The sequence below is a fragment of the Canis lupus genome, chromosome 3 (assembly GCF_011100685.1).
Source record: "Canis lupus familiaris isolate Mischka breed German Shepherd chromosome 3, alternate assembly UU_Cfam_GSD_1.0, whole genome shotgun sequence".
In the NCBI taxonomy this organism is placed as follows: domain Eukaryota; kingdom Metazoa; phylum Chordata; class Mammalia; order Carnivora; family Canidae; genus Canis; species Canis lupus.
In genome coordinates, this window is record NC_049224.1 from 54,039,369 (window position 1) to 54,164,823 (window position 125,455).

General features: G+C 45.3%; 1 protein-coding gene and 2 long non-coding RNA genes across 6 annotated transcripts; all 3 read right to left on the reverse strand.

Moving 5' to 3' along the window:
• Positions 1–1,802: 1,802 nt before the first annotated feature.
• Positions 1,803–4,636, reverse strand: LOC102156726. Its single transcript, XR_005357087.1, has 3 exons — positions 4,342–4,636; positions 3,862–4,065; positions 1,803–3,197 (listed from the first exon to the last, which is right to left on the reverse strand). It is a non-coding gene; the product is annotated as an uncharacterized LOC102156726 (long non-coding RNA).
• Positions 4,637–4,648: 12 nt separating this feature from the next.
• Positions 4,649–5,823, reverse strand: LOC119876139. The gene is made up of 3 exons (XR_005357088.1): positions 5,649–5,823; positions 5,321–5,482; positions 4,649–4,733 (listed from the first exon to the last, which is right to left on the reverse strand). It is a non-coding gene; the product is annotated as an uncharacterized LOC119876139 (long non-coding RNA).
• Positions 5,824–8,741: 2,918 nt separating this feature from the next.
• Positions 8,742–107,808, reverse strand: CRTC3 (CREB regulated transcription coactivator 3). Of its 4 annotated transcripts, none has more exons than XM_038532893.1 (15): positions 107,643–107,808; positions 97,119–97,217; positions 48,962–49,081; positions 40,686–40,747; positions 38,647–38,709; positions 36,473–36,573; positions 29,842–29,877; positions 28,074–28,159; positions 26,319–26,368; positions 22,002–22,219; positions 19,066–19,364; positions 14,598–14,798; positions 14,429–14,509; positions 13,001–13,100; positions 8,742–12,221 (listed from the first exon to the last, which is right to left on the reverse strand). In XM_038532893.1, exons 1-15 carry the CDS (start codon positions 107,772–107,774, stop codon positions 12,016–12,018), a joined length of 1,854 nt encoding a protein of 617 aa, XP_038388821.1. In that variant the 5' UTR covers positions 107,775–107,808; the 3' UTR covers positions 8,742–12,015. The 4 variants fall into 4 exon arrangements, with proteins under 4 accessions (XP_038388821.1, XP_038388820.1, XP_038388819.1 ...); XM_038532892.1 differs by having other exon boundaries at positions 8,742–12,224; XM_038532891.1 differs by having other exon boundaries at positions 40,686–40,753.
• Between the last annotated feature and the right edge of the window lie 17,647 nt (positions 107,809–125,455).

A 125,455-nucleotide genomic window follows, 5' to 3' on the forward strand; every position in this document is an offset into this window, starting at 1 on the left:
ATGGTCCTTTAGGAAGGTGGCACTGATTGACGTCCCATCAGCCTGCTTGCCCACATCTTCACTAGCCTCTAGCATTGCAATCTTTTCAAATTTCTGCTAACAGTGAACCACAGGTATCTCGTTTTAATTAGCATTACTTTAATTGTGAGCCAGGTCCAGAGTCTTCCCATATGGATATTAGTTCTTTATATTCCATTCTCTGTCAGCCTGCCTGATCCAATCTTGGCCCTAGTTTTTTTGGTGGGGCATTGGCCTTTATCTTATTGATAAAGGGCTCGTTGTTTACAAAGGAAATGAGACTTGTGTCCCACCCCATTCCCCCAGTTGGTCCTTATCTCTCTGCCGTCTGCTAGAAGCTTCTGTTGCCAGCTGCTGGGTGCAGTGGATGGGAGAGGAGGGAGCCCTCCCCACACCGCACCTGTTGCACCTGTCACCTAGTCAGCTCCCTGGACCTTACTCCCCCCACCGTACCTGGCACACCCCTAGAGCCAGCTCCCTCTCCTCCCAGCATCCTTTTCTGAACATTTAAGGTTGGATTTTCACCTTCAACTCAATCCCATCTATTTGCCTTTCACTTTCCAGCATCCTTTATTTCTCATAATCTGATACTGAAGGATATCGGTTTGGTTTCTAGTCCTATGATGGTCTTTAAATACTTATCATCTCAGTCATGTTTAGAGGGGTGGGTTGGAGCACAGAGGTCATAATAAGTTCTCAAGCTGCCATCTTGATTCAATCCCTCATTCATTATTTGTACAATTTGGTTCTTTTACTGTTTCTTGTGGGGTTTCTAAAATTTTTTTAATTTAATTTCAATTTGCCAACATAGAGTATAACACCCAGTGCTCATCCCATCAAGTACCCTCCTTAGTGTCTATCATCATCACTCCATCCCCCCACTGACCTCCCCTTCTTCAACTCTTTGTTTCCTGAGTTAGGAGTGTCTCATGGTTTGTCTTCCTATCTAATTTTTCCCCATTCAGACTCCCTCCTTTCCCTTATGGTCCCTTTCACTATTTCTTATATTCCGCATATAAGTGAAACCATATGATGGTTGTCTTTCTCTGATTGACTTATTTCACTCAGCATAATACCCTCCAGTTCCATCCATGTAGAAGCAAATGGTGGATATTCATCCTTTCTGATGGCTGATATTTCTTGTGGTTTTAAATTTGATTTTCTCTTGTGTGTCAGCTGTACTCAAAAAATACACATTAAAAAAATATTCTCTCCAAGTTTTCAGGCCTAGTGTCAGCTGGAAATAATGGTCATTTTACCGAAAAACACTTTAATAAGCCACACTTACATTCACACAAACTAGATGAACCAGGCAGACCATTGTGAATTGAAGAAGAAGAAAGAAAATCAACTTCTGGAGGCTACAGCTGGGCACATTCCTGGGCACCGAGCTGGGGGCCGTAAAGGTGTATAAGGGCAGCAGGAGGACACCAGAGGTGCTCTTTATAGGCAGCAACCTCATCTCCACTTGGGGTTCAAGTTTCACGTGTGGCTTTGGGCAGTCACTTATTTATGTCAACACTGGTAATCAGTAGATGTAATAGTAATATTCACCATCAGTCAAAGGCATCTCGCAGGCTCCCTTGAGCCGGACCCACAGGCATGTGGGAAATGTTGGGTGTCTCCTCCTCCTCTTCTTGTGCTCTTTCTCAGTTTTTAAATTTTGTTTTGTTTTTCAAAGAGAGAAAGAGAGGCAGGGAGAGAGAGCATGTGCATGTGTTGGGGGGAAGGGGCAGAGGGAGAAAGAGAATCTTAAGCAGGCTCCATGCCCAGTGCAGAGCTCCACACAGGGCTCGACCTCACGACCCTGAGATCATGACATGAGCAGAAATCAAGAGTCAGCCGCTTAACCAACTGAGGCATCCAGGTGCCCCTGTTTCTCGGTTTTTGATTCATCCTTTCCCCTCTCTCCATTTGGTCCTTTCCAAGTCTCTCTCTAAGTGTCCCCTGCACCCTGCCCTCATCCCTCCCTACCTGCTTCCATTCCTTTCACGGCTTGCTCCATAGAACATCAGTCTCACGAGTTGGTCCCAACAAAGGGGACTCGGGGGTCCGATATGTTTCAGAAATGCTGCCTTCCGTGCCAACCTCCTAGAAGCTGGCTGGCACTCTAAAGCCTTCGGGAAGCCCTTCAGTGAGATGTGCCATCACTGCACTCAAGCAGCCAGCACGCTGGGCCTGCAGGGGACTCCTCTGTGCACCCCTCATTAGCATTCTGCAGAACCAGTGATTGCCAGGCCTTGCCAGAGAGGTGGTGAGACGTGTGCGACAGTGTGATGCTGGGAATTCCCCAGAGCTAGGCCAGGGACAGTGATCTCCAGAAAGAACCTGGAGCAGGAAGTGAAATATCTCACCAGCTCCCACCACCACTGCCTGATCCAAAAGAGGAAGGGAAGGCAGGGACAGTAGCTGGAGCCCAGGTGGCAGCACAGCCACCCCGGCTGGGGACCAGACAGAGCTGCAGGGGTCCCTGCACTGCTCCTCAAGAAGTCCAGTCCCTATGAGCTGGCGACCAAAGCGACTCTTCACTCCAGGGCACTGATGAGAGGTTAGTGGGGCAGCGCACAGCCTCAGAGGCGCTTGCTCAATGGCCGGGCGGAATAGTGGTACTCAGCGGCCTCAGTGGAACCTTCCCTCCAGGGTACCGCCATGAATGTGGCTCCATTTCAGCGAAACCCAGACTCTGTCTCTCCCACTCAAGCCTCGAATTCCCAGGAGAGAACATGTCATGGGCCAGGTAGATCAAGCGAGCATCACCAGGGGCCCTGGGCTGCCCTGACCTGGCCTGGCTTCTGGGGAGGGGGTCTGAGCAGTCTCCAGCTTGCAAGGCTCCTCTGTGACCAGAAAGCCCAGCCCTGGCCACGTGCAGGGCTCGCTGAGGGGAAATGAAAGCCCTGTGGAAACCAGTGGAGGCAGAATCAGTACTTACCAGGCCAGGCTTCCAGCGGATGAAGACCAAGCATCCTCTGAGGTTAGTGCCAGGTCTCTGGATCCGGGAAAGATCTGAGGGTGGCCCCTCCACCCTGGCCAGACTGGTGAGTCACACGAGCGCCTTAGTGGGGGGAGAGGGTGGAGGCCCAGCCAGGACCCCTCTGTGTGCTGAGAACACTGTGTGTGCTTCTCCTTTCAGAGTGTGAGCTTGGTCTTCTCAACAAATCCTTTTATTGCACTTCTGAAGTCTAGGAATAAAGGAGCTATTTCATAAAAAGAAATACTGCAAGCAGGACAGATAACATTTAGAAAGTGCTTACTAGGGGCTGGCACAAGCCCGTGTGGTGGGTCTGGCCATCCCCGTTTTCCAGCCGAGGAGACTGAGACCACTGAATAGCCTGGTTTCACAGCCAGGATGGATAGAGATATGTGCGAACTCAGGTCTCTAATTCCAGAGCCCATGCACCTGACCCCTGAACAAGACTGCCTCTATGACTTGTTCCTTGGGCCCAGGCTGACCCTACATCCCTGCTTGCCCTGGTTGGTTGACAGTTCCTGTTCATGCCTGTTGTTCAGGCACAATTATTAACAGCACCTCCTTTCACGCTGACAATGTGTCCTGGTTTGGATGATAACGTTTAAGGAAACTAGGCTAGCTGGAACCTAGATTATCATAGCAAGATGCTGGTGGGCAGAGCTCGGAAAATCCGGTCTGCAGCTGCCCCTCACTAGCCCAGAACTCTGGCTGCCATGCTCATTCTCCTGGGACAGACCTCCATTATGTTAGTGAGGGTGCCACCACTGCCCCCTGGATATCTGGGCACCTTTGCAAACTGGCCTTCTGAGATTTCTATGATGCCAAGGCTTGTCGTTTATGTTCTCTCTGTCCCCTCCCCCCTAATATGAATTTACCAGATCTTCTCTCTGTCTCCATTCTTTAGCCTGGCTATGAAAGAAGCCGTTGTGTTCCAAATGCTCCCAGGTAGGGCAGCCATGCTCTGAGTGTTTTCTACTTCCCGCAGTGGATACCAAAGCTTGGGGCTTCTGAACGTTGTCCAAATTTGCAGATGTATCCTGGAAGCAGAGGCCTGGGGCTCCCACTGAGACTGAGCTGTCCTGGAGAGGGTGCAAATGGAAAGGATGATAGCTTTGGGTGCCATTTAGCTGGGCACTGGGTTGTCAGAAGTGAGTCAGACACAGTCCTTGCCTCAAGTTTCTCATACACAGAGGGAAGGCAGATGTTACAACAAAATCAGCCCTACAGTTAATAAAGTGAAGCTGTGGCACAAAGTACCACTCAAACCCCAAAGACGAAATGGACAGAGAAAGTGTATGTGGTCAACTATCACCAGAACACTGCATAACAAATGACCCCATCATTCAATGGCTTACATTATAAGGATTTACTTCTGACTCCTGTGTCTGCAGATTGACTTGGGCAGCCCTGCCAGCCTCTGCTGGGCAGCTGGATTGGCTCCTGGGCAGGGGTTTGGTTGAAGTCTGCCCTGTCTCATTCTTTTGGAACCAGTGGGCAATGCAGAGGGAATCTGTGCCTACAGCAATGACAGAAGCTCAAGTGGGCATGCTCTGCTACCAAGCCCATGTCAAGGCTTTGCACAGGTCTGGTCTCCAAACAACTCATTGGCCAAAGGGGCTGGAGGTATACTACTCCCATGGTGGGAGTGGAGGGAAGTAAATACTTGCCAAATAACAATCCAAACTTCACAGAAGGCTTCACAGAGGAGTTGTCCGGCGTAGGCCTTGAAGAAGAAGCTGGATTTTCCCTAATGAAGATAGTATACAGTGCTGCTGTCAAAAGGACAAAATATATCGGGGTAGGGGTAGTGATGGGAAGCGAGGGCATAGGGGATTCCCCTGGGCTAGAAGCCTGGCATGTGCTTTCCTTGAACACAATACTCTCTCCTCCACCCCCACCCACCAGTCATTTCCCTTATTTCCAGAGTCTAAAACTTCAACTATGTTTCACCAAATACAAGTTCAAGACTCAGTTTTCAGCAAGGAGTCACAATGGGAAGTGCAGTGCTTGTCCATCCACTGGGGATGTGTGCCAGTTTCACTGGGTGTAGATCAGCCAATGTGACAATCCACCTGCCCCCATCAGAGCGTTGAGGTTTCTAACCCTGCAGCCCAGCAGCCACAACCTTGAGGCTGGGACCAACGTGGCCCTCGGGGAATGGACTCTTTGAAGGCCAAGTCAAGGCAGGAGGAGGAACACCAAAATCCAGAACTCAGGAGCAGGACTTAAAAACCATTTGGAAAGGGCTGTCAGCAGAGGACCCACGTGTGCACGGAACTGGGCCAGACAATGGTGGGAAGGATGGTTACAGGACAGGATGCAAACAGCACAAACCTTGACAATGTAAAAATAAGAAGTCACAGCTTCTGGGAGAGGAAGGGGATAGGAAATGAATGAGCTCATTTCCTTATCCTAAATCACAGGCTGTCAGGAGATGCCATCTACAGTGGAAACATGCTTAAAGAAACGAATCCAGCCTCCCGGTATTTTTCTTTCCTTTTAGGGAAATAATTTAGAAACATAAGCACAATTATTTGCAGCCTGGCAATTTCTTTGGTTTACATCTAGGTTTCCGTTCCTTCTGTTAAATTTAAATACTTTTCCCAGAAGAGCCTGTATTATTGTACGAGCCCTTTTCTCCGGAAGCTTTCGATCCATCTACCTGTCCTTCTCTCCAAAGACGGCCGTGGAAGGAGGTGTCTGTGGGTGTTTCTGGGGGTGCTGGCTTCTGAACCACTTGAACGTTTTCTGTTCGTGCTCTTCGGTGTACATGAGTTTCTTACAGTGAGCGGGCGCTACTATTATACAAGCAAAGCCTTAAAAAACAAAACATTTCCGGAAAAGAGAAAATCCCGGGCGGGGGGGGGGGGGGGGGGGGGGGGGGGGGGGAGGGGTAGGTGTGTGGGGGTGCCGGCCGCCGAGCCTCTCAGCAGAGTGCACGCCGGGTCCCACTGCTAGGGCGGGGGCGGGGCGGGGCGGGGCCGACCCCCCACTGCGAGGTCCCGGGAGGGCGAGGCCACCCCGCTTCCGGAGCTCGGAGCCCCGCGCCTGGGAGCCGGTGACCGCAGGGCGGCACTGGGCGGGGCCCGGAGCCGGTGACTGCGCCTCTCGGGCTGCGTCTTCCTCTCTCTGTAAACCCAGGAAGTCACCCTTGCCCTGCCTTACGTTCAGGTGGCCACAGGGGACGTGTGCTGTGCAGTGTCTGCGGTCGGCCCGAGTGGTCACTAGACAGACCTTTTAGTGCACTCTGCCACCAGGGGATCCAGTTGGAACCAGCACCACCTCCAGCCCAGTCTGAAGGCTGCAGAAGCGTGAGAGGGTCAGGTGGCTCTCTCCAGCTGTTTCTGGGTCCCGACAGCCACTCTTATGGTCTCAGCTCCATCTAGTGTCCACACTGGGACACCGTCACCGTCACATGTAAGGGCTCCTTGTAAAATCCTTATTTCCATACTTGCAAAAGGTACAGCATTCATTGGGCAAATAGGATGTACATAAGATCAGTTTAAAACATCCCCGCCCGCCCCGTACTAAGATCTGGTATTTCAAAGCAAGCATTATACAAGTTCAGTACTACTAAGGATTTGTGCCTCCTGTCTTTGACAGCATATTCACACATCACATAATATGACTTCTAATAATTGACATTGATTGAATATTTACCATGTGCTGGGCACAACTCTGGGTCCTTTAATTGTGTGAGTTGATTTTACTCTCCATCCACAGCACTATGAAATGGTGGTGGTGTGGGGTGCTTATTGTCCCATATTATAGATCGGAACTCCGAGGCACACAGATAAAAGTAAAATTCATCACTCTTGTTTTCTGAGGACAGGTAGAGGCTGCGTCATGGGGCTGGAGATGAGCAGGCAGCCAGATGGGAAGCTCCTGCCAGGCTGAGGAGGGAGAGAATGGGAGCTGAGACAGCCCTGGGACTTGGGCTGGGTCTGAGAGGCAAAGGGGGAGGAGTGTGCAGGATGGCTCACACCAAAATTTTAGTGTCAGGGTGGAGGCTGTGGTCTGAGAGGGAGCACACAGGAGTCGGCAGTTTGAGAATATATGCTGAGCACCTCTGTGCCAGGCAGGGAGGTGCAGACTTCAAGTATGCAGGCATGGCCCCTGCTCTCGCAAGCTAGAGCCCCATGGGGAAGGTGGGTGTCAAAGGGTGATTATGAGTGTTTGCTGGTGCACAAAGATCTACCAAGGATGAGGACAACATGGGATGGAATCTCACTCACAGGTGGATCTCAGCAAACAGGCAGATGGGGTCTGAGGTGGAAGGTGGGTTCATCAATTTGGAGGACCAGACAGGTGTCCTGGGGACAGTTGAGCTGAAGATGGCTGAGGAGGAGGATTCATGGAGGAGATGGATATGTGACCTGAGGGAACAAGAGGGTCTGTGGAGAATGAGAGTGGCCACAGGGTGGAGGGGCAGGGCAGGGCCAGGGGGGCTGGGGGGTTGGGTGTTGGGCAGAGGGGTTCGCAACCGGGGCTGTGGGTGGGAAAAGAGGGGAATGAGTGGAACATGAGCAACTCTTCCAGGAGGGAAAGCAGACAAGGTTGTACGCCAAGGAGACACCAGGTTGAGGAGGGGTTGTTTCATTCTGTTTGTTCTTAGCAAGGAGGTAACAAGGCATATGCATGGGCTGATGGGGAAGAGCATGGAGAGGGATGAGGTATGGGGTACGCAGGGCATCCTCACGGGAAGAGCAGGTCAATCACAAACGTGGCAAGCAAGAACTAGATAAGGAGTTGGTGGTGGTGGTGCCAGGGGGAATAGCAATTGGCGACAGTTTGGGAAAGGGGACAGGATGTGCAGCAGATGGGATGCCAAGGGAGCTGCCCCCAAGGGCCTGGAACTTCTGGGCCTGAGGAGAGAAACAAGGGCGTCTGGGGAGGAGAGGTCTGGAGCCGCCCCCCACCCCCCAAAACACCCCCACCCCCCGTGACAGGGGAGGAGGATTGGGTCAGCAGACAGGGCGGGGTTGCTCGGTTTCTCCTAGCAGGGAGAGGTCAAGGGTCAGAGCAGGCTGTGACGGTGTTAGTGGAGGCCACTGGCCCAATGGACTAGGCCAGGGAAGGAAGGGAAGCCAGGAGAGGACAAGGAGGCTGAGAGCAAGGACAAGGGATAGAATTCTCTATGGGGGCAAAGAACAGGGTGTGTGTGGACCAGAGTAGATAGACATAGTGGCTCAGGAAGTTGGGGTCAAAGATGGGATTTCTGAGTAAGACTTTGGAACAGTCACGGTTGTGACAAGTCGTGGGTGTGGCTGAGGAACCGGGTCTGAAGGAAGCACGGCTGGGGGGTGGGGGAGGACAGGCCTGGGAACCTTGCTGGGATGTGGAGGGGCAGGGCTGGGACAGAAAACAGAGGGGGCCACTGGTGGCCAGTACATGGCAGCGCAGCACAGGGGGAAGGAGCATCAGTGGCCTGAACTGACAGGGGAGAGGTGTCTTGGGTGAGGGCCAGGGCAAGGGGCCGGAAGGCACGCTGCCAGTGCACAGCAGGTAGCGAGGCGCCCTCCATCCTTGGCATCCATGGATGGCTTCATGGGAAGTGTGTGTCCCAGACTCCTTCTCCCCTCTCTTGGGTGTGGGTACAACGGTGCACGTATTAGGGACACTGAACAAGCAGGCCAGAGCAGGACCTGCCAAGCCAAGGACCGGGAAGCCCAACTGCAGGCCGAGCTGTGGGGGAGGCGGTGAGAGAGGCTCTTCCACCAATTCATCGTGCCTGACGCTGAAGAAAAACACCAAGTGCAGATACAACCTTATTGTGCTTTTAATTACGAAAGATGTAAAACGATATATTATAAAACTTGGAAGCTACTTTATACAAATTCCAATCTTTAAATATTGTTTAACAAGGGACCTGGGAGTTAGGACACTGGGGGGAAGTCTGATTAGTTGCTGTGACGGTCCCACCGGCAAGTGATGGAATCACCTGTACATAACAGAGCCAACGAGAGTCAGAGTTGGAAACGGCTTCAAATACGCAGATGGACTGGAATACACAACGCTTCAGCTTGGCTAATATACAGTAGATTTCGGAGAAATGAAACAGGACAGAGGAGAATTTATGTTGGTCTTGACGTGATCGGAAGAAAGTTTCTCCTAACACCGTGTGTCCTACAAACCACAACCGTACAGAAAGGAAACAGAGAACACAGATAAGTTTCTAGTTCTACACTGTTTAACTGCTAGTAAATGAGAGTAGTACAGCCGTCAATCTTCTCGTAACAAGACTAAATATTGGAAGATAGTTATTCTGGTGCACGTAGCCACTTCAGGTGCCAAGGACCATTCCTGGTTTGTTGCAAAGGCAGCAGTGAGGGCAGACTTACCCCTGGAGGTCAGAGTGACACCCGCCCAAGGGTGCCCTTGATGCCGTGTAAGCAAAGTGGGTTGGATAATGCCCAAAACCTTTTCACAGGAAAAGACTGGACCGGTGGACCTAGGGACAAATTTAATTCAGTGCTAAGCCTTACTGTCATCATTATACTTCTCTCGGACAAGTCACTTTTCCTGGGAGCCTCCATCTCCTCGAGTCACCGGGAGGATGTGTGGGGCGGAGTGGGGGAGGCGGCAGCGTGCTTCATCGTGTAGGTAGGTCCCGGGGCTCCTGCAAAGGCAGGTCTGCTGCAGACAGGGAGCGGGTAATCCCGCCAGGTGAGGCACCACACAAAGGGTGGGTTATGCTGGGACCTCCACTTAAAGAACACCCAAACTCCTCACAGCAGCACCATTCCCCGCCTGAAAGGCCAGATGGGGCCCTCTGACACGGGAAAGGCAGCATGGAGCTGGCTCCTTCTAGCACACTGTCTCCCACCACAAGGAAAGGGCTTGCACTTTAACAACAAGTCACCACCCTCCTGAGATCCTCGGTGTAAAGGGATCTGAAAACTTCACTGGGAATGAGATTTGGAGCTTAGGCGAGGGCCCTGGCTGGATTTCCCAATTCAAAGGCAGAGATTTGGGGCTAAGGTGAAGTGGAGGGCTTGTGCCCCACAGAGGAAGCTGCAGATGTGCCATTGGGGTTATCTCAGACTGGAGGTAACGTGATCCCTCTGGAGACAGAAATGGGATGAGGCCTGGAGAGGTTCAGAGCCCAGGATCCCAATACACATTCTTCTTGTCAAGGGGCGCCAATGTGTCAGATTCAGACCTGTTAGGTGCAGCCTTGCTTCTTCAGGTGGGGACCGTGTAGCGGCCTCTAGCCACACTCCTGGTGTCTCCCTGGAAGGGCAGTGGCTATCTGGGCAAAAGTCCCAGCACCTTTTGTCTCTCCTCCAGTGCTCCTGTCCTCCTGGTTCTGTCCTCCTGCACCTGCATTCTGCCCCACGGCCCAGACCCCTCCCTACAGATGCTCTGAAGCATCAGACCCCTCCGTCCTCTTCAAGTCCACCGGTCAGGTGTCTGGTCAGGGGCTAAGTCAGAGGAGGCAAGCAGTGGTGGAAATCCAGCCATACCATTTTATGCTAAGGTACTAATGACGGCTTCACGAGTTTGGCCTTCATTTTACTGTAGACTTTTTCTGCAACCTCAAAGAATGAATCTCTTTTTAAAGCAATTTAGAGCAAAACATGGATCTGAAAGGGAAGATTTTTGAGGTAGGGGCCTGGCTGGGATCCCCAAGGTCCCAGCACCAATTCCCAAGGCCTCAGCTTCCCCAGCTGTGCTGGATTCACTCAGAAGACAGTTTCCCCCTCCTGCTCTGGAGCATACCCTCGAGGATAACAGGGCATCCTGGCCTAATTGTGGATTTGGTCACCTAGTGTTAGAAGCATATAAAGTGCATGCTTAGCTTAACCACAGGCACAAGTGTTAGAAAAGCTAAAGCTCTGAGATTTGGCAAGGAACGGGGCTAGCTAAAGATTAGACTGCCTTGTGGCAAGGCAGATTCATTCATTCCTTCGTTCGTTCATTCATGCATTCAACACATGGTAACGCAGCACCTACCCAGTGCCAGCACTTGTTAGGTACTAAGGGTTTGGTAACAAATAAGGCACAGTCCCTGTGCTCAAGGAGCTTACGGTCTAGCGGGATTACGCAGACACTCCCGTTCCATAGAGAAACAACTTCCCCCTGCTGCTAGCTCAGCTGCTGGGGGGTCTGGCTCCGACCTCCGGCATCCCTCCAGTGGTCTGTGGTGAGGGAGGGCCTGTGCTTGTCTGGAGCCCGTCTGGAAGACATTGTGTGTCTGCGGGCTACCTGCAGCTTTCCTCTCTTGCCTCAGTCATCGAGAGGAAGTGCTTTTCTCTTCAGGCTCATCCATCATGAAGGGTGGGTTTTTGTTGTTTTTTCTTCAGTGACTGAATAAAGCAGCCCCCTTCTCCCCTTGTCCACAGGAAAGAGTGTACTGAAGCAGCAGATAGATTATATACTTGGAGAAAACAAATGAGCATTCAGTTTGCTTAACTCAAATTTGTTCTTGAAATCGTGGTAAAAAATAAAAATTCTTCATATTGGAATTAAGGCAACTGGGAGACCATGGGCATCTGCTGGGCCAGCAGCTGGCAGGGGCCAAGCTGGGGCAGGCAGAGCGGAGAAGGCATCATGATGCTGTGGTACCGTTGCTCGTAGCTGAGCCAACCCCCGAAGGCCTGCAACCCCCACCACCCCCCAGGCCAGACCCCTTCTTCAGTGTTGACAAAGATCAGTGGTTCTGGGCACGGCATGACGTGACTGCAGCCCCCATTACGCGGTTCTATTTGTACACATCGGCAGATTAGATGGCCAGTAAAAGTGTACTGGTCACGGTGAGGGCCGAGTCAGCGGAAGCTCGGAAGCAGCTGGCCTGCAGCAGTGTCACCTGGGCCACAGGCCTGAGAGGCAGCGCACAGCTCTGGGATCCGGAGTGAGCCATGGGGTATGAGATGGGACCTCTTCAGGAAGCTAGGAGTCATGGAATCGGCTCCTTCCATTTCAGAAGCCCGAGATGACTCAGGCCCAGAGGATGTTGCTGGCTCCATTCTACGCCGTTCTAGTTGAGCCCCTTCAGAAATAAATTCTCGTGGCCTATTCCATTCTGTTCACAGTCGGTCAGCCCGAAATGTCTCTTCCACAGAGGGGTCGAGCAGGCCCATGCTGGAGTCACTTAACATGTTGAGGCCATCCAGGCTCAGGGGTTCTATTTGGAGCTCTTCTTCCAGTGGAAATGGAGTGTCCATGTTCAGGCCGACCTCAGGCATGCCCGCTAGCGCACTGCTGAGGTCTTTAAACAGGTTGGTACTCGAGTCTTCTGGAAGGAGCAGCAAGAGGGAAAAACAGTGCAGGTCAGGAGGCACGCACAACAGACGACATCCCCGCAAAGGCCATCCCTGTCATCTGCCCAGCCAGGACAATGACTGCCTGTGTCCCCACCACCCCCAGAGTCCATTATGCTCTGGAATCTACTTTCCTTTTCTTTTTCTTTTTCTTTATTTTTCTTTCTTTCTCTTTCTTTTTTCTTTTCTTTTTTCCCCTTCCTTCCTTCCTTCCTTCCTTCCTTCCTTCCTTCCTTCCTTCCTTCCTTCCTTCCTTCCTTCTCTCTCTCTCTCTTTTTAAGATTTTATTTATTTACTTGAGAGGGAGAGTGAGAGCAAAGCAAGAATAAGCTGGAAGAAGGGGCAGAAGGAGAGATAGAAGCAGACTCTCTGCCGAGTGAAGAGCCTGACTCAGGGCTCGATCTCAGGATCCTGAGATCATGACCTGAGCTGAAAGCAGACAACCAACTGAGCCACCAGGTGTCCCTGGAATCTACATTCTTTTCCGTCAGTTCCATGACTCCCCATTTTTGCAAGTGTTCTCCCTTTGAACAGTTGTCAATCACTTAAAACTTAATAGTTGAGAAAAATCTTAGATCACCAGGCCCTTTCCCCACCGGCTCATGGTCTCTGGGGCCAGACACCTGCTTTTTGCAAAGCTAAAGTCAAGCTGGGCGGGCCTTCATTCTCTTGCTTTATGTGATGTTGTTTAAACTATCTTACAGTGGGATCTGTAAAAACAGAGCAGAACTGAGGGGTGGCCCACACTCACCTGTCAGGATGGTGTTGGGGAAAGTCCCACAGTTGGAATACAGGTTTGGTCTCCCATGAAATGAGTCCTGTGGTTCTCGGGGACCTTGCTGCAGGGGCACCTGGAAACATCAAAGGTCACATTGTAAGCAATGATCTCTGCTTTGAGGAGTGAATAAAGCAACATGCTCCCAGGGCAAAATCAGACATGAAAACTGCCTTGAGGTCCCTTCTCTGTAGGATCCCACACAGAAAAGTCCTCTAGGGCAGGCAGGTGCTGGGGTGGAGGAGGGGTCTGTGAGGCCCACAGTGTGGGTGACTCCTCCCCGCTCACATGCTGCCTGGCCCACGAAGCCATCCAAGAAGACAGTAGCAGTCATGGTTTCCCTGGCTCCTCTGGTCTCACACATCCCTCCTGCCCGGCCACCCCGAGGATTCTAGAAACACCATCTTTGGGAACACTTCAAAGAGTCCATCTGTAACCAAGGAAGTGATACGACCAAGGGGCTCTTTTTTTCCTTTTGGTTTCTAGAAAAACGAGGTGGAGGGACCACCCTTTCCTTCTCACGCTCAGAGGGAGGAACCTCAGACAGACCCCTCTCCATGAGAAAGCTTCTGGGATGATTGCTTAGAACTGGGGCCTAGCTATGTGCCTTTCCAGAAATTAATTTCCAAACTATTTTTCAACAATCTTTCCAAAGTAGGCATTTCTAGCATTTTTCAGGGAGATACTGACTCATCTAAACGAAACTGGCTTCTTCAGAAAACGAGGAGGCAGGGACTACTGGTTTATGCCAGGAGTCTTCACCATGGCCTACTCAGAAACATCTGTCTTTATTTATTTTACTGTTGTAATTATTATTAATATCTGTAAAATGCTCAAAACCCTTCCTTCTCTCTTTTATCTGTCCAAGAGCCTAATACATACTTAGTGGACACTACAAAATCTAGAGATATTTTAAACAATGTTAGGGAGAACTTAAGAAGCAAAAGGAAGTGAATGAATGAAAACATCTTAAGGAAGGACCTCTGGCCCTGCCTGGACTGAGCTCCCCTGGGAAGCTACAGTGAACTACAGTGAGCTGGCAACAGCAGCGAGGCCTGTGGGCCACACCCCTCCTGCGTCTAAGTTTCCTCAGCAGGATAGACCAGTGGACCGAAGTGCTCCCTGCCCTCTGAGCCACTCTACAATTCTATGACCAGATTGTCATCAGGAATCTAATACCACTTGTTCAAATAGTTCTTCTGCAGAGGCCTGATACTAAATAAGGCAGCCAACACATGCATTTGAGGGCTGGGGGAGATTCCAGGCTCCCTTAGCTGCTGAGCACATCTGCAATCAGGGCAATGGAGTACCCAGTCTATGTGGTGTGGTGGGTTCTATGCCCTGAAAGGCCTGAACAGACAGTGCAGGTCCTACTCTGATGCAGAGACCTGGATGCTTGCTCACCTGTTGAGGAAAGGCAGGGCCTGGCCTCATGGACTGCTGGTCAAAACTCACATCTGGGAAGAAGTTGGTCAAAGATGAACCCTTCAGGGAATAAGGAAGGGAACATTTAGTTTGGAACCCAAGGCAAAATACGTGCTCCCTTCTGATCAATGTCCCTGCTAGGACCCACCTGGGCTGTGAGGAGGGGGAAGCCGGATGGAGGCAGGGATGAGGCAGCTTGAGGCTGCTGAGCAGGGGCCTCCTGGGTGTGGGGCTGCTGTAGGAGGGGCTGAGGGAGGTCCTGAGGGGTAGGGTAAGGGGGCGGTGGGGATACTTGAGCTTGAGCTTCTGTGGGCAGGAAAGAAAGTGGGCTTCGGTCTGAGGACACGATCTGTAAAACAAAGCCACTAATTAGCTTGGATTGGAGTTTCCTTCTTTTTCTTTCTTTCTTTCTTTCTTTCTTTCTTTCTTTCTTTCTTTCTTTCTTTCTTTCTTCTTCTTTCTTTCTTTCTTTCTTCTTCTTTCTTTCTTTTCTTTTCTTTCTTTCTTTTTTTTTTTTAAGATTTTACTTACTTATTCACGGGAGACACAGAGAGAGGCAGAGACACAGGCAAAGGGAGAAGCAGGCTCCCTGTGGGGAGCCCAATGCAGACTTGATCCCGGTACCCCAGGATCACAACCTGAGCCAAAGGTAGAGGCTCAACCACTGAGCCACCCAGGCGTCCCTGGATTGGAGCTTCTAAGTGATAAATCCTTTAAGATTAGGAGACCTCAAAGTGAGAGAAAAGCCTGAGCCCTTCCTTCCCTGGAGGGTGGGGGGCAGTACTCTAAGCTATGTTCCCCAAAGCCTACTTCTTACTTCTGCTCCTTCAAAGTGATCTTAAGTATCACTTCACCACAAAACATTTCCCATTCAATGACGATTTCTATTGTCTTAAAACAAAACAAAACAAAACAAACACCCACCAATTTAACCAGTGTCCTCAGTGAAAATCATGTTTGTTTTGTTAAACCATAACTTCTGGTTTAAGATGGAAGATTGGGGATCTTCCCTGTGGGACAGCAGGGAGCAGGGGTGAGGAGCCAGGAGGGTCTCATCAGTGCACGTGAGGCAAGGTTAGGTTTCACAGCCCTTGATCGTGGGGTGACTGGGGATGGCACTCGGACGGTCTCCTACAGCTGAGGGTCTCCGGGCAGAGCCCAGGAGGCAAGGCACTCTACTGAAAACACAGAGTTTAAGAGAGCTCACTGCTGAATCTTGAGGCCTCTGCCTTTCTTTCCCAACTTGGCTCTCAGGAGGCTGGAATCTAGGCATGTGCCAGTGTCCTCTAGGGATCTGACCAGCCTGAGAGAAAAATCTCAAAACTTAGGACACCAGAGACTCACCAAGGAAAAGGCTGACCTAGATCAGTCTACAGTGAAGACCATACTCAATGAGCCTGTCAGTGTACACAGTATTTTTGTGTCCTGTTCTTAGAGATGAGCAGAATGCCAAAGATCTCCAGACTGTGAGGAAAGCATCTGCATGGAAATCAGAAACCAAAGCAGATGTACAAAAAAAAAAAAAAAAAAAAGAAAAAAGAAAAGAAACTTGGAGAAATCTATGTAGGCAGACATCATCATGAAAAAATTATTATTATACTATTTATTATCCTAGGATGTTTGATGCTATAAGTAACATTCAGAGGACAAAAAAGAATTCTTGGCAACTTAAAAGTATGAAAGCAGAAATGAAAACTCAACATAACAATGGGAAGATAAAGGTGAGAAGTTCTTGCAGACAGGATGGCGAAGAGGCGAGGAGAATAGAAAAAATAAGAGCGTGACAGGGAAGTAGGGAAGGTCCAACATTCACACAATAGGAGTTCCAGAAAGAGAACACAGAGAAATCAAAGGGAAGAAGTCTTCCAGGAAATAGTTAAGGAATTCATTCCTTCATTCATGAAGAATGATAGGAGTCTCCAGATTGAGGAAAGCCACCAAAGATCCAGGTGATCCTGAAGTTTCAGAACTCAGGAACAAAAAGAAGATTCTACAAGACTCCAGAGGGAAGAAAGGATATTTTTGTTGTTGTTGTTGTTGTTTTTTAAAATTTAATTCATTTATTCATGAGACACAGAGAGAGAGAGAGAGAGAGGCAGAGACACAGGCAGAGGGAGAAGCAGGCTCCACGCAGGGAGCCCGACATGGGACTCGATCCAGGGACTCCAGGATCCCACCCTGGGCTGAAGTGGCGCCAAACTGCTGAGCCATCTGGGCTGCCCAGAAAGGCAGAAAGGACATTTTGTTAGAAGTATTTTTTTTTAAAGATTTTATTTATTCATGAGAGACAGAGACAGAGAGAGACAGAGACAGAGGCAGAGACACAGGCAGAGGGAGAAGCAGGCTCCATGCAGGGAGCCCAATATGGAACTCAATCCCAGGATCCGGGGATCACACCCTGGGCTGAAGGTGGCGCTAAACCGCTGAGCCACCCGGGCTGCCCTTGTTAGAAGTATTAAGAATTGGAATGGCACTGGATTTCCCATGAGCAACTCTAGAAACTAAAAGACAATTAATACCTTCAAAATTTTAAGAGAAAATTATTTCAGATTTGAATTCTATCTCTGGTCAATTATGAGTTAAATGATGGGTAGAATGAAGACATATTTGAGTCATGGCAGGCCACATGTGCTTTCTTTGAAATCTACTAGAGAGTTTTCTTCTTGTTTTGTTTTAAATATTTTACTTATTTATTTGAGAGAGAGTATGTGTGTGTGGGCATGTGCACGCGAGATGAGCTGGGAGAGAAGCAGAGGGATGAGGGACAAGCAGACTCCCTGCTGAGCATGGAGCCCAATGCTACATGGGGCTTGATCCTACGACCCTGAGATCATGACCTGAGGTGACGTCAGATGCTTAATGGAATGAGTGACCCAGGTGCCCATGGAAGGCTTGTTTTTCAATGTACTAAGAGGAGATCCACTCAACTCCAAGAGGTGGGGATGTAATAAGCAATACATACATAGAAAATGAGACTAACAAAAAAGTAAGACATTAATTAACTTTCAAGAAAAAAATTGTTTTCATTTTGTTATTTCATAGCATACTAAATGGTTCAGCTCCAACTGTGCTATTATAATTGGGAAAACACTAACACACTAGGTATTGCTCTCAACAAAATTATAACAAAGCATAGTGGAAATGAGAAGGAAATGTTCATGTAGGTGGGTGGGGTTTGGAGAGAGGTGATAGAGAACCATATCCTAGTCCTCCATGACAGGATGTCATCAGATAATACCTAACACTAAAAATCCAGAACAAAACAATCATGAAATAACACGGTTATACCAAAGACATTAGCTACAGTGCCTGAAAGGAGCCATCTCTAGGGAACAAGAATGAGTCGGGGAGAAGAAAATATTATTTTGTAACAAGCCCTGTAGAACTATCTGACTTATTAAACTATGTGCCTGGATAACACTGGTTTTTTAAAAATCTAAATATTAAGGAAACAAAACCCAGAAACATCTGGAAGAGGATGCTCTCTAGCCCCTACAGCTCTCCTTAAAATGTAGCTAGAAAGCAAGAGTAATATTTTTTACATCCATTAAGATAATCTTGCAAAAGAAAATTAAAGGCAATCCAATAACATAAAAAGAACCATTGAAACAACAATTATGAAACACCCTCTTACCCTCTCCCGAAAGGGATTACTCATGTCAAGAGTGAGTAATAACTGGATCTGCTAACCCTTCCGTTTAAGTTGTCAACTCCTGTTTGCCTAATCATGACTCATTTATGGTGAGGTGGGGAGCAAATGATGACACAATGTACTAGGGAGGGACCAACAGGTTGAAAATATATTCATTGATGATTATGGTAAGAACCACCCTAAGAGCTCAGAATAAAAACAAAGTCAACAAGACAAAATATGATGTTTTGACATCTGAATTTCTATAACAGGCTTGTGACTTCAAAATGTGCTTTTTTTTTCCTTTTTTTAAAAATTGTTTTAGTTTACTTTTTAATCTCTATGGCCAATGTGGGACTTGAACTCACCACTCCAAGATCAAGAGTCACATGTTCTACTAACTGCCCAGCCAGGTGCCCCAAAAATGTGCGTCTTTCTGAACAGACTTCTTTAGGTGCTTTTATGGAGGACCCTGATCCTTATTATAAAACCTATCGTTCCATAAGCAGTAAAAGTACTGCTTCTCAAATCTGTAGTCATAATTAGGGAAGAGGTCTAATCCAATATCAAAGCTTCAGGAAGGTATTAAGTGTCTTCTTTAGCTTTCCCCTGTGGCTTAAAATACAGACTCAGTTATGGATAATTTTCCCCACCAATTAAAAAACCCCAGGCTGGTCTCTCCTAGCCACCTGAGACATGTCTGGGTCATGTTCTCTATGCCTTACCATCCCCAAAGCCAAGGTTTGTGAGTTATGACTGCACACTGTGTGTTGTTTGTAAAACAGTGATCCTTATAACAAATGTGCTGTTAGGAGATAAATACTGCTTCCTGAGTTCTTGGCTCACACTTGCTCTCTCTGATCTCAGGCATAGGCCAGGACTGGCCGACTGCACTGGAGACCCTAGGGGCTACACCCGGTGAGGGGGCCTCCATCCTGGCCCCATGTGCCTCAACCCATTGGACTGTGTGTGGGTTTGTGCTCACCTGAGCCGCAGGATAGGGGTTCAGAGGGCTGGTGGCTGAGAGCTGTCTGCTGAAACCCTGATGGGCTTCAGGGCCTGGAGAGAGCGTGAGAGGGCTAACTGGGGGCTGCCTCCGCCGGGAGGGGCCACTCATGGCTGCAGTGGGGAGAGACGGGTTGCTGAGGGAGAAGAGCCGGAGGGATGGGTGAAGGGCCGAGGCGCTGGGGGTGGACGCCTGTGGGTGGCTGTTCAGGGACGAGGACGGCACTGTCTTGTTGAGTGTGGCCTGGATGGACGGGTTACTCCGAGAGCTCTGGAGACCTACAAGACAGCAGAAGCACAGTTACTTGCCAGAACTGTAGGCTACAGCTTCTGTTTCCAAAGATGAAAGAAACCTTAACTTTTTCCTATCCAGCTCTGAGGACTTCTGTGTGAGGGGGACACTGGGGCGGTCCTCCTACCATGCATGCATCAGATATACCCACAGCAGGGAAAGGACCCATTGGCACTCAAGGCTGGTGGCAGCAGGGTGACAGTGAGTCTGACTACAAGGAAGCGTGTGAAGAGCCGCTGGGCGGGCGGGACTGGGTGAGCAGAGGCCAAGGCATAGTCAGCCCCCAGCCTGGCAAGAAGACCCCAGGGCTGTGCACACAGACTGTTTGGAACCCCCCCAACAGCCACTCCCCCCCCCACCGCCCATGCCTCTGTCCCAGGTACCACGCCCAGATCCTCTGCTATTCTCAGGGTGCATCCTTTCACAGAGCGTCAAGGCTCTGGGGCACCATGTCAGGGGACCCTGTAAATACCCTGAACACACAGGGAGTCACAGGAAGGGGCCCCCTCCCATGTCTCCTGCTTTCTCTTTGTTCTCCTGGCTCCTGAGAAGTTGCTCATCACAGTCTATTCCAATTCACGGAAAATGAAATTTTTGTTGGTGCTTTGTTTTATTTGGAGGGGAGGGGATGTGAATTTTAGCAGAGCCAGAGAGGTTTGGGAATGGCATTTACATGACAGAGGCTGCTAGGGCTTAAGCTCCAAGAGGCCAGGGACCGTGTCCTGCATCCTGCCAGAGCCTTGGCACAGGACCTGGCATGGAGTGGCTTTGCTCCATGAGTTAATGATGCTTCTGTGTATCTCAAAAGGCAGTGCCCATGTTTCAAAGTTCAGCCCATAATTCTGGTACCAGTAGTCGGGGTGCATACAACTGTGTGTTCTTTTATGTTCATAAAAAACTAAGTGTTAGATAAAAGTTACTGCAATGGAGCAATGACAAAATAAAGCATTTTTTGATGGCAAATGATTTTTTTAAACACAGGAAAGATGTTTCTGAAAAGGCCCTATGCAGTTATCCCACAGTGAAATTCTCCACGGAAAGCCCAGAGATGTGGCTGGCTCGACTAAGAATCAGTGCTAGAGATGTGAGCTTAGGTTAAGAAACAGATCCACTCATTTGGAAGGAAAGCTCAAGCAAGTTTAAAAAAAGTATCTATGACTTTGTATACCATGCATTTTAAGGAGTGCCTAGAAACTATAAACGCTTGATACTGGTTCTGGACAATAAATAATGTTTTGAGGAAAATAATACATAGTGAGAAACAGGATTTTCAGCTGAAGCAAAGTGTCAAAGGCTGCCCGGGAGAATGCTGGCTTCCTCAAGACCCCAGGGAGTTAAGTGCTGATGCTGCTTTACTTATGTGACCTTGGGTGTCCTTGTTTATACAGAATTCACCAGGACGCTTGGTAGAGCAGCAGGATAATAAAATAATCGAAGTAAGTAAAGGTTATCTCTAAAATCAGTTCTTCAAACCTAGGATGATGTGGTACAATGGGCAGTACCACTGTAAGCATTAGAGAACCTTCCAGGTGACCACTCCAAAGGGGACCTCTCTCATGAGAGTGGTGAATTCTGATTTGCATGGACATCATGTTGAACCCAGAGTGGAAACCAGCAGGTGCCCTCCCACTGATGGACCATCACTGGGGACCCTTTCCACACCACATCACCATCCACAGCACAGCTCTCAGGACTGTGACAGCCGGGGGCTGGACCACAGGACTGGGAGTAAGAGATCAACCCTGCCTCTGATATTGACAAGAGCATCTGTTAGGGTTCAAGTATTTTTAGTCATGTTTCAACATGGGGTCTGAGCTGTGGGTGCTCAAACTTGGTATGGTAACACTCAAGTCCATCATGGGCAGCACTGTAATATAGCCATGTGCTGACCTGTCAGCACTTCTGGAAATTTGAACAAATCTTTTTTTTTTTTTTTTTTTTAAGATTTATCCATTTACTCATGAGAGACACAGAGAGAGAGAGGCAGAGACACAGGTGGAGGGAGAAGCAGGCTCCATGCAGGGAGCCCGATGTGGGACTCAATCCCAGGACCCCAGGCCTTGTCCCGGGCCAAAGGCAGGCGCTAAACCTCTGAGCCACCCAGGGATACCCCGGAACGAATCATTTTAAACTGTGGTAATTTCTATTTAATATATCTGTCTGTTGAGTATAAAATATTTTTATCATATCCATTATACATTTTCTAAAATTCAAAATATTCTCTTCTGAAATCCAATGGAAAATCCGAGGGCTCTAGAGAGATAGCTGTAATTATAACTATCATCATACATTGATAAGAGCCACTAATGTTCAGTGAACACAGAATGGAATGGCTGCTTTTTTGTCTTGACTTTCACATCTTACTCTCCAAGTCCCAGGATACCTGGGCTGGTGAAGGCAATAAAGAATGAAGTTTAGCAGGTGCTCCAGAGCTCACTGAATCCAGCAGAAACAGATCACCAAAGTGAAATGTCAAGAGCCACCTGTTCTGTCAAGAACAGGTACATAGCTATCTCTCACTCAGATGCAATAGTTCTCATTCAACAATTCATGGGAGACCATCTATGATTAAGTCACCAGGGTACATACATGGGCACAGTCCTTACCAAGTAGGGGACACTTACCAGAAGAACTTCTTATGCCCAGGTGAGTCATAGCAGCCGGCAGGTTGCCCACACTATTCCCCACACTCATACTCCCAAAGATGTGGTCACTGGTATCCAGTGAGGCTGGCATGGGTGCGGAGTAGTGGAGGTTGGTTAGATCTGGCAATGACCCCCCGGTGTTCAGGGTCCCCAAAAAGGGCGAGAGGCCTATGTTTTGACCATTGTGTGGAAAAGCACTGGAAAAAAAAAGAGTATTTCTTTCTAAAGTGCATTTGGTTGCTGGGGAATAGAACATACTTGTCAAATAAAGGCGGTGGGTATCAAACATCGAAGTCCTTATGTAGGCTTTGACTCTCTCTCGTTCTGAGAACTTGCATCCTTGGCTTAACCCTTCTGAAGGGCAACTGCCTTACCTGTTACATCAGACTAAGGATGTCATCTATGCCCACTTTACAGAAATATTTTCCGAGACCAGATCAGACTATGGATGCAAAAGTTCTTTGAAAAAATATAAAGCCCTATATAAAACGTGAGTACCTGCTTTATCTTTGTATGGTTCTTTTTGCTAGATTTTAAAAGTATCTCTCCCACAAAAAAAAAAAAAAAGTCTGCATCAGGCAGATACCTTCCAAGATATATTTAGTTAGTTTTCATAAATTGTAAAGTGAGAGAGAGATGTTGCTATTCACTTATCCAAATCTGCCGGTTGGCTGGTCACTGTGTGCCAGGCACTGGGCTGAGTGCTGGTGGCATAAGGACGAATGAGCCAAGTGTCTGGATTCGCAGTCAGGCCCACCCGATGGCTGCAGGCCTGGAGCAAGAGTGTGTGTGGAGGCCCACATACCATCTGTTGAAGCTTCTCAAAGTTATGGATCTAATTAACAAACCCTTAAATGAACCATGTTCCTTGTTTCTGTCCTGACAACTATACCTCCATAATAGCCTGGAAGGCCAGATGAAGAGAATCCTCCGGCTCCTTAAGTTCTGCACTGGGACATATGGAGGTGGCCATGGTCCTTGGGTCCACCACCATCTCTTCCCTCCCAGCCTGCCCCTCACCATGGGCACCCATGGAGCTATCCCAACCTATAGGCCAAGCCCTGGCCACACTCCACATCCCCCGTCACCCCTTGGGCAGGTGGTGTGTTCCCTGGTGGCCCCTTGGACTCCAGACTCCATGGGAGTGAGGTGTCTAAAAGGTGGGGCTCTGGGAAGGACCGCCTAGCCTAGGTCTGAGGGGCACTGTTCTAGGGGTTCACAGGCAGGCAGGAGAAACAGACCCACGGCAAAGCAAGCAATGTGGAATGAAGCATGTGGGATCAGGGATGATAAGGTGTGGGATGCCTATCAGGGACGAAGGATGCTGGGAACACAGTAGCCAGAGTTGCCAATCTCCGGATGGGCTGGTAAAAGAACATTTTACCAAGCACATGACAGGGAGTTTATGCTTCAAGGAAGCAGTCTGACATGGCCAGGTTGTCAGGGCAGAGCCAGGAAGGGGTGGGTGGTTGGAGACCAGGTAGGAGGGGGTGGAGTGAACAAGGGTAAGATGCCGTGCTGTTTTGAAGAGTCTGGACCAGAGACTGTTGGAAGGTAGGGAGCCCAATGTAAGCTGCAGGATGACATTTTAGAAATGCCACTGCGGTCAGTGTGAAGGGTGGTGTAAGGGAGCGAGAGTGAGGCAGGGATGGTCCAGGTCTCACCCAGGGAGAGAGTAGTGAAGCTAAAGAGGGGGAGAATGGCTGGATGAAGGTGGTTGGAGGAAGGAGCTGTTCTCAAGGAGCAGGGGGAGGGTCATGGATTCAGCCAAGGGCACTGCTGTCTACACAGCACCTCTCAGGGACCAGCCACAGGCATTAGGGCCTCGAGAGACTCAGACAAGGCAGGGAGGCAGCCGTATGATACAAGTGTGTAGTACAGTGACCTAGCCTGGTGGCATGAGGTCTGGAGGGGATAACCAGTGGGCTGGGGTGCTCCCTGGGATGCTCCTGGGCTGAGTTCGAGGACCCAGACAATCTAGGTGGGAAAACCATTTCAGGCAGAGTTCATGGCATGGGCAAAGCAGGGAAGCATGAAACCACACAGCGTGCCCAAGGAATTGAGATAGGGCAGGAAATACGGCAGGAAGGTCAAGTGCAGGAGGGGTGGTGGTGAGGGAGGTGGGGCTGGATAGGTGGGCAGAGAACACACCAGGCTCTGACAAGCAGCCAGAGAAGGCTAGAAGGGGAAAACATAATCCTTCTGAGGACAATGTGGCTAATGGATAGGGGAGGGAGGACGGGCAGAAGGAGCAGAGCCTGGGGCCAGGGAGGTGAGTGGTGGCTGGTGCTGCTCAGTAGTCAAAGGAGAAAAGGGGAGAGCATGGGAATGGAGAGACAGGGATGGAGCCTAGGGACACTTAAGGCAGTATTGGAGAAGGACTCCCAATATTCCAGCATAGGGACACTAGCCTAGGGACACAGGGGTGTGAGTAGACTGGGGATGAGGGTGGGAGCTATGGACGATAACGAATTCTTAGATACTGAATTTCCACAGGACAAGAGGACGTGTAATGGGGACATCTCTTGAGGACAGTTCCCTTGGAACAGTGAGGGTGGAGGCCAAGCCACAGTCAGTTGAGGAGTGGACAAGCAGTAAGGAAGAGGAAGACTCAAGAGTAAATACTCTTTCAAAAGTGCAGCTAAGAATTCTAGAAATGAGGGACACCTGGGTGGCTCAGTGGTTGAGCATCTGCCTTTGGCTCAGGTCGTGGTCCCAGGGTCTTGGTATGGAGTCCTGCATTGGGCTCCCCGCAGGGAGCCTGCTTCTCCCTCTGCCTGTGCCTCTGCCTCTCTCTGTGTCTCTCATGAACAAATAAATAAAATCTTTAAAAAAAATTCTGGAAATGAGCAGGAAGGAAGTAACTAAAAGGGAACTTAGGGCCAAGGCAGGAATTTTTCCATGCAGATTCCTTAATCAGTACATTTAAACACAGAGAGAAAACCTAGTAGAGCAGGCAAGGCTGAACACCCAGGAGAGGGAAGGATGGGCAGGAGGGAGAGGCCTCAGAAAGGCCAGCGTGGACAAGGGCTAGGGAGGGTAAGGTGGTCAGTGTTGGCTGGGAGGATACTTGTGTCTCTGGGAGGACAGGGTGGGGAGGGAAGCTGAGCCTTCGTTCCTGGTGGCCTCCCCCTTTTCCTGGTAAGGTAGGGAGACTTGCAGAACCATGCAGGCTTGGGAGGATGTGGGGAAGAAGGAAAGGTGTCCATTTTGACAAATGAGGAAGAAGTTTTGGTTGTAGAAAAACTGAAGTGATAACTTGTCTTTCAGGTTGGCTGGATAGAGGAGACAGGTTATGAGGTTAAAGATCAAGGATTAGAAAAATGGACTTGAGAACCCCTAGCTGCTCACCCTGAGAGCGGATGGGCTCTCTCTGACTGCTGGACGGCAGGTGGGAACAAAGGCAGAGGGACGAAGTGGGGAAGGCGGGGCCGGCGGCACACAGCAGGGATGGTGTGAACCAGGTCACTGGTGGCATTCAGAAGGGTTCCTCTCTGCTTGCCAGAAATACAAGCTATCACTTTCCAAATATACCTACGACCCACTGGAGTCCTTTCCTGGATGTGCTATGGGACAGGTAGTGCTATCCCAGGTTCAAGACCGTCTGATGATTCCAACCTTCCTTTGAGTCCAGGGCAGGCGACGCTAGGCCCCTCATTGTTTAGGGAGTAAAGTTGTACACTACTAAATACACTCATTATTTAGTGGCTTTATAAGCTCCCTTTTATATTTGCACATTTTCCTATTTATTCCTCTTTTGCTGATTTTTAAAAAAATTTTGGTAAAATACACTCCACAGAAGTTTCTCACGCGTTAAGTGGATGGCTCAGTGGTATGAAGGACATTCACAGACACTCTGCCCAACGGCTTGTGGATGAGAAAGCTGCCAGGCAGCCTGACACTGTCTCGGGCCCCCCAGTGCCCACCCCGCAGCCAGCCCCTCAGTCTGTGTGGCCCCCCCCAATGCCTACCCTGCGGCCCTCAGCCACTGCAGTCCCCCGATGCCACCTCTGCTTCATGGCCGAGCTGCAGGTTTACCCACACTTGGCTGTATTATTCTCAAGTGTATTCACGGCAGTTCTAGTGCCCTTATGTGATTTCATTACTTTAAACAAACAAAATATGAGCACCAAGGGGAGCTGTTGCTTTTATGAACCTTCAGCTGACTTCCAAGTTACACATAACAAGTGAAGTTTCTCGGAGTTTGGGGGCAACGTAATAAGACTTTCCTTTGAAGGGGAAAAAATCTTTAGGCCAGTTGGTCTCTGAACCACAAACAGAAAGAATACTACTTACTTGCCACCTCCAACATCACAGGATCGAGGGCGCCCTGTCAGGGACTGAATCTGGGGAGAGACAGAAACCTGGGCTTACTTCACCATCAAGTCAAATTCAAGTTTCTTAAAAGTGCCTTTGTACGTGTATTGGGGCTCCAGTCAGTGCAGGTGAGAGCTGGGGCAAGTAAGGAGCCTCCACACACAGCAGCCACTTCAGCTTGGACTAGACTTTCCCTGGCACGAGGGTCACATGACATTAGTAAATTTTCTTAATTTTCGCCCTGTTAATTTATCTTCTAGATGAATATTGTTTCCTTCAAAACGGCCAACGTTTTATAGAAGGAGCTTTTATAAATAAACGTTACTTTTTTCAATTGGCTTCAGAAGAAAAGAAAATAGAAAAAAAGAGTGAAGGAGGAGGAAATTAATGTCAGAAAGAAACACATATTCCCACTAGACTATAAGCTTCACCAGGGCAGGGGTTCTAATTTTGTTCACTAGTATCCCTGCAGCTAGAACTTCTGGCCACAGGGGCTCTGTAAATAGACATTGAGAAAAATGAATGTACCATTGACTCAATTGCTTTCCCAGAAATGATTTATGGAGCGCTCAAATCTGTAACAACTAGGATGAGCACCTTCTTCTAGAGAGAGCAGTCCCTAATTTGGGGAGGAGTGGGTACCACAGCCCTCTCTGCTGGAGAAGATAGGGCTGTCTCTGATAAAAGCCTCCAAAGCCACCTGTGCCTCCCACGGCCACAAAAACAGTATGGCTGTTCCTCCTGTGTTTAAGTTTGTGAAAAAATTTTAAGCTTATTTATTTAAGTTAATCGCTACACTCTACATGGGGCTCGAGCTCACGACCCCAAGATCAATAGTCTCACATGCTCTTCTGAGGGAGCCTGCTAGGTGCCCCTAAGTACATAGACTTTAAATTATATCTCCCTCCCCCCACCAAAACAATGAAACATGAGATACATCTTGCTTTTACCAAACACACACAAAACAAACACAAAAACCCTTTGAAGCCCACCCTTAATGCTAATGATGACTTTGACAGGTCTGGCAAACTGGAACCTGACCAAGGAGAACCCTGGACAGATGGGGATACTTAGAGGAGTGCAAGCCGTTGCAACAGAGCATCACTCATGGCTGGAACAGATGACCTGTTTTATTTCAAAGGAAACACAGCTCCCCTACAGGAAGAAAGGCCGAGTCAAGTCCTGTGGGCCTCCCTCCTACAGTGGGTGAGGTTTCCAGAGGGCACCGCAGTGGAGGTCAGCTGGCATGGCTGTGCATGCAAATACTCAGAGGCTCATAGAAATCAGAAAACAGATGACTTATTTACTGACTCCCCAAGGACTCAGGTCAAATAGCCTTGATTAAAGAAAGGGATCTCTGGTGAACCAGCAATTCTGCACAGAAGCTGGTGACAGGGAGGAGGTCCGGCTGTAAAACAGAACAATCTGCCTAAGACTGAGGACCGGGCCTTTGTGCTTTTAGGAACATGCATGAGGTGTGAAGGATGGACAGGTTCTTCTGAATAAGTAAATTCACATGAAAAGCATAAGTCGAGAGATCACTGCACTGATTCATCAGCACAACTGTGGTCAGTTTCATTTAAGCCATCATTCCCTAATACTTTCTTCCATCTCTGTCCCCGGACGTCCTCACCTCCTTTTCCTCCATCCCTCTTATTTTCCCCACTGAAGGATTTTACAATGACCTCGCAGGTGTAAATGTTCAGGGACAACGAACACAGACTGCTCCCCTACCTCCTTTGTCTCCCATAGTTGTTTTGGCAGTGGCTTGGGAACGTTTAACAGATTCTCTTCTTTCAACGGGCCAGGGAAGGACAGCACTAAAAGGAGGGGAAAAAAGCAAATTCACTGCTTTTAGAAGGCAGCCATCCCACCCTCAGCCAAATTATCTTCGTAAAAAAATGACTCGTGACACATATGTATTGATTGTCTACTAGAGAATGGGTTGTGAACATGTCTGTGGGGACCCCACAGAGGAGTAGGACATGGATTCAGCCCAGGACCCCAAGAAGCAGCCAGGGGCACAGGGCCGCTGCAGTGTAGACAGGGAAGAGACAGTGTGAGCCTCTGCAGCCAGGCACCCAGCAAAACCCTTTGGGGGCATGGAAAGAGGGCATTCCTGAGGCAGAGAGATAAGAAAAAAAAAAGCTTAGAAGCAAGGAATCAGTGAGCGACCATTGAGTCAAGTGGCTCTTCTCTGTGGAGCGCGGCATAAGTAACAGAGTGGCAGGATATAAAGTTTAGAAGGTCCAGGCAAATTGAGGCCCAGCAAGCTTGGCAAGGAGAGTGTGGAAGTCGACAGGATGGGGAGAGACCACAGTGGTCCAGCAGAGACAAAATGAGGATAGTCAAGAGGAATGCCATAAGGAAGACAGGGCGGCATTGAGGCTGCTTGGAGATGGGCTGGGGCAGGGTACAGACAGTAACTGAGAACCCAGAGGGCTTGAGGGGTTGCTGCTGGACGGCCAGCTCTGTGCCAAGGGACCATTCCAAGGTTTTCAATCTGGCCAGGTGAAACAAGGATCACAGGATCTGATGTCAGGAAGAGGATGCATCACGAGAGACACTGGTGACTGCTTGGAACTACAAGTGTTGTTAGGTATTGGTGACCACATAGGCTCCCGTGTGACTGTCATGTGTCATGGTGTCCTGTCTTAGCCCCACACAGGATAGTCTGTGTACCCAAGGATAACAGACCCCAGAAAGTCATGTGAAACAGAGACCAAAGTTGTGGAGCAAATTCTGAGATGCAATGCTCTTTACAGGTAGCCTACTCAGCGCCAGGAAGACAACCGTCATGTCTGCTTGGAAATTCTGAGCTGCACCAGCACTCCCAGGTGACTCTCTTCATCCTGGTATCAAAGCCACTCTCTTTTGAAAAGCTTATTTGGTCCAGTTAAATTTCAGGCTATAATGATTCAGAGAAAGAAAACCAGTGCTGGTGCTGAATGAATAAAATAACCATGTCGTTCTCATTTGTCAGTGGCTTTTGAGTGTCATTTCAGTAGATCTCCAACATCAATTGGCTCTATGAAACACAGTATCTTCTACAAGATCTGCAATTTTGTTTTGCAATCAATTTGCCTTTTTCTCGCATTGTTTACTTATGTGTGTCAATTACTGACTTGCAAAACTTTCTAAATAGGAAGAGGCAGATAGCTGAGAAAGAAAGGGTCTTGGGATAAGTAATGGTTTAAGGTGACTGATTCATTAATATTTTCATGTGGTTACAACTTTTGCTTCCCTGCACAACCCTGTGACCACGGGACTATGGGGACTCAGATGACAAGGAGCCTTTGTGATCTAAGTATATGGTTCCTCTCCTGTGCCCTTGATTGTGGTTAGCCTGGATTTTATACAGCTTCTCAGAAAAGTCAACTGATCAGCCGCCATCGGCACTTGGGGAAGTACTAAAAACAGGAGCAGGAAGGAGCATGAAGGGAGTCTAGAGGCACTGCGGCCAGCGTCTTGCTCAGCGCCTGTAGGTGACAGCAGTTCATACCTTCTCCATGTACATCGTTCTCACCATCACAGAAACCTAGGGAGAAAAAAAAAACACACTTTTATGTGGTGTTTTCAATTTCATTTATCTAAGAATTAGTGACTCTTTTTTTTTTTTAAAGATTTTATTTATTTATTCATGAGAGACACAGAGAGAGAGAGGGGCAGAGACATAGGCAGAGGGAGAAGCAGGCTCCATACAGCGAGCCCGACATGGGACTCGATCCCGGGTCTCCAGGATCAGGCCCGGGGCTGAAGGCGGCGCTAAACCGCTGCGCCACTCAGGCTGCCCTATTAGTGACTCTTTCGGATTTGAAATAGAATTGTGAAAATTCCAAGGCAATTTTGGTACACTGATGTTCATATAAGGTGCATCAGCATTTCTACTAAATTTAAAATAGGTATAGGGCAGCCCCGGTGGCCCAGCAGTTTGGCGCCACCTTTCGCCCGGGGTGTGATCCTGGAGACCCGGGATCGAGTCCCACGTCGGGCTCCCTGCATGGAGCCTGCTTCTCCCTCTGCCTGTGTCTCTGCCTCTCTCTCTCTCTCTCTCTCTCTCTCTCTGTGTCTCTCACAAATAAATGAATAAAATCTTTAAAAATAAATAAATAAATAAATAAATAAAATAGGTATGGCCTATTTAAATCTAAAGTTGGCTCCTTTCTATTTTTCTTTTAAAATGATCTGTCTTAATTTTTTTTATTGCCTCTCTCCTGAAAGAGGAACAAAGTCTGAAACTTTATTCAAATCATAAAATAAAGAAATATGGATCAAAACTCTCACAAGTTGGAGGCTAAGGGCAGGTAACTCCAAAAGTTTCCATGGCTGTTTTGTGCTTACCCTGTGTGTCTAGAGGGAGAGACTGGAAGTTCCATGTTGTATGTTGTTATATACATATTGTTTGCAATAGTCAAGTTATTTTAAAAAGAAATTTATCTGTAGTCTCAATTTAAGTAGTGCATATGATAGCTGTTCACAAAGTCTTACAAATTTGGCTTGGAATATATTCTAGCTGAATCAAATATTTCTAATCCATAAAACAAACTGCAGATGACAAAGTACAGTATTTCCCACTGCTCTAAGCTAAAACCAATGAATTATGCCAAGAATGTGATACGTTACCATCCTTGGAGCAATCAAATACACTAAATGGGTTTTCAGTATAAAATCAGGCAAAGTTTTAAGTTCTGAGCCTTTAAATATACTGAAATGCTTAAAGTTTAGATAAGTTTCTGAAGAAGCTCAGTCTCTGAGTTAACCCGATGAGCCTCTACAGCTTAAACAAAATGTCTAATGGTCATTCAACATGCATTCATTGAGTTCCCACATGGAGGGAGTGTTAGGTGTGCCCAGGTGGTCGAGTGCAGGTGAGAAGTTGGAACACAGCAGCAAATTCTCTAAAAGAGGCAGAAGACAGATAATTTCGGTGGAGTCCAAGGGCAGAAGCAACATTAAGAATCCCCAGAAGCACTAACAGGTTGATGAATGAAGCACACCACTCAAGACAGAGCTTCTCTCTGCCCATTGAAACAGAACCTAAGTTAGTAATTTAAGATTTTATTTTAGGACACAGAAAGACTTGGGTAAGCTTGTTAAAATGCAGCCTCATAGGCCCAAGCCTCAAAGACTGATTCAGGGAGTGTGAAGATGGGCCCAGGAATCTGGTTTTAACCATCACCTCTGAGGACCTCTGCAGATAGTCCTTGGCACACTACCTGGACCAGGCTAGAGCTTCGTCCCAATTCAACAAGTCCAAAGACAGCAAGGTGGGATGCCTGGGCTCAGCAGTTGAGTGTCTGCCTTTGGCTCAGGGCATGATCCTAGTCTGGGGATCAAGTCCCACATCGGGGTCCCCACAGGGAGCCTGCTTCTCCCTCTGCCTCTCTCTGTATGTTTCTCATGAATAAATAAATAAAATCTTTAAACAAAACAAAACAAAACAAACAAACAAAAACAAAGACAGCAAGTGAGGGCTGACTGGCTGGCTCAGTGGGAAGACCATGCAATTTTTGATCTTAGGGTTGTGAGTTTGAGTGCAATGCTGGGTGTGGAGATTACTTTAAAATCTTAAGGGGACACCTGGGTGGCTCAGTCAGTAACACATTTGACTCTTGATCTCAGGGTCATGAGTTCAAGCCCCATGTTGGGCTCCACACCCAGCATGGAACCCACTTAATGAAAATAAATAAATAAAATAAAATCTTTAAAAAACAGAAAACAAAGCAAGGTGAGCAGAATATTAGAAAATGAGGTGCAGAGAGACAAAACGTGTAGCTCTACAACTGGTACTGTCAGGAGGAAGGTAGAGACATTCTGATTCTATTTTGGCTTCCTTGGGGCCCTCATCTCAGGAAAGGGCTGGGAGCTTGACCATCCTGACCATGAAACAGTGACCATCCCGGTAAAAATAATAAACTAAGCTTCATTCAGCCATCGGGTGTGGTATGTTGCCATCTCTGTTCATCATCAAGACCCCAACCACCCTGGGCTCCTTCAGTAAGGCTGACCTGCCCCTGGAACATGAGGACCGACTGAGGGTGACCTTAATTTTTTTTTTTTTTGAGGGTGACCTTATAAAACTGACACCCCACATGCTATTCTATCAGTGCCACTCCTCTCCCTCAGACTGGAACAGAAGGAAGGCTTCGTGGAGGAGGTGGCATCCGAGTTAGGCCCTGACTAACTAGTTAGGCCCTGAAGGATAACGACGAGGATGATAATACTAAGAGCCAGCACTACTGTTCCTTTCCTGTGTGCCAGGCTTCTCACCACTCTGAGGCGCTACGTGTTGTCCTCACAGCAGCCCTGAGGCAAGCACTGTGAGCACCCCCAAGAGCACACTGCTAGCAAATTCTGGACTAGATCTCTGGCCTGTGTGCCTCCAGAATGTCCAGCTGCTGTAGCTGGAGGGATTTAGGCACAGGGAAGTGAGGCTGAAGGGGACACCCCAGCGTAAAGATGGGAGAAGAAGGTGGAGGAGAGGAACAGGAGGTGAGAGGGCAAGAATGGCATCTGGCGGGAGCACAAGATGGGAGGCACGGCAGATGAGGCCGGTCCAAAGGAATCTGCCAGTAACTTGGCATGATGCAGGGAACAGAAGGGACAGCGTTACGGCCAGGCTTTGGAGAAAGTGTTCCAGCAGCGGGGTGTGAGAGGGATGGAGAGGAGAAAGCATGGAGTCACCAGGGGAGACCAGAAGACTAGTCCAGGCAAGAAGAAATGGGGCAGGGGCAGTGAGGACAGACGAGAGGCAGCTCTGAGGCACGCTACAAGACAGCAGGCCTGGGACTCGGCTGCTGAATGGTGTCAGGGGCATGGGAAGGAGGGTGATGGAAGGCAACTGGCACCCAGGTTTAGAGTTCAGGTAACCAGAAGAATTGTAGTGGTGAGAACTGATATGGTGGTGCCAATCTAACACAGAACCAAAATATCCTAGCCTGGGTTTTTATGACTGGATTTTAAAAAGACCATAGGATACAACTAGAACTAAAGCATTAAAACTAAAAAGGGAAATGCTTGTGACTGGACATCTGGAAACAGAGGAAACTCACTCCCATCAGTCCCATGGGGCTACAGGACTGCCACACCAAGGCTGCATCTGTGTTCTGGGCACCCTGGAGGCCTCGGAGCCACGGAGTGCTGACCCTGTAAGAGCAACATGGCCCATGTGCCCTCTGCCCGCTCCCATGCCTGACAAGTCTAAACTCCCTGCTCCAGCCAGACTTCAGAGCAGGGGCGCTGCAAGAGGCAGGTCCCTTCACCACAAGCCTCTGGAGCTCCCACCTCCCATCCCGGCACTCTTGCCACCTGGGTGACGCTTTTTGCCCATCTTTAGATCTGGGATCCTCATGCCTCCCCCTCTCCGTCCTCTATGTGCAATCAGGGGTCATTTAACAGACTCCTTTCCTTCAGGGTTGTTTGCATTTTAGATCTTCTCCTTAACCGAGCAGGTCACAGCATTTGCCTGGTGGCAGGTCCCTGAGGTCCAAGACATGCCTCTTTCCCAGGGGAGGAGCTCAGGGCTGCGGTTCCCGAAGCTGGTATAACTCACGATCTATCTATAGCTGTGGGTGCAGAGAAGACAATTCTCCCACACTCTTGGTCCTGAGTTCTAGACTGCTCCCAGAAAGGACAGGGACCACGCCAGCCCCCACCTCCACAACAACGTGGGAGCTGGGGAATGGAGGGCGGTCAGGGGACAGTCCTGGGCTGTGGGACAGAGCCAGATTCACAGGGAGCCCTGACGCTGGCCTGGCAGTGTGTGTGTGAAATGGCAAACTACACCTGCCACCAAGGAAATCAGGTCATTGCTTCTCTTCATAGATTCCGGATAATGAAATGAGAAGAGAGAAACTAAAAATCCTGTCTGGTTGTGTAAGCTTATTTCTGTCATTTACATCAGCCACTTACAATTGACGCCTAATTGTCATACAACCCAATAACCACTGTGAAAATTACTAAGCATCTATCAGACTGATGGCTTTATTCTGTGGGGACACAAACTCCTGCTCAAGGATATACCTATCATTGCTCATGTGGTTAAGTAAGAGCAGATGCTCTCTTATCATGGGCTTGCACACAGACCAACAGGTAGGGGAGAGAGGCTGCATCACTGAGCTCAGGAAGGATTCCCAGGCAAAGAGCAGTTACTATTCTGCTACAGAGCCTGAATCCTGGGCTTCAATGATATTTTCCCATCACTTTTTAAATCTTTACTTTATTTGGCTGGTTCTATAATAAATAGCTTTTTGCAAAGGAGCCGATATTTTTAAAATCTGAAAGGAAGGAAAATGAAAAACTTTTAATGAATTACAGGGAGAAAATATACAAAACTATTTAAAATAGCTCCCACCAACAAATAGAATTCTCCAGAAATAATCCCCATCCTTGGAGACTTGAGTAATATTTTAAACACACTGGCTTTCCCATGTAAACACATCCATATTTGGATGTGTTTCTGAGTTGTGCTATACTTGCACGGCAACTGTGCAGAAGCAGGCACACGGCTCGGCCCTCTGCGCTGGACTTCTGCCCGCTCTCCACGCCTGATGGATGCCTGTTGGATGCTGGGGCCCCATTATCTCTCACCGCTGACTTGAATGAAACAGGAGGGACCACCTTGATTCTCAAGTCAACCCAGAAATTCTGCTCCAGGTTTCCTTTTTGCCCCGTCTGCCTGGAGCAAGGCTGCCATTGTTCTGCCATTATTCCTCCTCACCCCTTTGACATCTCTCACCTCTTCCCTCCCAGCTTCAGGCGCCTGGCATAAATAATACTTCACCCAGTTAATCCCTTCCTTCACTTCTTCTCTCTGCAGGCAGGCCTGAAAGGCTCTTTATTTAAATTCCCTATGATTGCCTTCTGCTCTCTAGGCCTCTGGCCCTTTCTGCAGAAGCATAAACTTTGCAGAGAGGACAACAGAAATGAAGGAATGGCAGAGGCAGAAAGGCAGCTCTGTATCCGGGGCTCCAGGGTCAAAACCCATCCATCTGGTTCCCTCCCAGTCCAGGGAGACCAGAATGTTGCTGTCCTTACTGGCACCCCCACTGATCACAGTCTCTGCCTTTCTAGGCTTTGCTTATATGCTCCCATCTCTGCCTCTCCTGAAGCCAAACCAGCGCCATCTCCCCACAGACCCCACTTCTTCAAGCAGTGTGTGGCAGGTTCCTGTCCAATTCCCACATTACTCCCAGCTTGATGCTCACATTCCCATGGGTGGAAATAGTGCTCAGTGGCTCAGACAGACTTTTGAAACTCTCACACTTGAAACGTAAGGGATTGCTTCGGCAAAGACAATCATCTATGAATTGCACCATGGGAACGAATAAAGCAACAGGTATTACTAAATTTCACCCCTACTATGTGCAAGGAAATGAGACATTGAACTTTCTCCTAACAGAGACTATTTAGGGTTCAAATGGTCTGACAAATAAAGAAAATCAGAAAGGCTGCCATTATTTTGACCAAGGTTTATTCATTCCCCTGTTTTAAGACCAAACACCTAGCCCTAACTATTTGTGGACAAGAGTCAATCTGCATATGAAACAGGTAATTCCAGACCATTGTTCCTACTGGATTATCAACCCCAGAAGGAAAGGCAGGCTTGGAATGTTTTAGTGAACCAGGCTGGGGTCCTGGCAGGTTGGAAGTCATCACCTAGAGTGAGTTCTAGCAAGGGCTCCGTGACTGCAAGCCACTGTGTGATTTCTCCATCACTGAGGGCTCCTCCATGCGGGGCACCCACGCTGAAGGTGAGACCATTAGGATGCTGACTTCAAGAAATCTACACTGGGCAGAAGGAGGGATGTACACCCATGAGAAAGGCAGTTAAATGGCACAAGACAGGCCTGTCCATGGAGGAACTCTGGAATGTTAGAAGGACGTGGGTGGTTCTGGGCTGGCAAGGGGAGGAAGATCAAGGATGGCCCCACGGAAATGACAACAAAGCCAAGAGTATTGGTCAGGTAGGCTAGCGTAGATAAGAGAGAAGAAGACGGGGACAGGAAGACACATCAGAGCGGTTGACGTGGCTGACAGAGGTAATGACTGAGGGCCATATCCTGGCGCTCGAGTCATTGCCAACAGAACGAGAAAAGCACAGAGGCTGTTAGCGGTGGGCCTGTGTGTCTTACCCATGTATGGGGCAGGCCAGGCCGACTGGCCTCCTCCTCCATAGGGGTCCTGGGGCTTGGCACTCAGAGCACTCGTGTGAAGAGCGGAATCAGAATTGGTCCTAAGGGGAGGAGGAGAGAATCTGAAAATCCATTTTTCCTTAGTGAGAACGTAATATTCTTTGCTGAAAATTATCAACGGGGGAGAAGTCAAGCATCCATAAGATGAGGAGTCTGAACCTACCTGAAGTCCCTTACATCAATAACCGCCTCTGAGGACCGCCCACATCCCAAAGATTTTAATCTGCACCTGTAGAGTCTTACACTCTAAAGCCAATGGCATAATGATCTATTTCAACAACCCAGACCTCGGCCTCACCGCTTCCCCTATGGAACTTCCTGTTCTCTCCTGCAACTCAGAGGACAGCTGGGACCAGCACATTCTCTGCACCAGATTCTCTCCATCGGACAAAAACACCCTCTTGTATATGAAGGGTCATCTACAGCAGTGGTTCTGGGAGCTTGCAAGGTCGAGATGGCTTTGAAAATAATACTAGATGTTCTTTGCCCTTCTGCTCCCATTCTCTTATGAGCACTGCAGTTTCCAGCAGATATGTGATGTTGTAAGGTCGCCACAGACAGAATGCATACACAGAGGATCCAGCTATCTTTGAAAGATTCGTAAAAGGTACAAGAATGCCACTCTTCTCAGTAAATTCTTGTTTTAGAAAGTATAAAAGAAGGTATCTGTTATGTTGACAGTAGTGAGTTTATAATCACAATTTTTAAAATTTCTAAATTAGCAAGAATCTTTTATAAATCTCTTAATTTAATTTCTAATAGCAATAGATAAACACCATTAGGGACAGCCATATATGCAAACCCTCTTTGAGGGCCTCAGTGTTTTTTAAGGCTGTAAAGGAGTCCTAAGACAAAAAGTTTGGGAACCACTGATCTACAACAAATTTCTGAAATTCTCCCAGATGGCTCCACATTCTACATAACCTTAACTCTAAGAGATGATTACTTATTTTTCTCATCCAAGGCTCAAACTATCTGCCATAAAAAGAATTTGTGAGAGACTTCAAATGAGCCCAAAATGCTACTCTGTGGTCTATTCCAGGTAACAGCCTCCCATGGCCATTAAGCCATGTGGCCTGACTGGGCACCATGGTGGTGTCGTGTTCTGATGAGGGCACAGGCAGTTTGCAACCTGTGTGAGACAGCAGGAAGACCACAGGGCCTGGGATCAGAGACCCCTGGGTTTGGATTTCAGCTCCTTTATAGATTCAAAGAGGTATAAGAGAACATCAATTAAATGCCGAGAGGCAACGAGGAAAATCTGAAAACAGCCTGGGTATTGGACAATATGAAGGAATCGCTGTTAATTTTAAGTGTAATAATGGCACTGTGGTTGTGTTTTCTTTAAAAGAAGTTCTTGTCAACCTTTCCTGTTAGAGGTATTTACAGGTGCAATACTCTATCTAGCAGGGGTGGGGTGAGACTGGGGGGTGTATGGAAGAAAGGAGATGGCAATGTGTGGATAAGGACCAAAGTGGAAGGGTGGGCACGGGGACTTCTGGCAATGCTTTTCTCTCTTGTGTATGTTTTGTATTTTGCACTATGAATGTTTGGGTTTTTTTAATCCCAGTTCCATCACATGTTAGCTACGTTGCCTTGGACAAAGTATATCATTTAATCTCTTAAAACAGAAAATAATATTCATTCTTGAAGGATGCTGTCAGGATTGAAAAAAAATGTCCTATGTAGAACACTTACACTGGAGCCCGGCCCAGAGTGATCAAGATACTAGTTAAGGCTGGGTGAGTGCAAATGCTTCCCTGTTTATTATAGATCATATATGATCCTCATGATCATTCCTCAACAGCAGTATTATTATCTTCCTTTTCTAGGTGAGTAAACTGAGCAACAAGCTATAACTTACTCAAAGTCACAAGGTAAGAGCCAACCCCATAGTCACTACCCTTGGGACCCCATCAATGTATTCTGTACTGTCTGTGCGGACATTCAATAAATGGTGGGAGAGTCAGGCTTTTTAAAAAAAAATACTTAATATAAACACAGGTGACACAAATAATCTCTAGCAATTGGAAGATATAAAAAGAACATCAGGACAATCAAATCGAATGGTCTTCTTCTTTACATTTCTTTCCACTAGCAATCAACCCAGGTACCTGTTAAGTGCAGATGTCAGCCTGAACCCAGGATGCTTTTCTTCTTTCCAAGGGTGCTGCTGCCTTTAAAAAAAACCAGAATGACATAAAAAGTAAAGACGTTCAATTCACAGGAGCAAAGGGGAGCCTCGGGCCTGAGTTTGAGAACTGGCTCTTCTACTCACCTGGCTGCACAGGCTGGGAAAGTCACTTCAAATGCTCCACGCCTCATTCATTTTGCTCAACATTGTTAAAAGGAGGTCAGACTCCGTGATCTCTCTGATTCCTATGAGTCCTGATTTCCATGTTTAAAAACCATCACAGGGGTGCCTGGGTGGCTCAGTGGTTAAGCATCTGCCTTTGGCTCAGGTCGTGATCCCAGGACCCCAGAGTCCTGCATCAGGCTCCCCCTGGGGAGCCCGCTTCTCCCTCTGCCTCTCTCTCTGTGTCTCTCATGAATAAATAAATAAGATCTTTAAAAACTACCACAAATCCATGAGAACAGGATTAGCTAGCTGGGCATAGGAGGCTTGGTTTTGTTTTGTCTTAAAAAGGGCAGACGAACACCTTTGAAATAGTTCAAATCTATAACTGGTTCCTCTAGAGGGAATATGAGGTCTTTGTCCAGATGTGTGGAGAGTTAGCACTCAGGACACACCCTGAGAGTGAGGGGGCACCCCCGGAGTCCTGGAGGCAAAAACTGTCTTTCCATGTAGACAGCCACGAAGACAAACAGAACTGGCACAGGTGCCGGGTTCATGAAAACGTTACTCTAACTAATCCCAGTCACTGGGAAGCTACAGACATATTTTTCTTGGATACACATTTTCAAAGTATCAGTTTGGAGATTTTTATGAATTAAATTACAATACTGCATTTCTTCCATGACCTTGGATCCTGGGATGCTTGAGGGTAGTTGAAAACCTCCTAGGGGCAGAAGCCCCCTGTTATTCATCTTCATATGGACTTCCCAGGTCCTGACTATATTATTCACAGTATGTGCTCAATCAGGATTGGCCCAGAGAACAGATGGAGAGTCAACCTCAACACAGAGAACACTTTGAATGTCTTTTTTTGATATGTACATTTTTAATGTCTCCTAATCTGACTTGGTGATCTGAGAATGATACCACACAAGCAATGGATATACCAGTCTTTTCAGTTAGTTTTATGTTCTATAACCTTCTATACTCAAAAAAAAAAAACCTCAGATTTTTTTTGTATATACCTTGTATACAAAAATACTCAGAGACCCTAAATCAAATCCACTGTGTAAATTACAGTTTGAGAAGCTTATTAAATCTTTCATTCTTTCCAACGGCTTACTAAGGCACCCTGAGCAAAGGCAGTTATTTTACGTCTCAAACATACGAATACCAAATCAGAGTATCTTTTTTTTTTTTTAAGATTTTATTTATTTATTCATAGACACACAGAGAGAGAGAGAGGCAGAGACACAGGCAGAGGGAGAAGCAGGCCCCATGCAGGGAGTCTGATGTGGGACTCGATCCAGGGTCTCCAGGATCACACCCTGGGCTGCAGGCGGCGCTAAACTGCTGCGCCACCGGGGTTGCCCCAAATCAGAGTATCCTATCAGCATATGTAGTCCAAGTGTGCTTCCATTTGATTTTAAAGATGAAGATCTAGATTTTTTTAAAATGATTTTTCATCTTAGATTTCCATATGTATTTAGGATTCTATCTGGAAGACCTAAGTTTTCTAAGAGAAAACAAGATTCTGGGCACCTGGGTGGCTCAGTTGGTTAAGCATTTGCCTTCAGCTCAGGTCATGATCCTGGGGTCCTGGGACTGAGTCCCACATGGGTCTCCTGGCTCAGCAGGGAGTCTGCTTCTCCCTCTCCCTCTGCCCCTCCCCACTGCTCGTGTGTTCTCTCTCTCTCTCTCTCAAATAAATAAAATCTTTAAAAAAGAGAGAGAAAAAAAAAGAGAGAGAAAATATCAGATATTTCTAAAACAATATTCAGGGTGGATAAAAGAAAATGAAACCATCGACAAACAACATGGCCCACCCCACCATATCTTTGAAAACAGCTTGCTTACCTTGGCCAACTCTCATCCAGGGGCTGTGAGGAGTAACTGGCTCCGAAAGTACTACCATCAAAGTGAAATTATTTAGTAAAGGAAAAATGAAATTAATGAAAAAGTGAAGCAGAATGAATAAGCCAGAATTATGGAGAGTTAAACATCCAAGTTTCTGGTTATTCTCTTTCTACACCAATGCTTTCTCTGATAAACTTCCTCTGGAAAACCTATTCCTCCCACCAGTGCCATCTTTGTGTGATTCATGTGGGGCCTGTCTTTTTTTTTTTTTTGCCTGTGTAATATCTTTTGTTTTGAAGAATTGCCCCCACCCTTCACCCCAAACCTGGTAAGGCCATTGTTCTGCATAGGCCCCTCTGTCCTGTGGGATATACCAGGCTCAGTATTTCTATTGTATCTTATACCTTTGGAAACAGTGATTGGCTCAGGGATGGGCTCATGGCACAAACCAGCCCAAGAAGTGTCTCAAGGGGAGAAAAGGGAGTCCCCTCAGTCAGGGTGATGAGCCTGAGAGTCATGTAAAAGCTCTTCAAGAAGAGAAAGCCTGTCCACGCAGGAAGTCAACACAGATGTGGCACCTCACAGATACACTCTTGATGCTACTGTATGAACCCCTGGACCTAGACCTTGTGCTTCCAGTATAAGCCAGTGAGTTTCCTTTTATCAAGCTGATGGTTCCTATTACTTATAACCAAAAGAGCTACATTAAATCAGTGGAGAAATGTTAACCTCCCTGGGTTGTCAGGGGCTCCATTCTATAAATTCTGTATTCTTCACGGGGTCTGGCATGCCTTGGAACATATTCCAGATGCACAGTGAAACACATGTGATGCTACACTATCCATGCTGAGAGCAGTAGAGCTGTTTGGTTAATTTAGTTAATTATAACCATAGAACAGTCTTTTTTTTTTTTTTTTTTTAATAGAACAGTCTTAAAATATTTTTAACCATGAGCCGCCTAGGTGGCACAGTCAGTTTAGTGACTAACTTGGGTTTTGGCTCAGGTCATGGGCTCAGGGTAGTGAAATGGAGCCCTGCGTTGGGTTCTGCCCTCAGTGTGGAGTCTGCTTGGGTTTCTCTCTCCCTCTGGCCCTCCCCCTGTTCTTTCTCTCTCTATAAAAATACATAAACAAATCTTAAATTAAAAAAAAATCATAATATTCTCCTGCTAAAAAATCCTTAATGGTTCTATGTAGAAGCCCTCACCTGCTTGGACTCAGGAGGGAATGGAGGGGCCTTATCATGCAGGTCTGGACTGGGTGTCTCAGGTGAGCCAGAATCTGGGATGAGTACAATGTGCATGAACAGGGTTCTCAGTGATTTGGTGTGAAAGGCCTCCTTTGCCAGGAGAAGTGTTATGATCCCAAGTTTCACTTCCTGTGTATTGGTTTTGTCTTATCCAGTTAGCTTATTCCTTCATCTGAATCGAAGTCAATACAGTAGAAGAGATTATTTTCAAAAAGATAAACATTTCTTCAACGTTAACTATTGAGCTTCATGTAGATGAAGTCCAAACCAGAATATGCCACAGGAGGGGACAGGAGAGGCAAAGGTGATCACGAAATAAGAAGCTTCCCCAAGAGATGAAGCACTCCAGCATCTTTGCCAATAGAGCCGTGAGCAAGGAGGCACTGACTCTCACCACCTCTGGTTATCTATTTTTCTATTCCTGCAGAATTCGGTGAATCTCTGTCCAAAAAAGTATAATTTCATGAAGCAAGAGGTTACTGCTTCTCTCGGTACATTGCTCTCTTAAGTCCCCTTAGCTAGTACACTAACACAACTCAGTGCACAGGGACAGAATAGCAACATCATGATCAAACACCAATCATTTCAACGTTGAGGTTCCACTTAGCATTTTAGCCTTTCTGATGTATATTAACAACATGAACATGTAGTGATTTCCTAAAATTTATTTTTTACAGGGGTCTCACTATGTTGCCCAGGCTGAGGCGCAGTGGCCCTGACAGGAGCAATCAATCCCCCTGTGCACCTGCTCTGTTCCACCCTGGGCAGGCTCACCCCTCCTTAGGCAGTCAGGTGGGCCCCCCACTCCTGCCAGCCACTGTACTGGTGCCGAACTCAGCCTGAACACCCGGCCGGCATGGTGCACCACAGCCCAGAACTCCTGAGCTCAAGCCGTGGCCCCCTTGGCCTCCCGAGGCACTGGGGCCCAGGCAACCTGCCATGCCCAGCTGGGATTTTTAGGAAGAATAGGCTGAGGCATTAAGAGTGAAAAGATGTGCCCTGTGAGCATTCTTAATTCTGTCACACTTCATTTACTGAATATTTAAAAACCCAAGGACTGTTGGCATCAAGAGGACCACTAATGTTAGTGGCTTACAGTTGAAGTCAACTTGAGGGAAACCGAGAAAAGGTTATTTCTTCGGAAGATTTTGGAAAGCATCATTTGGGTGGCTTGGACAACTCCACAACACTGACAGGTCCAACAACGTAAAGGTGGGAAAAACAGCCTTATTTGTAAACTTGAATTTACCACGAATTCAACATTTTTGGAATGTCCACAAGCTGCCAGCAAGCGAACAGAAAAGCAGCTGGCACCAGGGTTTTTAAGGAGCCAGACAAGCTGGGTGTCCACGGCCCTGTTAGTCCGTCAGCCTAGGTTAAAAACGTCCAAACCTGCAACCTCTGCATCTGCCCCCACCCAGTGCCCCCAGTGCACTCCCCTCCAGCTTCTCTGCCTCCCATCCTGCCGTTCCCTGAGTTCTGTAGCCTCGTGGCCCACACTGCTGGTATAGGGACAGGCCGGGGAGGACCCCAGAGTCGCTGGGTGCCACACCGGGGGCAAAGCGTGGCAGCAGCACAGGAGGCTGGAGACATGGAGGGTAAGGGGGGGGGGTGCTTGAGGACACAGGGCTGGGCCCACCTGAGCTCACCTGGGGCAACCCCACACCAGTCTCTGGCTGTGCAGTCACTCACAAGCCCATGCCCCCCACTGCCAACAGCACATGAACCCCAGGTCCGAGTCTCCTCCTGCCACCTATTCAGCTTTACCTCTAAAGTACCTGAAACTCTACCTGAAAACCAACTCTTCCTCCTCCCTCGCCTCTGCCCCTTTACTAGTCTGTGTGCCACCATATTTCACGGACCACAGTGCTCCCCAGGTGCCCAGGGTTCTGGAGAGGAAGCTCCTCCTCGTGTGCCTGCCTCTCAGCCCACCGACATACAGGCAGTGTCAGAGGGAAGCTTCTTACTCACTCTTCCCCAAAGGAAGGGGAGTAGCTCTTCTGCCGATAAGACAGGACATCTGTTGGCCCACGTACCCATGGGTGGGGTCACTGAGCCACAGCGTCTCTCTTCTGTCCTGCCTGCCTCGTGGCTGGGAGAGCACAGCCAGGCTTCTTCTTTTGGCTTCCTCTTCCCATGTGCTAAGTGTACCTGAGGCCGGGCTCAGGGGAGGCCCTTCTAGAGGCAGCCTGGAAGCTGGCCATGTTCTCTCATAGCCCGGGGAACTCCGGGTTCTACCAGGGGCAGAGGTGGTGAGGCAGGCCTGTGCCCTTCCGTGCAGCTGGCGGGCCATGGGAACTCCGAGTCTGCTCAATAGAAACCCACCCACTGAGACGAGTTCCAGGGTCAGATTTAATACATAAAGCTCATCACAATTTGGTTCCTTCCTAATTTCTCAACCATGTCTTCACCATCACGCTACTTCCTCTTGTCCCTCATCCTCCAACTACGTCCTGCTAGAACACATCCTAAAGTCACATGTTCAGGGAAGTGTAGGAGCTCTTGCGTGTGGGAGGACCTGTTTCCCTTGGCATGTGAGTGACAACTAGGTGGCATGTGCAATTTTGAAGTCTGAGTACTTTCCCCTGAAAACTCCAGATCTCTGCCATTTTCTTGTCCTTTACAATGGAAATCACTGCTGGGTGTTAGGTAAAAATGGGGTTTTGTGCTCAAATAAATTTTGTTAGTCCTGGGGAAAAAGAGGACGTTTCTTAATGGCAGGGCTTCTTGGAGCTCTGAGTTGAACTGTGAAGCTCAGGCGGTGGACACAGAGGAGTGTTTCCTCAAACCTAACAGGCCACACACGTCAGAGAAACAGTGTTCTACAAACCAGTGCCCTAAAATTGTCATCTCATCATATGAAAAGAATCAAAGCAAAGCCTGTTCCAAAGAGGAAAGCCATTCCTAACTCTGGCAGGTCTTTATGCCTCTCTCTGCAAACTGTTTGCACTGGTTTCCCAGACACAATACGTTCTTGAACCTTGTTGGGAATATACATCAGGAATTCTCCAGATGTTTATTTTTCTCTCTCTCAAAACACATTTAGAGGAAGGCACTTGTTATGATTCTTCAGTGTGTCCCCTTCTTTTTCAATGTATATAATCTGCAGGTCTTAAGATAATACTGCGTCTGCTGCAAGTGTAGGTCAACTGTGCAGAAGTTCAGCAAGATGGGGTCTGGGAGCTGTGTCTGCTGCCCCCAAGGAGTGAGGAGGGCTGATGAAGGCATGAGCACTGGCAGAAAGGTAGAAGAGCCTCTATTCTGAGTCCTCAAGCCCAGGCCCCAGGCAGGGACCAGGCAATGCCCCTCCTGCATCCTGACTGTGGCCCCAGCCTAGAACCCAGCTGGACAGAGTCCCACTCTCTGCTTGTGGTGGCCGCCCACCGCAGAAGGAATCTCCCCGTGCCAGAGCTCTGTCTGTTGTGGCTGCCCACTCGGGGAGGAAGCCGGAATACTCATCAAACAATGTTCAGCTTATGTGAGACTGCATCACAGGACTGAACCCTTGTCTAGCTAGTCTGCTCCTTCTAGAATAACTTCCCAGCCAAGAAACAGCTGTAGGAAGAGACTTCTGAATACATTTTTTCTTTTTGTCCTAACAGAAGTTCAAGCCAGTGTTAACACTTTCAAATGACAAGTAGTGGGTAGCAGACGTTAAGGAGGTAAGAGGCACCCAGGTGAAAGGCCACCATTTTAAGGAAATTATTTCTAAATCAAATGTGTGGCCATGAAAAGGAAAGATGGGATCTTTCTTCAAGTTCTCCTGAATCAATTATTATCTTCGACATAAAATCATTCCTCTCCTCCTATATTTCACAGGGAATTCATGGTCCCTGGAATCTACAGAAGAGATGCACTGTCCATCAACAGACAGGCCTAAGCTCAAGAGGCTTTTCTTTTTTAAAAAAAGATTTTATTTATTTATTCATGAGAGACACACAGAGAGAGAGAGAGGCAGAGACACAGGCAGAGAGAGAAGCAAGCTTCACGCAGGGAGCCTGATGTGGGACTCGATCTTGGGACTCTAGGATCATGCTCTGGGCCGAAGGCAGGCACTAAACAGCTGAGCCACCCAGGGATCCCCTCAAGAGGCTTTTCTGAATTAGCAGATGTCCAGTCCCCAGGCCCCAGTTAGGTGTTGAGGAAGAGCACACAGATGTCTCAGACCTGTACTGTGTGATGAATTTACCTGTGTATTAATTTGGTTTTTGCCTCCCCTCCCCTTTGGAAGTGACCTGCTTTTTGCTGTGGCCCTCACAAGGTAACCCGCACACAGGGTCAAGTTATACACTAGGATAAATCACCTGGAAGGAGGCAGAGTCCCCTAAACACACAGTGTCATCTCTCCTTCTGCGACTTTGCACAAGATATTCCTTCTGCATGGAACATTCCCTCTCCAGCTGTCTTCCTCTCCCGGTATCACTGACCACCACGTGTACTCATTTTCCTTAATCATTTTTTTACCTGTTTGCTGTCTGTCCCCTCTGTAAACCATGAAGGCGGGGACATGTCTTATTCACCACAGAGACTGCTGTGCTTAGAATAGTACTTGTACGGGGCGCCTGGGAGGCTCGGTGGGTGAAGCATCTGCCTTCTGCTCAGGGCATGATCCCAGGGTCCTGGGATTGAGTCCTGCCATCAGGCTCCCTGCTCCACGGGAAGCCTGCTTCTCCCTCTCACTCTGCCTGCCGCTCCCCCCTGCTCATGCTCTCTCTCTCAAATAAATAAATAAAATCTTAAAAAAACAAACAAAAAAACAAACCACAGAAAAGAACAGTACTTGTACAGAGAAGGGACTCTGTAGATACCTGCTGAATACACTAATACATTATCTCCTTACTTGTTGCTGATCCTTCAGGACTCAGATGTACCTCCAGAATGCCTTCCTGGTGCCCCAATACCGGCCCTGGCTGCCCCTCTTACAAGTTCACACAGCTGGAAGGGTCTCAGCTACAGCTCCCCACACTGTACTGTGACCACGGTGAGTAGCTTGCGGGTACGGGGCGTATTACACTTGCCCTTACACCTACAATGTCTACGCAGGGCCTAACACTAGTAAATACTTAACATTGTTTTTAAGTGAATGAACATTGTCCTCTGTGTCTTCCCTTTGATCCTCTTCCCTCCTCTTCTAAGTTATTCCTTTGGTTAAAAAAAGCTGGGAGTATGTGTACATACTTAGACCACTTGCTGCAAAAAGGATCTGAGATAGCTACAGATATAAACTTATAAACATGGCTATAAATGGGTCGTATACGTATTATAATACTTAGAATACCTACAGGAGAAAAACAGAATTGAGAAATTGGGAAAAGACACATTGTTAAATCAAGCCAAGAAATACTCAAAGTCTTTTGCTTGAAAACTCCCAGCAATGTAGACAATGGTTTGACGAACTTACTCCCCCTCGCGTATGAGCCTAAGGGGAAGGACCGGCTAAATTCTCTCCGTCGTGCGATCTATGTAGGCTAGTACACATCTCCAGGAGAAAACCTGCAGATTCAGTTATCATCTCCACCCTCCCTGACAGTGGTCACATAATACACAAGACTAGAAGTCAGGGTCTCTCATGGGCCAAATGTGGGTGGGCTCCTGGGGGTGGAAGGGAGGGGCGGAATGAACCTTCCCTGCCTCCAGACGGAAAGCTACAAGAAACCTGGGGCAGTGGGATCCCTGGGTGGCGCAGCGGTTTGGCGCCTGCCTTTGGCCCAGGGCACAATCCTGGAGACCTGGGATCGAATCCCACATCGGGCTCCCGGTGCATGGAGCCTGCTTCTCGCTCTGCCTGTGTCTCTGCGCCTCTCTCTCTCTCTCTCTGTGACTATCATAAATAAATAAAAATTAAAAAAAAAAAAAAAAAAGAAAAGAAACCTGGGGCAGAAGCCGTGTTCCCTCTGTGTGTCCTACAACCCCTCCCCCAGGGCCTTTCTTGACCCGGGTCCTGGGGCTGACCCACTCAGCAGAGCAGGGAGGCCAGAGGCCCACGCCAGGGGCTGGGCTTGCCCCGGGCTCAATCTGTGCCCTTCCAACCTCAGCACTGGAATCTTGGACAAATGACTCTGATGCTCAGTTTCCTCCTTGGAAAACAGGGGTTAACAAAAATGAACTACTCAGTGAGTTTTGAGGACTTACATGACACATCAATTGCCCAGCACAGCGCCTGGCATGGGTAGGTGCTCAGCAAACACGCGTGCCCTCCCCCCACTTCCTGGTTCTCGCGAGCCAGCTCTACCATCACTGCCAGGAATTCAGCTCTGCAGTAACACTCACCCCGCCTTCCTGTGCCTTCCTCCACCGGCCCTCCTGGCACGCTGCTTCTCCGTCCTCTCCCACAAAACCCAGCTCAGTTCTGTGTGAGCACAGAACGGGTGGCCCAGCAGTGGCCGCCCCCCACACCCCCTTGGGGCCCCAGCCCCTGACAAATGAAATTATCAGGGGAATTCAAAATCCCCTTCTCGTTACTTCTACTTACTTAACAGCATAGGATTTGGTGTATGCACTGCATAAGAATTCTCCTAACTACCAGCTTTCTCTATCTTAGGGGTCACTTACTGAGTTTGGAACTCCATAAATAGAAGATCCTATGAAATTTCTTCTGTAAGTTCTAACGGCAGGTCACCAGGTCAACAGAAATGAAAATGAAGTCACATATCTGGATGTCTGTTTTAGCTCGATAGACTAACTCTCTCTACCTTGGTTCAAAGTCAGGCTTAGCTCCAACTTGGCTGCTTTCTGGAGAAAATGCTGAGGAGGCCTTGCAATGGGGCTGAATTATGGGTTGTTTGTGTTCAGTTCCTTTACTCAGCACTATCAATGTTTTCATCAAGTAAATACCCGAGATGATCTTTCCAATTTTTAGCTGCAGAGATGTTTCTAGTTTCCAACTCGTTTATTTTTATTGCCTCCATTCATCAGATAAAATGAAGGCTTTGAGGCCAAAGGCGAACTGTAGGGAAGAGAAGTCCTGAAAAACCTTTCCAACATTTCAAAACTCGTGCTGCCCTTAGACAATGAGCCAGAAAGGATATTTGTCGTGCCGGCTTGTCCCCAGACCTTCGGTGGAGAGGGTGAAAGCGGGTCCTGGCTGGCCTCTCCACCAGCCCGTGGTGGCGGGTCCCCCGGACGCTATCAGCCTGGTGAAGTGAGGGCTGCAGAGAGAAGGGACAGCGTTTGGCCTGTGACCATGAAATGGCTGCTCACCCTCAAGGCCAATAACTGGTAATGACAGCAGATGAAAAGACTGATTTCGGGTTTCTGCAAGTATTCTTGCCTGGGCCTCGCGTCAAGGCAAATTGAATCATGTAGCACCTGGGGCCATTTCTATACGATTACAGAGCAATCTGAAACAGTCTTCAGTGTGTGAGGGTGGAATCTGAAAGAATGATAATATTAAAAGCTGTCACAATTCAGAGGCAGGACTGTGGGTTCATACGTCACATCCCAGACATGCAGAAGTACACCTGAAATGCACAAGAAGTGTATTTAAGACAGAGATAAGCTGGATACCTATAGTGTCTGGAAATAGAATGGGACACCTTCAGACTGTGAACTATTTGTTCTGCACAGAGTCTTAAGTTTTTGATTGAACTGAAAATGCTTAAAAATTCAAGTTTGAGGCTCCCAGAGAAAACTCAAAGCCTTTGGCCATGCCAGTCTCACATTCCCACATTCCACGAGGCAGAAGGGACTGAAATGGAGAGTGGCTGCTCTCTGCAGGTGGGACACCCATTTTCATGCTTTCAATGCTTACACCAGACTGCCTGACTGACCTTCTATGCTAGACATTTGAGTTTGTAACACCCAAGTTAAGCAAAGAGAGAGGAATACTACCTCAACACAAGTTGAAGATGTGCAACTAATTATTCCCCAAAATGGAACAAGTGAAAATGTAAAGAGATTCAGGGCAAATCGTGCTCAATAAATCCAAAGTCCTTTGTTAATGGTGGCTTGGTGTATACTCATAACATGTTTGAGTCTGGCATCATAGATGGCAATCTTCTCAGTTGTTGAAGACCAAACACGAAGCTGGACCATTATATCACACATGGGATGTGTGGGCAACGTGTACACACTATTATGCAGGGGCTATGTTTGTGAAACATACAAAAACAGATGTTCTTTTATGTAAATTGAGTTATATGTAAATAGTTAGCTTACCCTGAACCGAATCCCACAACGAAGTATGTTTTTATAGGAGAGCTTCTTTTAGCTAAGAACTGGTAGTTAATTTTTCTTTCTTAAACGTGGATTTTCTCACATTGGATTTGAGGATGACTCCTATTTCTCCTGAATGGGCTGATAAAATGTCTGGGCTAATTGAGTCTAACAGTTCTAATCTATTTTTACAACCCAAATCTGTTAACTCCTAAAATAAAGAGGTCTTGGTGAGGAACAACTTCTGAGGGTAAGCGGGGTGTTGATCTCAGACAATACAGCACACTCTTCCAGGGAGTGACAAACTGAAATACCTTTGTAAATCAAGAGGATGCAAACCCACAGCACACCTTTTCAAGAGCCTGTTTACCCAGGAGACAGAAGGGACAAATGACTTTGTTCCAGGATAAAAGGGAGGATTCTCTGGTAATGTGACCAATATTCACTACAGTGATGTTAAATGTACTTGAAAACACAACATTTTCACCTAGAAATCTCAGAGTACAAATACTGCCAGACTGAGCTCCCGAGGGCCAGCCTACAGAAGTGGGCTGAGGGTCTTCAGAAGGACTTCTGAAAAAAGCAGAAAGTTCTTGGAATGTCTCCTAGACTTCCTATGACACACATACTTGCTATTTACACTTGCCTCTTTTGCATTAATCCCCATGGGCCTAAATCCTGTATTGCTACTTGGACTCAGTTGGGGGGCAGAGGTGGGGGATGGTCTCTGGTGACATTTTAATTTTCTTCTCTTTCTCACTGTGGCACTAACTGCAACTCTCCCCCTGTGGTAGCTGACCTTCCTCCAAACTTTATCTGGCTTTTTAACCCACAGGGACCTGCCTTGTGATAAAATGAACTCAAGCAGGTGTTCAGTCAGGGAAGCTGGACACTGAAGTGGACCCTGAGTGAGGAAGCCTGTGAAACACTATGGTGTCATGTTCACCAAGAGCTAAGATTCTGTTATTAAAAATGTATTTCTGAGGCCCTAGGTGGTTCAGTTAAGCCTCTGACTCTTGGTTTCGGCTCTGGTCATGATCTCAGGGTCGTGGAATTGCCTAGTGGGTAGTCTGCTTGGGACTCTCCCTCTGCCTCCCCCTGCTCATGCTCACTCTCCTCTTTCTCTCTCTCAAATAAAATAAAATTTTTTTAAAAATGTTATTTCTTAGGTCAACTTTAATACAAAAAAGAAGCAGAACCCTGGTTCCCTGAAGGCCAAGTAGCTCATGTTTCCTGTTCCTTTTCAAGTTGTATCCAGCTTTTACAAGGCTTGTACCCACAGAGCACATACATTTTTATGGTCTCTATTTTACACTTAATGTTGCTTTGCATACAATTTTCTGTATACTATGTAATCCTTATAGTTACTAATTCAGCAGGTACACAGTCCTTGGTTTCTCATGTTCATAAGGCCTACCCCCCATATTGTAGTTCAAAAACCATGTGATATGGAGTCAAAGCAATGGTTCCAGCTCAAAACCCCTTACTTACTAGCAAGTCACTTCACCTTAATCTGTAAGGTGGAAATGATGCTGCTGCTAACTTCCTCACAGGCTCATTGAGAAAGTGAAATGAGATGAAGTGCAAGCTGCCCTATCCCAGGGTACTGAGTGTTACTGGCTGACATGTCCCCCCCCCCGCCCCCATTCACAGGTTGAAGCCCAAACCCTCAGGGTGACAGTCTATGGACCCAGAGCCTTCAGGAAGGTAATGAAAGTGAAATGAGGTAGTAAGGATGGGCTCTCATTCAATAGCACTGGTATCCGTATACAAAGAGGAAGAGGGGCAGCTGGGTGGCTCAATGGTTGAGCAACTATCTACCACTGGCTCAGGTCATGAGCGGGTCCTGGGATCAAGTCCCGCATCTGGCTCCCTACAGGGAGCCGGCTTCTCCCTGCCTATGTCTGTGCTTCTCTCTCTGTGTCTCTCATGAATAAATAAATAAAATCTTAAAAAAAAAAAAAAAAGAAGAAGAAGAAGAGGAAGAGACAATAGGAACATATACACACAGGAGAAAGGCCGTGTGAGGACAAGAAGAGAGGACTCACCAGAAACCAACCCTGCTGACACCTTGACTTCAGACTATAGCCTCCAGAACTGTGAGAAAATAAATGTTAAGTTCCCCAGTGTGTGGTACTCTGATCCTGAAGCCCAAGTGGACTAAGAACACTGGGCATGAAGAGGAGGATGTGTGCGCAGGTGGCTGGACTCTGGGAAGCATCTTGGTCAGGGTGAGGCCACCCTACAGGGTCCTTTTATGGATCACAAGGGCAGCAGCACTATCAGTGGTTTACCCAGTATTCTGAGCCTCCAAAAGTATCTCCACGGCACCTAGATCTTAGTTAGGCAGCCATCTGCTGCCCATACCAGGTCCCCTCTGAAAGCTATGACCTGGGGATGAATGGCTGAAAATAATGCTGGCCAGGCCCCATTACTGGCTTCAGCCAATGGCTCATGAGCAGACATGTCACATGTCTGCCCAAACAGACTCTCATACTCTTCTCCTTCTGAGAATTCCATGACCCAAATAGGGATGCTCTCTCAGCCTCAGTTATATAGAAGACACGAGGAGGAAAGCCACAATAGGTACAGTCACCAGCAGCAAATAGGAGTTAAAAAAAAAAAAAAAAAGTTTGCTCAAAGTCCCAGAGTTTTGGGAATGGTTGTTACCACAGCAAAGCCGACTGATGTGGTAGTGACAGTAGAGAGGAGAGTCCTATTTTCCTTTCTACTTTTTTTAAAAAAAGGTTTTATTTATTTGTTCATGAGAGACACAGAGAGGGAGGCAGAGACAGAGGCAGAAGGAGAAGCAGGCTCCCTTTGGGGAGTCCAATGAGGGACTTGATCCTAGGACCCTGGGATCACGACCTGTGCCAAAGGCAGACGCTGAACCACTGAGCCACCCAGGTGCCCTGAGTCCTATTTTTCTTAAAAAGCAACAAGAGGGGTGCCAAGTCCTGCACCTGCAAATTGGTGCCAACATGTTTTGAGGACGGCCTCAGGCTTCGGCTCTGCCAAAAGCCATCCTGTTTCGGAACATGGGACCCAGACACTAAACAAAGAAGAGAAGGCCTCTGTGCTTCCATCTACAAAAGCTCCTCAACATTGCTGTCGAGGATGCCAGCACCGGACTACTCACAGGTAGACCAAGCATGCGCTAAGGGGCAACCCGACAGAGGAGGAACCTGTTTGATGGGATGTCCAACAACATTCAAAGTATTCACAGTGGGAAAAATCAGAATTTAGCTGGATTTCTTTAGCTTTTTGTTTTGGGATGGCTTAACGGTTTTTATTCTGAAATACATACCCAGATGGGAGGTCCAATGATCTCTTCAGGGCCTGTGCCAGCACAAGTGTTAACACTAGAGCCCCCTGGGCCCTGGAAAGCAGATGGGCAGGGCACACTTGGGGACGGCAATGTTCTCAGTGGCAGCCTGAGATAATGTGGGGGTGCCAGTGTTAGCAGCCTGACGGTGAAGCACCAGGAGGGCTCAAACAGGAACCGGAGTGGCAAAGGGGTGAGCTATCACATTCTGTTTCACATTGTGACCTAGTTGCCAGGTGCTATGCGTGGGAACAAAGGACCAGGGCTAATCCAAGGCAGGGGAAAGGTAGATTTTGGGCTTAAGTCACCAAATTTGAGAAAAGGCAGATTGAGTGTGGGACGTGGCCTAAACATGAAGCTTCCATGAACCTCAACAGTGAAGCACAATGAAGTGGGCTTGGGGTGGGGAATAGAGGGTCAGGGAGTTGGCAAGTAGACAGCTCCAGCTAATTCTTACCCAGTGGTTGGGCTTTGGGGGGAAGGAAACATATCTCAAGCAGTTCAAGGTACTGCTAAGAACCAGATGTCCACATACAGAGAGCCCTGGCCTCAGGCTCTCCTTACTTTGCAGAATTGCAGGCTCCTGTTTCTGAAAGTATCTCCGTGTGGATGGCAAATTGGTTCAGGTGTACAGGTATTAGGATGGCTGCTAGGGTGGGGTGACAGGGCCAGTACTCATGGAGAACTCTTTCTGAGATAAACCAGGGCGTATGAATCTTCCCAAAAGAGCACAGTTGCATTTCCAGACAGAAGTCCAGAGCCAATGGCAGAGAGTATCATGTTCTCTGAACACTCCCCAAGGGGACAGAGATTTCACTTTGGCATTCCTATGTGTGTGTGCAGACACCCATTTGCTGCCTACCTCAGATCACCTTGGAAAGCTGGAGCCTGGCATGAATGGCTGAAAACTTGCAGCTGAATTTCCTTGTCTTTTCTAGGGGAAAAGGTACTTCCTCTGATAAGGCACTGTTGATTTATCAACATGACCTATATTTGCATTAACTCGTAACAGATGAACCACATTGTTGGCATTTCATTGTTTGTGGTTAATTAGAAAGCCTAGATCTTTCCACGTGACTAATAAGCCATAACCAGATTCCTACTAAGCCCCTGTTATGAAAGGAGCTCAAGTCTGAGAATGGGAGAGCTGTTGTCAACTCAAGGAGATTATCATTATTAAAAATATCCTACAGTATATTCTACTGTTCTATATATGTTACAGTATATTCCTTACGTGTGAAGGACCAAGCAGCATTTTTTTCATGCAACAAAGATCAATTCTAGCTTATGGTGGTATTGCTATACAATGTTATTAAAAGAGGGAGAACTGTAATTTACAAATTTTCTCAAGTGAAATATGAATTTCTAAATGCTAATAGGATGACCAAGTCTTGCATTGTAAGAAGCTTTAATGAGTTTTTTAAAATGGATTTTTAAAAAATGTATTTAAAACATATACATGGGGCGCCTGGGTAGTTCAGTCTATTAAGCATCTGACTCTTGACTTCAGCTCAGGTCATGATCTCAGAGTTGTGAGATCAAGCCCTGTGTCAGGCTCCACACTGAGTGTGGAGTCTAAGATTCTCTCTCTTGGGATACCTCGGTAGCTCAGTGGTTGAGCATCTGTCTTAGGCTCAGGGCATGATCCTGAGGTCGGGATCAAGTCCTGCATTGGGCTCCCTGCATGGAGCCTGCTTCTCCCTCTGCCTGTGTCTCTTTCTCTTTCTCTCTTTCTCTCTCTCATGAATAAATAAAATCTTTTTTTTAAAGATTATTTATTTATTTATTTATTTATTTATTTATTTATTTATTTATTTATTTATTTATTCATAGAGACACACACACACACAGAGGCAGAGACACAGGCAGAGGGAGAAGCAGGCTCCATGCAGAGCCTGACATGGGACTCGATCCTGGGTCTCCAGGATCACGCCCCGGGCCACAGGTGGCGCTAAACCACTGCGCCACCGGGGCTGCCCAATAAATAAAATCTTTAAAACAAAACAAAATAAAAAGATTCTCTCTCTCTCCTCCTCTCTCTCTCTGCCCCTCCACACCCCTGCTTGTGTGCAGGTGCTCACTCTTTCTCAAAAAATAAAAATAAATAAAAATAAAACATGCAGAAAGCCAGGATGAAGCATGTAAATGGTTCCTTGGAAAAGCCTTGATCCAGAATACTGTAACCTCAGCATCTTTACAAAGGAGTACCTAATCGGTATTCAAATAGAGACAATTCTACGTAAGGCAACTTTCAACAGCTCTACTGGCACACATGATTGACTACAGATCAAGAAAAAGAAAGATAAAACTCTTGTAAGAGCAGCATATGTTCTTCTGGAATAACACTGACAACACTAGAAATATGTCCTGGCAGGCAGCTCTAAAACAGAGGATGTGCTGAGTATGGTGTCCCTGTTACCTTATGGTGTGAGGACAGTGGGCCTGCCTAAACTAGGGGTGACTTAGGTGGCAACCTCACCCATCTCAGCAATGAACCAGGAAGCAAAGAAAGCCTCTAAGCAACAGAATCAGTTAAGAACCCCCATGGGGAGCACTCGGGGTGGGGCAGGGGGACCCTCAGGTCTTCCATCACATCTTATCTGAGCCTAACAAACTGGGCCAGTGCATCTTCCAGCCTGTGACAGATGAAAACGAGGTAGGGATGAGCAAGATGAGGGAATGGGCACTGCTGGCTCATGAGGGTGGACTTCACAAATGAAAACAAAGAGGCTGCTGACCACACCGGCCCCCCAGCTCCATGCTTTCCTTCTCCAGATGAAAAACCAGGATCCAGAATGAGGAGTGACTCTTCTCAGGGTAACACAACTATAGCAACAGGAAGATTGAATTCAGGGCCTCGAGCCTCATGCAGTGTTGGCCTCACCTTGCCATTTTGCCTTCTTGCCTAAGTGGCCTATATAAAACCAGTTGTTTTTGAGACTGTGAGTGGAATTTTGCTGGCAAGCTACAGAAAAAAAGTAAAAAAGTGAGAAATTTTCCAGATCAATATACGTTCCCCTAAATCTATTGGAAGAACTAAGATTTGATGAAAGGACACAAACCCTGCTGGGAATCTGTGACTGTCTTGTTGCATAAACAGCATACCTACAACTCGCTATTGCACCAAGCAGTATCATCTGGGTAGGTGTCTGACCTAATATTTTATAAAAGGTTAGCTGACATCCCAAGGCTCTTTATCGATCATCCCACGCTTCCTCCTATAGAATTAAGATGCTTCCTCAGTCATTCTAAATTCCTCTGTATGCTGGAGCTCACATCTGTGTCTCTCTTCCCAGCAGGGTGGAGGTGGGCTAATGGGCTGGCTGGAAGTTTCATCTGGAAAGGGTGAGCTCATGCATGGCCTCAAGGTCACACTTAGACTCGCACTGTACTCTACAGGACCTCTAGGCTGCCCGTGACTGGGTTCGTCCTTAGTTCAGTGCTTCAGTTCTTGGTAAGTGCATGAACGATTGGCCCCCGGGACTGAATGGACTTCTTCTGGGGGAAGAGTGGAGACTTAATGAGTGTGGGAAATAAGGTAGGTTCCTTGAGCTTGCAGGGCTTTTTAATGCAGGCCACAGTTAATGGAAGATGTTATAGGCCCCCTCTTTGTAAAAGGGCAAGTCTAACAAAGGGACAACTGTGCCCTTCTTGGGAACCCAGCTGGGGATCATTCCAGCCACAGCCTGTATCTCCTTTGGTACTCATGATGAAGAGATTGAGTTGTGAGGACCTGCCCGCAACAAAGAAGAGGCTATTAACTCACTGCCTTGGGGTTAAATGGACCACTTTAGTTCTACCTTATAAACCGTGTAAAAGAAAAAGGATTTCGTAGCTGGGTTAGAGACTCTACTATACTACCATAAAGTAAATAAAAATTAAAAACCCTTGGGGATCCCTGGGTGGCGCAGCGGTTTAGCGCCTGCCTTTGGCCCGGGGCGCGATCCTGGAGACCCGGGATCGAATCCCACGTCGGGCTCCCAGTGCATGGAGTCTGCTTCTCCCTCTGCCTGTGTCTCTGCCTCTCTCTCTCTCTCTCTGTGTGACTATCATAAATAAATAAAAATTAAAAAAAAAAATTAAAAACCCAGCTCCTTTACAAATGTCCAGGGACAGACCTGCCCTCGCCCTGCTTCCCCTCTCACTGCAGCCCCTACCCCCTTCCTTCGCCCTCTGTGGTTGTCAGAACCAGGTGGGGCTGCGGCTTATACATGTGCCAGAGGGCAAGGTCTTGGTCCACCAGCCAGCAAAGCTCCTAGCTTCTGGGAACCAAGGGAGGCTTCTCTCTCAGCAGCATGCCAGAAGGCACCTTCTGCAGGCCAGTCTTACTCCAGCCTGGCAGGGTAATTTGGCCCTCAGAGCCCCTCAATCACCAGAGGGATGTTTTGGTTTTCGTTTGTGTGTTAACATGGAGACTGTGCCCTTTTTGACTAAATGAATTTGTGATGCAATCTCCAAAAGACCAAACGAGCCCTACTGTGAAGGTGCAAAGAAGTAACAAAGAGCAGAGCAGGCCAGAGGGGATGCTGGCACCCAACCTTCCGGCTGGAGACCTGCCCCGTCACTGTATCAGTAGCCCTTGTGTCGCCCCTTCCTCCTCCATTCTAAACAAAAGGTAAAAAGGAAGTAAAGTTATAAGATAAATGAAGATAAAAGAGTACTCTAAAAAAAATGACAGAGATAAAAGTTTGTTTTTTGACGGCAGCAAAGGTCCAGACACACACACACAAAAACGAAAGCAATCAAAATGACCTCAGAGGGCCAGGAAAAATAATCTGTCAAAAAAAGAAATAACAGCAAAGCATAAAACATGCCCAGGATGCAGAGCCCAGGGTTCACACTGGAGGCTCCTGTTGAGGAAGAGTAGATGAGATGGGTCAGTGCCCTGGGCCGGGAGAGGTAGGGATGACATCCTAGTGATGAGCGGGTTATAAGCAGTGACACCTGTTATCCTGCCCCCAGTTTCTGTGACACTGGGTTCCCATACAAGTCTGCTCTATTATTCTGTTCCCAAGTAACTGGGCATAGTGTGTGCCTCTCAGAGGTGTACAGGATGTGTACGGGGTGTAGAGAAGACACCAGAAACTCTATTTCCACCCAGTTTTCTACTTTTTGTGTACGTGATGTAACAGTAGAATATACGTATATATAATTTATAAACAAAGATACCCAGAATGGGGATACAAACTCTTTTTTTGTTGCTATGGTACATGACCAGAAAGCTTAAGTGACAAAATGTTGGTACTTTTTGAAACTGGTGACAGCTATATGGGAGTTTCTTTCCACTTTTTGGATGGCTAAAATTTTCCATTGTAAAATGAAGAATTTCCCCTTCAGACCCTTGGGGACGAGTGTGGGCATGGTAAGAGCTAATGTAGACCCCAAGCCTTAAAGGCATCTTAATCTCCTTCCAGGAAATGCCACACAAGCTCCCACAAAGGAAGGAGTCTGGAGGCTGCCCACCCCATCCTCCTGTCTCTTGTGGTGTCTTTGGTGGAGGGAGGCCTTCTTGAGTACAGTCTGACCTTTAACTCTGCTGATGATATGATCATGACCCAAGAGATTAGTTCTGGGTAAACGGGGTCTGCCCATTTATTTCCTCCAGAAGAAGCTGATTTGCCTCTTACAATGATGACAATGATGTGAAGGAATTGTGGAAGCAAAGAATTGGTTTTTGCAAGGTACAACTCGAGCAGTGACAGGGCAAAGGAAGCTGGCCTGGAAGCAGGTTATCCAAGAGAGTGCCTGGCCAACTGAGTAAGGCCATAGGTGGCCTCAGGGACCAAAAGGGTCAGGTGGGCACTTCAGATCAGGCAGGAAAGAGGTCAGAGCACCGGAGCCCAGCTGCATCTCGTCATGAGCCTCTGCCTACAGTAGGAACCAGTGCTGAGAAACACGCCCTACCACTGCTGACCACCCCCTTGCCCCCTTCCTTCCCCTCCTGCATTCTGAATCACACCACATACACCACTGTGATGCAATTTTGTAAGACATGTTGCTGAGTCCAGAAGAAATCTGTAATTTGGGAAGAAAAAAAAAAAGCAAGAGGGAGGATAAATAAAACTGACAAAATATTGAAAATTATTGGGGGCTGGGACATGGGGGAAATGGGTGAAGGTGGTCCAAAGGTAGGAACTTCCAGGTTAAGGTAAATAAGTTCTAGGAATGCCATGGACATCACGGTGGTGGAAGTTAACAATGCCATATCGTACACCGGAAAGTCGCCGGGAGAGTAGACCTTCAGAGTTCTCATCACAAGAAAAAAATGTAACTGTGAAGTGATGGATGTTAACTAAACTTACCAAGGTGACCATTTCACAACATATCCATACAGCAAATCATTATGTTGTATACCTTGAACTAATATAATTTGTATGTCAACTATACCTCAATAAAACTGGAAAAAATATTGAACCTGGTGATGAGTATAAGGGAGGAGATGTTCATTATTCTATTCCTTACTTGATGGGTACAATTTCCAAATAAAAAAATTTAATTTTTAAAAGAGATTTATTTATTTAAGAGAGACTGGGGGTGGGGGGGCGCATAAGGCGGGAAGGGGCAGAAGGAGAGGAAGACCGAGGTCTCAAGCAGACTCCACATGAGTGCTGAGCCAGACACTGGGCTTGATCTCACAATCCCAAGATCATGATCTGAGCCAAAATCAATAGTTGGATGCTTAACCAACTGAGCCACCCAGGTGCCCTCAAAAATTTACTTTTTAGAAATTAAGACTGTGGCACTATACTAATCTAAGGGTGCCTTTTTTTTTTTAGCTTTACCTGAATAACTTCCAAAGACATGCAAGAGGTGAATTTTTTTACCACACAGCCAGCAAAAGTTATTACTAAAATGCTCCCTTTACATGACTTTAGAAGACAAAAATCAGTGTATAATTTCACAAAGGAACTAGAAAAGTATCCTGAGAAAATATTTTTTGGGGGAATAAAATAATCTGATATATTTACTTAGCAGTAACAGCACATGGCAATTCTAAATAAAGCAGATTGAGCTAAAAAAAAAAATCCTGTTTTCGATTTCAAAGAACCTAGGCTACTTTTCCTCATCTGGGTACTCGCTCATAGAGAGGCACTGGTGGTGTCCTGTCCAGCTGCACACACAGTCACCAAAGTCAGGGACACCCAGGCAGGTTAGCTGACAGCACCAGGGCATCCGCACATCTGAGCAGCCCTGGCAGCCACGCTGGAGACAGGAGGATTGCTTTCCCAGGCCAGCTGCTCCTCTTTCATACAGCCATGCTTCTGGTAGGTCTTCCCTTACGCTGAGCTGTGGCATGTCCCTCTTGAGGGAGTCTGCCCAGGTGAGAAGTTTCTAAAACTTAGTCACTGGAAGAGGATTCTTCTCCAGGAGGAAGCAGGCTATAGGAGCAGAAGAGGATATCGGTGGGACCAAGGTCTTCATTTGAGTTAAAACTGCAAGTGAGTCTGGTTGCTGGTTGGGAGTCTCTGAGTTCACTTGGTTTGGCATTCCTTTTGTCAACCAAATAGAAAATTGGCAGAACTCATAAAGGGAAGCCTTTTTTTTTTTTTAATTTATCTGCAAGGGCCCACCTCTGCCTACAGACAGGGGAGGGATAAAACTGACATGAGCTGCTGTCCCTCCTTTGGACAGGCTACTGTGCTTCATGTCAGGGGCAGCGCTGACAGCTCGGCTACCAAGGGTAGGGCAGGGTCAGTCCCTTACAGGATGGTGGGCCTTTCTCCAGCTCTGGCCTGTGACTGGAGGGATGAGCCAGGTTGGCTCCGCCTACGCAGGCTCAGATGGCCTCACTTCTGGGAAGAAGGAGGGAGTGGAGGGGAGGGGAGGCAGATGTCCCATTTTAATCCCAGAGCCCAGCCCAATGGAGCCTGGGGAGCTACTGAGTGGCCAGGATTGAAGTTCATAAAGCTAATGATCTGATCCTGGGTTGGGTCCCCACCCGTGCAACCCAGAAGAGAAAATGGTCATCAACCAGCTTTCTCGGTTGCTAGAAGAGTAGAAGAGTTCAGCTGTCTCAAATTAGGCATTAACACAGCCCTAAAAGAACCTATTCCTCGGTATCTGGTACCCTAAAAAGTGGACAGGGAAAACCAGCACTAGTGAACTGGGTTACTTCTGTGGGGTTTCAACATCTTGAGATGATTTTTTTGGATCTCATCTGATGTTCCACAGTGAGGGTGTGAGATCAGTGTGGACTATAAAACTAGAGGTTAAAAGTAAAGTATGTTTAATCAGTACAATAATTCAGATGTTTGCTCTAAAACCACAATGAAACTTATTGAGCAATGCTAAATGTTTTTTCTTTCATTTTCTGTATATTTTACTTATTTGTTCTTGGGAAAATTTCTGCGATCTTTTGAAAACTTCTAGAGTTCCAGGGAATAATTTTTTTTCCGTTTCTACACTTATTTTTTATTGAATAAATATGATACCTAACATTGTGTAAGTTTAAAGCATACAGCATGTTGTTTTAACACATTTTATACATTGTGATATGATTGCCAACATAGCGATATATATCACATTAAAAATTACAGTATAATACTATGTTCATCACGCTGTACATTATATCTTTATGGCTTCCTTACTACTTATGACAAGCTTGTTCCCCTAAACACCATTACTCTTATCTCCCCCCCCATCCTCTGGTCACTGACATTTTACTCTTTTACAAGTTTAATTTTTTTAGGTTCAATGTATATGTGATATTGTACAGCACTTGTCTTTCTCTGACTTCTCTCACTTAGCATAATGTGCTCAAGGTCTGTCTATGGTGTTGCAAATGGCAGGATATCCTCCTTTCTCGTGCCTGAATAATATTCCATTGTGCATACAGACCATTTATTTTTACCCATTCACCTGCTGATGGGCATCTGGGTTGTTTCGATATCTGTATTTTGGCTATTGTGAATAATGCTGCGATTAACCTGGGAGTGCAGATATCTTGTTAAAATCCCGTTTTCATTTCTCTGGGAATAATTTACAATGATTGTGGAGAGATGGAAAGTCACAGGACTGTCACTGGGATATGCCACAGCTGGGAAGGGAAGAGGCAGTATGAGGCTCTCTCAGGGTAATAATTGATCCCCTTTCTTCTTTCCTTTCCCCATAAACCAGCTTGATAACTGTTATTAGGATTTATAATAAATACTGGGTCTTCATTCTTGTTTTTGGCACAGCGCTCCTAAAAGCCTTGTAATTTCCTAAGTGATGAAAGCAACAAAGATGTCTTTTATTACATTAATGAGGTGACTTCTGGAACACACCTAAGGGTGAGGGCTGGTTGTCAGGAGAATCAATCACATGGTTAGAGGAATGGAACTTTCAGTGCCTCCCCACACATCCCTGGAGAGGAAAGGGATGGGAGGCTGGATCAGTCACCAGTGGCCAATGATTTAATCAATCATACCTAGTAATGAAGCCTCTGTACAAATCCAAAAGGATGGGGTTGAACACATGGACATTGAAGGACAGCAGAGAACGCATAAGCTCTGTGTCCCTTCCTGCATGCCTTGCCCTATGTCTCTCTTCCATCTGGATGTTCATCTGTATCCTTTATCATACCCTTTTATAATAAACTGGTAAATGTAAGTACTGTTTCCCTCAGTTCTGTGAGCCACTCTACTAAATTAACTGAATCCAAAGAGGGAGGCAGTCATAACAACCTGACTTGGAGCCAAGTTGTAGGTAAGCTGGGGATGTGGACTTGCAATAGCATTTGAAGTGTGTGCATGCAGGGGGCGGGGAGCAGTCAGGTGGGACAGAACCCTTACCCTGTGGGATGTGATGCAGTCTCCAGGTGGATGGTGTCAGAAGGTGTCAGAGCTCACTCAGCTGTAAGAGACTTGTTCCCTGGTGCCCACGCTGGAATTGGGTGCACGACCCTTAACCGCCTACACAGTTAGGCTGTGGCTAAGAGGGCTAGGCAGTGCCAGGCCAGGGTCCTCTGCCCTGACCCAAATCTGGGACTGTCCACTCCTCCAAAGGCTCTGGTCTCCCGTAGGGAAGAGGAGAGAAAAGGCAAAGATCTACAACTCACAGTATAAAGCAAGAGTTTGCTTCTTAGTGGTTCTTGGATGCAGAGGAAAAGAGAAATCACAGACCATTAGAGCCATCACCAATTAAAAATTCAGGCTCTGCCAGAACCATCGCTTTTAAAGATAACCAACCAGCTTAGATCAAATGATCTGAGTACATAATATGTTTACATTCTTAAATAAGAAGATATGAAGATGACAGCGAAGAGGCAACCTCCCACTGTTGTTCTTCTACCTGATTCTCACCGCCTGGTGGGTAACTTGACAATTAGCTTCTTGTGAGTCCTTCCAAACACGGATTATGCGTGCACAGCAAATGAGAATATGTATTACTCCTGCTCTTCCTTTTTTACACAAATGGTGACATACTAGTATGCTTCTCTGTACTTTGCTTTCAAACCTAATCTCCAATTAAGTCCCTCACTCAACCGGATTCCAATTACTTAGTTCTCTGAATTCTGAAAATATAAGAATAGCCAATTAAAGATATTAGAAAACTCAACAAAATGAAAAGCCAAAACTGTCAGAGAATATATGCCAGCATTATAACGGGACCACTCCCTTTTAGACCATTCACGTTGGCCAGTTTCTCTAAGTCCTTATAACCACCTCAATGTTACCTCATCCTCAAAGAGGATCCCAAATTTCTGGCCCTCTACTGGTTCATCCGTCTATGTCTTCTCTTCTTTGCAGCCAAACTTCCAGATGACAGGGTTACTGCCATGACTTCCTTACCTTCACTCATCCCAAGGCCCCCTACCCATCTATTCTGCTGAAATGTCTCTTCCCACGGTAACTGTGGACTTTCCTTGTTACTAAATCCAATGGTGTTTTTCAGCTCATAAGTTACTCGACCTCCCAGTAAGTAATTTCCTTCTGAAATTAGTGTCAATTCACTCTCTTTTAAAACCGTTCTTCGGGCTTCCTGCAACTCCTCCTGCATCTCTGGATGTTTCTTTCCAGTCTTCACTGCAGACTCCTGGACTTCCTGAGCCCCCCTCTGTACGCTGAGGCTCTTCACAGCTGTCCTGCAACTCCGTCTCTGGCCCCTCTCTCCAAGGCTTCAGAACTGTGTATCCAAGCCCAGCGGACAACTCTTCTTGAAATGCCCGCAGGCATTTCAAACTCAACATGTTTGGAAGTGAATTTGTCATCTTCCTCCAAAACCAGCCCAATTTCATCTGTTTTGAATCTCTGGGAATGGCACCACCCAGTTGCTTAACCCAGGACGCTTGGGTCATCCCTGAGAGCTACTTTCCCCAAACCTCCCCATCCCAGGCATCTCCAAGTCTGGCCACTCTAACCTTTTAAACACCTCTCAAACCCACTACTATCCTCCATCCCTGTCTCTCCACTTCTGTCAGGATTACTGTAACAACCTTGTAATTGGTCTTTTGTCTCTAATCTTGTTTCCTCCAACCCAGTTTCCACACTGTAGTCAGAGTAATCTTCCTAAGATACAAATCTGATCACATTATTCAGCTGCATAAAACCCATTAATGACAGGATTTTTTAAAAAAGATCTTTGCAAGCCGATTTTAAAGTTCAACCAGAAAAGTAAACATGCAAGAATAGCCTGGAAAAATCACTGAAAAAAAGCATGAGAGTGAATTAACCCTACCAGAGTTTCAATACAGAACATAGCGCTACAAAAATCAGTTCCAACAGTGAGATTCTGGTGTATGGATAGACACATAAGCCAATAAAAGAGAATAGGAAGCCTCAAAATATAACCAAAACATGTGGGAATTTAGTAGATGATAAAAGCGGCATTTTAAATTAGTGGAGAAAAGATGATTATTCATAAATGGTGTTGGGACAACTGGCAAGCAAACTGAAAAAAAATGAAGTCAGAGCCACACTGCATGCCTTATATTAGCATAAGCCCTTAAAGGATCAAAGATTTTTTTTTTAATTTTTATTTATTCATGATAGTCACAGAGAGAGGGAGAGGCAGAGACACAGGCAGAGGGAAAAGCAGGCTCCATGCACCGGGAGCCCGACGTGGGATTCGATCCCGGGTCTCCAGGATCATGCCCTGGGCCAAAGGCAGGCGCCAAACCGCTGCGCCACCCAGGGATCCCAGGATCAAAGATTTTAAATCTAAAAATGAAGGCATAAAGGATTAGAAGAAACAAAGAGAATATAGCATGACAAAAAAAAACCTAGAAGCCATTTAAAAACATTAAACTTTGCTGCATTAAAAAAAAAAAATGTGGATGTCTGCATGGAAAAAGAATCCACCATAAAGAAAGCCAAAATACAAATATTATAGAGTAATGTCTACTTTTAGTAATACATAGAGAGCTCCTAAAAACACCAGTAGGAAGAAAGATCAACCACCCAAAGAAATTAAGGTTAAAAGATACAGACTGCTCACAGTAGAGATAATACAAATGATTCATAAACATGGAAAAAAAATACCTTACTCATAGTAAAAGAAATGCAATTTAAAACTACACAGAAACATGATTTTTCATCTGTGACACTGACAAAGATCAAATAGTTTGATAAAGCACGGAGCTGTGGAGGATGTGGGCAAACAGGCACTCTCATACATGGCAGATAGGGATGTAAATTGGTACAACTTCTATGGAGGAAGAACTGACACAATTAACCAAAACTATAAATGCATACACTCACTGCCCCACTTCTGGAAATGTTTTCTTGCAGTTTTATCTGCATTTGTAGAAAATTATATGTATACAAGCCTGTTCATTGCAACACAGTGTGTAAATTTCTTTAAAGTATGTAAACAACTTAAATGTTTACAATTAGGGAACACCAAAGTTGAATAACTTATGGTAGATCCATTAACAATACTACTGACTACTCAAAAAACAACAATAACAAAAACAAATCTAAGAATAAGGATGTTGTTTGTGAGCCTATATGGAAAGATCTCCAAGATCTATTAGGTGAAAAAAGCAAGGTACAGAAATATATATGATTAGCTACGTTCTGGGTAAAAGGGTGGGATAAAGTGGATTATAAATTCATATTTGCTGATACTACATAAAATATTTCTGAAAGAATAAACAGATACAGTAATAGTGATTGCCTTTAGAGAGTGAACTAAGTGTCTAGAATAGAGATGGAAGGCATATTTTTCATACTTTTGATTATCTTTAATCTTTTTTTTAAGATTTTATTTGTTGGGATCCCTGGGTGGCTCAGCGGTTCAGCGCCTGCCTTTGGCCCAGGATGTGATCCTGGAGTCCTGGGATCGAGTCCCACGTCAGGCTCCCAGCATGGAGCCTGCTTCTCTCCCTCTGCCTGTCTCTGCCCCTCTCTCTCTCTATCATGAATAAATAAATAAAATCATTAATAAAAAAATAAAGATTTTATTTGTTTATTTGAGAGAGAGCACAAGCAGGGGAGGGAGAAGCAGGCTCTCCACTGAGCAGGGAGCCTGATGCAAGGCTCAACCCCAAGACCCTGGGATCATGACCTGAACCGAAGTAAGACACTTAACAAACTGCCTCCCAGGTGCCACAATTATCTTTGATCTTGAACCACATGAATATATATATATATATATATATATATATATTTACACATACACACACACAAGGAAAGAGAATCCATCATAAAGCCAAAAGACAAATGTAATAGATAAATGTCTACTTATATACATGTGTGTATATGTATATACACAAATATCATAGATAAATGTCTACTTTTATATACGTGTGTATATATGTATACATATATATATTCAAAAAATATTAAAATTGAAAACATGTTATAAAGCCACAGTAACTATACTGATGTGGAATGGACAGAAGAATAAACAGTCATATCAATGGAACAAAGCAAGAAAACAGAAAGAACCATGTAAAAATTAAATTATTCAACAATTGAGATAAGAGACTGGTCATAGAGGACAAGAAGTCAGATCTCTGTCTCAAATCTTACATCAAAATAAATTCCAAAGCAGGGCGCCTGGCTAGCTCAGTTGGTAGAATGTGTGACTTTTGATCTCAGGATTGTGAGTTCAAGCCCCACGTTGGGTGTAGTGGTTACTTAAAAAATAAAATATTTTTAAAAATCATGAATTCCAAAGTAATAATGGTATTAGAACAAAATATGAATTGAATAAAATGGATGTTTAAGGATTCGAAGAGTGAAGGTCATTCTGAACATACGACTCACTCAAAAAAATAAACAAACATACAACAAATTATAATAGATGCCACAAAAAAGACCAATACATTTGTCTCATAAAAATTAGAACAGAAAAAAAATTAGAGCAGAAAACTCCCAAGTAAAAACGACTAAATGGAGAGAATATCTGGAATATATATGGCAGACTGTGGTGGAAAGACTCTAAGGGGTCACCCGATGACCTGTTACCTGCTCCTAATTTATAGGATATCATGATAGTGATGGAATATTGCTCCCATGATTCTGTTATGATATTCATAAGACCCTGTCTTGTTAGCAGTGGTGCTAGAGAGACTCCTCTTCAAGAGCCTGGAAGAAATAAGTTGCCCTGAAGTAGGAGGCTATGTTGGAGAAGCCCATGGGGCAAGGAAGTACAAGTGGCCTGTAGGAGTTAAGGGAGGGGGATCGTCTCAAGAAATGATGCTTTTGTCCTGCAACCACAGTAACATGAATTCTGACAAGCACCTGAAGGAGCCTGGAAGCATATTCCCAGCTCAGCTTCTAAGAGGACCACAGCCCCAGTCAATATGTGGACTAAGCCTGGGAGACCCTAGAGTAGACAGTCCAAGTAAGCCATAACCAGACTTTTGGCCCACAAAAACTGTCAGATGATAAACAGTATTTTTTTTTTTTTTTACTTGTGGTCATTTGTTACATAGCAATAGGAAACAAACACACACAGAGACAAATTTCCTTAATATATAATAAAGACTTTTTACAGGCCAATAAAAAGATGAAGTACTCAATAGAAAAAGTGGCAAAAAGAGGCACCTGTGTGGCTCAGTCGGCGAAGCATCTGCCTTTAGCTCAGATCATGATCCCGGGGTCCTAGGGTTGAGCCCCAAGTTGGGCTCCCTGCTCAGTGGGGAGTCTGTTTCTCCCTCTCTCTCTGCCCTTCCCCTGCTTGTGCTCTCTCTTTCTCTCTCTCTCTCTCTCTCAAATAAATAAAATCTTTAAAAAAAAGATGGATACAACTTGAACAGACAATAGACATTTCTCTAAAGATGATACACAAATGGCCAACAAGCATATGGAGAGATGCTCAGCATCACTGATCATTAAAAACTGCAAACCAACCTCAATGAGGTATTACCTTACACACATTAGGATGGGTACTACCCTTCCCCCCAAGAAAAAGCAAAAAAATAATGAGTGTTGGTAAGGATATGGAGAAATTAAAACCTTTCTGCTCTGTTAGTAGGAACATAAAGTGGTATGGCTACAATGGAAAACAGTATGGTCACTCTGCAAGAAAATGGAAAATAAAATTATCATATGATCCCACAGCCCTGCATTTGGTTATATACCCAAAAGAACTGAAAGCAGGATTTTAAAGAAGTATTTGCATGCCCATCTTGACAGTAGCATTATTCATAATAACCAAGACATGAAAGCAACTCAAACATTCATTGATGGAAGAACAGATAAACAAAATGTGACATATGCATACAAAGGAATACTATTCAGCTTTAAAAAGGAAGGATATCCTGTCACATGCTTCAACATGGATGAACCCTGAGTACATCATGCTAAGTCAATGAGCCAGCCAGAAAAAGACAAGTACTATGTGATTCCACTTATACGAGTTACACAGAAGAGTCACATTCAAAGACAAAACACAGACCAGTGGTTGTGGGGGTGGGGAGGGTGTAAATGGGGAGCTGTTGTTTAATGGGTACAGAGTATCTGTTGTACAAGATGAAAATGTCTAGAGATAAGCTGTACAACAATGTGAATATACTTAACATTACTGAGCTGAGTAATGTTAGCTGAGCTACATTTAAAAATGGTAACGATGATATATTGTATGTGTTTGGGGTTTTTTTAAGATGTTATTTATTTATTCATGAGAGACACAGAGAGAGAGGCAGAGACATAGGTGGAGGGAGAAGCAGGCTCCCTGCGGGGAACCTGATGCAGGACTTGATCCCAGGACCCCCGGATCACAACCTGAGCCAAAGACAGATACTGAACCACTGAGCCATCCAGGTGCCCCAAATTGTATGTGTTTCTTACCACAAGGTTTAAAATGAGTATACTCTGGGGTGAAGAAACACACCTCTTGCAATACTGTTGGGAGCCAAAAATGTTATCTCTATAGTGAATGATTTTACAATATCTACCTTAAATTTGAATATGCAAACACTCCTACACAGTTGTTTTACTTCTAGGAACATATCCTACAGATACCTTACAGAAATAATCAAAGATATATGTAACAGGAGTGCTCACTGCAGTGGTCTTCATAACAGTGAAAAGGCAGACCCAGTCTAAATGTCCCGCAGTAAGAAACTAGTTAGGTGAATAATGGGAGAGCTATGTGAAGGCATAGGATATAGCCATTGAAAAAAATATGTATCTTTATAAACTAATTGGAAAAAACATCCAAGATGCTCAAGTGTCGTTTTTATGGTGGGAGTTATTTAGCATGGTAAGCTTCATTTGTAAGAAGAGAAAGTATGTGCGTATGATATATGCTTGCATATACACAGGAAACTTCTGGAAAGGTGCTAAAGAAACACTTAGTAGGTACCTCTGAGGATTAGGATTGGGGGAGGATGTGAAGGGGATAAAGGGAAACTTGTACTTTTCATTTTGTATGTTTCTGTATTATGAGTTTTTGCAACAAACATGTATTACTTTCAAATAAAAAGTTAATTGGTGGGGGGCGCCTGGCTGGCTCAGTTGGAAGAGCCTGTAACTCTTGATCGCAGGTTTGTGGGTTCGAGCCCCATGCTGGCTGTAGTGATTACTTAAAAATCTTTAAAAAAAAAATTTGGTAGAGTATAAGTGAGAAAGCAGGCAAGCAAAAAAATAAATATTTTCCAATAGTTTTACATTGGCTTGAAAACAAAATCTAAATTCCTTAATAAAAAAGTAAGGTCTTTCGTGATGTGGTTCCTACTTCAACCCCCGGCCCCGGCCCTCACCACCCACACCTCACTCATCTATGTTCCAGTCTCACCCAACTTCCAGTTCCTCAAACAGGACATACTTTTTTGCCTCTCAACTTTGCCAAATGCTGCTGCTTTTGCTTAGAACACTGCCCACTCCAACCTTGAGTTATATGCCCTCAGGTCCCAGCTTAGACATCTATTCTTCCAGGAAGTCTTCCCTAGTGCTCCCCCTGCCACCACCCCCAACCTCAGTCAAGCACCACTTAGATGCATTTGACCCAAGCTCTGAACTCCTCTACCCTGGGTTTATCACATGGTCTCACAATGACTTGTGAAAACATCCGTTTCTCCCACTGAAGTTCCACCATGCCGTGATCATGCCTGGATGGGCCACTGTCCTATTTCAGCATCAAGCACAGTGTCTGACACATAGATGGTATTCAGTAATTATTTGTCAAACTGGACTTTTATTGCAAAGGAAATATAAACACATCATAGACAACTGAGGAGAATAGGAGGAGGAAGGTGGAATTATAATTCTACCATCCAAACACATCCACAGTGTTCCTCCAGGAGCTATGTTCCCTGGGCATGTTTTTTCATAGCTGTATTCCCAAGCTAGACATTTGGACAAGACCCTCGGGACATAGTCATTTTGGTTGGAGAACATTTTGTTGCACCGGGTCAAAATATGAGGCTTTTATAAGCCAAAGTAAAGATTACTGTTTTTATAATCAAGTAATGTGTACAACAGACCACAGGCATCACAGACCCTTTCCCATCACTAACCTACCTCTCATTCCTGGGGACTTTTTCACTTTGTACTTACTAATTAGTTTACAGCCTGTGGGTTGTTTTTAAAACTTACTGTTATACCCCCCAAATTATCATTATAAAGAAGTATTAGAACATTAATGTCTCATATATATTACTGAGAAAATTGTTAAGAATTTCATCGAGGACGCCCCTAACAGCGGTGTAAAGAGTAGTTCAAGAGGAAGAGATCAAGTAATGCCCGTATATACCTTTCTGTCTCCCTACGGAGGGTCTACCCAGAGAAGGTTGAATTGGAAGAGAAACCCACATAAGATCCAAGTGAATCCTCAGAGCCCTGGCCCCCTCACTCCCTGCAGCCTTTACCCCGCCCAAAATTAGAGGTTCTCACAGGGGACAAGACCCAAGCATGGGATTACATTCTGTGTTTTGCTCACTGCTAGATTTTTTTTTCTTTTCCTTCCCCCCACCCCCCTTTTCCAGCTCCATGAAAATAAAAAGTAGTCTTAGAGCAGCATCTGTGAGAAAAGCCCTGGAGACAAACCAGCTATGTCCTAGCAGCTGTATAAAAAACCTCAAATGCTTTTTTTGCTCTACGTTTCCTCAGATACCTGCACAGCCTTTACATTCAAAATTTTCAACTGAGCAGATACGATATTTTACTCAAATCAATGATTCACAATGAAACATAATCCTGTAACATTATCAGGCCTAAAGTTTTCTTTTCATGCCCTGGAACACTTTCTCAAGATAGAGCACCGTAAGTAGGATTCATCAAAGAGTAAGAATATTTTAGGGGCACCTGTTCATTCAGGGTCATGAGATCAAGCCTCGTGTCGGGTTCTATTCTGGGCATGGAGCTCAGGATTCTCTCTCTCCCTTTCCCCTGTGCTCCCATCCCCCCACCCCACACACGCTTTCTCTAAAACAAATAAATACATCTTTTTAAAAAAAGACATCTTGGGACACCTGGATGGCTCAGTGTTTGAGCATTTGCCTTCAGCTCAGGTCGTGATCCCAGGGTCCTGGGATCGAGTCCCACGTCAGGCTCCCCCTAGGGAGCTTGCTTCTCCCTCTCTCTGTGTCTTTCATAAATAAATAAATAAATAAATAAATAAATAAATAAATAAATAAATAAATAAAATCTTTATACATAAATAAGACTATCTGAATATCCTTTACACTAAATATCTTTACTCTTCATTCCTAAACTGCTTTCAGAAAGACGTGTATCAATTGACGATAACTGTACGAATATATACGAGAGCAAATTTCATCACCTCTTGACCAGCACTGAGTGTTAACTCAAAATTTTTTCCTCAATTGATAAGCAAAAAGGCTAAATTATTACTTGGATAACAATTAACCTTTATTGGCATCCACAGGGTTCCAGGTACAGTACCAGGCACTTCATATACGTCATCTCATGGAAGCATCACAACAGCCCTGTGAAATGGTACTATGATTATCCTCACCTTATGTTCCTGAATGCAGAGCTCATAAAGAGCGGAAGAGGCTCTGAACCCAAGCTGTCTAAACCCTGTGCCCACACGCTAACCACTCCTGCCTCTGGCATCTCATTATTGTATTAATTCATGTGTCATGGCTTATAGTGACAGCAAACATATTCCCAGAGATTTCTTTGCTGGGTGAAATTTCTATTTTCTGATTTTTTCTACCCATGGCAAATACTAGCAAGTCCAAAGGCTCTAAGATAGCTGCCATTTCAGAGCCAAGGTTTTGACAGTGGGCAAGACAAGGTTTATAGTAAAAGCAGATCAGAATCCAGAAAAGAATGTCCACAGTAACTGCAGAGACAAGTCTGGCGGCCTTTGCAGCCTGCCTTTACTCAATGGCCGGGATGGTGAGTTCCACGGGCTTTAAGGCCAGACGCAGAGCAAAGAAAACCAAAGAAGATGGCCAAGCATGTGATCCTCTGAAGGCTTCAGAAGTGCCTACAGAACTATTCCCACTGCACTCTTGTACATGAAGGCAAGACAGCAGCTAGTAGCAGCCCTAATGATGTCACACGGCTAACAGATGAAGAAATCAGGAAATGATTTCTTTTTTTCTTCAAGAAATACTCTGGCTGAATTTCCTTAACAGGTTTCAACTTCTGCATTCAGAGAAAATAGTTCTGTTTGAGCAATTCAACAAAAGAGCAACAACAAAAACAAACAAACAAAAAAACCCTAACCAGAAGGATAGCTAGTAGTCACAAGTGTGAACTCCAGAATCAAAGAGCCCAGACTTGAAATCTGGCTCTAGCCTGGCTGAGTGATCCAAGGAAGTTGCTTAATCCCTCTTAGCTTCCATGATTTCTCCCATAAATAGAGACAGTAATGGTACCTACCTCTGGGGGTACCAGGAAAGTGAAATAATGTTATCAAAGTACTTAGCCATAGTGCATGGTGCCTATTTTCACCAACAATGGGAGTGGAAGAGGTGATAGCAGCACTTATAATAGTAGAGGTAATCTCGTTTGGAAGGAAGGGAGGGAGGAGAGAGAGGAGGAGAGAGGGATGGAGGGAGAGAAGGAAAGAAGGAAGCAAGCAAGCAAGCAAGGAGTAAATTTCCTTTTCCAATGCATTCAGAAACAAAGGGCAAATGTGTTGGTCAAATGGTATGAAGTGGCTAAAAATCTCCACACTAAGTAAGCAGATTTTGATTCTAGCACCAGACACTTATTATCCTAGCTGAGTAACATTAAACTAATTACCTAATTTTTCTTGCTTTCAATGTTCTGACCTATAAAGTGAGAGTATTACATCAAAAGAGCTACAGGGTCTCTCCTGGTTCTAAGAATTCTGATTCATCTGCCAGGGCGAGTAGTCCTGGAAAGATCTCTGTTCCAAATTAGAGCCGTCCATTATTGGCAGAAACCCAGGAGAGGCTGTTTTGCTTCCCATAAATGTTTCTCCTTTAATATTCTCACTGCTTTGTTTTGAGTTACACTTTAACTTACCAGCCAGTTTAAACCTTTTAAATGATAGCTCTAACTTAATTAATTCTACATTAACGCCCAAAACTACTGAGAGACTGAACAGGCACAGGCTCGTTGAAAGCATCTCTTGGGCAATTTCATGAATGACAAGATGGCAGGTGAGAGATACTGGGAAGATGTGACACAACCTCTAATTCAACATTGGATCCCCAAGCTCTGGAGGCCACAGGCATCCTGGCAGACTCAGTGGAGGACGAGTCACAACCTGTGTGGCCATGCCTGCTCTTGTTGCCTCACCCCCCACCCCCTCCACGGACTCTGATTTCTTGGAACCCACTGGCAAGCTCCTTCCTCTCCACACGAGCCCCCTCTCCCAGCCTGGCTTCAGTGTCCTGACGCAGGCCTCACCTGACCAAGTTCCAGGGTGAAAGTCCTAGTCCGGAGGGGAGCAGGGCTAACCTAAAGGAGAGATTTCCTCGACAGTCAGGCAAGGTCTAAATCAGGATAGGAGTAGCACAAAGATGGCTCATGTGGCCGAGGGAGAAAACCAACAGAGCATCATCACATTGGATGGCACAGGGGGGCTCCCCTCAACACCCCGGCAACTAGAAAGAGGCATCTATCCAGGCTGATAAAAAGAAAGAATAAGACACTTCTAATGGAAAATGAATGTGTGTCTCTATTAGTTTAATGTGCAAAATAAGAGCACAAGCCTGGGAAAGAGAACTCTGGGTTTGAATTCAGACTCCATCACTGAACTTTGGTGTGACCTCAGGCACCTGACCTTTTCAGCAGCAGTGAAACGGGGACACTACGCCTCATGTCAGGGGGCTGCCATGAGGATGCAGTGAGATGGAGCACATGGAGCCTCCCCCAGACTCCCTGCCACTGCTGCACTGGTCACCAGCTGTGGGGAGGTGGTCCCCTGTCCCTCTGGCTGGTGGCTGCCACGGTGATACCCCCAGGGAGCAGAGTGCTTTCTGCAGTCACATCCCTGAGAGGCCGGGGAGGGTGGGGGAGACAGATGGGAGAGGGCTGAGGCACAGTCAGCTAGCTTTTGCCCAGGTGGCTGATTTCCATACCAGGGGAGTTCCTTGAAGCGAAGACTGTTGCCTTTGAACAGGGAAACCACTTTGGTATCTGGCATCAAGACCTGTGTAGAATCTTCCACAGATGTTATCATGACTCCTGGAAAACGTCCAAAGTAATCATAAACAAGTAAAGGCTTCATTTTAAAGTTTAAAGTATGAAAACTGGCTGTTTCATAACAGAGGGACCGACTTGGACTCCCAGCTATTGTGAAACTGCAGGGAACGGGGACAAAACTTTGGCGGGTTCCACGGCCAAAAAAAATGTGAGAACTTGAAAGTTCAGGCAGAGATGGCCACAGCTCTACATGCAGTGCTTCTCCCTCTCTTTTGTGACCTGGCAGTCCCAGGATAGACTCGGAAGGAAGGGAGGAGGGGTGTTTCACATGACTAGGATTTGAACTTTGTGTGGTGTCAAAGTGCGAGGGAACCAGGGATGTGTCCTGGCATGGGCTCTGCTGCCCCCCAGGCCTGTCTTCCCTCTAGGTCTTCCCTCTGCCTCTCCCAGAAGCTGCACAGGGTCAGGACATTGACACACAGCCAGGCTAACACCCGGATAAGCCCAGGAAGATTTTCAGTAAAAGTGTTTTCATCTAGTCTGCGAAGAATGGGTAGGTTATAACCAGCCTGTCTGAAATATAAGTAGCTTTATATAAATAGCTAAAGCTTTGGTCTCTAGCCCCAGAGAGGGTACTTTCAACGAAAGAAAGAACAGGGCACCAAGGTGGTACAGTCAGTTGGGCAGCTGACTCTTGGTTTTCACTCGGGTCGTCATCTTGAGATTGTGGGGTTGAGCCCCCTCTGAGCTTAGTGAGGAGTCTGCTTGGAATTCTCTCTCTCTCTCCCTCTCTCTCTCTCAAATAAATAAATAAATAAATAAATAAATAAATAAATAAATAAATCTTAGAAAAGAAAAGAAAAACAAAAAGAGAGGCCAGTGGTATCAACCCTCTGTTGTCAAATTAGAAGCCAGAAGGCCAGGACACCTGGGTGGCTCAGTGGTTGAGCATCTGCCTTTGGCTCAGGGCATGATCCTGGAGTCTAGGGATCAAGTCCCACACTGGGCACCCTGGAGGGAGCCTGCTTCTCCCTCTGCCTCTCTCTCTTTCTGTGTCTCTCATGAATAAATAAATAAAATCTTAAAAAAAAAAAAGAAGAAGAAAGAAGAAAGAAGAAAGAAGAAAGAAGAAGAAGAAGAAGAAGAAGAAGAAGCTAGTAGGCCCAGCTGCCAGGACTTCACTCAACAGGAAGAGAGTCTGTAGCAGGAACTCTACAACATTTATTAAGAACTATGTGTTGGGCACAGTTCTAAGAATATATGTGCATTAACTAGTTTAATCCTCACACCGGCTTTCTAGTAGGTACTATGGAACAGCCACAGCTCAGACGAGCATGCTAAGGCACAGAGAGGTCAAGGAGTGTGTCAAAGGTCTCCATGCTGATTAGCGGTGAGACCGATAATCAGGTCCTTGACAACCATGCTGAGACACCAAAGCACAGCATAAAAACTGTGTTTATTCTGACACACTGGGTGGCAGGTTGTAGAGATTTATGGAAGAGATTTCCCGAAGCTGCTTTTTTGGAGCAAGGACTTGTGTGGCATTAGTTTGTGAGGGACCCACTGGATTGAGCTCCCAGGTGGGTGACAGGACAGTTCTTGGCTGAGACTTCCACACACACTAAAGCTGAAACTGGAGCACAGGTGATTGTCAAGGTGCTTTCATGATTCAGACTAAACTGCACCTGCATGGTGGGCAGGCCACCTGTGGGCACTGTGCCCATTCCCCATGGCTGCAGCACACAGAACCACAAGGGTCTGCAGGGCCGGTGCCTGGTGTGATGTCGTGACATGACTGTAGAAGAGCCTCTAGGGTTCATGCACCATGGGAACTGTGCATCTAGTTTCTGAGGCTGCCTCTGCAGTTCACCCCACAGGGGACGTCTGAGGTATTCATCAGCTGCCCTATTCATGCTGTGGAGTTGCAGGAGGGTGGGGTGAGCTGGAAGCAAACTGCTCACAGAGAAGACAACGTTGCCTGACCATTTGGAGCCAAGCCCATAAATTCCAGAGCTCTTTTGAAATTTCTGATTATGTGGCCAAAGTCTGGGAAATGTTTGGGTCTACTTGACTCTAAGAAAACACATTCTCTTTCAAGAATCTGCTAAAACCGAAGCGGAGAGCCACCGTCAGTGACGCAGACCAACAGCCAGGATTTAGAGTTGTCCCAACTGAAAGAATACCCCACAGAGTTCTAGCACTCAGTAAATATTTGTTGAATGAATAATCTCTATTCTCACTGACTTGACCAATCACTAACACTGGACTTCTAACTATAACTTCTAATCTAACTAGAGGAAGATTCCAAAAACATTATCAAAAGACAAATGCTAATGTGGGAGAAACTCTTTTTAATACACAGGATGACATATATCTCTAATATTTAAAGAACTCCTGCAACTTGAAAAGAAAAAAAAAGAGAGAGAGAAAGAGTGAGAAAGAAGAGAGAAGTGGGCAAAAGTTATGTACAGGAAATTGCCAGAATAAATGCGAATGGCTAATAGAAATGTGAACAAAATATCAACCTCAGATTCACAATCAGGAAAATACATATGAAAGGAGCACCTGGGTAGCTCAGTCGGTGAAGCACCTGCCTTCAGCTCAGGTCATGATCTCAGGTCCTAGGATCAAGTCCTGTATTGGGTTCCCAGGTCAGCGGGGAATGTGATTCTCCCTCTGCCCTTCCTCCCACTGGTGCACAAGCTCTCTCTCAAATAATATAGAATTAAAAAAAAATGCAAATCACATAGCCATGATCTCACACAGTCCTTTTACCCAAGAGATAGAATCACTGTCCATAGTTCAAAACTGAACTTAAGCCTGAAGAGATTTTAACTCCATATCTGAGAGAGTCTAGTAACTCTAATAACAAAGTCTGTGTTTGTCCCAACACGCTGCCCTATCTGAATATTTGTGTCACATCTTGGATCCTCTTAGTCAAGTCACTCAACCAAAGACTCGGTTTCATCACTGGCAAAATGGGAATCACAAAAGGACCATCGCCCAAGGGTACTTTGAGGGTTAGATGAGATAACGCATGTACAAAGCGCAGGACAGTACTGCCATGTAGCAAATCTGCAACTACCCAGTGTGGGCACCCCACAGATGTTCCACGTAATCGTACCCTGGCTGGGGCTGTTCCAGGCTTTGGAAACAAGGCAGTGAACTGAAGCACCCTTGCCCATATGGAGCTTATGTTCTAGTACTGGATAATGAAGACACAGAATATAAGCAAGAAAAAGTAACAGAAACATACAGTAGGTCCGGAGAAGGCTGTTTCTGGCAGAGAGATCCTAGGGAGGGCTCAAGGAGCAGAGAAAAAAGGAAGTGTGGCTGAAGTGGAGCAAGCAAGGATGGAGACAGACAGATGTGTAGTTGGAAAGCGCAGGGGGAATCAGGCCCTTCCAGGGTGACGCTGCACTTTGCACCCTGGCCCCACACCGAATGAGAGAATTCTGAAAAGAGAAGTGATATGCTCTGGCTCATAGTTTAAATGGGTCACTCAGATGGCAGTGTTGAGGATAACTAGAAGGGGACAAGGAGAGAAGCCAGAAGGGCAGTCAGGAGGCGCTTTGTAAGAAGTCAGGGCAGAGATGATGGTGGCTCGGACCCAGGTTGTCAGGGTCTGGACAGATTTTTAATGTAGAACCAAGAATTTGCCAAAGGCTCAGATGTGGGATGGGGCATGCCAGGAGGAGTTAAAGATGATTCCAAGGTTTTGGCTTGAGTAACTGCAAGAATGGAGTTGCCATTTGCTGAGATAAGTGTCCAGAACAGAGGCTTCCTGACTGCAGGCCCCGCAGAACAATGAGAGATCTGGGGCACTCTGGAATCCCGTCAGAGGCAAAATCAGAAAAGTGCATCGGTCACTGTGTTTCAGGGCAGGACTTCAGTCCCTGGGAGGGAAGCTGATAAAAAACAAGGCACTGGGATATGAGCAGGTTACCATGGGATTCTGGCACCCAGGAACCAGACAAGAGTCCAGTTATCAGAGCTGAGGCACAAGGCCAACGTGGTGACTCGAAGCCAAATTACAGAGTGTGAGGCGGCCTCAGTCCCTCTGCCTCGAACAGGGCCGGGTCCTAGAGATGGCGACAGGCGGGCTAGGCAGGGATCCAGGGGCCCTGGAGCTTGGGAAAGAAGGCTCCCACCACAGAAGCCAGAAGCCAGACATACTTGACTCCATCTGCACCCACAGCCACATCTTCGGGTGATGTCGGTATATTACAGACTGATTCTAGACCTTTCACAAGAACAGGCCACGAGGCCAATCACTCTGTGAAAGATCCAGCTGTGCAAAATCCCGAGTCCCTCCAAGAGGAGGCCCCACTTTGCACATTTCCGGGATCTTCACGGGAAGGAGGAAAAGGCAGGTCCCAGGAGGAGAAGAGTTAGGGGTGCTAGTTTTCCAGTGGACTGCAAAACAAAAGCAAGAAGTGTTCTGGAGGCCAGACGGAGGCATCTGGAGCTACCACCACCTCCCTGTTGCTGAAAGAGAAAGCAACCTCAAGGAGCAACAGCTCACACAGGGGGAGAGGAAGCTGCTCTTAGATTGTGGTGTGGAGGGCCAGCGGGGTGGCCACTACACTCAGAAGTACAAGGTTAAGCAGAGATCAATGTGTGATTGGCCCAAAGCGAGGTCTCTTTTGCTACGCTCATTCTCAGACTCCTAGACATTGATGGAATTGTTTTCCACACACTCTCTTTCCTAGCTGGAGGACAAGACATTTCCAACCAAAATATAGAGGATTTTGTTTTAAAATTAAAGCGAGTAAGGGGACATTATCTGTAGCAGCTCATTGTCTGATTATTTCACCCGTGAATTTATTTTCCTATTTTCTTATAAAGATACACATAACCATTTCATGATTTGTTATAAAGATAGTAACTCCTTCAGTTGGCACTAAAAATGAAACTGCACTTTTTTTTTTTCCAGAAATGACAGGTTCATACATACTACCAAGCAATTAGAAACTGTAGACTTTTGCAAATCTTGGCTCTTGTTAATATGTAAATATCTGTACAAATTCCTGCTCTGTTCTTGGGTCACATTTCTCTGACATTGATATATTCTGCATATTTGTACACCAAAAATTAACAGCCATTTCTGTTTTCACAGTTCTCCATATTAAAAAATAATAAGTTTATAAAGCAATGCATGAGAGCTATTGCACAGAACCATGAGGCCCCAGGGAACAGGTGCCAGGCAGCCTGAGTCACTCAGAGCCAAGGGACCTAACTGTACACACGCCAGCCACAGGGCCTGTGTGATTAATTCTGTGCTTCAGTAAATATGCAAACTACTTTATGTCATGAACTTTGGAGTCATTCTTGAATAGTCAACACTTAGAATGCTACATGTGCAAAGGCTTTGGATCTCTTATAGTTAAGGTAATAAATATTCAGGGCAAAACAAAAGAATCATGTTAGGTTAAATATCTGTGCCAAAAAAGCAATGAAGCCACATGTATTAATAACCTTACAAATATTTCTACTCTTAAAAAAAAAAAGAAACACAAATTTTCTACTCCTTGGCTGGATAATTCTACCTATGGAAATCTATGATCAGAAATACAGAGGACTCATACACCAAGGTGTTTATTATTATATTGCTTATAATAAAGAAAAAACTGGAATCAACCAAAATGTTCAACATATAGGGGGAGTGGTAATAAATTATATATGAAATATTTTGCTATCAAAATTATAGGAGTGCCTGGGTGGCTCAGTTTGTTAAGCGTCCGACTCGGTTTCGGTTCAGGTCATGATCTCAGGGTCCGGGGATCCAGCCCCAGTTTGGGCTCCGTGCTCAGTGAGGAGTCTGCCTGAGATTGTCTCTCTCCTTCTCTCTCTGTCCCTCCTCCCTTTCTCTCTCTCTCAGTAAATAAATTTAAAAAAATAAAATTCTACTTATAAAGTATTTTAATAACATAGGGAAATAATGATTACTTACATAATGGCTGAGATGAAAAAACCCCAATAGGATATAAATACAGAGAATGATACTACCTATCTACAAGTTGCATGAAAATTAAAAAAAAAAAACACATTAAGGTAGTAATTTTTGTCGATGAAATATAATTTTTTCTGTTCCTTTGTAATTTTTACAGATGTTCCTAATTGTATACCATGAGCATGTATTTTTTTTTCCATGAGCATGTATTACTTTTATAATGAACAACAAGGAATTATGAACAAGCTATAAACAAAACAATGCATCACTTTTCCTGAATGTAAAACTCTAAAAATGAAAGCTAAAGAAAAGAAAGAATTCTAGAATCAATGTCTTTCAGCTGCAGTTCTTATGTCTATGACATGTCCATCAAGCTTAGTTATAAGCTTCTTAATGATGTTTTCTCAATAATCCTCATAAGCCCAATAATATCTCGTTCATAACAGGCACTCAATAAATACTAATTAATGAACAAGTCAGAGCAACTTACAGTAGCGGTTTACCATAACAGAAAGTGATTTCAGCATCAAACATGTATTTTCCTTATATGGACATATGTCTGAAAAGGACAGAATGGCTCAGCTTTGGGGGCCATAATCTGGTAAGCAGCAGGGGACCAGGGGTTTGTTATGTGGGAGGTTGAGTAGTGAGTGCCCTCTGTGGCAGAAAGCACAGCATCACACCATGTTTCTCAACCACGATTTCTGCTCCCACACAGGACACTCAACAATCAGATGCTGGACCCATGTTCCAACTGGTATCCCTGGGGTGTACCCAACCCTGCGGCTGCAGGACTGCTTTCTGTAGGTGTCCTCCACTTCCCAAAAGAGAAGTGAACAGCAATAATGTGGTGGTGAGGATAACCTTGTCCTAGCCCTAATGACTTTTTTTTTTTAAGGTTTATTTATTTATCTGAAAGAGAGAGAGTGTGCTGCAGGTGTGCATGAAGGGGAGGAGGGAGACAGAGAGAGAGAATCCCAAGCAGACCCCATACTGAGTGCAGAGCCCAACTGGTGGCTGGATCCCACCTCCCTGAGATCATGACCTGAGCCAAAACCAAGAATCCCACGCTTAACCAACTCTGCCACCCAGGTACCCCTGTCATGAGTTTTTAAAAATACATTTTACCTGTTAAAATTAAACTTGTAAGTTTTAGCTATTAGTAAGAACAAATTAACCTATGACACAAGTAGCAGTGGAGGGTGCCGCCCTCGCTGAGAGTCGCCGCTGAGTGCCGCCGCAGTCACAACAGGGACAGGGCAGGGAGCATCTACTGCCCCAGGCGGCCCCGGCGCCTCCCACGTGTGATCTGTTTTACCTTATTCACACCCCTACTTAGAGGCTAGGAGTCTTGAGGAGGATACCCAGCTGGCAAGTGGCAGGGCCAGAACTCAAACCCTCGGTACAGGAGCCACTGCAGAGGGGACTACAGCAGCAGGGGTGGTGACAATCCTGAGTGAGAGGAGACTCCCCCACTATACTCCCCCTGGGCTGGGCTCTGCTCTAAGAGTCTTAGATATATTAACTCATTTACTCCTCACGACCAAAGTCAGATATTAGCATGACTGCCATCCCCTTGCACAGCTGAAGACTGAGGCAATGGGAGACGTTAGGCGATTCACCTGGGGCCACACAGCTAGGAAGTGGCAGAGAAGCAGGATTTGAATTAAGAATCTGACCTTCTGGGGCAGCCCGGGTGGCTCAGCGGTTTAGCACTGCCTTCGGCCCAGGGTGTGATCCTGGAGACCCGGGATCGAGTCCCACGTCGGGCTCCCTGCATGGAGCCTGCTTCTCCCTCTGCCTGTGTCTCTGCCTCTCTCTCTCTCTCATGAATAAATAAATAAAATCTTTAAAAAAAAAAAAAGAATCTGACCTTCTGGTCAGCCTACCATGCAGCCTCTGTATTGCCCTAAAGCTTTAACTTGAAAACAAAACTTATGTTGATGCTTTAATCCTCATGGTGCTTCTTCTCACTGATTTTGTCTGAAAGATGGACTTCGCAGGAGTTCCCATCTCCTGCAACTTTCCTGGGGTTGAAACTTGAAATTAACGGAATACAAATCAACTCCAAATGCACTATTTGGAGTACCCATGCTACCCTGACCCTCCAGCGCATGAATAATTGGGAGCACGTGAAAGGCGGAATGAATATGGCAATATTCCAGTCCCCTAGTTTGAGTTCCCATGGATGCAGATGTTCCTAATTCATTGTGTGGGGCCGATGTTTTCCTGCCCCTTGTAGAATTTCAAAGACCTTTATTCCCGACTGCTAGAGATTCATGAGTTGTCTACTTTTCTCTTTCATTTCCTAAGTCTTCTATTCAACACAGATTAGATAAAAGGAAGGGAGAAAAAGAACTGCCCAAATCTGTATTAAAAATACAACTGGGCCACCTGGGTGGCTCAGTTGGTTGAGCGCCCAACTCTTAGATCTCAGCTCAGGTCTTGATATCAGGGTCATGAGTCAAGGCCCCATGCTGGGCTCCACACTGGGCGCGGAGCCTACTCAATAATAATAATAATAATAAAACTACCATATTCTTGGTCACAACTCCTATTTTGGGAAGATGCACATTCCAAAGCTATTAAATCAGTCCCTTTCTGTGCATCTCACTATTTCCTCAAGCAGAAGAGGCGAACATGCTGCTGGAAGTCAAAAGTCAAAGGTAAACGGGTGAACAAATCAAACATGGAGATGGCAAAAAGGGAAGTGAAGAAGGAAGGAGGGAAGGAGGAAGGGAAGGGGAGGGAAGGAGGGAAAGAAAAAAATTCATAGTTGCAAAGTGTATGTGGATTAAGATCCTAAACCGAATTTAGGGACAAGGTCAGAAAAATGTCATTCTCTGAAAAGGAAACTAAGACATAACATAAAATAGCTATTAGTAATCAGTGAAAATCTTTCCATACAAAAGGCTAAGATAACGGCAAAGGTCTTCTAAATCTCACGCAAAGGGTCACTGCCCATCTCGTTTTATCTTTTAGTATTTGGATAAAAGGGTATTGTTTCATGGTTGGCAGAGAGCATGCTGTACCCAAGAGCAGGGCTAGCTAAGGTTTATGACCTTGGGAACAAAATTCCCTCTCACTTTTAACTTCTGAGCAGATGACTGTGCCACAGAAGCCACGAACTGTGACGAATGAGCACACAGAAACAGAGGTCACTTAGTGGCTTGGGAAGGCATCAGTTATCTCCACATCCTAGCTTCCATTGCTCCCTCCGGCTCCCTACCCTCTGGGTCAGCACCCCTACCCCGTGCAGCACCCCCCCACCTCTGCTTAGCCTATGGGGCAGTTACTGTCCTTATTGCATGCATGCATGAACGGGCTGAGGGAGGTGGAGGAGGGCCCAGCAGACCCGCCCTGCACCACAGCCTCTTCCTGGGAGCACCCTGCAGACAGGGAGGCCTGCGGCCAGTGCACCTCGTAAGTGGCCACCAAAAGTCCAGGGGACAAAAGAACTGATGAGGGATGGTCAGGCAACATGAAGAGGTGGGGGCTGAAGACAGAGAAGACAGAATGAGGAACAACAGATGGCACAAGGGGCAGCACTGGGGCCTCCGTGGAGGCTCTCTCATCTGTGACTCAAGACAGAACCAGTGGAGGACAGTCTTCGAGACTTCCTGATCATTCCCCTCCTCAGTAAGGGGCAGTGGCTGGATATGGGCCACCAAAGCTCAGGACACACCACTGGCCGTTTTTCACGAGGACGAACTGGGCCCAATCTTCTGTGGCTTGGCTGACATAATCGTTTCTGGTTCCCACACCTCGTTACAGAGCTGTTAGATTTGTGCCACCACAGAGGGTACTTAAGAAATACGTGTAGACATCAGACTCCCTGCACGGAGCCTGCTTCTCCCTCTGCCTGTGTCTGCCTTCTCACTCTGCCTGTGTCTCTGCCTTCTCGCTCTGTGTCTCTCATGAATAAATAAATAAAATCTTTAAAAAAATAAAAATAGGGGATCCCTGGGTGGCTCAGCGGTTTAGCGCCTGCCTTTGTCCCAGGGCGCGATCCTGGAGACCCAGGATCGAGTCCCACATCAGGCTCCTGGCATGGAGCCTGCTTCTCCCTCTTCCTGTGTCTCTGACTCTCTCTCTCTCTCTCTCTGTATATCATAATAAATAAATCTTTAAAAAAAATAAAAATAAAAAATAAATTTAAAAAAAGAAATACATGCTGAATTTGTTATTTAATAAATCTCAGTTAATGAGAAGTAAAAAAGAAGAGTAGTGAACTCTTCTCTTAGAGGAGGGAGCAGAAGACAGAAAGCCCTCTCTGGGTCAGTCTGTTCATTTAGATGCACACCTACTTGTATGTGTGTGTCTGTGTGTGCACATGCACTTGCTATAGTTTAAGGATAAGCCCTTCCACACAGGCTTTCAGGTTAACTGCTACCTTTCACTGTGAGAAATTCTGCCCACTAAAGATTTGATTTTGCATCCCCTTTTGAAACACATGTGCCTCAGAGGAGGCAAAAAAAATTTTTAAGATTTTATTTATTTATTCATGAGAGACATAGAGAGGCAGAGACACAGGCAGAGGGAGAAGCAGGCACCAACGGGGAGCCCGATGCGAGACCCGATCCCAGGACCCCGGGATCACAATCTAAACCAAAGGTAGACACTCAACCGCTGAGCCATAAAGGCACCCCGGGAAAATTTTCTGTATGAAATTTAATCAGAATGCTCTTCTCATCATCCAAATAAGCACTTCAGCCAGGACATAGGAACCTGATCGGGTGATGAAGGAAAGGAGGGTGGGGAGGATGGTCTTGAAGCACCAGCCAGGGCCGGAAGGGGGTGCCTGGGTCAGCTGGGGTGGAGAGGCGGGAGCAGAGCTTGACATGAGGACACTCCCCTGCTGGAGCGATGCTGCCCAGGATGAGAGCCGCCAGCCGTATGTGGCTACTAGTACATGAAATGGGGCTTGCTTGATGGAGAAATGGAATTCTGAATTGTATTTTATCGTAATTATTATTTTTTTAAAGATTTTTATTAATTTATTTATACATGAGAGACACAGAGAGAGGGAGGGAGAGGCAGAGACAGAGGCAGAGGGAGAAGCAGGCTCCACGCAGGGAGCCCAATGTGGGACTCGATCCCAGGTCTCCAGGATCATGCCCTGGACTGAAGGCGGCGCTAAACCGCTGAGCCACCTGGGCTGCCCCTATTTTATTGTAATTAATTTAAATGTAACGAGTCACATGTGGCTAGTGACTACTGTATCTAGAGAGCATAGGTCTTCAGGGTGTGGGGAGAAGAGATAAGAAGAGCACAGATAAAAAAGGAGTAGAAAGTGATCAGTACAAATGTCTCGGTTCATAAGTGTTTCTAAGCACTATTTGTGTCAATAACTGATGATTGCTTTGGGCATCATAGTTTCCAAAGTCTTTCTGCTTTTATTCTGCATTCATTAAATCCTTAAACAATCCTATTAAGTAACTGTCACTATCATCATAAGGTTCAGAGATTTGCCTAAGGGGACTCAGAGGGAGGGTGGTCTGCAGCCCCTCTAGAGCTGTCCGGATGCCATCGAAGAACCTCAGCTCTTCCTTTTGGAAAAAAGGGGCCACCAGATGCACAGGTGTGCTGTTCATCTCGTCATCCCGCCCTACGCAATCTGCAAGAATATTCAGAGACAATCAATCTCTCTTGTGTCACTGCATAGCTTCTCACCTGCTTGGAATTCAGCTCCTGAGGCTGGGAGTGTTCCTTATACCATGGGGTAGGCGGGCAGATCTCAACACTCCATTGCTCCCCTGCCCCCTCTCAAGCCTTTACAGCCTTCAGTGCAGACAATAGCTGGCAGAGCTCTGAGAGGTGAGATTTGGCTGCAGGAAGTGAAGGTATTTCAGATTATGCATGCTGATACCTAGGCTACTTATGATATTACCCTGAATTTCAAAGAAGCAGCTCTCAAGATCTGGCATCCAAATATGCATATAGGACTGGGGGCACCTGGGTGGCTCCAGTCAGTTAAGCATCCCACTCTTGATTTCTTCAGCTCAGCTCATAATCTCAGGGTCATGGGATCAGGTCAAATCAGGGTCACCCCCTACACCAGGCTCTGTGCTTAGCGGGGAGTCTGCTTGAGATTCTCACTCCCTCTCCCTCTGCCCCCACCCCACTCTTTCTCTCTGTCTCAAATAAATAAATTAATAATTCTTTTAAAAAAATATGTGTATAGGACTGGATTTTCTGCTTGAGGACAGAGGAGGTTTCAAAAACTGCTAAAAGGCTGCTTGAGAATTAAGGCAAAGATTTCAAATAACTCCCTTTCTGCCTGTCCAACCTTGTACCAAGTTACTGAAATACCGTCCACAATTTTCTTTGGAGGCATTTAACAGATTCAGAAAACCAGGCATAAGAAGATAAGGCACAGGGATTTTTAAAAAATATTTAATACAAACATAAATAAATGCAAATCATTTTAGGCCAATAATTCTTCACATGGGATTAAAATATGTGCAAACATGAGTGTAATACATTTGAAATTTTCCTTAATAAAAAGTTTAAGAAAGTGAATGAGGGGCTCCTGGATGGCTCAGTTGGTTAAGTGGCTGACTCTTGATCCAGCCCCAAAAAGGGCTCCATGCTCAGCAGGGAGTCTATTTGAAATTCTCTCTCTCCCTCCCTCTGCCCCACTCTCTACTTGTCTATAATAATAAATAAATCTTTTAAAAAATAAACAAAATCTTTTAAAAACGGGAAAGTGAAAGAGAGCATGTGTACATGTATATGTACTTTTCTCAGGTAGGATTCACAGCTTTCATCAGATTTTCAAAGTAAAGGGAAACTTTAGCTTTTTATATTCTCTCATGCTTTATACAATTTTTTTCATACAGTTCTTGTAAGTTTAACTAAAAAAAATGTTTTATACACATATATACATATATATTGTTAAGCTATTATAAATGTGATCTTTTTTTTCTTTATGTATTCTAACTGGCCACTGATAACATATCTAATAGTTTTTTTTTTAAGATTTAAATGTTTGATCAAGTGGTTGGATTTTTAAAAATTACCGATCACAATTTTGTCAATTATATTTGAATTCAATTTCTCTTTTTTTAATTTACTGAGAATTTATTTGGCCTAGTGCATGATCAATTTATATACACACATGTCCTACGAATAAGCAGTGAAAACAACCCAAATGTCCAACGATAAGGGACACCTTTATGTTAAATTGTGGGACACCCATGTAATAGAATACAGTTGGCCACCAGAAATTCTTTTAAAGACCATTTAAACATATGGGAAAATGTTTACAATGTGAAAAAATAAGATACAAAACTGTATGTGTAGTAAATATGATGCTGATTTTGTTAAAAATATTTATGTCCTGGTAAAAACTATTGAAAGAAAAGAGCCAGGGCACCTGGGGTGGTTCAGTCGGTTAAGCATCCATCTTTGGCTCAAGTCATGATCCCTGGGGGCTGAGATGCAGTCCCAAGTGGGGTTCTCTGCTCAGGGTGGGGTCTGCTCTTCCTTCTCCCTCTGCTCCTCTCCCCTGCTCGTGCTCTCTCTCTCAAATTAATAAATAAAATCTTTTTTTTTTTATTTATGATAGTCACACAGAGAGAGAGAGAGAGGCAGAGACACAGGCAGAGGGAGAAGCAGGCTCCATGCACCGGGAGCCCGACGTGGGATTGGATCCCGGGTCTCCAGGATCGCGCCCTGGGCCAAAGGCAGGTGCCAAACCGCTGCGCCACCCAGGGATCCCTAAAATCTTTTTTTAAAAGATTTTATTTATTCATTCATAGAGACACAGAGAGAGAGAGAGACACAGACAGAGACAGAGACAGAGACAGAGACACAGGCAGAGGGAGAAGCAGGCTCCATACAAGGAGCCCGACGTGGGACTCGATCCCAGGTCTCCAGGATCACGCCCTGGGCTGAAGGCGGCGCTAAACCGCTGAGCCACCCGGGCTGCCCAATAAGTAAAATCTTTTAAAAATATTTTTTACCTATTTATTTAAGAGAGAGAGCACAAATTGCGGGGGAGAAGGAAGCAGACTCCCCGTTGAGGAGGGAGCTAGATGTGGGACTCAGTCCCAGGACCCCAGGATCATGACCCCAGCTGGCCGACATTTAACCAAATGAGCAAGGCACCCCAAATGGATAAAATCTTCAAAAGAGAGAAAGAGAGACAAAAGAGAGAGAGAGAGAGACAGAGAGAGAGAGAGAGAGAGAGAGACAGGGCAGCCCGGGTGGCTCAGCGGTTTAGTGCCACCTTCAGCCCAGGGCCTGATCCTGGAGACCCGGGATCGGGTCCCACGTCGGGCTCCCTGCATGGAGTCTGCTTCTCCCTCTGCCTGTGTCTCTGCCTCTCTCTGTTTCTCTCATGAATAACTAAAATCTTTAAAAAGAGAGAGAGAGAGAGAGACAGAGAGAGAAAGAAAAGAGCTAAAATGTGAACAGGGATGTTACCTCTTTTCTGTGGATTTGGCAACTGTTGGGCCTGATTAAAGTTTCATGTGCCAAACGCAAAAACAAATCATGAAAAGCAAAATGTTCTAGAAAAATGAGACTAGCCCGACAGTAAGAGCCCCAAAGGGTTTTTGTAAAAATTAAATATCCTATGCAGAGAGTGTAATGCAGTGTCTGGCACACAGCACCTGCTCAATAAATGCTAGCTACTATCAACAGTATTTTCAGATTAATATTACTACAAACGTTTTCCATTTGTTGGAATTTGACTCATACATATTTTACCAATTTTTTTTAAAAGAATATTATAAAAACTGAAAGGAAAGCCATAAAAATTGAACTAGGAGCCAGACTTGATTTTTAAGTTCTGGTTTTCTCACGTACTTACTGTGCAAACTCTGGGCCTCATTCTACGCTCTCATGTTGGCAGCAGGACTAGAAAAATCACTGGCCTGGAGCTGGCCTTCCCTACCTTGACTGCCCTGCAACCCACCTTTCTCCCTTTGGCTACCAGACTATTCTCTAAATCAGTGAGAACTCATATACCCTCAGTTATAAACAAGATGATGCAATTTTGTTAAAATGTAGTAATCAGAAATATAAAAAGTATGATTAGTTTTTAGGGATAGAATTCAAAAGGACTAGGTAGGTTGCATGGAGGCTCTGAAGGGTTATCCCTATGCAGAGAGAAGTCCTCTGTCCCTCTCTCTGTAGCTGCCTGACAATCAGGTCACACAACAAACAGGTGCCTGAGCTCTTAGGCAGGCTAGAACATGCTGCAGAACAGTTGGTTCTCCCCTAACCCAAAGACACAGCCCTTGCTTTCGGAGAGGAAGATAATGCCACTTCCTCCTCTCTGCCTTTACTGTACAGATGCTGGGCCTTGCCTAGAGATAGGAGGGCTGTAGCCCCTAGCCACCCCTGCCTGATGACCCAACCCTCGCTGAAGATTATCAGAAGGCAACCTGAAAAGCTTGCTTTGGCTTACTCATCTGATAAGTCTGTGTTCTCTGTAAAAGTGCCCATTGGGTTGGAGGAAAAGAATGTGCTTTGAGATCCTTCATTAGGATAGAAAATTGGTCTTTAACTGATATTAAAATGGTACAATGGTTACCAAACAAATGTTGTAGTGAAGATCAAGTAAAATAATAGATGTGAAAATATTTGGTAAACTCCACAAAGTGATCTATAAACACGAGAGGAAGAGAAGAGGACTGACTATGTGTAAATAAATCATTATAAGCAACTTCACTTGAATTACAATTCATGCTTCTGTACCACGTTTATGGACTGGGAGGCTCATTATTATTGAGATTTATTATTGAAATGTCAATTCTCCCCAATCTGGTCTACGATTCCACACAACCCCATCTAAAATCCCAGCAGGTTTTTTTCATAGAAGTCAACAAGCTGATTCTACAATTGTATGGATAAGTAAAGGAACTAAAATAAGCCACACAACTTTTAAAAAGAACAAAGTTGGAGAACTCTCAGTTCTGAGTTCAGAACTTCAGTACCTGAGTCCAAGCCTTCCTGTAAAGATATAGCAATCAAGACAGTTTGGTATTAGTAGGTTCTCACTTTTATGTGGAATCTTAAAGGGGTGGGTGGTAGATGAAATGGGTAATGGGGGTTAAAAGGCACAAATTTCTAGTTGTAAAATAAGCCATGAGCTAATGTACAGGATGGTGACTATAGTTAATAAACTGTATTGCCTATTTGAAGGCTGCTAAGAGAGTAAATCTTAAAATTTCTCATTACAAGAAAAAAAAATTTTTGTAACTGTTTGGTGACAGAAGTTAACTAGTCTTATTGTGGTGATCATTTTGTAATACATACAAATATCGAATCATTACATTCCACGCCTAAAACTAATATAATGTTATATGTCAATTATATCTCAACTTCTTAAAAAAGTGTGGTATTAGGGGCACCTAGCTGGCTCAGTCAGAAAAGTATGCAACTCCTAATCTTGGGGTTATCGGTTCAAGCCCCAGGTTGGGTATACACATTGCTCAAAAATAAAATCTTTAAAAAATAAATAAATAGGCAGATCAATAGATAAAAAGTATGGTATTAGTAAAATGAGGGGCATGGAGATCAATGGAACAGAAGATGAAGTCCAGAAACAGACCCACACAAACATGGTCAACTGACTTTCAACAAAAGTGCCAAGGATGGGGGAATCCCTGGGTGGCTCAGCAGTTTAGTGCCTGCCTTCAGCCCATGGCTTGATCCTGGAGTCCTGGGATCGAGTCCCACGTTGGGCTCCTTGCATGGAGCCTGCTTCTCCCTCTCCTTCTGCCTGTGTCTCTGCCTCTTTCTGTGTCTCTCATGAATAAATTAAAAAAAAAAAAAGGTACCAAGGTAATTCAATAGGAAAGAAAAGTCTTCTCACAAATGGTGCTGGTGCTGGCACAACTCAACCCCCATATGCAAAGAATATGGTCCTCAACTCATACTTTGTACTACATTGAAAAAAAATTAACTTGAAATTATCTAAGCATATAACCTAAAATTATAAAACTTCCAGAACACCACATAGGAAAAACATATCTGTGATCTTGAGTTAAGCATATAATTCTTAGACAAGACACAAAAGGCACAAATCATAAAACAGCAAAATTGATCAACTGGGCTTCATTGAAATTAAGAACTTTTGCTCTTTAAGACTTGGTTAAGAAAATGAGAGGCACCTGGAAGGCTCAGTCACCTTGGGTGCCTGACTCTTGATTTCGGGTAAGGTCATGAGATCGAGCCCCATCATGGGCTCCATGCTGGAGCCTGCCTAAGATTCTCCCTCTGCCCCCTACCCCTGTGCCACTCATGCATACACATCTGTACTCTCTCCTCGGAAGGAAGGAAGGAAGGAAGGAAGGAAGGAAGGAAGGAAGGAAGGAAGGAAGGAAGGAAGGAAGGAAGGATCCTCCAACTTTCAATAATAGGAAAATGAACAACTCATTTAAAAATTGGGCAAAAGATCTGAACAGACACCTCACCAAAGAAGATGTCAGGGTGGCAAATAAGCACACAAAAAGATGTTCAACACAACCAGTTATCAGGAAAATACAATTTAAACCATAATAAAAGACCACTACACATGCACTAGAATAACAAAAATATTTTAAACTGAAATACCACCACCTCACACCCATTAGTGGGATGTTGACTAAAGAAGCCTCATGTACTACTGGGTGGGAACACAAACCAGTGCAAAAGTGCAGACACAGTGGAAAACAGAATGGCTATTACTCAAAATATTTAAAATCGAATTACCATATGATCCAGCAATACACCCAGAAGAACTAAAAGCAGGGTCTCTGAGATATTTTCACACCCATGTTTACAGTGGCATTATTCACAACAGCCAGGAGGTGGGAGCAACCCAAGTATCCACAATGGGTAAAAGGACAAACAAAATGTGATACATACATACAACAGAAAACTACTTGCCTTAAATAAAAAGGAAATCTTGTCACATGCTGTAAAATATGGGTGAGCCTTGAGGACATCATGCCAGGTGAAATAAGCCAGTCATGAGAAGACAAGTAGCATGTAATTTCACTTACATGAAGTGCCTGGAGTAGTCAAATTCACAGAGGTACTTATGGGGGCGGGGGTGGGGGCAGGGGGAATCAGGAGTTGTAGTCTAATAGGTACTGGGTTCCGGTTTTGTAAGATGAGAAAGTTCTGGAGACTGGTGGCACAACAATGTGAATATACTTAACACCACTGAACTATATACTTAAAAATGATTAAGATGGTAAATTTTATGTTGTGTTTTATGTCACAGTTAAAAAACAACAACCCTGAAATACTGGAGTATGAAGTGCTGGAGAGCAGTGCAGAATCACCTGAACTCTCCCACACTGCTTGTGGGAATGTGAAACAGTACAGAAACATTATAAAACAGTTTGGCAGTTTCTTAATAAAGTTAAAGATACACTTGCCATATGATCCGGCACTACTAGGTATTTACATAAAAACCCTATGTGAGAGTATCTTTATTCACAATTACCAAAGCGTGGAAACCATTCAAATGCCCATCAAGTGATGCATGGATAAAGAAATTACAGTACCCCCATACAATGGAATACTACTCAGCAATAAAAATAAATAAATAAAAATAAACTATAGATAAATGTAATGCAGTGAGTTGAATCCTGTTCCCCTGAAAAGATACCCTTGAGCCTTAAGGCCCCATACCTGTGAATGTGATCTGATTTAGAAACAGAATCTTTACAAATGTAATCAACTTAAGACAAGATCGTATTGGATTAGAGTGGGCCCTCGATCCAATGACTGGTGACTTTAAAGGACAAGGGTGAGGGAGCCTTGGACAGAGACACAAGGAAGACAGTTATATGGAATGAAGAAAGAGGCTGGATTGAGGGAGTTACAAACCAAAGGGCATCAAGGACTGGCATCAACCAGCAGAAGCTAGGAAGAGGCAAGGAAAGATTCTTCCCTAGAGCCATCAGATAGCATGCTTCTACTGCCACCTTGATCACAGACTTCTAGCCTCAGAACTACAAGAGAATGAATTTCTGCTGTTTTAAGCCACCCCATTTATGGTACTTTGTTAGGGCAGCTCTAGGAAACTAACATGCTCAATGACAGGGATGCATCTTGAATGCAATATACTAAGTGAAAGAAGAACTCAAAAGATTACACACTTTTAATTCCCTTTATAGGACACACTGGAATGGGCAAAACTGTAGATCAGTGGTTTCCAGAAGGCAGATTGGTGGAGGCAGATTACAAAGGAACATAAAGGAACTTCTGGGGGATGATGAAACTGTTCTATATATTGACTATGGTGGTGGTTATACAACACAGAACTGTAATGCCTAAGAAAGATCAACAGAAGGGCGCCTGGGTGGCTCAGTCAGTTAAGCATCCAACTCTTGATTTCGGCTCAGGTCCGGGTCTCGGGGTCCTGGGATCGCATCCCTTGTGGGGCTCCTTGCTCAGTGGAGAGTCTGCTTCTCCCTCTCCCTCTGCTCCTCTCCCTGCTCCCACACTCGTTTGCACTCGTGCTCTCTCTCTCTCTCAATAAATAAATAGGTAAATCTTTAAAAAGAAAGGTCAATTGCATTGTAGGTAAATTATACCTCAAAAAAAGTTTACCAAAAAAAAAAAATCTGTGTTTAGAATTCCCTTTTTCTCCTTAGTTTGTCAAGAATCCCAAGAAGAGGGCTTGCACTGAGATAATGTGATCATCAAAATAATAATAATTCTAGATTATAACCCATTGAATAAAATAAGAAGCCACAAACCAGCTTTACAGAAATAAATAAAAGGACATATGAAAGTTTAATAAGGACCAGGATAAGGTATCTCCTCACAAAACATTTGTTAACTACAAAGGGGAAGAGTACCACCACCGTAATTAATAAAAGTGAACACCATCAGTCATAGGACAAAAGACAATCACCCACTTAAAGGGCTACTTAGATAACAGCATCACTTCCGTGCTATTCCTGCCAAAGACACCAATCTGAATCGAATCATGAAGAAGCATCAGACAAATCCCAACTAAGGGAGATTCTGCAAAACACCTGGCTGGTGCTCTTCAAAAGTGGCTAAGGTTATAAAAGTCAAAAATAATTTCTTTAACATCAAAAATAAAAGACTGAAAAACTGTTCTAGACTGAAGGAGACTCAGGACAATAAATACATGCAATTCTAAACTGGATCCTTCTGCTGCAGAGGACAGCAGTGGAACTCGAGGTAAAACCACATGTGAATGGAGTCTGTGGATCAGATGGTCATAACTTTCCGCTGTTAATTTTCTGATTTTGATGGCTCTGTTTGGGTTATGAGAGACAACGTCCTTGCTTGTAGGAAAATACACAGTAAAATATTTGGGGTTGAGAGAGAATCAGGTTAGCAATGTATTTTCTCAAGGGGAAAAAAAAGTTATTTGTACTGAACTTTCAACTTTTCTATAAGTTTGTGATTGATTCAAAGCGATAAGAAGAAGGAGGGGGGAGGAGAAGCAGAAGAATTATTCAAAGAAAGAATCATGGGAAGGCCAAGGGTTGTTAGTTCATCCCATCCCCCACTGCAACAGGACAGGGGCAGGATATTAAGTTCTACCTATATTCCTCTAAAGTTGACTATAAAGTATCACAGAATCAGGATCTCAAACACAGCAAACCTTGACAGTGTTCTGTTTTCAGAAGCATGTGATCCAGCATAAAGCAGATACCTACTTTATCTGGATACTGAATGATCCAATAGGCCAATGTAGAAGATTGTCTGGTCTAGAGGTAGACCTCCGATCCAGACATATAGTGTGTGTGTGTGTGTGTGTATATATATATAGTACAGCAAGATACCAATGTCAATATATGAAAGACAAGATTCAGTGTAACAGGGTACAAATATGTTCACGTTGTGCTTTTTCTAATAACCATTATATTTAACAACCCTTGCTAGCACTCTCAGATGGAAGTCTCTATTTCAAATAATACTTTTGCCTTATGGGACCATCATCAAACAAGTGAACCCAGCTTTTACAGCAAAGAAAGAATTATTTTTAAAATGTACAGGCATTCAAATAAATCAACTCACCCCTTATCTTAAAGTTTATATCCCAACTTCAAAACCAAATCTTAAATTGTTTTAATTGGATGACAGGCCCCTAATTTTTCAGACTAGGATATCTAATTTGGATCTTAACAGTAGTCTATACCACTGTCTGAAATATTGATTCCATGTTGTTCAGAACAAGGTTCTCCATTAATCTGAATGACTGAGGCACCCTATGACGCTGCAATAATCTACATGCAAAAGAGACCACTTATCTGGGCCTTTGATCTGCACTGTCCAACATGGTAGAAACCAACCACAGAAAGGTCACGCAATATGGCCAGTCTCAACCAAGATGTGCTAGAAGTATACCAGATTTCAAAGATTTAGTATAGATTTAAAAAAAGAATGTGAACTATCTCATTTATGTTTGTTAAACCAAGTATATGGTGAAATGGTAACATTTCAGATCTACTGGGTTAAATAATTATTTAAGTTATTTAAATAATAGTAAAATTAATTGTACCTGTTTCTTTTTCTTTAATGTGGCTACTAGAGAAGACTGGATTACATACATGGCTCACAGTATATTTCTCCTGGACAGTGCTGCCTTAGCATGAGGCAAATACAAATACAAATACACCGTGAGATAATTCTATGTCAGGCTGTAGAAACTAGGAAAAGAATGATGGGCTTCCCAGAAGAATACTGAACTGTATCTATGCCCAGTTTATCCTTGAAGATCCAATCCTCCTAAAGACAATGGCTGCCTATCTTTTTACACTCGATTCAGCCTGGAGAAAGGAAGTATCTGAAAGTACCTGGAACTCTGACGCACTGCTCCGTAGTTGGCTCACATTTGGTAAAGACCCTCCATGGTACTGTGTGAGGCGCAATTGCTGAAGCTTCTGAAATTGGACCTGGAAACAAAGAGATTTCAAGGTGGTTGAGAGATAACAGCGAAGATCTGAGAGAAGCATTGAAGTAGGCGTATTTTGCAGCAAAATGGTTCAAGAGTGAAAGTCTTGGTTTCAATTTCTTTTCTACCTTTAGGTAGAACCTTTAGGTTAGGTAGAAAACCTTTAGGTTTCCTTTTGATTAATCCATTTTTGGAAAGGATTTACCCATGTTCTAAATGTTCCATGAGCCATGATAGTAAGGTCTCTGAGTATATGTAGGTGTGCAGGCACAATCTCTAACAGCAGTAAAAGAATCTTTTGAAAATTAAGCCATCCTCTATGACTCTAACACAGTAACTGTTTTCTCTTCCATGTACTCTTGTCCAGCCTCCACTTACGTGTGTGTGAATACCTGCCTGGCAGTAATCATAACTCAGGTACAATCTTGCATGCTTACACTTAACTCTTTTCTATGACAGTAATCATTTTTTAATGGTTAGATAACATTTCTTCTTCTGAATTATTTCCTAAGAACACATTACAAAAAGTGATAACTAAGTCTCTGGGAAAGGGCTTTTAGATGGCTCTCAATACATAACATCAAAATGCTTTCCCAGCAGGTATAAAGAGTATATGTGAGAAAACAGTGTCATAAGAAAACTCACTAACCTTGAATATCATCCTTAACTGTGGCAAAGAAGGAGGTCAACCCAACAGGTATCAAATGGCATCCCACTGCTTTCATATGCCTTTTTTTTTTTTTTTTTAGATTTTATTTATCCATTCATGAGAGACACAGAGAGAGAGAGAGAGAGAGAGAGAAGCAGAGACCCAGGCAGAGGGAGAAGTAGGCTCCCTGGAAGGAACCCGATGCAGAACTTGATCCCAGATCCTGGATCACGCCCTGAGCTGAAGGCAGACGCTCAACGGCTGAGCTACCCAGGTGTCCTTCATACGCCTTTCTTCTCCAAGTTCCTCCTTGCTTCATTTTTCAAAAGGCAGTAAACTGGTTACAGTTCTTGCAGACCCCAAAGGGGTCCAATCTGGTCTTTAAGAGCTCTGTTTCTAAAATAATAAATTAGCCCTGTGGTTATATAACCCTTGGCACTTATAATTCACGTGGGGAATAAAGAGGCAATGGGAACCCTGAAAGCCTTTCATTATTAGTCCCTTTGTCTAATAAAAATAAAAGCTACTATATAGATGAACCGGATGCTATCCTTGGATGCTTTGCCCATTTCATCCCTAACCCTCTCCACAACCACCAAGGGAGACCATGTCATCCTGCTTTTACAGACCTGAAGACCCAGACTTAAGGAAGTTCAACATTTGCCCAAGGTCACACAGCTAAAGGAGGCCAAGCTGTGGCTACCTCAAAACCCACATTCTTGGACACCTGGGTGGTTTGGCTGGTTAAGCATCCAGCTCTTGATTTTGGCTCAGGTTATGATCTTAGGGTTGTGAGACAGGCTACACACTGGGCATGGAACCTGTTTAAGATTCTCTTTCTCCCTCCCTCTGCCCCTCCCCTCCCACACCTCTCTCTCTTAAAAAAAAAAAAGGCAAAAAACAAACAAAGCAAAAAACACCACATTCTTATATCTGCCATAGTCCTTTCCTTTGTTCCATTTCTCTCTCAATGATCATACTATTTACAAGCTCAGAGAAAAATGAAGTTTGGTTGATCAAAAGCATTGCTGGGCCTTTGAAGCTCTGATTTTGTTCAGTTTTTATATTTATTATGAAAAATTTCAAATATATAGAGAGGTGAATATAATGAAACCCCATCCAATAGTTTCTAGCTTCCACGATGATCTTATGATCAGTCTTCTTTTTAAAAAAAAAAGATTTATTTATTTATTCATGATAGACAGAGAGAGAGAAAGAGAGAGAGGCAGAGACACAGGAGGAGGGAGAAGCAGGCTCCATGCCGGGAGCCCGACGTGGGACTCAATCTCGGGACTCCAGGATCACAACGTGGGCCAAAGGCAGGCGCTAAACCGCTGAGCCACCCAGGGATCCCCCTTATGATCGGTCTTGATTCATCTTTATTCCAATGACCTATAGCAGCCCATCGAAAGAAATCCATATATTGTATCATTCCATATTTCAATATGCATTTCCAAAAGATAAGAACCTATATCTGGTTGGAAGTTTTAGAGGCATACAAAACTTAGACTCACATGATACTGACCTACTCAAAATATTGAGTAGGTATCATGTGAGTCAAATAGAACCCTCTAAATGTGGCCCCTGTCCCGGCCAATCTGTGGTCTCTGCCTTAGTGGCCTTAACTTCCTCATAACCATCGTTAATTGATTTCTCAAACACACTGCATTGGGAGGCAGCTATAATCTATTCATCAAAACCCAGATCCAAGAGTCAAATATGAGAAGGAGGACACAGTTAGCCTTTCCATCTATCAGCTGGATTATAAGAATGAAGTCTCAGCTTTTGATCTTGGCATTCTCAAAGCACTCTTACCAGAAGCATTTGACTCTCTATCCTTGAAATTTTCTAGACAAATTTCTCAACCCCCTTGATCTCAAGACTGATTCTTTCTTCCATCAATCCATCCATTTATTCACTTATACAAAAAAACATTTGACTGTGTGTTCAGCAACCGTGCCAGGCACTCTTACTAGGATGAATTGAGTATACGCCAAAGTTCTTGCCTTCAGAGAGTTCTCATAAAGGCTTCAACTTTTACCCAAAAGCCTTGACACTTCAACCAAACTAAGTTCTAAATCTAGCTAGAGACCTGCCTTCACCTGAGCCTGAGGCCCTCCCACACCTGCTCTCCCTCCCAACCTGCCTATTCTCAAGTCTTCAGAGACTGTTGTACTATAGGGAAAAGAGTACTGGATTCACAACTGGAAGATCTGACTCTGTAACCTGAGGCTCCCACGTGGTTGGGTAAGTTATTCTGCCGTCTACTCTGCAAAAACAATGTAAGAAGGATTAAAAGAGAAAACAGACATGACAGTGGGATATAACATGGAAAGCTCTGGATTAACTTCTCAAAGTATCATCTTCATTGTTGATATTCTCAACTACCTTCTAAACCCTTAAATCACTTTCATATTTTCCTCTTTTGAAATCTAGAATCAATGAGCTAGAAAGAACCTTAGACATTGTCTTCAAAACCAGCATGCTTACTGATGATGAAAATGTGCACTGAAGAATGAGTAGCCTAAGGCAGAGGCCACAGATTGGCCGGGGCAGGGGCCACATTTAGAGGGTTCTATTTGACTCACATGATACCTACTCAATATTTTGAGTGGGTCAGTATCATGTGAGTCTAATCTACTTAAAGTTTAATCAAACTTTATGAAATGAAGTTTAACCCACTTAAACTTTCATTACAAATGAACTTTAACCCACTTAAACTTTCATTTCAAACTGGAAGACTGTATAAAAATCTGGATTTCCAACTCCTCTTGACTGAAAGATCAAACAACACTGAATGTATGTACTTGCATGGCAACAATGCATGGAGTTGAGAAGCAGCTGCCTCCTTGCACAGGGCTTAAGTTATAATTTGCCCAAGACCTCACTGCACCCTATTATTCCTCCACTATGCATGAGCATCAGCAACCATTTATTTCATTCCTGGTTCCTCCACTCCTCTTCACGACATGCCTCACCTTTTAACTTAGGTTAGCAACCTTTAGCCTGTAGTCACACACTTTAGTGGATTAATGTCCTTCAACATCTATATGAAATGAGATCCAAGCCTCACTAACTCGTTTTTTTAAAAAGTCTCATAACAGCCAATCACAAACCAAAATCCCAGCAGGTCTTTTTGTAGAAACTGACAACATAATCCTAAAATTTATGGATCTGTGAAAGACAAACCTACAGCCAAAGCAATCTGACCTACAGTGAAAGCAATCTTTAAAAAAAGAGCAAAGCTGGAAGACTGTTACCTTGTTTCCAGATTTACCATAAAGCTACAGTAATTCTGGCAGCATGCTACTGTCAGAGAGAGAGATATATACAGATCAATAGAAGAAAAAAGAGAATCCAAAAATAGACCCACACAATATCTGGCCAATTGATTTTTGACAAAAGTATCATAGCAATTCAATGGGGAAAGTGTTTTCAATAGATGCTGCTGGTATAAGTAGATCTCCTTGGGGGGAGAAGGCAATAAAAGCAGTTGAGTACACAGACATTCAGTGGCACAGCCATATTCAAACCCCAGCTCTGCCACTAATCAGCCATGTAACCATACCTCGTAAGTCTCAGTTTGCTCATCTGCAAAATGAAGAATATTCTAGATACATGTTCCCTTCGGCCATTGTGAAAATCATATGAGATAATGAACGCAAAGGAGTCCGCATAGCACCTGGCAAAAAGACAGCACTCAATATTTAACCCAGATCCAATATGTCTAATCTTTTTTCCTCTCCTGGAGGCCTCACTGCCACAGAACATATCTAATATTTGTTTGTTTTAATATAAAAATGATTCTCCCCAAATATTCCAGCTAAATTAACGCTCCAGGAGATTGATGTGCTGTGTTTACCCTGTGGTTTCTCCAAACTACAAGTTGTCTTTCAAAGTCGAACTTCTGGAACAAGTTCTCTGTCCTGTCTCTCTTTCCTTCCATTCAGTCCTGGATGCCTCACAACCTCCATTCCAACCAGCTCACTGTGAACACAGCGGCTCTCGCCAACATTACCAATGGCCTCCACTTGACTAGACCAAAGGACATGTCCTTATCATGTCAAACTGAGTCAGCAGCATTGGGCTCAGCTGGTTGACATGCTCTCCTTTCCCTTCTGGTTGTTCTTTGGTCTTTTTTGCTGCCCCCCCCCCCCTTCTACCTCCTCTTTATAAGGTAGAGCTCCCTGGGCTTCTCTTGGCCCTTTCCACATTTCACTTTACAGCAGGGCTTACAAACTCAAACGTCTGCAGGGGCCAAGTGCAGAAGAGAAGTAAGCGAAGCTGCTGGAATCATAAGGAACTGTGGCAAACTGAACACATCTATGCACTTTCCAATGGGGGAAGCCACCATGGGGCTCCAGGCAACTGCTATCATGCAGAAATGTAGGATGAGGGCTGTTAGATTATTTCATTTTTCAAAAGAATCCAGAATCCAGACTGTAATGTAAAATCCCAATATTCACTGTTGGTCCTAATTTTTTTTTTTAAAACATATTCAGGCACACACATACCCCCACATCCCCGCAAGGACCAAATTAGAATTTAGGTCACCAATTTGCAAGATGCGTTCTAGAAATTCTTAGGCAGCTGAAATCTACTACAACTACACACTGAAGGTTCCCACGTTTATATCACTAGCCTAGACTTCCCTCCTTATTTGGAGATCCTTCAATGGCTCCAGGGCCATATAAACAACTGCCTACAGGACCATCTCTACTTAAATGCCTCACAGGCACCTAAAACCAGCAACTCCTGACACTGAGGCCTCTGTTCCCACCTTGCTCCAGCCAGTGCTCCAGTTCTTACTGGAGGATACCCTGAAATGGCTCTAGTCTCAAAGCTGGGGATCATTCATTCGCCAAGTCTGGTCATTTCTAGCTCCCTATTGATCTTTTTGCCCCTCTGCTTCCCTCTTGTTCCCATCCTAGTGTCAAGGCCATCATCACATCTCCTGGACTACTATCTCAACCTCCAAATAGTTTCTCTGCCACCTTCCCCTCAGTTCTATCCACCACTCTGGAGCTAAAGGTATCCTTTTAAAATGCAAATCTCGGGATCCCTGGGTGGCGCAGCGGTTCGGTGCCTGCCTTTGGCCCAGGGCGCGATCCTGGAGATCCGGGATCGAATCCCACGTCGGGCTCCCGGTGCATGGAGCCTGCTTCTCCCTCTGCCTGTGTCTCTGCCTCTCTCTCTCTCTCTGTGGTGTGACTATCATAAATAAATAAAAATTAAAAAAAAAATTTAAAAAAAAATTTAAAAAAAAAATAAAATGCAAATCTCCCCTGCTCCCATCCCTTCATGATTCTCCATTGTCCTCAGGATCAAGTCCCAAATCCTGTCTCTACAATCAGATCCCTGTGAATGCCTCAACTCAAATCACCCTCCTTGTCCCCCTGCTGAGCCTCATACCCTGGAACAGTTTGCCACCCCCATACTAATCCTTCAGGCCACTAGAAGAGTTGAGGACTTCCTACTATCCATTCCCAGAGTTATATCTGTTTCCCCTTTTGTAATATTCATCAAAACGTGTCCTTACTTGTCAAAGGACTATTTTCTCCATTAAATCCTAAAATTCATGAGGAGACTGTATTTTGCTTGCTCACTATTGAAATCTCCAGTGTCCATCCTAACCTCTGGAACACACTAGGGACTCAATAAGTATCTGATAAACAAATAAATGAGACCGTTGAAGCAAGACACCATGTCTTCACCTCTCCCTGCCATTAACCACAGAGGGTATTCCAGTAATGACAAATTAATGAATGAACAACAGAACAGCATCTTTCCAGGCATATCTGCCTCTACTTTTTATCCCAGGTACCACCACTAAAGTAATCCCCCTAGTATTCTCTTCTCAAATATTCCCACTGTTTCCTAATAAGGCTGAACCCCTAAAGCTAGAGTGAAATATTCCCCATAATCTAGTCTACCCCACCTACTAGGTAAATAGGATTTAATCCTAACTCCAAAGGATTGGCTCTGATTATGCAGAGAATGCCTTGGAACCCAACCCGGGCTCAGAGAGGAAAGAATATCTAGATTGATTATTGATGTCTGTCATGGGCTGATAATGGAGAGTCAGTGTATCTGCCATCTAGTACCAATAACGAAGTGGTTGGGGGCTGCCTGGGTGGCTAAGTGGTTGAGCACTTGAACTCTTGAGTTCAGCTCAGGTCATGATCTCAGGGTTGTGAGACTGACTCCACACTGAGCATGGAGCCTGCTTAGGATCCTCTCTCTGCTCCTCCCCTGCTCTCATAAATACGTACATACATACAATAATGAGCTAGATGGATTCTTCTCCATCTGGGATCTTTGGACCCTTGGAGGTTTATGGACATATGCCTGGAAATTTAAGAGTTCTCCATGAGAAGTGTTCAGTTTTGTAAATTTCATTATAAAAGTAATCCTTAAAATTTTTAAATAAGCAAATACAACATGGCAAATTCAATGTTCTCTTCTGCCCTTGTGTTTATAGACATGTTGGACCTGGGGTGCCTGGCTGGCTCAGTTAGAAGGGCGTGTGACTCTTGATCTTGGGGTTGTGAGTTTGAGCCTCAGGTTGGCATAGAGATTACTTTTAAAAAATTTTTTAATATATTAAAAAATATAAACACAGTGGACCAAAACAGTATTACTGTACCTGTAATTGGTAGCAGAAAAAGAACACAGGAGGAACTAACATGTAAATGATGCCCTGTTCCAGGTGAGGGGCAAAGTGACATCATAATTCTATCGTAATTAGAATAGAGAAAAGTAGTGGCTGAATTGAGTTACCCCATGGGGCATACCAGATCAGCCTTGCTAACTCAAGAAAACCTGAGCTATAGGGGCTAGCATCATATCCATACTGAGAGTTTCAATTGAGTTCAGCAAAATAGCTTATGTCATATAAAATTAACATGATTTTGAATTTATTGCATTTTTAACATTGAGTGAATTTATTTTGTGCATGTCTTTTTTTTTGTGCATGTCTTTTAGTTATGGTACTTGTACCACAGCCACTATCAGAGGACTTTATATACAAGTGTATGTCTGAACATATTTAAGTAACATAACTAAACTCATTTAAATAAACAGAGGATCTGTGAAAAAATTTTGCCTTAAAAAAAGTCTATACATTACTCATGGCTTTATCTATCAGGGATGCTTTAAAGAGGGTTCTTGAGGACATCTGGGTGGCTCAATGGTTCAGCATCTGCCTTTGGCTCAAAGCATGATCCCGGGGTCCTGGGATCGAGTCACACATCCAGCTCCCTGCACAGAGCCGGCTTCTCCCTCTGCTGATGTCTCTGCCTCTCTCTCTCTCTCTCTCTCCCCCTCTGTGTGTCTCATGAATAAATATTTTTTAAATAAAATAAAAAACAGGGATCCCTGGGTGGCGCAGCGGTTTGGCGCCTGCCTTTGGCCCAGGGCGCGATCCTGGAGACCCGGGATCAAATCCCATGTCAGGTTCCCGGTGCACGGAGCCTGCTTCTCCCTCTGCCTGTGTCTCTGCCTCTCTCCCTTTCTCTCTCTGTGACTGTCATAAATAAATTTAAAAAAATAAAAATAAAATAAAAATAAAAAACAGGGGATCCCTGGGTGGCTCAGCGGTTGAGCTCCTGCCTTCGGCCCAGGGCGTGATCCTGGAGTCCCAGGATCAAGTCCCACATCGGGCTCCCTCCATGGAGCCTGCTTCTCCCTCTGCCTGTGTCTCTGCCTCCCTCCCTATCTCTCTGTCTCTCATGAATAAATAAATAAAATCTTTTAAAAAATAAATAAAAACAAAGAGGGTTCATGAATTGGTGGAGATTGGATCAACTCTAGGTATATATACAGAGTGCCTATACTCGTATACACATTTTAGCTAAACAACACATAACAACACACATCCCAGCGTTAAGCCTCAGCTTTCACCCAACCATTCTCAATGTGCTCTCAGCTAGCTCATCATGCTCATCCCTGAATCTAACCAAGGTCACACATGTATGTATATGCCTGTGGACACCAAGTAGATAATAAATGAGTAAAGCTATTCAGGGTGTTAAAAAATAATTTTATTGAAATCCTTAGCCTTGGGGTTCCTGGGCGGCTTAGTTCATGAAGCATCTGCCTTGGGCTCAGGTCATGATCTCTAGATCCTGGTATCCAGGACTTACATCAGGCCTTTCTGCTCAGTGAGGAGTCTGCTTCTCCCTCTCTCTCTCTCAAATAAATAAATAAAATATATTAAAAAAAAAAAACCCTCTCGGCCTTCTTTATCTCTCTATATTTTTCTTACCATAAAAATATGAGAAAAAAAGAATAAATATTTCATTTCCCTTTTACTTCACTTAAAGAAAACATCAAAAACATGATAAATGGCAAATGACACCTAGCTGTGGTGTGGGAGCTCATGACAGGGTGTGGTGTGGTCAACTAGAGAGAATCCACACTCCAGGGGAGGGGGCGACCATCATCCAGCTCCAGCCAAAAGCTGTCGTATGGGAATTCAGGAAAACTGCTACCATGTCTCCCAATTTTAAATATATATATGTATATGTATATGTATATGTATATAAAGATAGGAAAAGAAGAAAAGGAGGGGGGAGACTGGGGAAGGGGCCCGGAGGAAGGGAGGAAGGGAAAAAAATAAAAAAATAAATCAATAATAAATATAAATAAGGAAGGAAGGAAGGAAGGAAGGAAGGAAGGAAGGAAGGAAGGAAGGAAGGAAGGAAAGAAAGAAAGAAAGAAAGAAAGAAAGAAAGAAAGAAAGAAAGAAAGAAAGAAAGAAAGAAAGAAAAGGGTTTTATATGAAAATCTCCCAATTAAAAAGTTCTGGCAACAAGACTCGAGAAGAAGCTTTCCCAAACACCGCGCTTGGCCAAAAAAGTAACGCGTGCGCCGCCGGCTAGCTGGCGCCGCAGCGTGCAAGTCCGCTCGCAGCTCCCCGGGGAGGCTGCCCCCGGCCCAGCATCTGCGCGTCCTCCCCCGGGTTCTCGACGGTCCTTCAAGGTCAGCGCGCGGGAGCCTCAAGGCCTGGCCCGCTCGCGCTGACCCTCCTCCCCGCAGCCCTGCGCGGACACTCCTCTTGGCTCTCCATCCTCCACTGCCTCCCTCAACGGTTTCCCAACCTCCGGGTGTTTGTCCCGGCTCGCGCCTTACTCATTGCTCCTGGACCCTCCTCCGTCGCCAGCGACGCCGTGCACCTTGCCAGGTCTCGTTAAATCCCCGGGCCGACGCGGGCCAGCCACCGAGGAGGCACCTCCGCGCGGGACACAGAGGAAAGCCTCGCTCGGCGCGCGACCCCCGCCCGCACCGCGGCCCCGGCTCACGGCGCCCCCGGCTCTCCCCGGCCCCGCCGTGCACCGGCGGCCGGCGGAGGATGTGCGGAGAACGAGAAGCCGCGCCGCCCGCCCGCGAGCTGTTTGTGATTTCCTCCCGGGGCTCGGCTCGCCTCGCCCTCCCCCTCCGGCCGCCCTCGCGCCGCCGCCCGCCGCCCGCCGCCCGCCGCCCGCCGCGCCCGGCCGGCCCCTGCCCTCGGGCCCGCGCCCCAGACGCCCCCGCGGGCTCCGCCGGGGGCCGGGGCCGGGGGCCGGGGCCGGGGGCCGGGGGCCGGGGGCCGGGGGCCGGGGCCGGGGCCGGCGGGAGGGGACGCGCCCAGGCCGCGGCCGCGGCGGCCCCGCTCGCGGCCCCCGCCCCGCCCCGCTCCCCCGCGCGGCCCCTGGCCTGGCCCCGCCGCCGCGGCCCGCGCGCCCCCGCCCCCGGCCCCGGCCCCGGCCCCGTCCCCGCCCGGGCCCCCGCGCTCACCCGCGACAGGGTGAGGTCGGTCATGAGCTGCTCGAAGGCCCGCGTCTCCTCGGCCTGCCGCTGCGTGTGCAGCGCGATCTTCTCACTGAACTTCCGCGGGTTGGCGCTGCCCGAGCCCGGCGAGGCGGCCATGGCGCGGGCCCGGCCCGGCGGGAGGGGGACACGGCGCGCGCGGGGCCTGCGCGTCGGCCCGCGCGTGGGTCCGCAGGCCGCCCGAGCCGCCGCCCGAAGGCCAGTCCTCGGCGCGACCCGGCACCCCGGCCGCCGCGGCCCCACAGCCAGCCAGCGGCCGCGAGCGCGCCGAGGTCCGCCCCCGCGCGGCCGGCCCCGCCCTCGGCGCGGCCCGCCCGCCGCCCGCCGCCCGCCGCCCGCCGCCCGGCCCAGACCCGGCCCCGGCCCCGGCCCCGGCCCCGGCCCCGGCCCCGCGCTGCAGCCGCCACCCCCACCCGGGCCCAGGCCCGCGAGCCCCGCGGGCAGAGCGCGCCGCCTCCGACGTGGGGAGCCGCCGTGTGCCCGCCGGGCCCCAGCGCGGGGGACCCTGGCGCGCGGCTCGGAGCGCGGCTGCAGAACCGGCTCTGGCCCCGCGCCCCCCCCCCCGCCCCCCGCCCCCGCCCCCGCCCCCGGCCCGGCCCGCCGCGGCGCCCCCGAAGCCCGAGCCCGCCCTGCCGCGCTGCGGGGCCTACGGCCGCTGGCGGGCCTGCTCCCGGGCCGCGGCGCCCTCGGGGGGTCCGCTCGCGGTCCGGCCGGGCGCCAGGCCGGGCTCCCCAAGCCGCGTCTCGGGGTTTAGAGCCCCCCGGCGCCGAGCGCAGCCGGCAGCCGCCATCCCCGCCCCGGGGCCAGCTCTCCGCTCCCCAGCCCGGGCCCCTCGTCCGGGCTCTCTCCGGGCCTCCCCGGGGGCCTCCGCGGACCCCGGCTGCGGCCAGGCGCCCCCTGCCGCCCCCCGCCTCTGCAGCCCAGAGCTGCTCCCCCGCGACCGCGCGGGGCCGGGAGGCCACCGGGACCCTGCAGCGCGTGGGCCTGTGTTGTGTAAACTAGGACACGCTGCAGACACGCGGACCCGCGCAGGTTATGCTGACGACACCCACGCCCCCCACGCGGGATTAAACTTAAAACGTTTTGCTCCTTTTACTTGGTACTTATTAAAGAAATGCAAAATTAGACCTAACTAAAGCCCCACCCCACCCTCATCACTTCTCCTTCCTCCCCAGTCACTGGGCTCAAGTTGGTGCCTATCATCCCTACTCCCGTTTTTTTTTTTTTTTTTAATATTTTTTTCTTTGTTTATTTATAATAGTCACACAGAGAGAGAGAGAGAGGCAGAGGGAGAAGCAGGCTCCGTGCACCGGGAGCCCGACGTGGGACTCGATCCCGGGTCTCCAGGATCGCGCCCTGGGTCAAAGGCAGGCGCCAAACCACTGCGCCACCCAGGGATCCCCCTACTCCCGTTTTTATAGTGTTATTACATATGATGTGTGTGTGGGTCTGCCGACTGCACAGAATGCCAATTTCTGTCTTTCGGTTTTACAAAACTGACATCCTGCTAAATAATCTTTTGCAGCTTTTCTCATTTCCTATTATGTTTTTGAGATTCGTTTGCGTTCATGATTGTTTTAACTACTGTGTTACAGTATTTCGCCGTGTTTTGTGTGTCTCATAGCATACAGCTGGATCTTTTAGAAATTTTAATACGATGCTATATCTCTAGTAGCTAGGGTTTAGCTTGTCTTATTATGATTGGATTAATTCCAATTATAATTGAACTTTTCTGTTATATGTTGTGGTATCTACGGTACTTTACATCTTATTTCCTACCTTCCTGTTATATTGTCTGGGTTCAGTTTCAGAGAACAGAATTCATTCTAGATGAAGTCCAAAAGGATTTATTATAGGGTATAAAAATGGCTTGAGGGGCACTTGGGTGGCTCAGTGGTTCAGCATCCGCCTTTGGGTCAGGTGGTGATCCTGGGGCCCTGCATTGGTCTCTCCTCTTTGAGCCTGTTTCTCCCTCTGCCTATGTCTCTGCCTTTCTCTGTGTGTCTCTCATGATTAAATAAATAAAATCTTCAAACTCTTTAAAAGAAAAACATAAAATAAAAACATAAAATAAAATAAAATAAAATAAAAATAATAGCTTGAGGATTTCTCTTGAGGGCCAAAGAAACAGATTCTAGGTTGAACATTCAGGAGTGACTTTGAGAGGCATGCTGTAGAACCAGGCCACCTAAAGAGCCACTGCCCTTCTGAAATCTGGAAGCCACTTATTAAATTAGAAAGCTGTCACTACACTTGCCAGCTCCTGAAACCGTTTAGCTTGTGTCATGATAAGCCACCACGGAGAAATCAGACACTTCCACAGCAGTCCTCGCCCACAGAAACAGCACACGCCCAGGCTCTGCTTCACTTCCACCTTACAAGTAAAATAAGAGAAAATTTGACTGGAAGAACCAAAATAGCATTCAGAATCCTATCTTCTGACACACAAGAAGGCCCAGAAGGACCCAGGAATGGGTAATGAGCTAACTCCATCATATTCGTCCAGCAACTCCCCAACTCACTTAGCTGCCACATCTGCATTTCATGGTATTGAATGGCTGGTTTTTACTTTCACATTTCCCTAATCTGATCTGGAAGATATTCATCCCATTTCCATTCTTATTATGGCTAACCTGATCATTTTCAATTTTTTAACCAAATAAGTACTGTTGTGACTACAACAGTTTTACAAGGCCTATACTTTTTAAAAGAAGTAATTCCCATTTCCCACTATAAATAAGCTTGTCCTGCTGTCTTCTGATTTTGTTTTTCAGTTTTAGATTTTGACTATTCATTTTCTATTATGGAAGGGGACGCTCTGGCTGTTTTGTATTCTCAACAAAAGTATGATGTTCCCTGCTCCCATTCTTTCAATGTCGTTATATGATCATTTTTGGTATGTCGGTAGTAAGTGTTTGTAATAGCGTACTATAGTTCCGTTTTTTGTACAGTTGTGGGGCAGGGGGGAGGGGGGAGTTAATTACTGCCTCTGGTTTTTGTATGCTTAGATTTCTCTCACCCCATTACAAATCCTTTCCCAAACTCTCCAGTAGAACAGTGGAAGACATGACTGAGCCTATGAATGGTCAGTCTGGGGGAACCTTCTCTCCTAGAGCACTTTCACTTCTTGTTCCGCCCTGGACTGGTCACTCTGTGGGCCTGCTGCCCTGCCCTGGTGCTGGCACTGCTCCCACCATCATCCTGAGGGATCCCTTCATCCCTGGTCCTCTGACCTGCTTCCCACACCCCAGATTGTACTCCTGCTTCATGTACTCCTTCATTTTAGTGGATAACATTCTCCAATAGTTTCCTGAGGGGGAGAAAAAGAGTACATAAAGCAAAATCCTCGCAACTGTGTGTGTCTGCGTCTGTTTATTTTACCCTCATATTTGATTGATAGTGTGGCTAAGAATAGCCTTCTTCATTGGAAATCCTGTTCACTTAGATCTGAGAATGCATTGCTTCACTGTTTTCTCACTTCTAGCATTGCTATTGAGAAGGCCATTCACACTGTTTCCTTTGTGGGTGACCTGGTTTTTGAGGGCCCTTATTGTTTATTTGTGTTTTTCCACCCCCATTCTCTGAAGGCTTAATGTGCTGATGTTTTATGATGTTTGTCTTGGTGTGGGGCTTTTGTTGTTGGCCAGTGTGCTGGGCAGTGATGTGTGTGTAGAAACTGGACACTTGTATCCTTCAGTTCTGAAAAATCATCTCTTCTTAAGATTTATTTTAGAGAGAGAGAGAGAGAGAGAGCACAAGCAGGGAGGGGGGGACAGAGAAAGAGTGAGAGAATCCTCAAGCAGACTCCATACTGTGCAGAGAGCCCATTGTGGGGCTCCATCCCAGGACCCTGAGATCACCACCTGAGCTGAAATCCAAAGTCAACTGCTTAACCACCCAGGCACCACAAAAATCTCTTATTTTTTGATAATTTTCTTCTCATTTACTTTGCTCTCTCTTTCTGGAAAATCTATTAGTCAGTTAATAGATCTTCTAAGGTACTCTTCTAATTTTCTTCTATTTTCTCTTCTATTTTCTTTTTCTTTTGTTGCTGTTTCCTGATACATTTTCTGAACTTTTTCCTCTGGCCCTGCTATTGAACTTTTATTTCTGCTATATTTTTAACTTCTAAGAGCTTTGTCCTGGTTTCTGAATATTTCTTTTTTTTTTTTTAAAGATTTTATATTTATTTGAGAGGAGAAAGAATAAATGGGCGTGGTGGGAGGAGTGAGAGAAGTAGACTCCCTGCTGAGCAGGGAGCCCCATGTGGAACTCCATCCCAGGACCCTGAAAGGAGAGGATCATGAGCTGAACCAAAGGCAGACTCTTAACCAACTGAGCCACCCAGAAGCCCCTGAGTATTTCTTTTTTAATAGCATCCTCTACTCATTTCATAGATGAGCTATAAATTACAGGTTATTTCTGCTGTTACATATTCTTCTTCTCCTTACATTGTCTGCCTCTGTTTTGTCTGAGTTCATTTTTTAGTTCATTTTGACTTCCATCTAGGGGCTTTCCCCAAATCTCTGATGATCCTTGACTCTAAATTCATAATTAAGGCAGAGATGCTAAATATGTATAGATTCCTTATTTCTGGAAATAAAAATATTTTTAAATATGTATATGTAAATACTCTATAGCAGAGATTGCTAGTTGTCTCCTGATACTCATTCTCACCTCCTTCCTTTATTTAAAAGAAATCCCAAACTTCAGCTGGGCACATCATTGCCCAACTAGAGCCAGCTAAAGCCTACATTTCCCACTCTCCCTTGCAAATAGGTGTGGTCATGTGATTATGTTCCACCCAATAGGGTGTGAGCAGAAGTATTACAGGCAACTTTCAGGCAGTTGCATGAAAAGGGGGAGTGGCCTTGATTCTCTCATCTTGCTGGCTGGAATATGGATGTGGTAACTAGATCACTAGCAGCTCTCTTAGACCACTAGATAAAAACTAATGTGTTGAGAATGACAGAAAACTGGTAGCAAAGGGACCTAGGATCCCAGCACTGTGGAACTACAATACTAGCTCTGGACTGCTTTTAGACCATTATGTGACTGAGAGAGAAGCATTGATTTTGTTTTAAACCCTGCTATTAAAAACAAAAACAAAAACAAAACAAAAAAAACCTGTTATTTTGGCCGTTGTTACAGGAATCAAACTGAGACCTCTTGGAACGCCTGGGCGGCTCAGTGGCTGAGCATCTACCTTCAGCTCAAGGTACTAGGATCAAGTCCTACATCGGGGTCCCCAAAGGGGAACCTGCTTCTCCCTCTGCCTATGTCTCTGCCTCTCTCTGTGTGTCTCTCATGAATAAACAAATAAAATCTTAAAAAAAAATACCAGGACCTCTTATACTTAAATAGAAAAACATGTGTGAACATATCAAGAGATGGTTAACAATAGTTGCCTTTGGGGATATAGTGTAGGGACTACTGGGAAACTTTTATCTTCTGCTTTACACATTTCTAAATGATAATGCATTAAAAAAATTATGTAGGGCACCTGGGTGGCTCAGTGGCTGAACGTCTGCCTTTGGCTCAGGGAGTGATCCCAGGGTTCTGGGATTGAGGCCCGCATCAGGCTCCCCACAGGAAGTCTGTTTCTTCTCCTCTGCCTGTGTCTCTGCCTTTCTCTGTGTCCCTCATGAATAAACAAATACAATCTTTAAAAAAAACCCTCCAAGTATGTAGTACTACTAACATCAGGAAAAAATAAAGAACAAATACCATTTAGTTTTAAACAATACTTTAAGCTATGTGTGCATGTGTGTGGCTTTTTTATTTTTTTTAAGTAGGCTTCACACCCAGCATGGAGCCCAACATGTGGCTTGAACTCATGACCCTGAGATCAAGACCTGAGCTGAGATCAAGAGTCCGATGTTTAGCCAACTGGCTACCCAGGGGCCCCATAGAATCCTGATTTTTAGTTGGGCATGTGACTTTCTTGTATTTAGGTGTGGCCATGTAAGTTCTGTTCAATGGGATGGTTATAAAAAGAAGGTAATGCAGCAGCCTCTGAGAACCTTCCTTAAGAGATACAGTACATAATGCCCTTTCCCTATTCTCACCAGGAAGGTGAGAATCTTGCTGCTTAGAATGTAGATACCACTATCTTGCACCACAAGTTCAGGTTGTGAATGGCAGAGCAACAAGATAACTTTTTTTTTTTTTAAGTGAGCTCTATGCCAAATGTGGGGCTTGAATTTGCTACCCTGAGATCAAGAGTCATGTGCTCTACAGACTGAGCCAGCTGGGTGCCCCAATATAATAGCTTGACTTTTACATGAGAGAGAAATAAATATTTATCCTGCCTAAGATCACTTTTTTGGGAGGTTTTCTGTTATAGCTAAATCTAGTCCTAACTGATACACATCTTCAGTTAGAAATACATTAAATTCTAGGACACCTGGGTGGTTCAGTTGGTTAAGCGTCTGTCTTTGGCTTGGATCATGATCTCAGGGTCCTGGGATCAAGTCTTACATCAGGCTCCCTGCTTGGCAAGGACCCTGTTTTTCTCCCTCTGCCTCTGCCACTCTTGTGCACACATTTTCTCTCTCTCTCTCTCTCTCAAATAAGTAAATAAAATCTTTCAAAAAAGAAACATATTGAGTTCTAAACAAGATAAATAAAACAAAATCCACAACTCAACATATTTATTATAACAAAACCGTAAAGTAACCAAGAAGAGAAAGATTATCTATGAAAAAAGAGCTATCGAGCTGACAACACCAGCAAAAGAAGCCAGAAGATTTTTAAAAAGTCTTCAAACTTCTGCGTTTTCAAATAACTGATAGCCACAAATCCTGAACAACTGTCTCACAGTCTTCATCAAACATGAAAAGTTGTGAGAATAACTTAGACCAGGGATCAGCGATCTGCAGTCAATGGGCCAAATGTGTCCCACTGTCTGTTTTTGTAAATGAAGTTTTCTTGGAATGCTGCCAAAACCATTTATTGATGTGTTGTTTATGGCTGCTTTCCTGCTGCCATGGCAAAGGTGAATAGCTACAAGGAGATAAGGCCCGATGGCCTGCAAAACTTAAAATATTTACTATCCGGCCCTTCATAAAAATAAGTTTGCCAACACCTGACTCAGACAAAGGAGACACTCAGTGAGTGTGAATTCTTGTGTTTTCCTTCTGTCCTTCACAGGCAGATGCTTGGGCTGGTGCCGTCTGTAGTCAACAGGCCTGAGGAGCTTCCAAATAAAGCTCCCAGGTTTACAATCCCACCTCTGCTGGAGCAGCTGTATCAGCACCTGGAAACAGCTTGGGGCATCTGGGTCCTGATTCTGGGTTCAGGTTCAGGGACTTGAAATTCTTGGTGTGTCCAGCGTCTGCAGCATTTCCTTGTCCATGCCTTAACTTTTCACTTTTGTCCAGATAGGCGCTTTCTGCCGGAAAGCCTAACCATGGCCCACCACGCACAGACCTGTGGTAAGTGACCAAACAGAGCAAAGAAAGCCCAAAACAAATGGCCTGAGAACCTGCGGAAAGAGGGGAGAGATGATAAGAAACGAGATAATTTACATCAAAGAACTTCAGAAAGTGGACCGGGGCAGCAGAGGAGTGGAGGGACAAGGCTGAAAATATAAATAGTGGTCGAAAGTGTGTACAAGGAGTAGTTAGCACTCTGAGTCTTGATTTGGGTTTAGGTCCTGACCTCAGGGTGATGAGATCGAGCCCTGGGTTGGGATCCACACTGCTGAGTGTGGAGCCTACTTAAGATTCTCTCTCTCTCTGGGACGCCTGGGTAGCTTGGTGGTTGAGCGTCTGCCTTCAGCTCAGGGTGTGATCCTGGGTCCAGGGATTGAGTCCCACATGGCGATCCCTGTGAGGAGCCTGCTTTTCCCTCTGCCTGTGTCTCTGCCTCTCTCTGTGTGTTTCTCGTGAATAAATAAATAAAATATTTTTAAAAAAACGATTCTCTCTCTCTCCCTCCCTCTCCCCTTCCCCACCCACTCTCTTTTGTGCTCTCTCATTCTTTAATTAGTTAACTAATTAAAATAAAAATCAAGATTCCATTATGATAGAACAGTGGTTCTCAAACTTTATCATTTATCAGAATCACTGGAAAGCTTATTAAAACAGAGATTCTGGGGCACCTGGGTGGCTCAGTGGTTGAGTCTCTGTCTTTGGCTCAAGTGGTGATCCCAGGGTCCTGGGATCGAGTCCTACATCAGGGTCCCCACAGGGAGTCTACTTCTCCCTCTGCCTATGTCTCTGCCTCTCTCTGTGTGTATCTAATGAATGAATAAATAAATAAGTTAATTAATTAATAATAAAAATCAATCAATCACAGATTCCTGAGCCCCACTTTTGAGTATATGATTCAGTAGGTCTTGGATGAGGCTAAGAATTTGCATTTCTAGCAAGTTGTCAGGGGATGCCAATGCTGCTGTTCTGGGACCTCACTCTGAGGCCCATTGTATTAGATGAAGGGAGAACATACACTGGAGAACAACTGAAAGACTGCTATACACTTTTCAAATGTCCTAGAAAATTTTCTAAGATCTCTTCAAATATTGCTGCTGCTGCTTCTTCTCTATTCTTTCCCTCTAGAAGTTTAGTTAGATGCATATAAAACTTTCTCATTCTATTTTTCATTTCTTTTTACCTCCCTTTCATATTTTTCCACTCTATTTTTATGCTACACCCTGGGTGATTTCCTCAGATATATCTTCCAATTTATTAACTTCTCTCTTCAGTTCTATCTAACCAGCTGTTTAACCTGTCCCTTGAGTTTTATCTTCTTTAAGAGCTATGTTTTCCCATCTAATGCTTCCAAATCTAGCCTGATCTTTATTCAGAGTCCTCTTCTTTTCTTATTTTTTATTCCTTCTTTTAGGCCTTAATTATACTAATTTTATATTCTCCTTTAGCATGTAGTTCTATTAGCCCATGTGTGGGGAGCTCTGATCCTATTTGTTGTAACTTCTGGCTCTTGCTATGATGGATTATTTCCTAAAGTTTTAAACTATACTTTCATCTTTAAGGGGTCTTGATTTTTTTTTTTTTTTTTTTTTTTTTTTTTTTTTTTTTGGTCCTGTGAGAATCCTGAGTAGTGTGATATGGCTCATGTTGTTATACTTTTTCCATGAGCTATAGAAAATCAGTTACTAGACACAGGGATTTTATTATATGGATATTCAAAGTGCAGATCTTAACTCATGTAGGGCCAAGTTGTTGATTTCTTAAGGGGTTTTCCCTCCCCAGAGCTCAGCCAGAGATAGCCAAGCTTCTTTGTTAACTTTGCCAGTGGGTAGATTTCACTATTTCAGGCTGAAATTTTACCTTACTTACAATATAATACATTAATCTATTACTGTTTCATGGATTCTGGCAGGAGGCAAGAGATTCTTGGGTCAGAGACACTATACAGCAAGCAGGATGAGCATCATTTTTGTGTCAATTCACTTTACCCACCAAGTCCCACCAGGGGGATGATGCAGAAGGGCCCACTTGCATGCCTACGCATACAGTGGGTTTTGTTACAGAAGAATGAGCCTGTTCTTTGTGCCAGAAGAAGGCATTACCTCATCTCTCAAGGTTGCTTGCTGTAAACACTACCCTGGGAAATGGCCCCGTAAAGAACAGAGGTTTGCGTTTGCAATATAACCAACCAGAATGTCAATATAACCAACCAGTGCTCAGATCCCAGAGAGGATTGCTTCTTCCAACACTTCTGAGGTCCTGGCTTGGGTTCCAGGTCTAACTCTCTAGGCCTTAAAAACTGAAACTCAGAGATGCGTGGGGGCTCAGCAGTTGAGTGTCTGCCTTTGGCTCAAGGCATGATCCCAGAGTCCCGGGATCGAGTCCCCTATTGGGCTTCCTGCAGGGAGCCTGCTTCTGCCTCTGCCTATGTCTCTGCCTCTCTCTGTGTGTCTCTCATGAATAAATAAATAAAATCTTAAAAAAAAAAAACTGAAACTCCAACCATCACAGCCAAGAGGAACCTAAGGTGACACGATGACTAAATGTCACATGGAATCCTGGAACAGAAAAAAGATAATAGGTAAAAACTAAGGAAATTGAAAAAAGGAAGTATGGAATTTAGTTAATTAAAAACAAACAAACAAACAAACAAACAAACCTTGAAGCTCCTAGATTCCTGAAATACATAACCACATGCTTACTATTTGATTTTTAGTTGCTTGAGGATTTTTTTTTTGTGAATTCAAATATGCATTACAGTTTTTGTTATGTCTTCTCCAGTTTCTAGGTGTTTTATTGTTTTCCATTTACCTTTGTCTATGACTTTGTTGGAATCCAGGTGTTTGTTTAACATTTGTATTTCTGGATCCCATCTGCAGAGATTATGATTTTTATAGACTGGACTGTAGCCCAGGATTCTGTCTTTATAACAAATGATTCTGTACGGATTGATTTGAGGCCAAACCTTAAGAAATGCTGTCTTTAAGAATGGATTCATAGGGGGCACCTGGGTGGCTCAGTCAGTTAAGCACCTGCCTTCAGCTCAGGTTACAATCCCAGGGTTCTGGGATCCAGCCCCACATTAGACTCCCTGCTCAGTGGCAAGTCTGCTTCTTCCTCTCCTGCTCACTCTCTTAAATAATAAATAAATAAATAAACAAACAAATAAATAAATAAATAAATAAAATCTTTTTTTAAAAAGATTTATTTATTTATTCATTCAGAGAGAGAGAGAGAGAGAGAGGCAGAGACACAGGCAGAGGGAGAAGCAGGCTCCATGCAGGAAGCCCGATGCGGGACTCGATCTAGGGTCTCCAGGATCACGTCCTGGGCTACAGGCGGCACTAAACCCCTGAGCCACCGGGGCTGCCCTAAAATCTTTTTTTTTTTTTTTAAAGAATGGAATCATAGGATGGGGCAAAGAATTAATACAGTCTGTAGTTTTCAAATTAAAACTATTCAACTATTCAACCTCTTAGTTTGGCAAACACTCCCTCCAATTTCTGTTGCAGAGACCAGAGAGGCAAATGCCACATCCTGCCTCCCTCATCCGTGGGGTTGGCAACACAGCCAGTTTGGTTATTGACGTAAGGGCAAGCCTAATGGAAAGCTTATAGGAAAACTTCTGGTCTTGATACAAGGGACACATTTAGCTGCGACTAGCCCTTTTCTTCTGTATACTCTGAATACAGAGGTGATGCCTGGACCTCTGGAGCCATCCTACCACCATGGAAAGAAAAAACATAAAAACAAATTCAGTATTAAGAAAGATTCAAAAAAACAACAACAACGTTGCCATTGTTAAATAGCTAAACCAATACTTAGTTTTCTTATAAATTCATGTGAAATAAATTTGTTTAAATCACTAGAAGTCAGTTTTCATTTCTTGCAGCCAAAATCATTCTTGATGCATGTAAGGATCGTCATGTCTTTAAATTTTTTTTATTTTACATAATTTCAGACTTATAGAAAAGTTGCAATAATTTAAAGAATTCTTGGAGTGCCCAAATGTCTCCATTAGTGGAGTGTGTGACTCTTAAACTTGGGGTTGTGAATTCAAGCCCCACGTTGGGATTTAGAGATTACTTAAAAATAAAATCTTAAAAAGAAAAAAGAGGGGTGCCTGGATGGCTCAGTTGATTAAGCGACTGACTGTCGATTTTAGCTCAGGTCATGATCTCAGGGTCATGAGATCGAGTCCCGAGATGATTTTCCCACTGAGCACAGAGCCTATTTAAGAGTCTCTCTGAAAAAAAAAAAAAAAAAAAAGAGTCTCTCTGTCCCTCTGCCTCTCCCCTCACCCTCCTTCTCGTTTTCTAAAAAAAAATTTTTTAATTAAAAAAAATTTTCTCTGGACACCTGGGTGGCTCAGTAGTTGTGTGTTTGCCTTTGGCCCAGGGCGTGATCCTGGAGTCCCAGGATCGAGTCCCACGTTGGGCTCCCTGCATGGAGCCTGCTTCCCCCTCTGCCTGTGTCTCTGTCTCTGTCTCTCTCTCTCTCTGCGTTTCGTGAATAAATAAACAAAATCTTAAAATCACTTTATCATTTCTTTGTGTGTGTGTGTGTGTGTGTGTATATATATATATATATATATATTTAAAGATTTATTTGAAGCAGAGAGGGGCAAAAGGAGAAGGAGAATCTCAATTCTAATGTAGGATCCCACAATTCTGAGATCACGACCTGTGAAGAAGTCAAGTCAGAGACTTAACAGAATGAGCCACCCAGGCATCCCTATATATTTTTCTAAACCATTTGAAAATAATATGATGCCCCTTTACTCCTAGATAGTTCAGTGTTTATTTCATAAAAACAAGGATATTCCCTTACATAATCACAGTGTAATTATCAAAATCAGGAAATTGACACTGATATAGTACTGTTATCTAATCTACAGATAGTATTAAAATGTTTACCAGCTGTCCCAATAATACTCTTTATGGCAAAAGAAAATCTGAGATCGCTCATTTATATTCAGGTGTCATGTTTCTTGGAATCCTTCTATCTGGAACACTTGTTCAACTTTTTCTTATTTATTTACTTATTTACTTATTAATTTCAAAGTAGGCTTCAAGCCCAACACGGGCCTTGAACTCACCTGAGTCAGTCACTTAACAAACTGAGCCACCCAGGAGCCACTCAGTTTTCTGTCTTTCATGATTTTGAAAATTTTTGAAGTGACAAGCCAGTTATCCTGTAGAATTTCCATTCGGTAGGGTTCATTTTGAATGTTCTCATGGTTCATTTCAGATGATGCATTTTTGGTGGGAAAAACATAGGAACAATGTTGTTTTCTTCTCAACTTATCCATTAGGTGGCAAATGATGTCTAGTTGTCCCATGATTGATGTTAAGCTTGGATCATGGGATCCCTGGGTGGCGCAGCAGTTTGGCGTCTGCCTTTGGCCCAGGGCGCGATCCTGGAGACCCAGGATCAAATCCCACATCGGGCTCCTGGTGCATGGAGCCTGCTTCTCCCTCTGCCTATGTCTCTGCCTCTCTCTCTCTGTATGACTGTCATAAGTAAATAAAAAATTTAAAAAAAAAGAAAATTAAAAAAAAAAAAAAGCTTGGCTCATTTGGTTAAGAGGATGTCTGTTTTCTCCACTGTGATGTTTCTATTTTTCCCTCTGTAATCAGACCTTTAAAGGGAGAGACTCTGAGACTATATAAAAATCTCTTTTAAAAGATTTTATTTACTTATTCATGAGAGACACAGAGAGAAAGGCAGAGACATAGGCAGAGGGAGAAGTAGGCTCCCTGCCTGATGTGGGATTTGATCCCCACGCCCTGAGCTGAAGGCAGATGCTCAACCCAGACATCCCTATAAATATCTTGTTACTCAACAAATGTGTATCCACTAGCTTTAGCACCCATTGATTATTCTTGCCCTTTCCCTATTTGTTTTATCAGAATGGGCTCACAAAGTCTTATTTTATCCAATTGGATATGATCCAATAGTGTTATTATTTTTGTGTTTTAATTATCCCAGATTTGACCTTCAAGCTGGCTTCCATGTCCTTTTAACATGTCCCCATCTGCTTTTTAGTATTTTTGTTTTTATTTTCCCTCTGGACACAAAATGATCGAGGCTCATCTTGTACATCTTTGCTTAGCCCCCAAATCAGCTATTTCTCTAAGTAAACTTGGTTTCTTTCTGTGGAAAGAGGTGTTTGAGACTGGTTTTCTTTATTTTTGGAAGCTAGTTCTTTTTTTTTTTTTAAGATTTTATTTATTTGAGAGAGAGCAAGAGAGTATGCACAAGCAGGAGGGCGGGCAGAGGCAGAGGGAGAAGCAGACTCCCACTGTGCAGGGAGCCCTCATGGAGCTTCACCCCATGGCCCTGGGATCATGACCTGAGCCGAAGGCAGACACTTAACCAGCTGAGCTCCCTGGAAACTAGTTCTTTCTCAGTTGGCCTTTAGAAGAGGAATTATCCTTTAATTCGTATCACATCATCCTTTCTATTATATGTCTGTTCAACCCCTATCTGCAGATTTTTCCTTCCCTATCCAGACCTCAGTGTTTCTGCAACTAGAGGAATTGGGAATGTGTTTCTCCAGAGACAAAGGCCAGTGGCTATGAACAAGTACAACCTTTATCAAGCATATATGCCTACATCTTCTTTTTTTTTTAAAGATTTTATTTATTTTTTAATGAGAGACACACAGAGAGAGAGAGGCAGAGACACAGGCAGAGGGAGAAGCAGGTTCCATGCAGGGAGCCTGATGCAGGACTCGATCCCGGGACCCCAGGATCATGCCCAGGGTCGAAGGCAGGTGCCAAACCGCTGAGCCACCCAGGGATCCCCATGCCTATATTTTCATATCAAAATTATTTCCTAGACGGGGATCCCTGGGTGGCGCAGGGGTTTGGTGCCTGCCTTTGGCCCAGGGCGCGATCCTGGAGACCCGGGATCAAATCCCACATCGGGCTCCCGGTGCATGGAGCCTGCTTCTCCCTCTGCCTATGTCTCTGCCTCTCTCTCTCTCTCTCTCTCTGTGTGACTATCATAAATAAATAAAGAAAAAAATATTTTAAAAAATTATTTCCTAGACGATTTGGAGCAAAACAGAGAGTACATATCTGCGACTAAAATTATTTGTTATTGTTTAACAAATGATTTTACCCAACTTGAAATGTATTGGAATCCAAAAATCATTAGTGAATGTGAGATACAAATGTACATCTTTGCTTTTTTTGTTTCCTAAGTAATATTTACTAGTTATTAAAAGCTTAAGGTTGGGTTTATTCCACCCTCTTCTTTCTCCAGCACTTCAGAGAGTGTTCCTTGAACGCAGAGTCTCACAGGTGGCCAACAGGAGTTTCCTACAAAGTCAGGGGTGGAATTACACTGTCAAACACATTTAGGGGAAAAGCTAGGTAATAGGAAGTTAGACAGGTTTCCCGTGGGACTTCTCAAAGCTTTTTGGTTTCCTGATGTCTGTTGTGACTTGTGTGTTGAAAGAGGGAACACAGCACTCCCCAAACTTTCTTGATGGTAGAGTACCTCCTGCGGAGCACGTCCTGGCTGAGTTCCACAGGATTCCACTGGTCCCAGCAGCCAGTAAATTGACTCTACTTCCCAAATATCTCCAGAATTCACCCACTTCTGTCCATCCTAACACTCTTTTACTTTTATCCACTTCAGGCCACCAAATCTCTCACTAATTGAGATCTAATTGGTCCACTTGTGTTTTGGGGTCCCGCAGGAAACACACAGCACACTCAAACTGGTAATTTGAAGAAAAGTTAATAAAGTAAGAGGGGGAGGCTTAGGGATCTTGCTCCCCTGGGGCTAGTTACAGCAAAGCCATTAGCACTTTGTGCCCAAGGGCCAGGGAAGGACTGCTTACTGCCCCAGGGAGAGGGTGAGTGTTTGGAAAGAGACACCTGATCAGAGCTCTGCCCTTTGGTTGGGAGAGGCAGGCAATGCAGTAACTTGGAAAGAGATTTCCTAACTCTGCCTCCCCCCATACCTCCCAAGACCTCCAATCCATTGTGACACCTGCCATTGGCCAAACGCAACCAGAAGCTTCAGGGAGACGGTGACGCAACCCATGTGTCCAGCTGCCCAGGGCACAGAGGAAAGTGAGAGTGGAGAGACACACCGAAGATACCTAGCACATGCTGTCCTGAGTTGTCCCACCTCATCCCCATTCTTCCTCCACGTGTCTAAAGCCCAAATCTGAATGTTTCTTGTTCTTCTTAAAATCCATCAACTAGGGGCACCTGGGTGGCTCAGTGGTTGAGCATCTGCCTTCGGCCCAGGGCATGATCCTGGAGGCCCGGGATTGAGTCCCACATCGAGCTCCCTGCACGGAGCCTGCTTCTCCCTCTGCCTGTGTCTCTGCCTCTCTCAGTGTGTCTCTCATGGAAGAATTCTGATAAATGAAAGAGTGGTAGACTTGGACATCACCATTTTGCAAGCTCCAGTAAAATAAGAAATCTAGGTAGTCATCACCAGTGGCTGCTGAATCCACATGGTATGTGATGAAAAGCTGATGGGAAACTTTTTAAAAAATAGGTCAATCAGGCAACATTTGAACCCAATGACCAGTTTTTATTTTTCATGATGGAAAGATAAGCCCCTGGTGTGATGTAATAAGAACTCTGAAATATTCTTGCCAAAAGGTTGAAATGAAATGTGATCCATAAATATATCAGAAACCCAGAATGTGGATCAACATCAACACCAAAAAACTACAATATTAAAAAAGAGAATTTATAGATGAAGGATTTAAAAGACCTGTCAATTAGGGGCAGCCCGGGTGGCTCAGCGGTTTAGCGCTGCCTTCAGCCCAGGGCGTGATCCTGGAGTCCTGGGATTGAGTCCCACGTCAGGCTCCCTGCATGGAGCCTGCTTCTCCCTTTGCCTGTGTCTCTACCTCTCTCTCTCTCTCCTCTCTGTGTCTCTCATGAATAAATAAATAAGATCTTTAAAAAACAAAACAAACAAAAAAAGGCCTGTCAATTAAACGTGGTATGTGTACCTTGTTTGGCACCTGATTCAAAGATAGGAACTCTTTTCTTTTTTTAAGATTTTATTATTTATTTATTCATAGAGACAGAGAGGGAGAGGCAGAAACACAGGCAGAGGGAGAATCAGGCATCATGCAGAGAGCCTGACACGGGACTCAATCCAGGGTCTCCAGGATCACGCCCTGGGCTGCAGGCGGTGCTAAACTGCTGCGCCACCGGGGCTGCCCCCAAAGATAGGAACTCTTTAAGCAATTACAAGAGTAGAAAAATGGAAACATTAACCGCATATCTGGTACTTTAAAATTATTGTTTAGGTGTGATAACGGTTTAGGGATTTCCTTCATAACTCCTTATAAGTAAACAGTGGGATTTCTCACTCCGGTACTATTGACATTTTGGACTGGTTAATTCTTTGTTGAGGGAGACTGTTCTGTGCATTGTGAGATGCTAATCAGGATCCCTGGCATCTACCCAGTAAATGCCAGTGGCACTCTCTTAGTTGGGACAACAAAATATATCTCCAAATAGTGCCAAATATCTCCTAGGAACACAATTGCTCCCTAATTAGAAACACTATGCTAGAGATACATACTCAAGTATTTATGGCTGAAATGATACCATATCTGGGATTTGTCAAAATAACCTAAGGGGGATTGGGGTGACAGTAGGAAGAAAAAGAGTTGACTATGTATGGATAATCACTGAGGCCACATGGGAGTTCATTATACTATTCCTTTTTTAAAAAACGGTTTTATTTATTTATTCATAGAAACACAGAAAGAGAGAGAGAGAGGCAGAGACACAGGCAGAGGGAGAAGCAGGCTCTATGCAGGAAGCCCGATGTGGGACTCGATCCCGGGTCTCCAGGATCACACCCCAGGCAGAAGGCAGCGCTAAACCACTGAGCCTCCCAGGCTGCCTTATACTATTCCTTCTATTTATAGGTTAGTTTTCCCTAATAAAAGTTTTAAAACTGTAATGCTGAAGGAGTATTAAAATATTTCCATTTTCCCAAGCATCTTTAGCATATTGGGTTAAATAAGTTGTCTCTAAGTCAAAAGGTTATAAGTTTAATTCAGTTATTTAATAAGTCTTAGTGAAGCCCCTTGTCTACTTCCCAAGCCTGGAGAAAGTGGATGATCTCATGACTGAACAATAAAATTAGGTAATTTTTTTTTTTTTGGCTTTTAACAAAATTGGAAGACCTAATCATGTCCCAATTATTACAAATCACTGAGATTCTTTGGATAAACAAAGGAGTCCCTCCGAAATGGGTGACATCATTATAACAAAACACCTTCCATTGCCATATGCTTATTTGACAACAAAAATTCTCAGAGCTTACATTTACAAAAATGAAAAATAG

What these genes read in the sequence shown, in the direction of transcription:
- CRTC3 (XM_038532890.1), bottom strand. Translation starts at nt 107,774, where the DNA reads ATGGCCGCCTCGCCGGGCTCGGGCAGCGCCAACCCGCGGAAGTTCAGT. An exon ending in CTGACATCTGCACTTAACAG is followed by an intron (nt 36,574 to 38,646) that starts GTACCTGGGTTG and finishes TCCTCCCCTTAG; the next exon opens with GACCAATTCTGATTCCGCTC. An exon ending in TGTGATGTTGGAGGTGGCAA is followed by an intron (nt 22,220 to 26,318) that starts GTAAGTAGTATT and finishes TTTTTTTTCCAG; the next exon opens with TGCTTTTCCACACAATGGTC.